At 43.1% G+C, this 125,521-nt stretch overlaps 1 protein-coding gene across 8 annotated transcripts; it reads left to right on the top strand.

Annotated features, from left to right (window-relative positions):
* Window positions 1-17,158: 17,158 nt before the first annotated feature.
* Window positions 17,159-116,687, top strand: LOC118361562 (zinc finger protein 438-like). 8 transcript variants are annotated; one of them, XM_052483257.1, is made up of 8 exons: window positions 17,172-17,278; window positions 58,735-59,017; window positions 82,922-83,013; window positions 101,204-101,291; window positions 104,476-104,527; window positions 105,614-107,488; window positions 112,178-112,703; window positions 115,304-116,687. In XM_052483257.1, the coding sequence occupies exons 6-8, from the start codon at window positions 105,642-105,644 to the stop codon at window positions 115,715-115,717; spliced, it is 2,787 nt and encodes a 928-aa protein (XP_052339217.1). In that variant the 5' UTR covers window positions 17,172-17,278; window positions 58,735-59,017; window positions 82,922-83,013; window positions 101,204-101,291; window positions 104,476-104,527; window positions 105,614-105,641; the 3' UTR covers window positions 115,718-116,687. The 8 variants fall into 8 exon arrangements, with proteins under 8 accessions (XP_052339215.1, XP_052339216.1, XP_052339220.1 ...); XM_052483258.1 differs by lacking the exon at window positions 58,735-59,017 and adding an exon at window positions 22,695-22,834 and having other exon boundaries at window positions 17,180-17,278; XM_052483255.1 differs by lacking the exon at window positions 58,735-59,017 and having other exon boundaries at window positions 17,159-17,278.
* The last annotated feature ends 8,834 nt before the right edge of the window (window positions 116,688-125,521 follow it).

Genomic DNA, 125,521 nt, shown 5'->3' with positions numbered 1-125,521 from the left:
ACGAAACTGGCTCTCATGAGGCCTGCCACAGGAAAGGAACATCCTCTGCTGCAGAGGATAAGTTCATTAGAGTTACCAGCCTCAGAAATTGCATCCCAAAGAAATGCTTCACATAGTTCAAGTAACCGACACATCTCAACATCAGCTGTTCAGAGGAGACTGCGTGAATCAGGCCTTCATGGTCGAATTGCTGCAAAGGAGCCACTACTAAAGGACACCAATAATAAGACTTGCTTGGGCCAAGAAACACGAGCAATGGACATTAGACCGGTGCAAATTTGTCCTTTGGTCTGATGAGTCCAAATTTGAGATTTCTGGTTCCAACCGCTGTGTCTTTGTAAGACGTAGACTAGGTGAACGGATGATCTCCGCATGTGTGGTTCCCACCGTGAAGCATGGAGGAGGTGTGATGGTGTGGGGGTGCTTTGCTGGTGACGCTGTCTGATGAGTCCAAATTTGAGATTTTTGGTTCCAACTGGCCTCCACAATCACCTGACCTGAACCCAATTGAGATGGTTTGGGATGAGTTGGGACTGCAGAGTGAAGGAAAAGCAGCCAACAAGTGCTCAGCATATGTGGTAACTTCTTCAAGACTGTTGGAAAAGCATTCCAGGTGAAGCTGGTCGAGAGAATGCAAAGAGTGTGCAAAGCTGTCATCCAGGCAAAGGGTGGCTGCTCATGTAGTAACCAAACACTTTTTTGATTACTACATGATTCCATATGTGTTATTTCATTGTTTTGATTTCTTCAATATTATTATACAAAGTAGAAAATAGTACAAATAAAGAAAAACCCTTGTAGGTGTGTCCAAACTTTTGACTGGTACTGTACATGCAACATGTAAAGTGGTGATCCCATTTTTCATGAGCTGAAATAAAAGATTCCAGAAATGTTCCATACACACAAAAAAAACATATTTCTAACATCCCTGTTAGTGAGCATTTCTCCTTTGCCAAGATAATCCATCCACCTGACTGGTGTGGCATATCAAGAAGCTGATTAAACAGCATAATCATTACACAGGTGCACATTGTGCTGGGGACAATAAATGGCCACTCTAAAATGTGAAGTTTTGTCACACAACACAATGCCACAGATGTATCAAGTTTTGAGGGAGCGTGCAATTGGCATGCTGACTGAAGAAATGTCCAACAGAGCTGTTGCCAGAGAATTTAATGTTAATTTCTCTAACATAAGCTAATTCTAATGTCATTTTAAAGAATTTGGCAGTACATCCAACCGGCCTCAAAACCGCAGCCCACGTGTCACCACGCCAGCCCAGGACTTCCGCCACCAACTTTTTAACTTGCGGGATCGTCTGAGGAGGGGGCGGGGTGGTGCTGAGGAGTATTTCTGTAAGCATGGAGGAGGTGTGATGGTGTGGGGGTGCTTTGCTGGTGACACTGTCTGTGATTTCTTTAGAATTCAAGGCACACTTAACCAGCATGGCTATCACAGCATTCATTTGTTTTTCAACAGGACAATAACCCAACACACCTCCCGGCTGTGTAAGCGCTATTTGACCAAGAATGAATCAAGGCACAAGGCAAGACCCAGATGCAGACACAGGAGGCAGATGGTTAGAGTCTTACAATGTTTATTAATCCAAAGGGGTAGGCAAGAGAATGGTCATGGACAGGCAAAAAGGTCAAAACCAGATCAGAGTCCAGGAGGTACAGAGTGGCAGACAGGCTCGTGGTCCGGCGTGTGAGAACAAAGTCCAGAAACAGGCAAGGGTCAAAACTGGGAGGACTAGAAAAAGGAGAATGAAAAAAGCAGGAGAACACGAAAACCGCTGGTTGACTTGGAAACATACCAGATGAACTGGCACAGAGAGACAGGAAACACAGGGATAAATACACTGGGGAAAACAAACAACACCTGGAGGGGGTGGAGACAATAACGAGGACAGGTGAAACAGATCAGGGTGTGACAGAAGGAGAGTGATGGAGTGCTGCATCAGATGACCTGGCCTCCACAATCACCCGACCTCAACCCAATTGAAATGGTTTGGGGATGAGTTGGACCGCAGAGTGAAGGAAAAGTGCTCAACAAGTGCTCAGCATATGTGAGAACTCCTTCAAGACTGTTCGAAAAGCATTCCTGATGCTTGTTGCCAAGAGTGTGCAAAGCTGTCATCAATGCACAGGGTGGCTACTTTAAGGAATCTAAAATCTATTTTGATTTGTTGAACAAATTTTTTGGTTACTACATGATTCCATATGTGTTTTTTCATAGTTGTGATGTCTTCACTATTATCCTACAATGTAGAAAATAGTGAAAATAAAGAAAAACCCTTGAGTGAGTAGTTGTGTCCAAACCTTTGACTGGTACTGTATACATTTGTATTGTTTCTCAGAAAACTTGGGTGGCCAAATAAAACCACCGCCAGTTGGGGAAACCTGCTCTAAAGCTTGTACATGTAGTAGTGGATGGAGCTTAGATGGCTATTTGCACCTGTAGATCACCCCTCTGCGGGTGTTTTTGTTTATTGCATGGACTGAATTAGGCTATTACATGAAGGAAGATATATCTACCCAAAACATTGTGAACATTTAAAAAAGCCCATTTCTACTTATAGAGAATATATATATATATATATATATATTATTAAATCATATCACTATGTATCATTCTAAAAATAAAAAAAATAGAAAGTAATATCCATTTACAAGATTTAGAGGTTTTTCACCAAAATTGGGATACTTTTAACAGAAACGGTATGATGCATCGAAACAAGTTTTTCTCTCCACAAATCTTATGCCAACTCCGGGAGAGGAGAGAGTGCGTGTGGGATGGACGAAGGAATGCGATGGGACCAGACCGAGACAGCAGAGAGAGAAAAAGAGTCATGAGACCGTCAGCTAGCCAGCCCAGCGGTGATTCAAACCTCCTGCCTCTTACCTAAAGAAAGGCCTGGCTGTTCTCCTGTAGCACAAGCTTTACCGCAGCTCTAGGGAGGGCAGGGCCCACACCTGGGTTCAAATACTATTCCAAATCACTTCAACTGCTTTATCTGTGCTTGATTGAGCGTGCCTGGCTTAATGGACCAATATTATAGTCCCAACACTTTAAATCCCACCCATCTTGCACTCCATGGGCAGGCTAGAATGAATGCTCAAAGTACTTTGAAAGATTTGGAATAGCGTTTGAACCCAGGTGTGGCATACGGAAGGAAGACAGGGGCATGCCAAAACAATCAGCAGGTCTGACTGCATCCAATCAGACCTGTCACACACCTCTTATCACCCATAGAATGCATCCCAAATGGCACCCTATTCCCTATATAGAGCACTACTTTTGAGCTCTATGGGTCCTGGTCAAAAGTGGTGTATAAAGGGAAAAGGGTGATATTTAGGATGCACAGATTCTCTTCTGGATAAATGGAAAGAACTGATCACATGCTTAGTTGCTGGTGAGGTGAATTCCTGGCTTTCGGAAAAATATGGACCAGAAAAATAAAAAAGTTGTATAATCTAGCTAGCTAAGGACAAAATGAAATGATTCTTTTTCTTAAGATCCCATGATAGGCAGGCAATTATAGGTCACACACAGGAGCAACTGTTGCTGCTTGGCCAGGCTATTCTTGTACCTACAGACTGTTATAGGGGTTCTTGTGTACAAGCTTGAAGCATGTCTTTTGTGTGGAGAGAGAGAGCTTGTCATTATGTCTACTTTAAGTATATTTAAGCCAAGAGTTAAAAGAAAAAAAACTCAGCTTTAAACGTAACACAGACTTCACTTGCAAATGTTTTGTTTTTTTTACAGCAAGGAAACGTTACCTGCTCAGCTTGTGAGTCATTTATTACCATGTTAGCAAAAGTATATTGTTCTCTGTTTGGTCAAACACTCGTAGAAGAGTCCCCTATCACCTACATACTAGTAGAAAAAAGATGGCTGTTTATGGTCTGCGGACTGCGGGCTGCATAATTCAGCAGAGGAGAGTGGTCAGTCGGTCAGTCCACAGTGAAGGGCCATGCGGTGCTGCCTGGGTTGGCCTGACGGAGAAAAATAGCTTTAGCATACCCAATGAGTCCCTCCCAACCTGTTTCAGCCAATAGCCAGCCAGGACCTGTTGGAAAGGGGGTGGGGGGAGGTGAGAAAGAGGAATGGTTTGTCCCCCCCCTCTCTCTCCTTTCTCCCACCCTCCTTGATGAAAAAAGGGACAGAAACAGTCTACATCAGCAAAGATCAATCATGAGACGTTTAGCTAAACCACGTTCTGTTCCTGTTCCTACCCTCCAACCGTACAGAGACGACTGACTGGAAAAAGAGATGGTTGTTATCCAATGGAAACTCTCTGAAATCTTTCCCATTTTCCTTGGATCATGCCACTGTTAGCATGAAGTCATTTTTTCAAACAGAACGTCTGTGGAACACAAAGAATAAGAATAATACGACTACCAATAATGAAACAGTCTGAAAAGAGGGAGAACTGAGCTCTCTGGTGTGTTTAAAAGCAACTAGAATAAAACAGCACCATCTATTTTCTCTGGCAGCATAAGCATTAGGATTTTGAACAAGGGCAAATTCATACGCTGGCGGAATTGGATGGGAGCTGGTGGTTATTCCGTTCCATACATGAACCCTTCAAGGTGACCCTATAGCGAGAGTAATATGGGTCAATGAAGTCAATTTCAATGCATTGATTTCATTGATAACAATTACTACAGAGGACTAAAACCAATATTGTAGCTAGTAATACAGATAGTGATACAGTAATCCCATAAATCAAAATTCTCCCTACACGGCATAACACAACTGACTGAAGTAATGATATCAGCAACACAAAAGGACAATGTCTTTAACTAACTACCTAACTAACCCCGTCCCCAGGAGGTGGGAGAAATGAAAGCAGAGCTCTAGCTGCATGCGCTGGCTCCTGTAGAGAGACAGATGTGTGTGTGTGGGAGGGGGGTAAGAAGCAATCCTCCTCCACTACATTAAGGGATCATGCTGCTCCCTGAAAATGAGTATTGATCCTCTTAGGGCTGGGATCGTTTAGGAGATGAACACTAACAGCGATGCAGTGGTGCAGTGGAGCTCCAACTGCCACAGCCAGAGAGGGAGGCCGGAGCCTGGCTAGCAGCCTGCCGGTGGGCCTGGGGACCATTTGTGGAGGGCTCTGCACCCTATTCTTTATATAGTGCACTACTGACCAGGGCCCTGGTCAAAAGTAGTGCACTATATAGACAATCTGGTGCCGTTTGGGACAGACCTGTAGTAGAGGGCTCTGGAGCAGGACAGGAGGCCTGATGTGGGGGTGGGTTGCAGAGAGGGGTCCAGTCTGGGCCTGAATACCACCAAGCCACCTGGGCTGTCAGCTAAGAGCATCTGCTGTGTGGGTGATTGACTGAGTTGTCTATTTCACTTGGTTTGGCAATGTAAACAATGTTTCCCATGCCAATAAAGCCCTTTGAATTGAATTGAAAATGAGTGACAGAGAGAGGGGGGTAAAGAGAGAAAGGGAGAGTGTTGGCACACTCCAAGACAAATGAAAGTGGGAGAGGTATGAGGGAGTAAAGGAGAAATAGACACTGAAAGGAAAATAGAAACAGTTTAGGTAGAGACAGACAAATGGGGGTTAAAATAGGAAGGAAAGTGAGATTAGAGGAATATAGAGTAAAGGAGAGAGGAACAGAAAGTACAAAAAAGAGAGCGGAAGAGTGAGAGAAAGAGAGAATAGAATAACCATCCGTTGGTTCTAAACAAAGAGAGACCAGCATTGAGCGTCAAGAGTGTGGCAGTGATAGAGAGAGAGAGAGAGAGAGAGAGAGACTCCAGAGCCTAAACTAGCTAATCTCTCCCAGGAGACCACAGCTAAATGTGAGGCCCAGGCCTTCCTCTTCACACACATCCCCCACAGAACAGCATCAACACAGCACTTAGCTCACCACATCACACTCAGAGCTGAAGTGATAGCTGATAGATAACAAACTAAAAGAGAGTGCACTGCACACCCCCAGAAGCCCAGGTGGGGCACAGATGGTTATTGATCATAGAAAGATCCATTACTAATAAGCAATGATAGTTACCAGTACCAAAATACCAATGTAGACTTGAATCAATATACCATATCAATTACCAGATTGATTGTCATAAATAAACAATAAATCATACAAATAAACAAATCATATTGCCTGAAATTCTGTCATATTCTCGTACTCTGGGACCGAAATTCGGAGTCTCTCTCAGGAAGTCAAACCCTATCCTTGGAAAGGAACATTCCAGGACAAATACCAATTCATTTGATCACAACACACATGGAGGCCCTGCAAAACCAACAATGTCCAATGTTTTGAGGACTAGATGTAAATCTCGGTCCGTTTCCCTCCTAAACGCCTGGTCATTCTGAACTCACTTCCTGTCTGTTATTACTTCACTTCCTCCCTGCTTTATGGATTTTTCTCCTCACCAGGAAGTAGAGGACTGACACACTTGTTCAGATCGAGCCACACCCCAAACATCTTAGTCAGGACAGGGGTCAGGGAAAGATTCGGGGCCTAACTAAAATACAAGAAACCCTGAAGCATTCACAAATTGTTCTGGAGTTCTGCAAAACAGTACTGGCCATCTGAGTGCACCACCTTCTATTCATTTGCAAATAGCATTCAAAAGCATATTTTTAAACTTAAACAAACAAATGCAAAAACTCAGTCATATGAATCTACTGACTGTGTCATTAGCTGAGGGACTGAGGTGTTCTGACTTCAGGGTGAATATAGTACTGCCAATCAACCCAACTATCCAAGATACATTCTTACCTTGGCCGCTCAGTACAACGCTCTGTGTACGTGTGCCTCACACGCTGAGCCCCAGACAACCTTCCCCCAGTCTTCCCCCAGTCTTCCCCCTGTTCTGATTGTCAAAAGAGACAGCCATCCCCTGGAGACCACCGTTTGAAATGTATACTGTGTTTATTGGGGCGCTTGTTGCATTTTACTGCTCATTTGTTGCTGTTGCTGGAACGGCCACCCGTAGATATTGCACAGACGTCAAGCTCAGTATATCAAGGTGTTATTGTTGGAAGCATCTTCTCACAGTTTCAAATCTCTCTGGGATGAAATAATACCTGTGAAGGGGGATGTAGTGAGAACAAAATGATTACTCAGGTGTTACACGCAGAAGGTAAGGATATTTTTCCTTCTCTGTCTCCCTTCATCCTTATACTTTAACATTGGTCTAACATTGATCTACCATCTAAAAAGACCCACGAGCACCAACTTGTGAAGTTTATAGGAGCATATCAAAGTTGGTGTCAAAGGAAAGCTAAGAGTCTATATTTTTGAGACTTTTCCATCCCAAAGACTTGGAATAAGCAACGGATATGATTTCTGGTCACACATATGGAAAATGTTTCTTAAAAAACATCTATTAGGAAAAAGTATTAAAAGCTATTAGAAATACATCAAAACACAATACTATTTGAAGTAAAGGCCCCTGCCAACTAATATCAACGTTTGTATTTAGTTTTGCAGAAATTATTCACCTTCTGTTTAACACATTTTGCCACATATTGTGCCACAGGGTTCAATTCTCGGGCCGACTCTTTTCTCTGTATATATTAACAATGTTGCTCTTGCTGCTGGTGATTCTCTGATCCACCTCTATGCAGACAACACCATTCTGTATACATCTGGCCCTTCTTTGGGCACTGTGTTAACAAACCTCCAAATGAGCTTCAATGCCATACAACACTCCTTCTGTGGCCTCCAACTGCTCTTAAATGCTAGTAAAACTAACTGCATGCTCTTCAACCGATTGCTATCCGCACCCGCCCGCCCGACTAGCATCATTACTTTGGACGGTTCTGAGGACAACTATAAATACCTAGGTGTCTGGTAAGACTGTGAACTCTCCTTCCAGACTCACATTATTAAGCATCTCCAATCCTGAATTAAATCTAGAATCGGCTTCCTATTTCGCAACAAAGCCTCCTTCACTCATGCTGCCAAACATACCCTTGTAAAACTGACGATCCTACCTATCCTTGAATTCGGCGATGTCATTTACAAAATAGCCTCCAACACTCTACTCAGCAAATTGGATGTAGTCTATCACAGTGCCATCCGTTTTGTCACCAAAGCCCCATATATTGCCCACCACTGCGACCTGTATCCTCTCGTTGGCTGGCCCTATACATGTATATTCGTTGCCAAACCCACTGGCTCCAGGTCATCTATATGTCTTTGCTAGGTAAAGCCCCACCTTATCTCACAATGGGAAGGCAGAGTAGTCACAAACCACAGTTGTATTAGAGTAAAGTAATGAAATGTACATGGGGGGACTAGATACATAAAGTGTATTCATTTCTAAACTGCAAAACAGATATGTATGAAAACACCCTCAAATAAAAGGTGACATTCTGTCACCACACATAAAACATTTGATCTCAAATTCAAAATGCTGGAGTATAGAGCCAAATTAAAAGTTTTAGCTTCACTGTCCAAGTAAATACATAACGGCGGTAGTCTGCCTAGTCATAAAGTACTTGTTTATTTTAGTTGACATTAAGCATAAATGCATGTGAATATCTGCAGTTTCCCTCCATTCAACTTCCCCCTTATAAGTCCCAGTTGTCCAACTCCAGCAGACCTTCTTTGGTCCTCTACTCTGCTTTGTAAAGTAGCTTAGGTTTCATTAAAGGAAGGATTGCCATTTGCCTCCCTGCCTCACCATTACGACTTTAGAACTGGCGACTTAATGCTATTTCACAGCTCAAAATCCACACGTCCACCACAGGGTCCAAACCCCTGACTAAGGCTGAGCCCGACCACCCACAACTTTACAAGCACCGACTGGAGAGGTGCTGAAAGGGTTACGGGACTGCCGGGGAGTATGGGTAAAGAAACTCAGAAGCCACCGTTTAAATTTCAGAGCAGGAAAGGACTGTAATAACACAACATTGTCAAAGGGCTAGCTGGAAATAAACATGTTACAATTATGTTCTCCTTTATTATTCATAATAAAGACGGTAAACGGGGGGAAAATAGAAGTTCAGCAGTGCATGAGTTCTATAATTGGTGCCTAATCCTGCCTCTCCCAATAATTCATGGCTTCGCTGACAGAAAGTGGGACAGAAACCTTCTACAGCACTAAATTACTTTTGTGAGGATCCAAAAGGATAAATTATGTGAAAGGAAGGAAGGAAAGGTGGGTTATCAACACAGACCTGCACTTCAATCAGTGTAGATGAAGGGGAGTAGACAGGTTAAAGAAGGATTTTTAAGCCTTGAGACATGGATTGGTATGTGTGCCATTCAGAGGGTGAATGGGCAAGACAAAAAATGTAAGTGCCTTTGAACGTGGTTTGGTAGCAGGTGCCAGGCCGCAGGCGCACCTGTTGGTGTCAAAGACTGCAAGGGGGGGTTGTTGTTTCTAATGTGTACTCAGTGTACATATAATCCAGGCGTCTTCACAGACATGTTATGTTTACATTTTAGTCTTCAATCTCTCCTTGTCCCAGTCTGTAATCCCAACATATTTCAAACTGACCACCATTGTCCCTTTTCCCAAGAACTCCAAGGTAACCAGATTAAATGACTATTGTCCCGTAGCACTCACATCTGTACTTATGAAGGGCTTTGAAAGGCTGGTCGTGACACACATCAACACCATCATCCCAGACACCATGGACCCACTCTAATTTGCATACGGCCCAAACAGATCGACAGATTACGTAATCTCAATTGCACTTCACACTGCTCTCTATCGCAACTGACAAAGAGGAACACCTATGTGAGACTGGGATTCATTGACAACAGCTGAGCGTTCCGGACCATAGTCCCCTCCAAGCTCATTACCAAGCTCGCGACCCTGGGACTGAACATCTTCCTCTGCAACTGGATCCTGGACTTCCTGATGGGCCGCTCCAAGGTGGTGAGGGTAGGCAACAACACCTCCACCACGCTGACCCTCAACATGGGGGCCCCTCAGGGGCATATGCTTAGTCCCCTCCTGTACTCCCTGTTCACCCACGACTGCATGGCCATGCACGATTCCAACACCATCAATAAGTTTGCTGACAGCATGACGGTGGTAGACCTGATCACCGACGGCGATGAGACATCCTACAGGGAGGAGGTCAGAGAATTGGCAGTGTGGTGCCAGGACGACAGCCTCTCCATCAACGTCCGTAAAACCAAGAAGCTGGTCGTGGACTATAGGAAAAAGGGGGAGAGCACACCACCATCCACATCGACAGGGCTGCAGTGGAGCGGGTCGAGAGCTTTAAGTTCCCCTGTGTCCAAATCACTAAAGATTTGAAATGGTCCACACACACCCACACAGTCGTTAAGGGGACACGACAGCGCCTCTTCCCTAGGATCCTCAAAAAGTTCTACAGCTGCACCATCGAGAGCATCTTGACTAGCTGCACCACCGCTTGATATGGCAACTGCTCTGTCTTGGCCGCAAAGCCCTACAGAGGGTTGTGTTGACGGCCCAGTACATCACTGGGGCTGAGTCCCCCGCCATTCAGGACCTCTATATCAGGCGGTGTCAGCGTAAAGCCCAAACAATTGCCAAAGACTTGAGCCACCCAAGCCATAGAATGTTCACTCTGCTACTGTCCGGCAGAGCATCAGCTCTCGGAATCAACAGGTTGCTGAGATAGCTTCTAACTCCAAGCCATAAGACTGCTAAAATATCCATAAGACTGCTTAATAGTTCAATAAATGGTGACCCGGACAGTGTGCATTGACCCTATCCTGGTTCTGTTATCTCTGTATATAGCTAAATGTTTGTGTATTTTATTCCTGTTGTATTACTATTTTTAGTTATGTAATTCTTTTTAACTGCATCGTTGGGAAGGGCTCGTAAGTAAGTATTTCACGGTAAAGTCTACACCCTTTTTATTCAGCGCATGTGACAAATATAATTGGATTTGAATAAAGCAAGCAACCAACCAAAAGTCACACCATTACGACTGACTGAAAATGTCTTGCAGCCCAACCTCAACCTTGAAAATAAAAGTTGAGAAAAGTGTTTCATTGGAATGTTTTACAGCTCTGGAGAGTGCGGTTGAGAGAGGGCGTCTTGCCTTGCCTTGACTTCATCGTTGGGAGGAGAAAGAGAGGAGCAGAGAGACAGAAAAAAGAAGAGAGTGGGAGAGAGAGAAAGGAGAGAAAGAGGAGAAAGAAATAAAAAAAGAAAGACAGTTGTATACTTAAAAACTCAACCATCATCTCATGAATTGTTTCACCCATAATTCTAGAGTAAATTTGTTGTTTCACCCACCATACTAGAGTAAATGGCTTGTTCCACCCACCATACTAGAGTAAATGGCTTGTTCCACCCATAACACGAGAGTAAATGACTTGTTCTACCCATAATACTAGAGTAAATGACTTGTTCCACCCATAATAGTAGAGTAAATTACTTGTTCCACCCACCATACTAGAGTAAATGGCTTGTTCCACCCATAACACGAGAGTAAATGACTTGTAAATGAATACTAGAGTAAATGCCTTGGTCAACCCATTTTGTGTTTATCTTTATGTATTGGGTCAGGCCAGGGTGTGGCATGGGGTTTTCTACCCATAATACTAGGTAAATGTTTTGTCTTGGGGTTTTACTGTGTAAATGATTTTCTACCCATTGTAGCTAGAGTAAATGATGTTCCACCCAAACACGGCTGTAAATGACTGGTTCTCAATCAGAACAGGTGTTTATGACTTGTTCTACCCATAATACTAGGAAATGACTTGTTCTACCCATAATACTAGAGTTTGGTGTGTTCCACCCATCCTTAGTAAATGACTTTGTTCCCATAATACTAGACAAGTAAATGGCTGTTCCACCCATAACACTTATTGTTTTGAGTGTTTGTACCCATAATACTAGAGTAAATGACTTGTTGATTAAACATGGATACTAGAGTAAATTTTGTTCCACCTCCTAACAAAGAGTAAATGACAGTTCCACCCATAATGCTAGAGTAAATGACTTGTTCCACCCATAATAATATAGTAAATGACTTGTTCCACCCATAATGCTAGAGTAAATGACTTGTTCCACCCATAATAAGAGTAAATGGCTTGTTCCACCCATAACACTAGAGTAAATGGCTTGTTCCACCCACCATACTAGAGTAAATGGCTTGTTCCACCCATAACATGAGAGTAAATGACTTGTTCCACCCATAATGCTAGAGTAAATGACTTGTTCCACCCATAATACTAGAGTAAATGGCTTGTTCCACCCATAACACGAGAGTAAATGACTTGTTCCACCCATAATACTAGAGTAAATGGCTTGTTCCACCCATAACACTAGAGTAAATGGTTTGTTCCATCCATAACACTACAGTAAATGACTTGGTCCACCCATAACACTAAAGTACAGTGCCTTGCGAAAGTATTCGGCCCCCTTGAACTTTGCGACCTTTTGCCACATTTCAGGCTTCAAACATAAAGATATAAAACTGTATTTTTTTGTGAAGAATCAACAACAAGTGGGACACAATCATGAAGTGGAACAACATTTATTGGATATTTCAAACTTTTTTAACAAATCAAAAACTGAAAAATTGGGCGTGCAAAATTATTCAGCGCAGCAAACTCTCTCCAGAAGTTCAGTGAGGATCTCTGAATGATCCAATGTTGAACTAAATGACTATGATGATAAATACAATCCACCTGTGTGTAATCAAGTCTCCGTATAAATGCACCTGTACTGTGACAGTCTCAAAGGTCCGTTAAAAGCGCAGAGAGCATCATGAAGAACAAGGAACACACCAGGCAGGTCCGAGATACTGTTGTGAAGAAGTTTAAAGCCGGATTTGGATACAAAAAGATTTCCCAAGCTTTAAACACCCCAAGGAGCACTGTGCAAGCGATAATATTGAAATGGAAGGAGTATCAGACCACTGCAAATCTACCGAGACCTGGCCGTCCCTCTAAACTTTCAGCTCATACAAGGAGAAGACTGATCAGAGATGCAGCCAAGAGGCCCATGATCACTCTGGATGAACTGCAGAGATCTACAGCTGAGGTGGGAGACTCTGTCCATAGGACAACAATCAGTCGTATATTGCACAAATCTGGCCATTATGGAAGAGTGGCAAGAAGAAAGCCATTTCTTAAAGATATCCATAAAAAGTGTTGTTTAAAGTTTGCCACAAGCCACCTGGGAGACACACCAAACATGTGGAAGAAGGTGCTCTGGTCAGATGAAACCAAAATTGAACTTTTTGGCAACAATGCAAAACGTTATGTTTGGCGTAAAAGCAACACAGCTCATCACCCTGAACACACCATCCCCACTGTCAAACATGGTGGTGGCAGCATCATGGTTTGGACCTGCTTTTCTTCAGCAGGGACAGGGAAGATGGTTAAAATTGATGGGAAGATAGATGGAGCCAAATACAGGACCATTCTGGAAGAAAACCTGCAAAAGACCTGAGACTGGGACGGAGATTTGTCTTCCAACAAGACAATGATCCAAAATATAAAGCAAAATCTACAATGGAATGGTTAAAAAATAAACATATCCAGGTGTTAGAATGGCCAAGTCAAAGTCCAGACCTGAATCCAATCGAGAATCTGTGGAAAGAACTGAAAACTGCTGTTCACAAATGCTCTCCATCCAACTTCACTGAGTTCGAGCTGTTTTACAAGGAGGAATGGGAAAAAAATTCAGTCTCTCGATGTGCAAAACTGATAGAGACATACCCCAAGCGACTTACAGCTGTAATCGCAGCAAAAGGTGGCGCTACAAAGTATTAACTTAAGGGGACTGAATAATTTTGCACGCCCAATTTTTCCGTTTTTGATTTGTTAAAAAAGTTTGAAATATCCAATAAATGTCGTTCCACTTCATGATTGTGTCCCACTTGTTGTTGATTCTTCACAAAAAATACAGTTTTATATCTTTATGTTTGAAGCCTGAAATGTGGCAAAAGGTCGCAAAGTTCAAAGGGGCCGAATACTTTCGCAAGGCACTGTAAATGGCTTGTTCCACCCACCATACTAGAGTAGATGACATGTTCCACCCATAATACTAGAGTAAATGGCTTGTTCCACCCATAATACTAGAGTAAATGGCTTGTTCCACCCATAATACTAGAGTAAATGAATAATAATTGAGTGAATTACAGTATATTCCATGATGAATTATAAAAGAAGGGACAACATTTTGCCGGCCAACAATGACCTTGTTCCACCCACCATACTAGAGTAAATGACATGTTCCACCCATAATGCTAGAGTAAATGACTTGTTCCACCCATAATACTAGAGTAAATGGCTTGTTCCACCCATAATACTAGAGTAAATGGCTTGTTCCACCCATAATACTAGAGTAAATGAATAATAATTGAGTGAATTACAGTATATTCCATGATGAATTATAAAAGAAGGGACAACATTTTGCCGGCCAACAATGACCTATTAGAATGTGCTCAATAAAGACCTAAACATTCACCTTAGAGGATGCTGTGCAGGATCATTTTATATTGATTTATTTCACCTTTATTTAACCAGGTAGGTCAGTTGAGAACAAATTCTCATTTACAACTACGACCTGGCCAAGATAAAGCAAAGCAGTGCGACAAAAACAACAACACAGAGTTACACATAAACAAACGTACAGTCAATAACACAATATAAAATTATATGTACAGTGTGTGCAAATGTAGAAGAGTAGGGAGCCAAGGCAATAAATAGGCCATAGAGGCAAAATAATTACACTCACAGAATGTGTCCAGTGAGGTGTGTTATGCACTCTCCTCATTTAATATTTCCATAAGGTTGCATACGAGTTTACCTCAGAAATCCTATAATAAGGGGGAAATGTATTCCGCAACATTGGCATAAACATACGCCTGAAACATCCCTCACTGGAGCATGAGTTTCAACTTGACAGTGGACACATAAATACATAATTAACCAATATATATATATAAAAAAATGAATATTTCATCTTAAAGCATTTCATCTCAAAACATCAAACCTCTTCACTACACTGACATAATGAGCATGGTTCTGGAGCCTAAATTATTTTGTATTTATGGTAAGAGAGAATTGGCATGGGAATCTTTGCAAGATCACCCTCTTATCTCCATAAAGCTGCAAAAAAGAAAATGACTAAGAAATATAACCCCTTGTTTTGGGTCAAATTAATTGACATGAATGGCTGATTGCATATAAGCTGTATTCAGGTATTCAGCATAAGTAGCGGGGCTGCAGTTGGGCTGAGATACAAGCTCCAGATTGGAGAGAGATATAGTGGTGAGATAAAGAGCAGAGAAGGGTACACTGTAAAATGGTGCCCTATCAGTCAGCTATGTAGCCATGTATCTGACTCGTAATGGGTAAGGATTACCTGACTAAATGGGCAAACCACATATCAGTCTGTCTCGCTCCTCCTTCACCCTATCCCTCCATCCACAGAAGCTGCTTTGTGATTACCAGCCTGAAAGGGTTTCTGTGATCCGATCAATACTGTCATTACTGCCACAGCCCAGCCCATTCTTAATTCTATTTAGTGATGAAGGTAAATAGAATTACCTTCACCTACAGATTAAGAGCGTTGGGTCATTAATCGAAAGGTCGCTGGTTCAAATCCCACAGCCGACTAGGTGAGAAATCTGTCGATGTGCGCTCGAGCAAGGCACTTAACCCTAATTGCTCCTGTAAGTCGCTCTGGATAAGGTCTGCTAAATTACAAAAAATAAATAAATACAAATGAAGCAAAGATGAAGGTATTGAACGCAAAAATGAGTAAAGTGCCACCTACCTTTCAAATGTTTTAAGTCTATTGTTCATAGGCACAGGACCTCTACGCCAGGTCCTGCTCAAATGGCAATAGTAACATATTGAAACATATTAGTAATTTAATAGGATATCTGTGCATAGTTATCTGTTCTCGGTCAATAATACAGTATGTTTGAGGGAAACATTTATGCTTCCTCAGTATTTCATTAGAAGCTAGTCACCTATATCTTTCACTTCCTGCTCTGGGAGATGTGAAATATTGATAAGCTGCCTCTGGTCCGCAATCAGCTTGAAATATAACAACACAGCACCACATCATTCATTATACACTACCTGTAACTGTGTTGCACCAACAGAAACAACATCCTATAGGAAGAAAACCATGCTTCAGCCAGTAATATGTGTATTCGATAATAACACCTGTAACACTATATTTTGCATGTGTGACTGAGCGAGAGAATGTGTGTGCGCATGCATGTGCATGCGTGTGTGTGAAGGCGATTCCTCAGACTGTGAAAAGCCTCTCTCGCTCTGCCTCACTACACCGCCACAGCAGTGAGCAACACCACCTGCCAGGGACCATACACTACAGGCTGTGACAGCGGTTAACTGAACAGGACATGTGTAGCCTGAAGTGACTCTGATCCCAGCAAAACTAATAACATCATGCTTGAATACATCCAGGGAGGCAGCAGCATATTGTTCTACACCATCGGGGGAGTTGTGTGTTTGTGGAAGAGAATAGCCTACACATTGAAAAAGCAACATGGTGTGCTTCTATAATGGAAACTGTCATCAGAATAGCCTACTAATATACTATACTACTACTATTACTACTGTAACACAAAATAAGGATTCTCATAATTTGATAACCTACTGTATTGTGTAATAGAAAAATATGAAAAAGAATGACGACGCCCAAACTGTTTGCGGGCCAACTACAGTAACACAACCCATGCCTATGTGGAACTCACATTTCATTCTAAGATAGGACAGCATAGGCTACTTATTATATTGTGTATGCACAGATTTTGACCGGGAGCACAGAGCATTGCAGGGCTGTTCATCATACATTCAAATACTGGTTGAAGATTAAATAACAGTCTGCATTTTTTTTAGCATCATACCTCTACTGTACTTGCAAGCGTCAAGTCCTGTTTATATTGATCATTTGGAGGCTTACATTTCAACGTCGCTGATTGGCTACATTTGACGAGCTAACCCAGTATTCTAAGAGACATACCATTTGACTCAAAAAGGGGGGTTCGGGAACTATGTGCTTGCAACACATTCCATTCTTTACAAAATGCATGAAAAATATCGAAATAAATTCAAACTGTGTTTTCAGTTTCTACTTGTCTCACTATTATCAACATAAATTTGAGTAAGATTTTGATTGAAACAGCAGCGACTTACTACTATCTCCCCCGTCCTCCTTAGCTCGAGGTACAGCTCAAAATGGCTGTAGACAAACAGTTATGAAGATCTGCCGTTCTACAAGAAATGAATATGTCGCAATTGTCAAATTAACGAAGAAGCCTCCAAAACAACTGGGGATACAGGTGAGATGTCTGAAAGTAACTCTACAATTTGTTCTAAGCCTTTCATCGTTGGTAATAGAAAATAAATCCCAATGGTAATGAGTTTGCTGGGCAATGATATTACGGATGTTAATTTCAGCCAATAGGAAAGTAAGGATACAGAGGGAGCGATAGCAGGCTTCTTTGGCCTTTTCATAACATTGTATATCAGGAAAAACACACGCTACCAGTGTACAACCTGTGTGTTTAGGTGTGCGAAATAGCTGTGCATGTGTGCTTTCCACTGATTTTCAAACATGAAAGTCGTGCATATTCTTTTTGTGTCATGCATTTAGCTACAGTAGACTAGGTCATGTATCAACTCATGTCATAATGCATAGGGGTTTCCTCTAGTTACCACAGCCACAAAGTAATTTTGTTGTTGACTTTTGGTCTTAATTTTAGGTTAGGCATACAGGTTAACAGTGGGGTTAATGTTAGGTTTAAATCACATTTTAAGAAGATAAATTGTAGAAATAGGCGGGGTTTGTGATTTTGTGGCTGTGGGAACTGTTGACGAATGTCATATAGGCCAGTATTTTGTCCACGGCACCTTCACGATCAGCCAACATTAGAAAACAGACTAGCTTTATTTTGCCATTCGTATTTGGAATTGGAAAAGCAATATGGTAGGAATCATGTAACTGCATGGCTACATCTAACTGCGCAGGTGCCAGAGAGATACAGTGGAACTGATAGTGGCCTGTAGACTAATCCCCAGTGCCACGGTTGAATAGGCAAATTGAATCTTTGTAGAAAAATTCTAAATAGAAACGTTCACTACTTGTGCCATGAGTGGTTTTATAAGAAGAGAAAATAGGAAGGCCACCAAACATTCTGAATCTCCATCCCCAACTACATCATTTTCTGTCAAGATAGAACTGCCAAAGGGGGTGGAGTTGCCTGCAGAGTTCTGTTTTGTTATCCAAGTCTGTGCCCAGACAGTTCAAGCTTCTACTTTTAAAAATCCACCTTTCCAGAAATAAGTCGCTCACTGTTGTCGCTTGTTATAGACGCCCCTCAGCCCCCAGCTGTGTCCTGGACACCATATGTGAATTGATTGCCCCCCATCCATCTTCGGAGTTCTTACTTTTTAGGTGACCTAAACTGGGATATGCTTAACACCCCGGCCCGTTCTACAATCTAAGCTAGATGCCCTCAATCTCATACATGATCAAGGAACCTACCAGGTACAACCCTAAATCCGTAAACATGGGCACCCTCATCCTGACCAACTTGCCCTCCACATACACCTCTGCTGTCTTCAACCAGGATCTCAGCGATCACTGCCTCATTGCCTGTGTCCGTAATGGGTCCCCGGTCAAACAACCACCACTCATCACTGTCAAATGCTCCCTAAAATATTTAGGCAAGCAGGCCTTTCTGATCGACCTGGCCCCGTTATTCTGGAAGGATATTGACCTCATCCCGTCAGTAGAGGATGCCTGGTTGTTCTTTAAATAAGCATGCCCCATTCAAAACATGTAGAACTAAGAACAGCCCCTGGTTCACTCCTGACTTGACTGCCAGCACAAAACATCCTGTGGCGTACTGCATTAGCATCGAATAGCCCCCGTGATATGCAGCTTTTCAGGGAAGTCAGGAACCAATATACACAGTCTGTTAGGAAAGCAAAGGCTAGCTTTTTCAAACAGAAATGTGCATCCTGTAGCACTAATTCCAATACGTTTTGGGACACTGTAAAGTCCATGGAGAATAAGAGCACCTCCTCCCAGCTGCCTACTGCACTGAGGCTAGGAAACACTGTCACCACCGATAAATCTACGACAATTGAGAATTTCAATAAGCATTTTTCTACGGCCGGCCATGCTTTCCACCTGGCTACCCCTACCCCGGCCAACAGCTCTGACTAGAGGTCGACCGATTAATCAGAATGGCCGATTAATTAGGGCCGATTTCAAGTTTTCATAACAATCTGAAATCTGTATTTTTGGGCACCGATTTAACTTTTTTTTTTTTTTACACCTTTATTTAGTCTTTATTTAACTAGGCAAGTCAGTTAACACATTCTTATTTTCAATGACTGCCTAGGAACGGTGGGTTAACTGCCTTGTTCAGGGGCAGAACGACAGACTTTCACATTGTCAGCTCGGGGGATCCAATCTTGCAACCTTAAAGTTAACTAGTCCAATCCACGCTATAACGACCTGCCTCTCTCTCGTTGCACTCCACAAGGAGACTGCCTGTTACGCGAATGCAGTAAGCCAAGGTAAGTTGCTAGCTAGCATTAAACTTATCTTATAAAAACAATCAATCACAATCACTAGTTAACTACACATGGTTGATGTTATTACTAGATATTATCTAGCGTGTCCTGCGTTGCATATAATCTGACTGAGCATACACGTATCTAAGTATTTGACTGAGCGGTGGTAGGCAGAAGCAGGCGCATAAACATTCATTCAAACAGCACTTTCTTTGCGTTTTGCCATCTGCTCTTCGTTGTGCGTCAAGCATTGCGCTGTTTATGACTTCAAGCCTATCAACTCCAGAGATGAGGCTGGTGTAACCGAAGTGAAATGGCTAGCTATTTAGCGTGCGCTAATAGCGTTTCAAACGTCACTCGCTCTGAGCCTTGGAGTGGTTGTTTCCCTTGCTCTTCATGGGTAACGCTGATTCGAGGGTGGCTGTTGTCGTTGTGTTCCTGGTTTGAGCCCAGGGAGGAGCGAGGAGAGGGACGGAAGCTATACTGTTACACTGGCAATACTAAAGTGCCTATAAGAACATCCAATAGTCAAAGGTTAATGAAATACAAATGGTATAGAGGGAAATAGTCCTATAATTCCTATAATAACTACAACCTAAAACTTCTTACCTGGGAATATTGAAGACTCATGTTAAAAGGAACCACCAGCTTTCATATGTTCTCATGTTCTGAGCAAGGAACTTAAACATTAGCTTTCTTACATGGCATATATTGCACTTTTACTTTCTTCTCCAACACTTTGTTTTTGCATTATTTAAACCAAATTGAACATGTTTCATTATTTTTTTGAGGATAAATTGATTTTATTGATGTATTACATTAAGTTAAAATAAGTGTTCATTCAGTATTGTTGTAATTGTCATTATTACAAGGTTTTTTTTAATCGGCCGATTTAATCGGCATCAGCTTTTTTGGTCCTCCAATAATCGGTATCGGCTTTGAAAAATCATAATCGGTCGACCCCTACTCTGAACCCCCCGCAGCAACCTGCCCAAACCCCCCCGTGCTTCCCCTTCACCCAAATCCTGACTTCTGATGTTCTGAAACAGCTGCAAAATCTGGACCCCGACAAATCAGCTGGGCTAGACAATCTGGACCCTCTCTTTCTAAAATTATCCACCGCAATTTTTGCAACTCCTATTATACTAGCCTGTTCAACCTCTCTTTTGTGTCGTCTGAGATCCCTAAAGATTAGGAAGCTGCCGCGGTCATCCCCCTCTTCAAAGGGGGAGACACTTTAGATCCAAACGGTTACAGACCTATATCCATCCAGCCAGCCCTGCCTTTCTAAAGTCTTCGAAAGCCAGGGCTTTCGACTGTCAAATCACCGCATTCTTATTGGCAGACTCCATAGCATTGGTTTCTCAAATGATTTCCTCGTCTGGTTAAACAACTACTTCTCAGATAGAGTATAGTTTGTCAGATTGGTGGGCCTGTTGTCCGGATCTCCGGCAGTCTCTATGGAGTTGCCACAGGGTTCAATTCTCGGGCCGACTCTTTTCTCTGTATATATCAATGTCGCTCTTGCTGCTGGTGATTCTCTGATCCACCTCTACGCAGATGACACCATTCTGTATACATTTGGCCCTTCTTTGGACACTGTGTTAACACACCTCCAAATGAGCTTCAATGCCATACAACACTCCTTCCATGGCATCCAACTGCTAGTAAAACTAAATGCATGCTCTTCAACTGATCGCTGCCCGCACCCGCCCTCCCGTCCAGCATCACTACCCTGGACAGTTCTGACTTAGAATATGTGGACAACTACAAATACCTAGGTGTCTGGTTAGACTGTAAACTCTCTTTCCAGACTCACATTAAGCATGTCCAATCCAAAATTAAATGTAGACTTGGCTTCCTATTTTGCAAAAAAAAGCCTCCTTCACTCATGCTGCCAAACATACCCTCGTAAAACTCACCATCCTACCAATCCTTAACTTCGGTGATGTCATTTACAAAATAGCCTCTAACATTCTACTCAGCAAATTGGATGTAGTCTATCACAGTGCCATCCGCTTTGTCACCAAAGGCCCATATACTACCCACCACTGCAACCTGTATGCTCTCATTGGCTGGCGCTCGCTACAAATCCACTGGCTCCAGGTCATCTATAAGTCTTTGCTAGGTAAAGCCCTGCCTTATCTCAGCTCACTGGTCACCATAACAACACCCACCCCTGCTTCAGCAGGTATATTTCACTGGTCATCCCCAAAGCGAACACTTCCTTTGGCCGCCTTTCCTTACAGTTCTCTGCTGCCAATGATTGGAACGAACTGCACAAATGACTGAATCTGGAGACTTATCTCCCTCACTAACTAGAAACATCAGCAGTCAGAGTAGCTTATCGATCACTGCACCTGTACACAGCCCATCTGTCAATAGCCCGCCCAACTACATCATCCCCATATTGTTTTTTTTGTTGCTCTTTTGCACCCCAGTATCTCTACTTGCACATCATCATCTGCACATCTATCACTCCAGTGTTAATGCTAAATTGTAATTATTTTGCAACTATGGCCTATTTATTGCCTTACCTCCCTAATCTTACTACATTTGCACAAACTGTACATACATTTTTCTATTGTGTTATTGACTGTATGTTTGGTTATCCGATGTGTAACTCTGTGTTGTTGATTTGTCGCACTGCTTTCCTTTATCTTGGTCAGGTCGCAGTTGTAAATGAGAACTTGTTTTCAACTGCCCTACCTGGTTAAATAAAGGTGAAATAGGATGCACATCTGTAGTATGGCCTTTCTCATGTGATGATTTCACTTTCTCACTTCCGCTCATGAAGGTATAATGCTATTTGTTAGCGCAATTTTATAATGATGCACTAGCGCAGGGGTGGGCAAGCTTTTTGGCTCGAGGGCCACATTGGGATTTTGAAATTCAACCGAGGGCTGCATTTTTGGGGCGTGGGGCTCCTGGGTGGCGCAGCGGTCTAAGGCTTCAGTGCTTGAGGCGTCACTGCAGACCCGGGTTTGATCCCAGGCTGTGTCACAGCTGGCTGTGACTAGGAGACCTATGAGGCGGTGCACAATTGGTCCAGCGCCGTCTGTATTAGGAGAGGGTTTGTCAGGCCAAAGATTTCCTTGTTCCTATCGCGATCTAGCGACTCCTGCGGCGGGCCGGGCGCAGTGCACGCTGACACAGTGTTTTCTCCGACAGATTGGTGCGGCTGGCTTCCGGGTTAAGCAGGCATTGTATCAAGAAGCAGTGTGGATTGGCTGGGTCGTGTTTTGGAGGAGGCACGGCTCTCGACCTTTGCCTCTCCCGAGTCTCATCGCTGCTGCTTCCGTATGGACAAGGTTGTAACTACCAATTGGGGAAAAAAAGTACTTTGCCCACCCCTTGCACTAGCGGCAACCCGCCTTGTGGGCGGTAGATCATTGGATCTGGTTAATTAGATTGTATTGAATTAAATGTTGTTGTATCTTGCTGTTCTAGACCTCTGTCTGCTACTGTTGGCTCTCTGGATTGTATTTTCAAATTGTTATCACAGAATGTCAATTCTGAGTTTGTCCTGATGGGTGATCTGAATCAGGACTGGCTAACATCTAGCTCTGATCAATTTAAAATTCTGTGCAATACCTACAATCTCACTCAGATTGTCAACAGTGTAACTCGGTTGAATATACAATTTCCTCTGAAATCCTCTTTGATTGATTTGATCTTAACCAATACTCCTCATCGTTTTAATGCTTCTGGTATTTTTTGCAAATGACATAAGTGATCACTGTACTATTGCCTGTGTGAGAGATGGTAAAATTCCTAAGAAATCTCCATGTGTTATTACGAAAAGAAACTGGAATTGTATTGATATTCAAGGTTTTGTACATGATGTATCTAGCATTGAATAGAATGGAATTAATCCCTGATGTTGAACTAGCCTTTTCTTACTTCCACAATGCATTCCAGGATGTATGCCATAGGCATGCCCCTTTAAAAAAAAATCATGATTAAGGGCAGAGAGAACCCTTGGTTTACTAAGGAACTTACAAAAGTCATAAGGGAACGAAATGCTATGTGGGCTAAAGCAAGAGGGACTGGTTTGGCAGATGATTTGATGGTTTTTAAACGTCTTTGAAATATGGGTGTGGCTATGATCCGTAAATTGAAAGCAGACCAATACCTGAAATGTACTTCACAAAATGTAAATAATCCATCCAAATTTTGGCAAGTAGTGAAAGGTTTGGAGTGCAGAAGAGATACACAGCTTCCTAAACAATTGTTGGTCGACACACAGATTGTAACTGAGAGAACCTCCATTCTGAATGCCTTGAACCAGCATTTTTGTAGACGCAGGCAGTTTATTTGAAAAGGTCAAAGGTATAATTGAGCCCTCTGAATTTACCTGACACCCCTGTGCACTCCTTCACCAGGTTCTCATTGTCATCCTTCTCTGTTTCAGAAGTGTGTAAAGCCCTGAAAGAAATGTATTTAAAAATCCCCTGGCCCTGATGAACTAGACCCCCGCCTCATACACCTTAGCCGCAGACATCATTGCTCCCCCATAACATGTATTTTTAACCTTACACTTGATGTTAAGGAAATCCCCAAATTATGGAAATCTGCTTTTGTACTGCCTCTCCTGAAAGGTGGAGATCCCTCGCTACTTAACAACTATCGACCCATGTCAAAATTGTCTGTACTGTCAAAGGTACTGGAGTCCTTAGTTCGTAGGCAGCTAAAGACCTACTTCCAAGAAAACAACATCTTAAATGTAATGCAGTCAGGTTTTTAGGTCTGGCCGCAGCACTGTTTCAGCAACATTGAAGGTTTTTAATGACATCCACTGTGCTCTTGATAAGAAGTTACATTGTGTGTCTGTTTTTATTGATTTGTCCAAGACTTTTGACACGGTTAGTGCAAAGGTTAAAATGTTGTTGAATTACTGGTCATGCTCTAGATTGGTTTATAAATTACCTATCAAATCGTACACAATGTGTAATGGCGGATGGTTGTAAATCTGAGTCCATAGAGGTGTGCTCAGGTGTTCCGCAAGGTTCTATTTTGGGCCCACAGTTGTTCATTTTGTATATCAACACCATTGGGGATCTTATTGAAACAGCGGATGTTCATTTTTATGCAGATGATACTGTTATTTATTCAAGTGATACTAGTTTATCTTTAGCTTTTGAAAATGCCCAAAGAGCATTTAACATCATACAACAGAATCTGTATGATTTAAAACTGATTCTAAATTTGGGTAAAACAAAATGTAAATGGTATTTTCAAATGCCAGGCATGTTACAAATTATGTTATTGCTTCATTGGCTGGACATACTATAGAGCAAGTTAAAGTGTACAAATATTTGGGTGTGTGGGTTGATGATAAGCTGAGCTTCACTGTGCATGTAGAGAACTTGATAAGGAAGCTCAAGCTGAAAATAGGATTTTATTACCGGCATAAGGCTTGTTTTTCTTTTGATGCCAGGAAGGAGCTGGTACGATGTACATTACTGTCAGTTTTAGATTTTAGTGATGTTATATATACATGCAGGCCTCAGCCTCTACCCTGAGAGCACTTGATTCAATGTATCATGCAGCCCTCAGGTTCATTACCAATCAGAAACGTCTAACACATCATTGTGATCTCTACAGTGCCGTTGGCTGGTTGTCATTGACCTTGCGTAGGCTTAAACACTGGTATACACTGATTTATAAGGCCATATTGGGTAAAATGCCATTTTATCTCTGTTCTTTTTTTAGTCAGGTCTGTAAATAAATATCAACAGGTCATGGTAGAAATAGTTTTAGTTACTTAGCACCGTGGTCCTGGAATTCTCTCCTGAACATTTTAAAATGTGATGATCTAGTTTCGTTGGTGGAGTTTAAACACTTGATCGATGTATATATCATAGAAGAGTGTAATTGTTTTTAGGCCAACTGTTTCTAGTCAAGATGTTTGTGTTTTGAATGTAATATGTAATTGTTGTACTGTATGTGTTTATGGTTTTGTTTTAATGTTGTGTTAGTGTATGTAGGTTGATTTGTCTGACACATTGTCCCCCTTGCTGCTATTGGACCAGTTCTCTCATGGAAAATAGATATCTCAATATGAGAGAACCTGTATAAATAAAGGTAACATAAAAAAAAAAAAGAATTTAAGGACTGCAAATAGAAATAGTTTATTTATGCTTATTAATAATAAGCCATTGTCAACTTCCCGTCCGTGGTTGTTTTGCTCACGGTCACCCTATGTTTACATAAGATTGATTTCGTACAGAAAAATACAGTTGTTTAAAAATGCAACTGGGGCCATGTAAATAACTGTTAGGCTACTCATTTTGAATCCACCAGTGGCACCTGTGTGCAACCGGACAGGCACAATAAAATAATTTTGTTACAAAAGTTACTAACCTGCCGTCAGCTAAAATGGCAAGGGAACTCCTCACTCTGTGCAAAGCGTTGATTTAATATCTTTCGAGTTTTCACTGTTTTTTTGTAGAACCACCTGCAACTGGGCACAGACATTTCTAAGATGCCTTTTTCACCGATTCGAGAATGAAGAAAGTATCGCCATTAACAAGTTAATTGAAAAATTCCATGCAAGGCTTTCCATTAGTGAACCTGTAACGGGTATGGAGAATCACGTACAGTTGAAGTCGGAAGTTTACATACACTTAGGTTGGAGTCATTAAAACTCATTTTTCAACCACTCCACAAATTTCTTGTTAACAAACTATAGTTTTGGCAAATCGGTTAGGACATTTACTTTGTGCATGACACAAGTAACTTTTCCAACAATTGTTTACAAACAGATGATTTCACTTATAATTCACATTTCCAGTGGGTCAGAAGTTTACATACATTAAGTTGACTGTGCCTTTTAAACAGCTTGGAAAATTCCAGAAAATTATGTCATGGCTTTAGAAGCTTCTGATAGGCTAATTGACACCATTTGAGTCAATTGGAGGTTTACCTGTGGATGTATTTCAAGGCCTACCTTCAAACTCAGTGCCTCTATGCTTGATATCATGGGAAAATCAAAAGAAATCAGCCAAGACCTCTGAAACAAATTGCAGACCTCCACAAGTCTGGTTCATCCTTGGGAGCAATTTCCAAATGCCTGAAGGTACCGTGTTCATCTGTACAAACAATAGTACGCAAGTATAAACACCATGGGACCACGCAGACGTCATACCACTCAGGAAGGAGATGTGTTCTGTCTCCTAGAGATGAACGTACTTTGGTGCAAAAAGTGCAAATCAATCACAGAACAACAGCAAAGGACCTTGTGAAGATGCTGGAGGAAACACAGTAAAACGAGTTCTAAATGGACAACCTGAAAGGCTGCTCAGCAAGAAAGAAGCCACTGCTCCAAAACCCCCATCCAAAAGCCAGACTACGGTTTGCAACTGTACATGGGGACAAAGATCATACTTTTTGGAGAAATGTCCTCTGGTCTGATGAAAAATTAAATAGAACTGTTTGGCCATAATGACCATCGTTATGTTTGGAGGAAAAAGGGGGAGGCTTGAAAGCTCAAGTACACCACCCCAACCGTGAAGCACGGTGGTGGCAGGAGGGACTGGTGCACTTCACAAAATTAGGTGGATATATTGAAGCAACATCTCAAGACATCAGTCAGGAAGTTAAAGCTTGGTTGCAAATGGGTCTTCAAAGCATACTTCCAAAGTTGTGGCAAAATGGCCTAAGGACAACAAAGCCACTCTAATACCTTGACTATCACAAAGCCCTGACCTCAATCCTATACAAAATGTGATGGCAGAACTGAAAAAGCGTGTGCGAGCAAGGAGGTCTACACACCGTACTCCGTTACACCAGCTCTGTTAGGAGGAATGGGCCAAAATTCACCCAACTTATTGTGGGAAGGTTGTTAAAACAGTTAATCAATTTAACGGCAATGCTACCAAATACTAATTGAGTGTATGTAAACTTCTGACCCACTGGGAATGTGATGAAAGAAATCAAAGCTGAAATAAATCATTCTCTACTATTATTCTGACATGTCACATTCTCAAATAAAGTGGTGATCCTAACTGACCGAAGACAGGGAATTTTTACTAGGATTAAATGTCAGGAATTGTGAAAAACAGAGTTTAAATGTATTTAGCTAAGGTGTATGTAAGCTTCTGACTTCAACTGTATCCTGTTAACAATTCTGTAGCAAGGCTAAATTAGCCATCATTCAACAGATTCAAAATTGGCCTACAAACGCTTATCAGTTGCGGTATGACCGCTGAATCTCCAATAATAACCATGCCATTCCAAACACAGAAACCATAAAAAAACACAATAATACATAACCCAGCCCATTATAAAGTGGCCAGTGGAATGTAAGCGGACGGCACGCTTCTTTTGATTCTAAAATGAAGGAAATCAGTAAAAAATTGTAGATCCTCCCGCAGCTTAGAATGAGCAGCATATTATAATATAGATGTTGTAAACATGTTCCCCTTAAAATATTCCATTTCCTATTTCATGATGGCCGAGTAAATAACTGAATTCAGTCAGATGAATGACAGTTGGACTAGGAATAAATGTGAGTAGAAACATTGAATATGCACACTTAGTGTTTTTGAGGACACGCCAAGAGAGGGAGGCCTATAATGTGATTCACTGAGGTGGATTTATGATGGCAGGATGGAAAAGGGGGGAACGTTCCACTAAGGAAGAGCCATTTTAAAATCTTAGCCAAAGACAAAACGATGAAGATGTCAGCTTCCGTGTTTGTGTTGTGTTCCAGGGTGATATCCTTACCATATCGCTTTTATTTTGCTTTCCATGAAGCAGCACGTGGACAAATAGGCCTACTCTGATCTCTATCGACTGGGTCACAGCCTGTATGTTTCATAGCTACGAATAGCATGTGTTGCTAATGATACCCTATACATTCATATATATACACTGCTCAAAAAAATAAAGGGAACACTTAAACAACACAATGTAACTCCAAGTCAATCACACTTCTGTGAAATCAAACTGTCCACTTAGGAAGCAACACTGATTGACAATACATTTCACATGCTGTTGTGCAAATGGAATAGACACCAGGTGGAAATTATAGGCAATTAGCAAGACACCCCCAATAAAGGAGTGGCTATGCAGGTGGTGACCACAGACCACTTCTCAGTTCCTATGCTTCCTGGCTGATGTTTTGGTCACTTTTGAATGCTGGCGGTGCTTTCACTCTAGTGGTAGCATGAGACGGAGTCTACAACCCACACAAGTGGCTTAGGTAGTGCAGCTCATCCAGGATGGCACATCAATGCGAGCTGTGGCAAGAAGGTTTGCTGTGTATGTCAGCGTAGTGTCCAGAGCATGGAGGCCCTACCAGAAGACAGGCCTGTACATCAGGAGACGTGGAGGGGGCCGTAGGAGGGCAACAACCCAGTAGCAGGGCCGCTACCTCTGCCTTTGTGCAAGGAGGAGCAGGAGGAGCACTGCCAGAGCCCTGCAAAATGACCTCCAGCAGGCCACAAATGTGCATGTGTCTGCTCAAACGGTCAGAAACAGACTCCATGATGGTGGTATGAGGGCCAGACGTCCACAGGTGGGGGTTGTGCTTACAGCCCAACACCGTGCAGGACGTTTGGCATTTGCCAGAGAACACCAAGATTGGAAAATTCGCCACTGGCGCCCTGTGCTCTTCACAGATGAAAGCAGGTTCACACTGAGCACATGTGACAGACGTCTGGAGACGCCATGGAGAACGTTCTGCCGCCTGCAACACCCTCCAGCATGACCGGTTTGGCGGTGGGTCAGTCATGTTGTGGGGTGGCATTTCTTTGGTGGGCCGCACAGCCCTCCATGTGCTCGCCAGAGGTAGCCTGACTGCCATTAGGTACCGAGATGAGATCCTCAGACACCATATGCTGGTGCGGTTGGCCCTGGGTTCCTCCTAATGCAAGACAATGCTAGACCTCATGTGACTGGAGTGTGTCAGCACTTCCTGCAAGAGGAAGGCATTGATGCTATGGACTGGCCCGCCCGTTCCCCAGTCCTGAATCCAATTGAGCACATCTTGGACATTATGTCTCACTCCATCCACCAAGGCCACGTTGCACCACAGACTGTCCAGGAGTTGGCGGATGCTTTAGTCCAGGTCTGGGAGGAGATCCCTCAGGAGACCATCCGTCACCTCATCAGGAGCATGCCCAGGAGTTGTAGGGAGGTCATACAGGCACGTGGAGGCCACACACACTACTGAGCCTAATTTTGACTTGTTTGAAGGACATTACATCAAAGTTGGATTAGCCTGTAGTGTGGTTTCCACTTTCATTTTGAGTGTGACTCCAAATCCAGACCTCCATGGGTTGATACATTTGATTTCCATTAATCATTTTTGTGTGATTTTGTTGTCAGCACATTCAACTATGTAAAGAAAAAAAGTATTTAATAATAATATTTCATTAATTCAGATAATAGGATGTGTTATTTTAGTGTTCCCTTTATTTTTTGAGCAGTATATGTACGTGTGTGTGGACCCCTTCAAATTAGTGGATTCGGTTATTTCAGCCACACCTGTTGCTGACAGGTGTATAAAATTGAGCACACAGCCATGCATTCTCCATAGACAAACATTGGCTGTACAATGGCCTTACTGAAGAGCTCAGTGACTTTCATCGTGGCAGCGTTATTGGATTCTACCTTTCAAACAAGCCAGTTTGTCAAATATCTGCCCTGCTAGTGCTGCCCTGGTCAATTGAGAGTGGTGTTATTGTGAGTGATGAATCAGGCTTCACCATCTGGCAGTCCGATGGATGAATCTGGGTTTGGCGGATGCCAGGGCAACGCTACCTGCCCCAATGCATAGTGCCAACTGTAAAGTTTGGTGGAGGAGGAATAATGATCTGGGAGTGTTTTTCATGGTTTGGTCCCCTTAGTTCGAGTGAAGGAAAATCGGAATGCTATAGCATACAATTACATTCTAGATGACTCTGTGCTTCCAACTTTGTAGCAACAGTTTGGGGAAGGCACTTAAATGTGGGGGGCATGACAATGCCCCTGTGCACAAAGCGAGGTCCATACAGAAATGGTTTCTCGAGATCGGTGTGGAAGAACTTGACTGGCCTGTACAGAACCCTGACCTCAACCCCTTCAAACACCTTTGGGATGAATTGGAACACCGACTGCAAGCCAGGCCTAATCACCCAACACCAGTGCCCGACTTCAATAATTCTCTTGTGTCTGAATGGAAGCAAGTCCCCACAGCATTGTTCCAACATCTAGTGTAAAGCCTTCCCATAAGAGTGGAGGCTGTTATTGCAGTAAATGGTGGACCGACTCTATATTAATGCCCATGATTTTGGAATTAGTTGTTTGACGAGTAGGTGTCCACATACTTTTGGTCATGCATTTCTTGTGTATCATGTTACATTAAAAAAGGGATTCCCTCTGTTTTATTTTATTAATAAAGTCCAATAGAGTACAGTGAAATCCAGTGGAAGTGTGGAACTCTGATCTATTGTAAACACACTCTGTTTGAAAGATGTGGAGCGCTTACTTTGGCATGTTAGGAGCTACAGTGTGGTTTCACATGTGGTGAGAGGAGAAGACGGGAGAGGGGTGGGAGAGGGGTGACTGAGGGGAGAGGGCTGAGTGAGGGGAAAGGGGTGAGAGGGGAACGGGAGGGGGGGTGAGGGTTGAAAGAAACTTGTCTGTTTTATTTAATAATTCCAGTCAATTATGTCGGTATCGCCTATTTGTTGCAAGAACGAAGAGTGAATTTATGCTTAGCTCTGCTCATCTCAACTCTGTAGACGTTTTAAATGATAATGCTCACCCTTGTGTTTTAGACGTTTTAAATGATAATGCTCACCCTTGTGTTTTATTGTTGAAAGAACACGAAGGCATGTTCGACGCGTGCCAAGTCTTTATGATAGAAGACGGGAGGTCGGTTCTGGAGAATAGTTAGGCTGTATGGGAGAAGTATCATATCATGGTATGAACTGAGAGCTGCTACGCAAGGTGAGACTATACCTACATGCCAAAGTATACACATCCATATACAGTACATTCTGTATTTTATGTGTAATGTATTCTCAATGTTATGGTCATTGAGGTTGTAATCTTGCTGTCAAATGGGACATCAAGTTTTTCTTAGAAATGCACATTTTACAAAATGGTAAATCCAATCCAGTATTAACATTTTGCCAAAATTATATAGCCTACAATTTCTTTGCTGGATTTCCCTCAAGTCTCTTTTGCTTATCAGCTTGAACGATGAAAACATCTGTAAAATAACTTGACCTACCTCAAGATGTTTTCTACCTGGAAAATGTTTCATGAAACATTCTAGTCACTCAGCCCTACCTTAACCAGAAGGCCTTAATATCTATTCAGGCCTGCATAAGAACAGCTTGTCAGAGGAAAAAGAAAGTGCATATAAGTCTGAATAATGAATAAGGTCCATGTTGTGGATGGCTGGATGTGGTACAGGTACAGAAATAGTCTAGTGAATGTTTCAGTCAGTCACTGGTTAGGCCTAAATTGTGCTTCCTAGAAAATACGGAATGAAATTTTAAATTCAAGATGCTTCCCGACTTCGTAATAAAGGAATGGACATTGCTTGGACGTGTATTTATGGTGACAGTTGACATTGTGTGACGTGAACGTGGTTCAACCTTCTGACAAGAACGTGTCAGTATCTGATGTGCACTTTTAATGGAGTAGCTTTATACACTGAGTGTACAAAACATTATAAACATCTGCTCTTTCCATGACAGACCAGGTGAATCCAGGTGAAAGCTATGATCCCTTATTGATGTCGCTCGTTAAATCTGTGTCGGCGAAGGGGAGGAGACCGGTTAAAGAAGGATTTTTAAGCCTTGAGACAGTTGAGAGATGGATTGTGTATGTGTGCCATTCAGAGGGTGAATGAGCAAGACAGTATTTAAGTGCCTTTTGAACTGTAGTAGTGGGTTTCTGTTAGGAAAATGTGGCGCCGGACATTTGACCCGGCAACATTTTAATTGACCAGAAATTTGAGAAATCTGCCGGACCCATACGCATTAGGTGCATAACCTGGTTAGGGCGTCCACCCACGGTGCTCAGAATGACAGAAATCCTATTTTTAGATTATCGTCATTCATATTAACAGAACATGCAAGTCGAGGATGCAACGATGTAAAGTCCTTCTTACCCAATTCTAACGTGCACTTTGACCATGTTAGAATACCTGTCCATATCTAATTTTCCTCATTCAACAAGATGAGTAATGCATCGATCTACTATCCCCCATAGTAGAAAAGTTGACCTATTCTATTGGTCAGCTTGTCGAGAAAGAAATGGCCTATTCCAAACAGACTCTGGGACAGTTGTGGGGAGATAGATTCCAAATTCATACAACCAGTAGGCCTAGGATACATATAAAAGTATTTGGTTTGAAATATACTTAACTATCAAAAGTCAATGTCATTTCTAAAATATACTTAAGTATCAAAAGTAAAAGTGTAAATAATTTCAGGTTCCTTATATTAAGCAAACCAGACGGCATCATATTCTTGTTTATTTAAATCTACAGATAGCCAGGTGCACGCTCCAACAGTCTGATATAATTTACAAACTAAGCATGTGTTTAGTGAGTGTGCCAGATCAGAGGCAGCAGGGATGACCAGGGATGTTCTCTTCCTATGTGGGTGAATTTTAGAATTTCTGTCCTTCTAAGCATTCAAAATGTATTTTCAGTACTTCTGGGTGTCAGGGAAAATGTATGAAGTAAAAAGTATATAATTTTCTTTAGGATTGTAGCAAAGTAAAAGTTGTCAAAAATATAAATAGTAATGTACAGATACTAAAGTAGTACTTTCAAGTATTTTTACTTAAGTACTTTACACCACTGGGTAGTACGTGCCATGCATACCGATTTGTGTCAAGAGCTGCTGGGTTTTTCCACGCTCAACAGTATCCCGTGTGTATCAAGAATGGTCCACCACCCGAAGGACATCCAGCAAACTTGACAGAACTGTGGGAAGCATCGGAGTCAACATCAGCCAGCATCCCTGTGGAGCGCTTTAGACACCTTGTAGAGTCCATGCCCCGACGACTTGAGGCTGTTCTGAGGGCAAAAGGGGTTGCAACTCAATATTAAGAAGGTGTTCCTAATGTTTGGTATAGTCAGTGTATGTGACGCGTTATGCTTAGTAAGCCACTTCAGTTTTTTATTGTTATTTCAGTGGTTCATTGTCCAGTAATAGGCTGAACATACTGTATTTCCATGTAATAATCACGTTCTCTGGCGCCAGTTCTGAGCCACCATCAGTTGATAAGAGGAAGCCGTGTGTCCGGTGTTCAATAATGAAGTTGTAATAACAACATGAGAAAGCTGAAAGGACGCTGGCTCACGACCTCGCGACGTCCTGTTTCAGTCATAAAGGCACCTAGCTGGACTGCGAGCACGTGAAATGAAACCGTTTCTCATAATGTAAACTCGAAGCTCTGTTTAGTAAGGAAGGAGTCAAGGGAAAGGCTGTAATGATGACTGGGTCACCGGTGAGGAGAAGCAGAGAAGAGAATACCTTGATAGTTAGGATATGATAAGAAAGCCGCTGTGGTAGAGATTAGAGGTCAACCAATTTTTATTTATTTGTAATAATGACAACTACAACTACTGAATGTACACTTATTTTAACTTAATATAATACATCAATAAAATCAATTTAGCCCCAAGTAAATAATGAAACATGTTCAATTTGGTTAAAATAATGCAAAAACAAAGTGTTGGAGAAGAATATGTGCTAGGTAAGAAAGCTAATGTTTCAGTTCCTAGCTCAGAACATGAGAACATATGAAAGCTGGTGGTTCCTTTTACCATGAGTCTTCAATATTGCCAGGTAAGAAGTTTTAGGTTGTAGTTTTATATGAATTATAGGACTATTTCCCTCTATACCATTTGTATTTCATTAACCTTTGACTATTAGATGTTCTTATAGGCACTTTAGTATTGCCAGTGTAACAGTATAGCTTCCGTCCCTCTCCTCGCTCCTGCCTGGGCTCGAACCAGCAACACAACGACAACAGCCACCATCGAAGCAGCATTACCCATGCAGAGCAAGGGGAACAACTACTAGAAGGCTCAGAGTGAGTGATGTTTGAAACGCTATTAGTGTGCGCTAACTAGCTAGCCATTTCACTTCGGTTACACCAGCCTCATCTCGGGAGTTGATAGGCTTGAAGTCATAAACAGCGCAATGCTTGACGCACAAGAGCAGCTGGCAAAACGCACGAAAGTGCTGTTTGAATGAATGTTTGTGCCTGCTCCTGCCTACCACCGCTCAGTCAGATGCTTAGATACTTGTATGCTTGTACGCTCAGTCAGATTATATGCAACGCACACGCTAGATAACATCTAGTAATATCATCAACCATGTGTAATTAACTAGTGATTATGATTGATTGTTTTTTATAAGATAAGTTTAATGCTAGCTAGCAACTTACCTTGGCTTACAGAATTCGCGTAACAGGCAGTCAGTCTCCTTGTGGAGTGCAATGAGAGAGAGGCAGGTCGTTATTGCGTTGGACTAGTTAACTATAAGGTTGCAAGATTGGAATCCTCCGGGCTGACAAGGTGAAAATCTGTCGTTCTGCCCCTGAACGAGGCAGTTAACCCACAGTTCCTAGGCCGTCATTGAAAATAAGAATGTGTTCTTTAACTGACTTGCCTAGTTAAATAAAGTTTTTTTTTTTTTAAATGGCAAATCTGCGCCCAAAAATACCGATTTCCGATTGCTATGAGAACTTGAAATCGGCCCTAATTAATCAGCCATTCCGATTAATTGGTCGACCTCTAGTAGAGATGCACATAAATAGCCTACATGTTCTGGACTTTTCCCCTCTAAATACTCAGTTTTATTTATTCATATTTTTCAAATCCATGCCTGCTAAGTCATTTAATAGCGCAAGCATTGGAGAAAACTTACACATCGAGTTTGTTTCATGTAGGCATTTTGTATTGAAATATGTCAGTGACATGATGTGACATTGCATGCAGGAAGGTTGAATTCCATGCCCACTCCCTTTCATCTCTGTGTAACTCCCTAGACCAGCAGTGGGTGTGGCACGTACGTGTGCTCAGAGGCAGGAGGGAGAAGTTTAGTTTACTTTCATCCTCCTGTCTCCAGGCCTCCTCCCATTCTTTCTCTCTCTCCCCGTTACCCCTCTCCCTCCATCCTCCTGCTATGATTTAGGCGTCAGCTTAGCTCACTCCCCCCCCCCTACCTCCTCCCCTGGCTGGATCAGGTTACCCTGCCATTACTCAGACGTTCCCCAGCGCGGGTACTCTGCGTCAGGGGCGGGGAGGCTGCCCTGCCGCAGTGCCTCACCGGTCCACTACCAGACCAGGCCGACTGCCTGGCGCACAGGGCAGACCACAGACGCCTCTGGTCAGTGGAGCCACTCCAGCTATGGCACAGGCTCCGAGGAAAATGACACAGTCGGGTGAATGGTGGCTCAGCTGGCTCTCTATAAACACCAGCGCTGTATTTCATGCTCTGTTACAGAGTAGGATGTGGACCTAGGAGCTAGCTAGGTTATTTCATCATCCTGCAGTTTTGAGAGATGATGATCATAGATCTCTTAGATGTTTTTATTTTAAATATACTTTTTGTGCTTGAATATAATTCTTCTGGGTACATTGTTAAAACTCCTAAAAAAATATATTTTCTTATTTTGCAAGATATTTTGCAGCTCATGTAGGCAAGGCAACCCAGAATCTTGACCCCACTATTCTATTTAGAGGCAACGCCATCCATCGAAGACCGACCGCACAACAAGGCCTGCTCACAAAGTCAGACAGAGATTTGTGGACCTCGTCGTTTTATGGTTGTGTAATGTCGGGTCTCTTGACGAGTAAAATGTCTTGTTAAACCTTACACCACCCTACTCCCATAAAAGTGAGTGATGTAGGCCATAGATGCGGGCCTTCCTGCCACTCTGTTAAGGATGTCCCTGCTGTAGTGCTGCTGCTGGGGGGGGGGAACTGGGAAGGGATGGGATGTGAGTGGTCGGTCTGGACAGAAGCTTCTTGGTCAATGCATGACGCTGTAGGATTTTCACTGGCTGATCTTTATTGGCTGATAAATGGATGCTGAATGAAACCAAATATCTGAGAAGCTGTCTGAGATATTGTAGTGTGTGGGATCTCTGCTGTGTGTGTCTTTGCTTGCACATTGCGATCGTGTGTGTTCCTAACAAGACTTCCAGGTCAGACTAGACCTGGGCCGTTCCATTCCTTAATTCTAGTCTATGATCGACAAATGCCTATGCATAATAGTTTCCCTAGGCAGACCGTTACCTAGGGTCGGGTTCCCCAGACTATATGCATTATGTCAACAGCTAAGTTGAGCCAACAGCATCACAAGACACAGTAGCTTTAGCATTATCTGATGATACAGGTCAGCCAGCCTATCGAAGGTAATCCAGTGTAATTGAGAATGGGAAGCCATGTCGTCGGGGAGGCGGAGGGCTCGGGGCGGTGATCTGTTCATTCCTCATCTCTATAGTTGTTTTTATAGTAATTAGACATCTGTGCTTGGGAATAATTGTCTAGTAGCAAGGGAGCAAGAGACGGGTCCTGTGCCTGAGGGGTTGTTGGTTCTGTCACAGACAAAACAACAGGGCTGCAGACAGACTCTCCTGTTTATTACAGCCTGTTTCGTTGCCTTCCACTCTGTCCTCCCTCCCCTGTGCAGTGTGTGCGTGCATTCGTGCGTCATAATGTATGGCACAGCAGCATTGTTTGCACAGGAGAGAGGTTTTTTTCAATGTGATTTTTGTCATGTAGAATTACAGATGGGGTTTGGAATATTTAGGACAACCTAGATCCAGGGCGTCTTTTTGCCCTGAAGAGCAGGAAGATTGTTCTCTCTCTCAGATCTTAGAATTCATAGGCAGCACGGAGATCGTCGGTTTCTGTGATCTTATTCCAGAAAGTCTTTCTGATTGCGGTGCATCGTTCTGCTGATGTTTTGAAATCAGGCTGTTAATGTCACTAGGAATGAAGCGGACAGTTTAATAGATACAAACCGCTGCATCTGAACAATTTTGGGGCTGAATTTTGAGATGAATTAGTCCCTTGCCTTGTTTTGTTAGAAGAGGGAGATCCCACTCCTGGGGCGTAGGCATGAATCGGTGCTTAAACCATGCTTGGGATGATTTTCACGCAAAGTTTGAAACATCAGTATGAACGTTTGCTTGAGAGTACACGTAAATGTACGCACAGCCATGGCCATGTGTAGTACAGTGCCAAGTGGTGGAATAAGGGAACTGCTTGTCAAGCATAGAACGGAGAAATGATCTGTTGAAATTGTGAGAGTAATAATTGAATCATTTTTTTGATTTCATCATATTTCCATTGTGAATTCAACATACTGTAACTTGACATGCTTTATAATTTGACCACATCAGTACATTTGTTACAATAATTATCCATCTGAAGCACAGTAATTTGTTAAATGAGGTGTACGTGTGAAAGTGAAACCATTGTTGACATACTATAAAAGGCTGAGGTAATGGGAACTAGACGGAGAGATGCCTGATCTTGCTCTGTTTAAAGATTTGGCCAACGCTGCATTTTGCAGAGAGCCATGTTTTTAGAGACTGGTGGGGGACATTTTCTGCAGAAAGTACAGATTTGCTCATCAGCTATCGTTTCCAAAAACCAACTTTATAGGATTTTTTTGCGAGGATTTAAGAAATACCCCGTTTAAAAAGGCGAACAAATGCCATTCCCGGTGCACATCCAAATGCTATCCACCCTCAGGTATTTGGCAACGGGCACTTTTCAGCAGGAGCTCGTTGACCGTCATCTCTCAGCCCTCGATAAGCCATTGTTTTTGATGCAATCATCAGCCAAACGAACAATAACACATACAATTTCCATACACCATGCCCACAACAGGTTGAAGTCCAGAGGTATTTCTTCGCCACGATGCCATCAATGGGTTCTCAAATACAAAACGGAGCAATAGACGACACCCACATCTCCATAAAATCACATCGCAAAACAATTTAAATGATGTGAACAGAAAAGGCTTCCACTCTTTCTGTGCAGGTGATGCGCAAAAGACGCCGATGAATTCGGTGGCCAGGTGGAACGTAAATGATTCCTTCATTCTGCAGAACAGCACTGTTGGCCTATACTCTTACAGGAGGGAGCTGTTGAGAATGGATGGCCTATTGATGAGTGTTGTCTACTTGTTTGAAGTGTAATTCCCGTTGCTAAAGCAACTTGATTGAATTGGTCCTCTTTGTAGTTATGTTCTTTATTTTTACTGGTCACGCCACAACTGATCGAGCCAAATATATATTTTTTTGGTTGTACTCAATCTCTGACACTAGCACCTCTATTCAGTGGTGGAAAAAGTACTCAATTGTCATACTTGAGTAAAATACTACTTGAGTAGAGGTCTTAAGTATTTGTTTTTAAATATACTTAAGTATTAAAAGTAAATGGAATTGCTGAAATGTACTTAAGTATCAAAAGTAAAAGTATAAATCATTTAAACTTCCTTATTTTAAGCAATCCAGACTGCACAATTATTCTGTTTTTTATTATTATTGACGGCCAGGGGCATGCGCCAACACTCAGACATAATTTACAAACGAAGTGTTTGTGTTTAGTGAGTCCGGCAGATAGGAGGCAGTAGGGATGACCGGGGATGTTCTCTTGATAAGTGTGTGAATTGGACAATTTTCCTGTCAAAATGTAACGAGTACTTTTGGGTGTCATTGAAAATGTAAGAATCATATTATTTTCTTTAGGAATGTCGTGAAGTATAAGTTGGCAAAAATATAAATAGTAAAGTTCAGATACTTTTTAAAATACTAAAGTAGTTTTTTGGGGGTATTTTTACTTAAGTACTTTACACCACTGCCTCTATTTCAGCTTTGGAATTTCACATTTTTCTTTGCTTTCTTTGAATGCGCAGTTGTATTTCATGGTACGGCGTTGTATATTCCCAACGGGTTAAAGGAATGATTCTGACCATATATGGTTAAGGTCATGCATGAGCACTGAGGCGGAGAACAATTGTTATTTACTAATGGTTATCTCCTTTTCAGTTTGCGTATGATGCTCGTAGGATGTTTTTGATAAATCATACTTTTTCTATGCATATGTACGACCATTCTAAAATTCCATTTGTAAGTAGTATTTTAGATTAGTTTCTACGCAATATTTTTTTATGTGAGGCCCTTGGCCTCTTGTTGTGATGAAGTATGATCACTCCCTGGTTGCGGTTCGACTCATTCACCCAGCACTGTGGAGAGAGCGACTGAATAGTCCCTCAGATCCAGTACCTGGAATGATGGCTCAGCCTCTCCCTCCTTAGAGTGAGAGACCTGGCAGTGCATTAAGGCAGGCCTTCAGCTACACCCCAGTTCAAGTTGGACACGCTAAGCCGTCTACAGCTCACACGAGACCTCTAAATTACTGCTTTTCATGACCAGAAAAGTGATTCAGATGTTTTATGAGTTTTTGTCTGTTGTTGTGTTTTTCCTGTCTTAGAGGCAACAGACCCTTGTAGCGTGCGCGCACACACACACACACACACATACATGCACACACCACACACACACTGTAAGGGTATGAGACCAACCTTGAAAAAGGTACAGCGAGCCTTAGGGTTCATGTTAAACTGCTGGAATACATTATTTGGTATGTTTTGGAGCAGAGATGGCGAGGCTCAGCATGTACCTGTCAATGTTAAATGATTACTCATTTCCTGCGGAGGGAGAATGGAGTAATAGCATGCAGCTGGCTCAGCTGGACCTTACCTTGCTCTCTATCGCTCTCTCTCACAATGCATTTCCACATAACATGTTGGGGGCAATGAAACAACGGAGCCCCATTTAATTTTCAATGGAGGGAAGTGAAGTGGGCGGGGGGGGCTTATGCGAGCATGGGCGAGGGAGCATGAACAGGGCAGGACCAAAGTAGGGGAAAGCTGAACTTTATGCAAATACTCCGTGATATCGTGACACTTTTGACCAATTGAAGCTCATTATAACTTCCAGACGCTACTGGATTGGCTGTTGACACTAGCACGACCTAGCCTGCTTGCTAGCACCCACATGAAGTGGCTAGGGTGGCTATGCGAATGATCGCGTTATGTGGAAAACCCCTCTTACTCCTCATTCTCTTGCTCTCGTCTTTCTCAGTCTTTCCAGTTGTTGCTAGCTCTCACCATAGCAGTCCATGTGACCAAGCGTGACACACCTCTTGGGCAGGTTTTTATTAGAAAAGGGAATGAAGGTAATAAACACCTCTCTCATGCTGCTAGTCTGTGACCAACAGACATGGTCAATTTACTGAGACATGTAACGTTGTGATGGCCTGAGAAAGGTAACTCAACCTATCCATCTGGTCCATTTATCCAATGAATAATAAACCCATTTGGATTTACTTAACACCGATTGCTCCATGGTCTCTTACGTCTATCCTTATTCTTCCTACGGCCGCTTTCCTCTTGATTAGCTAAATGTTTCATTGATCCGCCAGGTGAGAAGCTTCACGGAGGAACCATATTTATCACAAATTTTCCTGAGAATTTGTACATTTATATTATTTAAACTTCATTTAACTAGCCAAGTCAGTTAAAGAAGAAATTGTTATTTACGATGACGGCCAAACCCGGAACACGCTGGGCCAATTGTGTGCTGCCCTATGAGACTCCCAATCACGGCCGGTTGTGATACAGCCTGGAATCTAACCAGGGTCTGTAGTGATGCCTCTAGCATTGAGATGCAGTGCCTTAGACCACCGCGCCACTAGGGAGCATCATACAGGAAGGATGTTGTCTGCCTCTCTCTGCCACAAGCCGGACCCTTTTCATCAGAAAACGGTCAACGTAAATCCAGGGAATGTGACCGTCGTATAAGTCTGCAATACTGAACAAGTAAAAGCTGATCAGTTCAGGTTTCTACCCACTGTAATTAGAGATGGGCTATTATTCCAGAGCTTGTATGTGCTGAAGGTGGGCTTTTTCCTCCAAATGTCAGCAAAAGACAGACTTGATAAACAGTGTGAGGATGTAGAACTAGGCTACATTTTCAATGTCCTGAGATTGTGTAAAAGCGACAATGACTCACGCATTCCCTGAGAATCACAGCTAATTAAGAAAGTAATTAAGATTGTAATCTTTGCAGAGACAGAGAGCAAAAGCCCCAAATTGTCTATATTCAAATCAACCTTCAAAAGGAAATCCCGGCTCCATTCATGAAAGGGGGCAGAAATTAAACCGTAACAATCACATTTTCTCTTCTTATATTCTGCCCTTTCCTGCGTCACCCGGGACATCTGTTGAAGAGCGCAATGTTACGCCAAGTAAAAAAATCCCCTCTATGCACTCTGAATGACTGTTCATTATCCATTCGCCATACACATTTCGACTGCATTTATTTCAATAAATGTCACTCCAAGGACACACTTTCAATATATACTGAACAAAAAATATAAACGCAACATGTAAACTAAGTCTATGCAACGCTGTGTGTTTGGCACGATGGCATCAATGATGCAAAAGGTGATGATGCAAATCATCTTTGTTGTGATGTTGTCTAACGCAATGCGATTTAGAAAACCTGCAACATCTTTGTTCTGGCCTAGCAAGCAGAATTCCTCATATTTAGTCTATAGTATTGATGGAAAAACGTAAATGCTCCCTTACAAAGTAAATACTTTCTGGCTTCTTTTTGGAGCATCCAGTGTGTTTTGCTTAGAAATGTGCCATGTACACTCAGTTAGGCGGTTTTATATTTGACGTCACAGTTAGTGAGTGGCTTGACCTTCTCATAGTTCAACTTTATCCTATAGTTAATTTGTCTTTATTTTAAAGTCTGTTGAAATCAATCTTTTCTATATATGATTCTGTTTTGGTTTTCTTGTCTGTCACTCACTGTAGGCTCCCCCTTAAAGTAAGCACAGTCACGTGACTTCCATAGCATAGGGCTACTTAAAGCAAGCGTTACTGGTGATAAGTGTTCTCTGCCTGGGTTACAAAGAAAACCTCTGTTTCCTGAAACGCTTTATGTATCCTGAAGAAAAATATAAACGCAACATGTGAAGTGTTGGTACCATGTTTCATGAGCTGAAATAAAAGAGCTCAGAAATGTTCCATACACACAAATTTGTTTACATCCCTGTTAGTGAGCATTTCTCCTTTGCCAAGATAATCCATCCACCTGACTGGTGTGGCATATCAAGAAGCTGATTAAACAGCATTGTCATTACACAGGTGCACCTTGTGCTTGGGACAATAAATGGCCCCTCTAAAATGTGCATTTTTGTTACGCAACACAATGCTGCAGATGTCTCAAGGTTTGAGGGGGTGTGCAATTGGCATGCTGACTGCAGGAATGTCCACCAGAGCTGTGGCCAGATAATTTAATGTTAATTTCTAATACTTTTTAATATCTCTACCATAAGCCGCCTCCGTTGTTTTTAAAGAATTTGGCAGTACGTCCAATCGGCCTCACAACTGTAGACCACATGTATGGTGTTGTGTGGGCGATCGGTTTGCTCGCCCTGCCACATTGTGGCAGTGGGGTTATGGTATGGGCAGGCATAAGCTACGGACAATGAACACAATTGCATTTTATCAATGGCAATTTGAATACACAGAGGTACTGTGAAGAGATCCTGAGTCTCATTCATGTGCCATTGTCGTGCCTTTTTTAAAGGTATCTGTGACCAACAGATGCATATCTGTATTCCCAGACATGTGAAACCCATAGATTAGGATCTTGTACATTTATTTCAATTGACTGATTTTCTTATATGAACTGTAACTCAGTAAAATATTTTTATATTTTTGTTAAGTATACATAAAAAATAAAATGGCATCTGCAAATGTTAAGACGTCCTCTGATGTAGGTAGAGGTCTGTTTAATGTATAAGTCTAACTTAAAGTGCTTAAAGTTTTTTTCTCTACAGTTCGTACCTATAAATGCAGACAATGCTTTCACTCACACTAGTTTGGATCAGGAATTAGTCAAATTCCCAATAGTCTTCCTCCTGGTTTTCCGTTCTTTCCTCTGGCAGACAGGAAAGGGTTACTCTCCATGTTTCCTGCGGTATTCCCAGTGCTCTTGCTATGTTCTGATTGCCTTCTTGATGTTAAACATTCCCAGGCTTCTATAACCTTCTAGTTAGCCTGCACCGGCCAAGAGTTATCCCAGGTGAACAAGTGGGCGAACCTCCTGTTTTTTAAGGATAAAATCTCTTCAGTTTAAAAAAATATATATTTTGGTGGGGGGTGGGAGTGTTGGGAAAGCATTCTCTCTTTTTGCATGAATTCCTGAGCACCACGCCATGGGAAAGCATGTTTCCTGAACCATGTTTGTTGAATTGGCTAAGATATAAAAAATAAAACATTCTGTATGTATGCAACCCTTACATTTTAGTGGAAACAAACAATGCCAAATTTCACTTGTAGCCTACACTGTGTCTGATACAGTAACCCAGGGTTCCCCAACTGCCTGCCCGCGGGCCAAATTCGGTTTTGCCCACCGAGTTTTCTGAGCATTTTTTTTATTTTTATAACAGTTTTTAATTTTTAATGTATTTTATTGTTCTTCATACAGACTGTAAACCCCCCCCCAGCAAATTACAGTGGGGCAAAAAAGTATTTAGTCAGCCACCAATTGTGCAAGTTCTCCCACTTAAAAAGATGAGGCCTGTAGTTTTCATCATAGGTACACTTCAACTATAACAGACAAAATGAGGAAAAAAAATCCAGAAAATCACATTGTAGGATTTTTAATGAATTTATTTGCAAATTATGGTGGAAAACAAGTATTTTGTCACCTACAAACAAGCAAAATGTTTGGCTCTCAAAGACCTGTAACTTCTTCTTTAAGAGGCTCCTCTGTCCTCCACTCGTTACCTGTATTAATAGCACCTGTTTGAACTTATCAGTACAAAAGACACCTGTCCACAACCTCAAACAGTCACACTCCAAACTCCACTATGGCCAAGACCAAAGAGCTGTCAAAGGACACCAGAAACAAAATTGTAGACCTGCACCGGGCTGGGAAGACTGAATCTGCAATAGGTAAGCAGCTTGGTTTGAAGAAATCAACTGTGGGAGCAATTATTAGGAAATGGAAGACATATAAGACCACTGATAATCTCCCTCGATCTGGGGCTCCACGCAAGATCTCACCCCGTGGGGTCAAAATGATCACAAGAACGGCGAGCAAAAATCCCAGAACCACACGGGGGGACTTAGTGAATGACCTGCAGAGAGCTGGGACCAAAGTAACAAAGCCTACCATCAGTAACACACTACGTAGCCAGGGACTCAAATCCTGCAGTGCCAGACGTGTCCCCCTGCTTAAGCTAGTACATGTCCAGGCCGTCTGAAGTTTGCTAGAGAGCATTTGGATGATCCAGAAGAAGATTGGGAGAATGCCATATGGTCAGATGAAACCAAAATAAAATATAACTCAACTCGTCGTGTTTGGAGGACAAAGAATGCTGAGTTGCATCTAAAGAACACCATACCTACTGTGAAGCATGGGGGTGGAAACATGCTTTGGGGCTGTTTTTCTGCAAAGGGACCAGGACAACTGATCCGTGTAAAGGAAAGAATGAATGGGGCCATGTATCGTGCGATTTTGAGTAAAAACCTCCTTCCATCAGCAAGGGCATTGAAGATGAAACGTGGCTGGGTCTTTCAGCATGACAAGGATCCCAAACACATCGCCCGGGCAACGAAGGAGTGGCTTCGTAAGAAGCATTTCAAGATCCTGGAGTGGCCTAGCCAGTCTCCAGATATCAACCCCATAGAACATCTTTGTAGGGAGTTGAAAGTCCGTGTTGCCTAGCAACAGCCCCAAAACATCACTGCTCTAAAGGAGATCTGCATGGAGGAATGGGCCAAAATACCAGCAACAGTGTGTGAAAACCTTGTGAAGACTTACAGAAAACGTTTGACCTCTGTCATTGCCAACAAAGGGTATATAACAAAGTATTGAGATAAGTATTTGGTCAATAACAAAAGTTTATTTTCCACCATTTGCAAATAAATTCATAAAAAAATCCTACAATTTTCTGGATTTTTTTCCTTCTCATTTTGTCTGTCATAGTTGAAGTGTACCTATGATGAAAATTACAGGCCTCTCTCATCTTTTTAAGTGGGAGAACTTGCACGATTGGTGGCTGACTAAATACTTTTTTGCCCCACTGTAGCTTCAAGTGATTTGAATTTTGGAAATGTGTTCCAAAGTATTCCCACGCATAATAGAGAGATACATTATGTGTTCGCATACAAATGTAAGCAAGGTTTGAAATTATTTGTTTTAATTAAAAATTATATCCGTTTGGGATTCTTGCTGTCAATTTGCAGTTTATAAATGATTTGTAATTATGTTCCGGCCCCCAGACCATCCATCCGCTCAAGAAAGAAATTGTCCCGCGGTTTAATCTAGTTGATCATCCCTGCAGTAGCCTATAAATTGAGCTAAGAGTTTGGTTTAAGATCTTCTAGGGTTGGTGACGTAGCTAAGCCCAATGATGGAGTCCACTCATTGACTCAGCCAAGAGCTGTCAAAATGAAGAATGTGTTCCATTGACTACCTTAACTAGTCTAGCTGGGAGGTTCTTCTGACATAGCAGAAACACATTTTTTATATGTCCGTCAATAGAAAATTGTCAAACGTATAAGCAAGAGATATGGCTGTGCTAAATTACAATAGATTATCTATTCCAATGGAACTAAAAATCATATCATCCTGGAATTTACAAGCTGAGATTCCTTCTCTGCAATTTGAGACAGTTATTATTTGCCAAACAAAAACAATTCTGCATCCCAAAATTTCCTGCAGTCTCATTCCCACGTTTCTTTTTTTCTTTCTCCCACCACATTTTTTCCACCACACCGGTCCGTCTGTCTCTCTCTCTCTCGACACCTGGTAGACGGACCGACGGACATGTTTGGTCTGCGTTCACGTTGTCGTCCGACTGAATGGAACGTCTAGTGATTTGTATAAAATATATCAAGCCCAGACTAGATAAACAACAGGAGGGACTTCTTGTCATGGACCTGACCCAGGATCAGACCTGCCAAGAAAGCCCTATATTTAGCCCAGTGATGCTCCAGCTAATTGTCCATGAGGCCTAATCATTTCCAGGCTCCCAGAGCAGCAAACAAATGATTGCAGAAGCCAGAACACTGACAGCTACCCTGAAGTTAAGTTCCCAAATTCAACCGTGATCTCAGGGCTCTGCAAACATGAGGCAAATTATGGTGGTCTTTAGCCCATCTTCCATATTGGATCTGAGTCTAGCTGCAAAACTCCTACTTTACATACGTCCCATCGTTGTTGTCCAGTGTTTCCCATTTATTCAATAATCAACGGCACCCGTGTCACCGCCACTCAAAAAAAACATTTACAAAAATATATATATTTCTGCCGAGACGTGGTTTTAAAAGGATAGTCTAAGAGTTTGGCAATTAATCCATTTTTCTACTTACCCAGAGTCAGATGAACTCAACATAATTCTGTTTTCATTCATTTTGGAGTAGAATGTCCTTTTAAAAAAGTCACCAGAAGTGACCTTGCAGTGGGTGTCCGGGAGCTGATTGTGATTGTTATCTTGATACTAGTGCTGAGCGATGAACTGAAGTTTAACTTTTTTATTTGGTTATTTACCAACTACACTAAACAAAAATATCAATAAAGTACTAGAGGTCGACTGATTTTAATCGGAATGGCGTGTTTTAATTAGGACCGATTTCAAGTTTTCAATCGGATATCGGTATTTTTGGACACCGATTTAAAAAAATATATTTTATGATTATTATTACTATTTTTACACCTTTAAGTCCGTTAACTTCTTGGATATAGGGGGGCGCTCTTAATTATTTTATGGATTAAAAAAACGTTCCCGTTTTATGCAAGATATTTTGTCACGTGAAGATGCTCAACTATGCATATAATTGACAGCTTTGGAAAGAAAACACTCTGACGTTTCCAAAACTGCAAAGATATTGTCTGTGAGTGCCACAGAACTAATGCTACAGGCGAAACCAAGATGAAATTTCATACAGGAAGTGCCCCAGATTTTGAATGCGCTGTGTTCCAATGTCTCCTTATATGGCTGTGAATGGTTCACGAATGAGCTTAGACTTTCTGTCATTTCCCCAAGGTGTCTGCAGCATTGTGACGTATTGGTAGGCAAATCATTGGAAGATTGACCTTAAGAGACGACATCTACCAGGTGGCCGCTGGGTGTCCTCCGTTGCAATTATTGCGTAATCTCCAGCTGCGTGTATTTTTCATTCGCTTCGAGGAGAAACACAGCTGCCACGAATGATTTATCATCGAATAGATATGTCAAATCAAATTTTATTTGTCACATACACATGGTTAGCAGATGTTAATGCGAGTGTAGCGAAATGCTTGTGCTTCTAGTTCCGACAATGCAGTAATAACCAACAAGTAATCTAACAATTCCAAAACTACTGTCTTATACACAGTGTAAGGGGATAAAGAATATGTACATAAAGATATATGAATGAGTGATGGTACAGAGCAGCGTACAGATACAGCCCGCCAGGATGCTCTCGATTGTGCATCTGTAGAAGTTTGTGAGTGCTTTTGGTGACAAGCCGAATTTCTTCAGCCTCCTGAGGTTGAAGAGGCGCTGCTGCGCCTTCTTCGCGATGCTGTCTGTGTGGGTGGACCAATTCAATTTGTCTATGATGTGTATGCCGAGGAACTTAACTTACTACCCTCTCCACTACTATTCCATCGATGTGGATAGGGGGGTGTTCCATCTGCTGTTTCCTGAAGTCCACAATCATCTCCTTAGTTTTGTTGACGTTGAGTGTGAGGTTATTTTCCTGACACCACACTCCGAGGGCCCCCACCTCCTCCCTGCAGGCCATCTCGTCGTTGTTGGTAATCAAGCCTACCACTGTTGTGTCGTCCGCAAAGTTGATGATTGAGTTGGAGGGTGAACAGGGAGTACAGGAGAGGGATCAGAACGCACCCTTGTGGGGCCCCAGTGTTGAGGATCAGCGGGGTGGATATGTTGTTGCCTACCCTCACCACCTCAGGCGCGGCCCGTCAGGAAGTCCAGTACCCAGTTGCACATGGCGGGGTCGAGACCCAGGGTCTCGAGCTTGATGACGAGCTTGGAGGGTACTATGGTGTTGAATGCCGAGCTGTAGTCGATGAACAGCATTCTCACATAGGTATTCCTCTTGTCCAGATGGGTTAGGGCAGTGTGGTTGAGATTGCATCGTCTGTGGACCTATTTGGGCGGTAAGCAAATTGGAGTGGGTCTAGGGTGTCAGGTAGGGTGGAGGTGATATGGTCCTTGACTAGTCTCTCAAAGCACTTCATGATGACGGAAGTCAGTGCTACGGGGCGGTAGTCGTTTAGCTCCGAGCAAGACATCCTGGTCCGTGACTGGGCTGGTTTTCTTCTTGTAGTCCGTGATTGACTGTAGACCCTGCCACATACCTCTTGTGTCTGAGCCGTTGAATTGAGATTCTACTTTGTCTCTATACTGATGCTTAGCTTGTTTGATAGCCTTGCGGAGGGAATAGCTGCACTGTTTGTATTCGGTCATGTTACCAGTCACCTTGCCCTGATTAAAAGCAGTGGTTCGCGCTTTCAGTTTCATGCGAATGCTGCCATCAATCCACGGTTTCTGGTTAGGGAATGTTTTAATCGTTGCTATGGGAACGACATCTTCAATGCACGTTCTAATGAACTCGCACACCGAATCAGCGTATTCGTCGATGTTGTTATCTGACGCAATACGAAACATATCCCAGTCCACTTGATGGAAGAAGTCTTGGAGTGTGGAATCAGCTTGGTCGGACCAGCGTTGGACAGACCTCAGCGTGGGAGCTACTTGTTTTAGTTTCTGTCTGTAGGCAGGGATCAACAAAATGGAGTCGTGGTCAGCTTTTCTGAAAGGAGGGCGGGGCAGGGCCTTATATGCGTCGCGGAAGTTAGAGTAACAATGATCCAAGGTTTTTCCAGCCCTGGTTGCGCAATCGATATGCTGATACAATTTAGGGAGTGTTGTTTTCAGATTAGCCTTGTTAAAATCCCCAGCTACAATGAATGCAGCCTCAGGATGTATGGATTCCAGTTTGCAAAGAGTCAAATAAAGTTCGTTCAGAGCCATCGATGTGTCTGCTTGGGGGGGAATATATACGGCTGTGATTATAATCGAAGAGAATTCTCTTGGTAGATAATGCGGTTGACATTTGATTGTGAGGAATTCTAAATCAGGTGAACAGAAGGATTTGAGTTCCTGTATGTTTCTTTGATCACACCACGTCTCGTTAGCCGTAAGGCATACGCCCCCGCCCCTCTTCTTACCAGAAAGATGTTTGTTTCTGTCGGCGCGATGCGTGGAGAAACCCGCTGGCTGCACCGCCTCCGATAGCGTCTCTCCAGTGAGCCATGTTTCCGTGAAGCAAAGAACGTTACAGTCTCTGATGTCCCTCTGGAATGCTACCCTTGCTCGGATTTCATCAACCTTGTTGTCAAGAGACTGGACATTGGCGAGAAGAATGCTAGGGAGTGGTGCACGATGTGCCCGTCTCCGGAGTCTGACCAGAAGACCGCCTCGTTTCCCTCTTTTACGGAGTCGTTGTTTTTGGGGTCGCCGACTGGGATCCATTCTGTTGTCCTGGTTGAAAGGCAGAACACAGGATCCGCATCGCGAAAATCATATTCTTGGTCGTACTGATGGTGAGTTGACGCTGATCTTATATTCAGTAGTTCTTCTCGACTGTATGTAATGAAACCTAAGATGACCTAATGTAAGAAATAACACGTAAAAAAAACAAAAAACTGCATAGTTTCCTAGGAACACGAAGCGAGGCGGCCATCTCTGTCAGCGCCGGAAGTACAAAAACACCTTGAGGATTGATTCTAAACAACTTTTGCCATGTTTCTGTCGATATTATGGAGTTAATGGAGTTAATTTGGTAAAAAGTTCGGCGTTGTAGAGACTGCATTTTCAGATTTTTTTCTTAGCCAAACGTGATGAACAAAACGGAGCGATTTCTCCTACACAAGTAATCTTTTGGGAAAAACTGAACATTTGCTATCTGAGAGTATCCTCATTGAAAACATCCGAAGTTCTTGAAAGGTAAATGGTAAATTTACCTTTGAAGAACTCAAATTCAAAGGTAAATTTTATTTGAATGCTTTTCTTGTTTTTGTGAAAATGTTGCCTGCTGAATGCTAGGCTTAATGCTATGCTAGCTATCAATACTCTTACACAAATGCTTGTGTAGCTATGGTTGAAAAGCATATTTTGAAAATCTGAGATGACAGTGTTGTTAACAAAAGGCTAAGCTTGTGAGTGAATATATATTTCTTTCATTTGCGATTTTCATGAATAGTTAACGTTGCGTTACGGTAATGAGCTTGAGGCTATAATTACGCTCCCGGATACGGTATTGCTCGACGCTAGAGGTGAAGAACACATTCTTATTTTCAATGATGGCCTAGGAACGGTGGGTTGACTGCCTTGTTCAGGGGCAGAACAACAGATTTTTACCAGGTCAGCTCCGGGATTCAATCTTGCAACCTTACCGTTAACTAGTCCAAAGCTCTAACCACCTGCCTCTCATTGCACTCCACGAGGAGCCTGCCTGTTACACGACTGCAGTAGAAGCCAAGGTAAGTTGCTAGCTAGCATTAAACTTATCTTATAAAACACAATCAATCATAATCACTAGTTAACTACACATGGTTGATGATATTACTAGTTTATCTAGCATGTCCTGCATTGCATATAATCAATGCAACGCAGGGGGATAATTTAACAAAAACGCATTTGCGTAAAAAGCTCAATCGCTGCACGACTGTACCTAAGCATAAACACCAATGCCTTTCTTAAAATCAATACACAGAAGTATATATTTTTAAACCTGCATATTTAGCTAAAAGAAATCCAGGTTAGCAGGCAATATTAATATTAATGTCACTTCTCTTGCGTTCATTGCACGCAGAGTCAGGGTATATGCAACAGTTTGGGTAGCCTGGCTCATTGCGAACTAATTTGCCGGAACTTTACTTAATTATGACATAACATTGAAGGTTGTACAATGTAACAGGAATATTTAGACTTAGGGATGCCAGCCATTAGATAAAATACAGAACGGTTCTGTATTTCACTGCAATAATAAACGTTTTGTTTTCGAAATGATAGTTTCCAGATTCAATCATATTAATGACCAAAGGCTCGTATTTCTGTGTGTTATAATTAAGTCTGATTTGACAGAGCAGTCTGACTGAGCGATGGTAGGCAGCAGCAGGCTCGTAAGCACTCATTCAAACAGCTCTTTCGTGTGTTTTGCCAGCAGCTCTTCGCAAGCACAGCGCTGTTTATGACTTCAAGCCTCTCAAGTCCCGAGATTAGGCTGGTGTAACCGATGTGAAATGTCTAGCTAGTTAGCGGGGTGTGCGCCAATAGCGTTTCAAACGTCACTCGCTCTGAGACTTGGAGTGGTTGTTACCCTTTCTCTGCAAGGGCCGCGGCTTTTGTGGAGCGATGGGTAACGCTGCTTCAAGGGTGGCTGTTGTCGATGTGTTCCTGGTTCGAGCCCAGGTAGGGGCGAGGAGAGGGATGGAAGCTATACTGTTACACTGGCAATACTAAAGTGCCTATAAGAACATCCAATAGTCAAAGGTATATGAAATACAAATGGTATAGAGAGAAATAGTCTTATAAATAATATATTAACTACAACTTAAAACCTCTTACCTTGGAATATTGAAGTCTCATGTTAAAAGGAACCACCAACTTTCATATGTTCTCATGTTCTGAGCAAGGAACTTAAACGTTAGCTTTTTTACATCACATATTGCACTTTTATTATCTTCAACACTTTGTTTTTGCATTATTTAAACCAAATTGAACATGTTTCAATATTTATTGGAGGCTAAATAGATTTTTATTGATGTATTATATTCAGTTAAAATAAGTGTTCTTTCAGTATTGTTGTAATTGTCATTATTACAAATACATTTTAAAAAATTGTCTGATTAATCGGTATCGGCTCTTTTGGTTCCAATAATCAGTATAGGCGTTGAAAAATCATAATCGGTCGACCTCTATAAAGTATCACTCTAAAATGTGCAGTTTTGTCACACAACACAATGTCACAGATGTCTCAAGTTTTGAGGCAGCGTGCAATTGGCATGCTGACTGCCGGAATGTCCACCAGAGCTGTTGCCAAATAATTGAATGTCAATTTCTCTACCATAAGCCACCTCCAACATTGTTTTAGAGAATTTGGCAGCCACGGACAACAAACACAATTGCATTTTATCGGCAATTTGAATACAGAGCGATACTGTGGTGAGATCTCATTGATGTGCCATTGTCGTGCCTTTTTTGTAAGGTGTCTGTGACCAACAGATGCGTATCTGTATTCCGAATCATGTGAAATCCATAGATTAGGGTCTAATTAATTCATTTAAATTGAAATGTATTCCTTATGACACATTTTTGTTGTCTTTTTTTGCCCCCATTCAAAGATAACTAAGTAATATACCCAACTGAAATATTTAATTATTTCATTGTAATTTCCAATTTTTCTATGTTGACCTGGCAATTGAATGTTCACTATTTTAGGTTTTGGAGTTTCCATAAAAAAGCTCTAATCATTCATGTTGAAACAAATGATCAAAACCGAAAACGGTGATCCTTTTATAGAACCGAGACCAAACCAACCTCAAAAAGCATTATCGCTCAGCACTACAGACTATAGGTATACTTCAACAGACCAGCCCAGTGAAACACACTGTAACTGTACCAACACCTGCCAGCAGCACTAACCCACAAAGCTCTATCACAGCTTTCACACAGGAAGCATCTCCTAACCAACGGATAGCTGCACCACGTGGGCTCCATTAGGACTGATGGTAGGCCAGGCCAGGCAATATGGGGCTGTCCTACCATTGCTTGCTGAGCTTGTTGCCGACATACAATGTGGTGGTGTGCTGGTTCTGGTTGTAAAGTCTACCCCCCCCCGTGTGTTGGGTTACAGCTCTGTTTCCTGTGTGGTTCCTGTCCCCGCTCTCGCCCTGGTGAAGCTGCGGACACATGATCGTCAGGGTCAAGGGGTGAGGAGTTGTGGTAGGAAGAGCGGATAGGGAGAACTCTGAGCGGCCCTGCCTTGAGCCTTCTAAAGCCCCAGGAAAGAGGCTTTCCTTCCTGGTTGTTCTCTCACAGGAACTCTGGGGAAACCTGCGGCCTCCCAGGCCTTTCCATGGACATTTCCATTAATATTGGATGCCTAAAATGAAATAAAACTTTTTGTCACATGCTTCGTAAACAACCGGTGTAAACTATCAGTGAAAGGCTTACTTTACGACAATGCAGAGAGAGAAATTGAAAAATAATAACATAAGGCATAAATACACAGAGTAACGATAACTTGGCTGTATACACAGGGTACCAGTACCTAGTCTATGTGCTGGGTTACTAGGTAATTGAGGTAGACATGTACGTATAGGTATCGGGTAGAATGACTAGGCAACTGGATAGTTAATAAACAGTAGCAGCAGCGTATGTGATGATTTAAAAGAGCTGGTGCAAAAAGGGCCAATGCAGATAGTCCGGGTACATATTTGGTTGACTATTTACAGTAGCAGTCTTATGGCTTGGGGGTAGAAGCTGTTCAAGGTCCTGTTGGTTCCAGAGTTGGTGCATTGGTACCGCTTACCATGCGGTAGCAGAGAGAACAGTCTATGACTTGGGTGGCAGGAGTCTTTGACAACTTTTAGGGCCTTCCTCTGACACAGCCTGCTGTAGAGGTCCTGGATTTCAGGGAGCTCGGCCCCGGTGATTGTACTGGGCCGTACACACTACCCTCTGGAGCGCCTTGCGGTCGGATGCCAAGCAGTTGCCATACCAAGCGGTGATGCAGCCAGTCAAGATGCTCTCAATGGTGCAGCTGTAAAAAAAAAAAGATTGAGGATCTAAGGGCCCATGCAAAATATTTTCAGCCTCCTGAGTGGGAAGAGGCATTGTCATGCTTTGGTGTGTGTGAACCATGTTAATTCCTTAGTGATGTGGACATCGAGTAACTTGAAACACTCCAACCCGTTCCACTACAGCCCTGTCGATGTGGATGGGAGCGTGCTCGGTCCTCCGTTTCTGGTAGTCCACGATCAGCTCCTTTGTCTTGCTAACGTTGAGGGAGAGGAGGTTGTCATTTTTTTGTAGGGGGTAGGTCTGCTTTAATATGGCATATTGTGGCTTCCATCAATGTAATTTTCTGCATCATTTCCAATCCCCCATTTAATAAAAATATATATATATATATTTTTTTTAAATGTATTTTCCCTAACCCTACCACCCCTCCCCTAGTTGGAGTAAACTAATGGATAACAACTCTTAGGCTTCTACTTCCAGCTTATGCAGTTGAAGTCGGAAGTTTACATACACCTTAGCCAAATACATTTAAACTCAGTTTTTCACAATTCCTGACATTTAATCCTAGTAATAATTCCCTGACTTAGGTCAGTTAGAATCACCACTTTTATTTTAAGAATGTGAAATGTCAGAATAATAGTGTAGAGAGTTATTTATTTCAGCTTCGATTTCTTTCATCACATTCCCAGTGGGTCAGAAGTTTACACACACTCAATTAGTATTTGGTAGCATTGCCTTTAAATTGCTGAACTTGGGTCAAACGTTTCGGGTAGCCTTCCACAAGCTTCCCACAATAAGTTGGGTGAATTTTGGCCCATTCCTCCTGACAGAGCTGGTGTAACTGAGTCATATTTGTAGGCCTCCTTGCTCGCACACGCTTTTTCAGTTCTGCCCACACATTTTCTATAGGATTGAGGTCAGGGCTTTGTGATGGGCACTCCAATACCTTGACTTTGTTGTCCTGAAGCCATTTTGCCTAGACTTTGGAAGTATGCTTGGGGTCATTGTCCATTTGGAAGACCCATTTGCGACCAAGCTTTAACTTCCTGACTGATGTCTAGAGCTGTTGCTTCAGTATCCACCTAATTTTCTGGCTCATGATGCCATCTATTTTGTGAAGTGCACCAGTCCCTCCTGCAGCAAAGCACCCCCGCAACATGATGCTGCTACCCCTGTGCTTCACGGTTGGGATGGTGTTCTTTAGCTTGCAAGCCTCCCCCGTTTTCCTCCAAACATAACAATGGTCATTATGGCCAAACAGTTATATTTTTGTTTCAACAGAACAGAGGACATTTCTCCAAAAAGTATGATCTTCGTCCCCATGTGCAGTTGCAAACCATAGTCTGGCTTTTTTTATGGCAGATTTGGAGCATTGGCTTCCTTGCTGAGCGGCCTTTCAGTTTATGTCGATATAGGACTCGTTTTCTTCACAAGGACCTTTGCTGTTGTTCTGGGATTGATTTGTACTTTTCGCACCAACGTACGTTCATCTCTAGGAGACGGAACGCGTCTCCTTCCTGAGCGGTATGACGGCTGCATGGTCGCATGGTGTTTAATACTTGCGTACTATTGTTTGTACAGATGAACATGGTACCTTCAGGCATTTGGAAATTGCACCCAAGGATGAACCAGACTTGTGGAGGTCTGCAATTTTTCTTCCTGAGGTCTTAGCGGATTTCTTTTGATTTTACCATGATGTCAAGCAAAGAGGCACTGAGTTTGAAGGTAGGCCTTGAAATACATCCACAGGTACACCTCCAGTTGACTCAAATAATGTCAATTTGTCTATCAGAAGCTTCTAAAGCCATGACATAATTTCCTGGAATTTTCCAAGCTGTTTAAAGGCACAGTCAACTTAGGGTATGTAAACTTCTGACCCACTGGAATTGTGATACAGTGAATTATAAGTCAAATGGCTGTAAACAATTGTTGGAAAATGACTTGTGTCATGCACAAAGTAGATGTCCTTACCGACTTGCCAAAATCTATAGTTTGTTAACAAGACATTTGTGGAGTGGTTGAAAAACTAGTTTTAACGACTCCAGCCATTCCTGTACTTGCGACCAAAAACAAGCTCCAGTACCAACACAAATTATCTAATGTTTCTTTCTCTTCGCAGTAAAATCGGAGGAGCTGGGATGCTTGTATCCCCAATATATGCAACATTCAATTGGTTGCAAGAATTTTGTATAATAATTTAAATTGAAAACCTCTAAGTTTTGAATCCTGTGTTGTTTTGTTTATCAGTTCATAAACCATGTGCCATGGAATCGGTACATCGAAAATCTCTTCCCAACTATTTTGCAATCTATATGGCACAGCTGTCATCATTTTTTGGGGGTCCTTAAATGAAACTGGTATACTTCTTTTACTTATCACTATTTTTTCCCCCAGTTTTGGTCCTTACATTCTCCCCTTCCACTTGCCCCTTCCATTTTTGTGATAATGCTGCAATGAGTGGGTTGTAATTTTGAGTAGAGCAGACACTTACAGTGGGGCAAAAAAGTATTTAGTCAGCCACCAATTGTGCAAGTTCTCCCACTTAAAAAGATGAGAGGCCTGTAATTTTCATCATAGGTACAACTATGACAGACAAAATGAGAAAAAAATCACATTGTAGGATTTTTAATGAATTTATTTGCAAATTATGGTGGAAAATAAGTATTTGGTCACCTAAACCAAGCAAGATTTCTGGCTCTCACAGACCACTAACTTCTTCTTTAAGAGGCTCCTCTGTCCTCCACTCATTACCTGTATTAATGGCACCTGTTTGAACTTGTTATCAGTATAAAAGACACCTGTCCACAACCTCAAACAGTCACACTCCAAACTCCACTATGGCCAAGACCAAAGAGCTGTCAAAGGACACCAAAAACAAAATTGTAGACCTGCACTAGGCTGGGAAGACTGAATCTGCAATAGGTAGGCAGCTTGGTTTGAATAAATCAATTGTGGGAGCAATTATTAGGAAATGGAAGACATACAAGACCACTGATAATCTCGCTCGATCTGGGGCTCCACGCAAGATCTCACCCCGTGGGGTCAAAATGATCACAAGAACGGCGAGCAAAAATCCCAGAACCACACGGGGGGACCTAGTGAATGACCTGCAGAGAGCTGGGACCAAAGTAACAAAGCTTACCATCAGTAACACACTACGCCGCCAGGGACTCAAATCCTGCAGTGCCAGACGTGTCCCCCTGCTTAAGCCAGTACATGTTCAGGCCCGTCTGAATTTTGCTAGAGAGCATTTGGACGATCCAGAAGAAGATTGTGAGAATGTCATATGGTCAGATGAAACCAAAATATAACTTTTTGGTAAAAACTCAACTCGTCGTGTTTGGAGGACAAAGAATGCTGAGTTGCATCCAAAGAACACCATACCTACTGTGAAGCATGGGGGTGGAAACATCATGCTTTGGGGCTGTTTTTCTGCAAAGGGACCAGGACGACTGATCCGTGTAAAGGAAAGAATGAATGGGGCCATGTATCGTGAGATTTTGAGTGAAAACCTCCTTCCATCAGCAAGGGCATTGAAGATGAAACGTGGCTGGATCTTTCAGCATGACAATGATCCCAAACACACCGCCCGGGCAACGAAGGAGTGGCTTCGTAAGAAGCATTTCAAGGTCCGGGAGTGGCCTAGCCAGTCTCCAGATCTCAACCCCATAGACAATCTTTGGAGGGAGTTGAAAGTCTGTGTTGCTCAGCAACAGCCCCAAAACATCACTGCTCTAGAGGAGATCTGCATGGAGGAATGGGCCAAAATACCAGCAATAGTGTGTGAAAACCTTGTGAAGACTTACAGAAAACGTTTGACCTCTGTCATTGCCAACAAAGGATATATAACAAAGTATTGAGAAACTTTTTTGTTATTGACCAAATACTTATTTTCCACCATAATTTGCAAATAAATTCATTAAAAATCCTACGATGTGATTTTCTGGATTTTTCCCCCTCATTTTGTCTGTCATAGTTGAAGTGTACCTATGATATAAATTACAGGCCTCATCTTTTTAAGTGGGAGAACTTGCACAATTGGTGGCTGACTAAATACTTTTTCCGATTTTTGGTTCCAACTGCCGTGTCTTTGTGAGACTCAGAGTAGGTGAACGGATGATCACTGCATGTGTGGTTCCCAACGCCAAGCATGGAGGAGGAGGTGTGATGGTGTGGGGTGCTTTGCTGGTGACACTGTTAGTGCATTATTTAGAATTTGAGGCACACTTTACCAGCATGGCTACCACAGTATTCTGCAGCGATATGCCATCCCATCTGGTTTGCACTTAGTCCCACGATACTTTGTTTTTTGTGCAGGACAATTACCCACACACCTCCAGGCTGTGTAAGGGCTATTTGACCAAGAAGGAGAGTGATGGAGTGCTGCATCAGATGACCTGGCCTCCACAGTCACCAGACCTCAACCCAATTGAGATGGTTTGGGATGAGTTGGACCGCAGAGTTAAGGAAAAGCAGCCAACAAGTGCTCCGCATATGTGGGAACTCCTTCAAGACTGTTGGAAAAGCATTCCAGGTGACTACCTCGTGAAGCTGGTTGAGAGGATGCCAAGAGTGTGCAAAGCTGTCATCAAGGCAAAGGGTGGGTAGTCTGAAGAATCTAGAATCTAAAATATATTTTGATTTGTTAAACACTGGTTACTAACATGATTCCATATGTGTTATTTCATAGTTTTGATGTCTTCACTATTATTCTACAATGTAGAATATTCTACAACTATTCTACAAATAGTAAAAAGTAAGAAAAACCCTTGAATGAGTAGGTGTGTCCAAATTTTTGACTGGTACTGCATATTGAAAAATCTTGCATATCTTAATTTATTTCCACATTTAATGAATAATATGTGTAATAATGTTGGCAGTTCATATGAATGATTGTTACCTATGACCAGGACTGGCATTACAAAAATTACATTTATGGAAAGCAATCATTATTTTGGCAAACCACTTATTGTAATTCATCCTGTATTGTCCCTAATTTCATTTCCCCATAGCAACAGATGTGGGATACACACACACACACACACACACACACAATTACCACAAGCTCAGATGTTCAACAGTTCTATCCCGAGCCCAACTCAAGAGAAGACTTGATGTGCGAATTTATATGCATTTATAGCTGTTTGAGAAGGCATGCAAGATTGGGGAGATTTGATTAACCAATGTCAAGTTTTAGCTGATTGCTCTCAGATACACCCCCTACCCTGAAACACACACACAGGGCTCCCCCGTTCTGACCATTTTCCCAAGCATCTCTGTGTAGTCAGATCTTTTTAATATTTTGTGCCACCAGGGCCACAATTTTTCCCCCTCTATGATTGACCGAGTGTGACCCTCCCCATAGGTTACTGTAGCTAGTGTTGCCAGCACTGCCACTGCCACAAAATCATCAAGGTTCTCATTAGCAGCTTTGAGAAATTCCTTGTATATTATGCTCACCCATCTGGGGGGTTGGACCAGCCCTGCCAGGCAGACTCAGACTTTTGAGTGGGTAGTGCTGCTTTAGTGGGTCTCTGACCGCGTTTATCTTTCTGTCTTGGCTGCATTTAGGCCACTTGCAGTAGTCCTATAAAACATAAGGATTAGTGTAGTGTACAGGGTTGGGGACCGCTCCATCATGATAAGACAATAGATTATAAATATGATTTATTTTTTATTTTTTATTATTTTAATTTATTTTTAAATGTATATCCTATATCTGCACAAAATTGAAAGCTCTCTTTGTCACAACTCTAGCTCTTAGACACGCAAATGCCAGAGCCCATGTAACCATTTTCCTTTTTCACTCACTTAACACAAAAACACACACCCCACCTTCTATCACAATACACCCACACATACCCACATACTTTGCCTTCTATGTCCTCTGTTTGCTGTGTTTTTATCCCTACCATGTTGATTCCTACCCAATTTTTGTATTTTAAGTACTTTTGTGGCACCACACTGCAAGGTCACTGACCTCCTTCCTATAGGCTGTCTCATCGTCGTCGGTCATCAGGCCTACCACCGTGGTGTCAGCAGCAAACTTGATGTTTGAAGTCGTGCACAGCCACACAGTTGTGGGTGAAAAGGGAGTACAGGAGGGGACTAAGCACGCACCCCTGACAGTCTCACGTGTTGAGGGTCAGTGTGGCGGATGTGTTGTTGCCTACCGTCGCCACCTAGGAGTGGCCAGTCAAGAAGTCCAGGATCCTGTTGCAGAGGGAGGTGTTCAGTCCCAGGGTCCTGAGCTAAGTGATGAGCTTGGAGGGCACTATGGTGTTGAACGCTGAGCTGTAGTCAATGAACAGCATTCTCATGTAGGTGTTCCTCTAGTCCAGATGGGAGAGGGCAGTGTGGAGTGCAATAGATTTTGAGTCATCTGTGGATCTGTTGGGGAGTTATGCGAATTGGAGTGGGGTCCATGGTGTCTGGGATGATGGTGCTGTGAGCATGGCTACAGATGTAAGTGCTACTGTGCGATAGTAATTTAGGCATGTTACCTTGGTGTTCCTGCTCAGAAGGACTATGGTGTTCTGCTTGAAACACTGACTGGATCAGGGAGAGATTGAACATGTCAGTGAAGACACTTGCCAGCCGGTCAGCACATGCTCTGTGTACACGTCCTGTTAATCCTCGTGGCCTTGTGAATGTTAGCCTGTTTAAAGGTCTTTCTCACATAAGCTACGGAGAGTGAGATCACACAGCTGGTGCTCTCATGCATGGTTCAGTATTACTTGTTTCGAAGCGAACATAAAAGGATTTCGCTCGTCTGGTAGGCTCACGTCACTGGGCAGCTCGCTGCTAGGTTTATCTTTGTAATCTGTGATAGTTTGCAAGCCCTGCAACATCCGACGAGCGTCAGAGTAGTAGTACTCGATCTTAGTCCTATATTGACGCTTTGCCTGTTTGATGGCTCATGGGAGGTTGTAGCGGGATCTCTTTTAATCGTCCGGATTAATGACCCGCTCCTTGAAGGCTGCAACTCTGTCCTTTTAGCTCCATGGCTTCTGGTTGGGATATGTACGTACGGTCACTGTGGGGAAAATGCCATCGATGCACTTTTTTTTAATGAAGCCAGTGACTGACGTGGTAAACTCCCGAATGTATTCAGATGAATCTGGAACATATATTTCAGTCTGTTCTAGCAAAGTTGTCCTGTAATTTATAGCATCCGCTCACTTCCGTATTCACTGGTACTTCCAGTTTAGATTTTTTGCTTGTAAGCTGGAATCAGGAAAATAGTTATGGTCAGATTTTCCAAAGGGAAGGCAAGGGAGAGCCTTGTATGCGTTTCTGTGTGTGGAGTGAAGGTGATCTAGAGTTGTCTCCTTTAGTTGCACAGGTGACATGCTGGTAAAAATTTGTTAAAACGGATTTCAGTTTCCCTGCATTCAAATCACTGGCCATGAGAACCGCTGCCTGAGGCAGGTGGGTGGAAAATGTGGTAATAGGACTGAGTTTTTCCTGATCAGGTCACGTGGTTGGGAAACATTCCTCGCTGTATTTTTACAATAGGCCATTATGTGATACATACAGTATCATACCTGGCTTCTCCACCTCCCCTCATTCTGTACTCTGTGGTACTTTGGGGATGTCAAGAAGAGGCGTGCTTGCGGCTGAGGGAGGGAGGGAGAAGGTAAACTGTGTTTGTCAGCTTTTTAAACCCCAATGTTTTCTACTCTCCTCCGCTCCTCATCCTAATGACAGACTAATCCCCCTCTCCTGTTCCTTCTGTCCTCCACCGATTATAAATAGGTCTCTTTCTCTTTTTTTTCTCCCCTGCTCTGCCTGCTTCGCACAGAAAATTAGCCGAGATGAGTCTGCTCTTGCAAGCAATCAATTCTCTGTGCTAAGTCCCTCAAAAGAAGGTTACCTGTGGCAATAGAGACCCAGGCAGCCACGAAACCCCAATCCTGCCTCTCCTGCCAATTTTCTATTCAACTAATTAAAAAAATTGCATCGGCCTGGAGAGTGAGCTGAATGAAATGTCAAAATATTGATGTGATTTTTAGCGCGTTTGTTATGGGGAGCGACAGGTAGGGAGGCAGGCAGGCCATAGCTGTGTGGAGGAATTAGGAGTGGCTGTGCCAACCAGGGGGTACTTTAATGATATTAGTAGTGATCTAGTTATTTATGAGGCTGTAAGTTATTCATGCCCCGTTCAGGCTATCTGTCACAGCTTGAGCTGAGTGCTTTGACTGGAGCCAATTATAGTCTGGCTAAATACTGGCGGCCGCAACACTGCGGTACTTGAAAGTCTTTCAAATTATTTACTGTCTTGAGTGTCTTCTTCACCCCTCTGCCCATGGTGATGGCCTTAAGTACTACAAGCAGGGTGGTGTTTAGTAGGGAGGAAATGTTTGGAAACATATATTACCTGATATTGTCCAATTAGAGATGCTCCATTGGACTCCGTATTTGTACAAGTGCAGGGTTCGATACTGCGACCAAAAGTGTCGCATTTGCAACCATTTGACTTGGCAGTGCAACACACTTTTTTTTTAAATTAAATTTTTTACCTGGTCACGTTAGTTTCACAATTAGCCTTTTTTATTATCATGATTCATTCAAACAGTAATGTGCAATTGACCAAAAATATACCAACTTTCTGAGGAGGAAACAACGGCACGGGAATGTCCCCATCTGTGTGTGTGCAGTGTATGTAGGACCAAATGTCTACCACTTTGTATAGCTGTACCGTCGATGGAAATGGAAATTCACAGGTGCTTATACAAAGTACTGCGTAAAGGGTCTGAGTACTTATGTAAATGTGATATTTCCATTTTTTAAATGTTTATATATATTTGAAGAAAAAAAAATGTCTTTGCCATTATTGGGTATTGTGTGTAGATTAATGAGGAAAGAACGCTTGTTAATCCATTTTAGAATAAGGCTGTAAGGTAACAAAATGTGGAAAAGGTGAAGGGGTCTAAATACTTTCGGAATGCGCTACAGCCTCTATGCAACTACACTCACAGCCATGCATTGAATGGTCTTTTTTGCCCACAGTGATTTGTTATATTATTAGCCTAAATTATGACTATCCAATCTACTCATCACATTATGAATAGTAGGCGATTTTCCATAATTTTGTAAATGTGATGATGCATGGAATTATTTATTATAACAGTGCATTTTTATGGTAAATATTAGAAACTCTTGCGCCGCCTATGGCTACAGAAACACGGCTAGCCAAACACAACAGTCTGGCTGATGTGCACCTGAATTAAAGGGTAACTACACAAAATAAATCACATTTCTCAAAAATTGTCACCTGATATTGTTTAAGCATTGTTGTGGACTTAGAATATCCAATGTTGTTTTTCGAAAAACAAAATGCAAAAAAAACAGAAAACAGTTGGGGGTATCATTGTATAAAGTATTATTTTTTTCCCCTCAAATTCTCTGGAGGATTTAGCAGAAAAGAACACATGGCACTTTGTAAACGGCAATAAATACATTTTAAGTCTCTTTGCTGTTAGAGTAAATCTATCCAAATAAACGTAAGAACACAAGAGCATTCTATTTTAAATGATGGCTAGTCATTATTAGCCTGGTTCTGTATATAATGTAGGCACATTATTGGAGTCATTATCAATTATTTAAAAAAATATATAATATAATTGGTGTGACCAAATCATGTGCAGATGCCGATTAATCGGCTGATTTTGATATATATTTCTCACTATACCATTTGTATTTCATATACCTTTGACTATTGGATGTTCCTATAGGCACTTTAGTATTGCCAGCCTAATCTCGGGAGTTGATAGGCTTGAAGTCATAAACAGTGCTTTGCTTCAAGCATTGCTAAAAGCTGCTCGCAAACGCAGTAAAGTGCTGTTTTGAATGAATGCTTACGAGCCTGCTGCTGCTTACCACTTCTCAGTCAGACTGCTCTATCAAATATCAAATCATAGACTTAATTATAATAAACACACAGAAATACGAGCCTTTGGTCATTAATATGATCAAATCAGGAAACTATAATTTAGTTTATTCTTTCTGCGAAATACGGAACCATTCCATATTTTGTTGAACGGGTGGCAACCCTAAATCCTAAATATTGCTGATATATTGCACAACCTTCAATGTTATGTCATAATTATGTAAAATTCAGGCAAATTTATTACGGTCTTTGTTAGGAAGAAACACAGTTCGCAACGAGGCAGGCGGCCCAAACTGTTGCATATACCCTGACTCTGCTTGCACTGAATGCAAGAGAAGTGACACAATTTCCCTAGTTAATATTGCCTGCTAATATGCATTTATTTTAACGAAATATGCAGGGTTAAAAAATATACTTCTATGTATTGATTTGAAGAAAGGCATTGATGTTTATGGTTAGGTACATTTTGTGCAACGAATGTGCTTTTTTTTCACATGCGCTATTTGTTAAATCACCACCCGTTTGGTTGAATTAGGCTGTGATTCGATGAAAAATGAACATTGATTATATGCAACGCAGGACAAGCTAGTTAACTACACATGGTTGATGATATTGCTAGGTTAACTAGTGATTATGTGAAGATTGATTGTTTTTTTACAAGATAAGTTTAATGCTAGCTAGAAACCTACCATGGCTCATTGCAGCCACAAGGTTCTTTTAATGCGGCACTCGTGTAACAGGTGGTCAGCCTGCCACACAGTTTCCTCATGGATTGCAATGTAATCGGCCATAATCGCTGCCCAAAAAAGGCAGATTACCGATTTTTATTATGAACTTGAAATCGGCCCTAATTAATCGGCCATTTCTTTTTACATCACAGAGTCCCCTCTAAGGCCTGTGGAGAGGGCATGTAAACCCTTTACAGTGTCTTCAGGATCTATTCACACCCCTTGACTTTTTCCTAATTTTGCTGGTTTACAAAGTGGCATTACAATAAATCCTAACATTTGGAAAAAATTATGAAAAATAAAACACTAGAATACTGTATCTTGATTACATAAGTACTCAACCCCCTGAGTCAATGCATGTTAGCCTTTCTGGGTAAGTTTCTAATAGGTTTGCACACCTGGATTGTACGATATCTTCACACTATTATTAATAACAAATTCAAGCTCTGTCAAGTTGGTTGTTAATCATTGCCAGAGAGCCATTTTCAAGACTTGCCATATATTTTCAAGACAGTCAAGTCAAAACTAACTAGGCCACATCTTCAGTGTAGATTTGGCCTTGTGTTTTAGGTTATTGTCTTGCTAAAAGGTGAATTTGTCTCCGTGTCTGTTGGAAGCAGATTGAACCAGGTTTTCCTCTAGAATTTTACCTTTTACCCTAGTCCTTGCCACTGACAAGCATACCCATAACATGATGCAGCCACTCCCATGCTTCAAAATATGAAGAGTGGCACTCAGTGATGTTTTGTGTTTGATTAGCCCCAAATGTAAAGCTTTGTGTTCACAACATAAGTATTTAATTTCTTTGCCAAATCTTTTCAGTTTTACTTTATTGCCTTGTTTCAAGCAGGATACATGTTTTGGAATATGTTTTATTCTGTACAGGCTTCTTTCTTTTTATTATGTCATTTCGGTTAGTATTATGGAGTAACTACAATGTTAAACTCTGCAACTGTATCTTTGTGTTAACTCCTGAACATATTTGGCGTGCAATAACAAAGGAGTTGAATACTTATAGATTCAACACATTTCAGCTTTTCATTTTTCATTCATTTGTGCAACTTTCTAAGAACATAATTCCGCTTTGACATTTTGGCGTATTGTATGTAGGCTAGTGACAAAAAAGGGCCCCCACCAAGATGTATATACAACACATACTAGCTTTTTACCCTTCACCTCTCTGAAAGGTAGGCTTCATGTGTCTACAGAGAGAGAGAAAGTGAGGGAGGGAGAGCGAGAAGATCTTTATAGCGAGCAGCTAGAGAGATCAACTGAGTACTGAATCACCTTTTTATTAATGCAATAAAGGGATAAGACTAGCGAAAAGGGATAGGACACACACACAGCAAAGTGTGTCTGAGCTGATGTGTTGGTCACTGGGCAGGCTGTGTGTTGTCTGGCAGCATGTTGGGTCTCTGGGCTGAAGTGATACCATTGTTCCCTCGAGCTCCATGCTCAGGGGGATTAAACAGACTGGTGTGGTCTAGAGTCTAATCTCAGACCTTAATGAGCCAAGGCTTAATCTGCCAGAACAGGACAGAGTAAATAGACACTGCTGCTAAAGTACATCATCAGGACATGTAACATCGGTTAGTTTTGATAGTTGATACTCCAGAATCCATGTCTGTATGTTGGCATCAGATGCTTGGATCAGATGCTGTCTGGATACACATTGACTGACTGCCCCAGAGACTGAGATCAGCTCTTTGTTCTATTCTCCGTCCCCACCCTGCTCTCTATCCTAGCCTCAACTCTGTCTTCTCTCGCTATTATTTTCTATCCCTCTCTCTTTCTCTCTCTCTATCCCCTCTCTCTCTCTCTCTCTCTATCTATCCTCTCTCTCTATCTATCCTCTCTCTCTATCTATCCTCTCTCTCTCTATCTATCCTCTCTCTCTCTCTATCTATCTATCCTCTCTCTCTCTCTATCTATCCTCTCTCTCTCTCTATCCTCTCTCTCTCTATCTATCCTCTCTCTCTCTATCCTCTCTCTCTCTCTATCCCCTCTCTCTATCCTCTCTCTCTATCCCCTCTCTCTCTCTATCCCCTCTCTCTCTCTATCCCCTCTCTCTCTCTATCCCCTCTCTCTCTCTATCCCATCTATCTCTCTCTCTCTCTCTCTCTCTCTCTATCCCACTCTCGTTCTCTCTCTATCTCTCTCTCGTTCTCTCTCTATCCCACTCTCGTTCTCTCTCTATCCCACTCTCGTTCTCTCTATCCCTCTCTCGTTCTCTCTCTATCCCACTCTCGTCTCTCTCTCTCTCTCTCTCTCTCGTTCTCTCTCTCTCGTTTCTCTCTCTCTCGTTCTCTCTCGTTCTCTCGTTCTCTCTATCCCACTCTCGTTCTCTCTCGTTCTCTCTCTATCTCTCTCTCGTTCTCTCTCGTTCTCTCTCTCTCTCTCGTTCTCTCTCTATCCCTCTCTCGTCTCTCGTTCTCTCTCTCTCGTTCTCTCTCTTTCGTTCTCTCGTTCTCTCGTTCTCTCTCTCTCGTTCTCTCGTTCTCTTGTTCTCTCTCGTTCTCTCGTTCTCTCTCTATCCCACTCTCGTTCTCTCGTTCTCTCTCTATCCCACTCTCGTCTCTCTCGTTCTCTCTCTATCCCACTCTCGTTCTCTCTCGTTCTCTCTCTCTCTCTCTCTCGCTCTCTCTCTATCCCACTCTCGTCTCTCTCTCGTTCTCTCTCTCTCTCTCTCTCTCTCTCTCGTTCTCTCGTTCTCTCGTTCTCGCTCTCTATCCCACTCTCGTTCTCTCTCTCTCGTTCTCTCTCGTTCTCTCGTTCTCTCGTTCTCGCTCTCTATCCCACTCGTTCTCTCTCTCGTCTCTCTCGCTCTCTCTCTCGTTCTCTCTCTCTATCCCACTCTCGTTCTCTCTCTCGTTCTCTCTCTCGCTCTCTCTCGCTCTCTCTCTCTCTCTCTCTCTCTCTCTCTCTCTCGCTCTCTCTCTCTCTCTCTCTCTCTCTCTCTCTCTCTCTCTCTCTCTCTCTCTCTCTCTCTCTCTCTCTCTCTCTCTTTATCCCTCTCTCTCTCTCTCTCTCTCTTTATCCCTCCCTCTCCGGTTTCTCTTCACCGAGTCTCCTCAGATCCGTAGGGCTTGGAGAGTTGTTATCTCTCCTGAGTCAAGGGTAACCACCACCAGGGTCTCTGTGGGATCAATTTAAAAGGGAATCGCTTGTCTCTCCTCTCATCCTCCTCTCCTCTCCTGGCCGGGCCCTCCTGGCTGATTGGTTCCGCTCGCCAGGAACACACAGGCTTTTGATCTCTCCCTCGTTAAGTTTTGGGAGCTTGGCGCTCAAAGTCTTGTCTTCATAATCCAACAGGGTTTCTGTTCCACTTTACAGAGTATCTGTGTCTCTGGGTTTGCACCTGTGTGAGATGTTGTTTCAATCTTTTCAACATTTTTTTGTACCATCTTTAGTGAATCTACTGCAGTTTCTCAAAGTAAAAAATAAAATTCCTCCCCCTGGTTGACTTCTGTAGGCACTGAGCAGCTTGCTTCTTGACGCACAGTAATGTTACTCTGGTTAGAAGTGTCTCGCAGCACCAATGTATTCACTCACAGTGGATCTACTTTTCTCCCGTCGGGTCACAAAGAGAAGGAAAGGAACGCTGCTGGCACTTGTGAGCAGTCTCTGTTGTCCCTGGCTGAACAGTTGAACTGTGTCTCTTTTGTAAGACATGAATTACCAGTGTGACCCTAATGTACGAACAAGTAGAGCGACCAGGGACAGACAGGCTTGTAGGGGGAGAATGCTGCATGCTTCGCCTGCCCCATCTCACAGGGAATTGGGATGGTGAGTGACTAGTCTGCGTGGTTTCACGGTATTGTGCCTAGCTCAACTATGGCAGGAGGACCCTATGAGCTCTGGTCAAATGTAGTGAACCATAGGGACAGGTCTGGGATCTGCCAGGGACCTCACAGTACGATATTATCTCGACACTTAGGTGCCGATACATATTGCGATTCACTCAATTCTGTATGTACTGCGATTTGATGTTCCAAATATATTGCTCACTATATGTCTGCTGCAGAGAGACAAAGGAGTCATGAGAGAACGAGTTTTGATCTGTCATGGAAATAAAAGTTCTGAAAACAAATGGGCTCTATTTTATTTTTTTAAAGATTGAGAACAAGCTTCAGGACGAAAAATATTGGAGTTTTGGCTCCGGCACAGTTGACTAGCGCTACCAATTGCTACCTTTTTTAATAAATCGATATACAAAAATAATATTGCGACATGTAACTATCGATTTTTTTTTATTTTCATCTTCCCATCACTAATTGATAGGTTGCCAATTGTGACGCAGACATGCACTATTCAGTTAGTATGATACGATATAGGGCCACCCTGCCTTCTTTTCTCATATAGCTCTCACACATATGGGACAGGATATGTTATGGGGTGAGTTCTGCTCGCTTTTAGAGAGCCAAGCTGTGCTGGAAAATGCAATGTGAAAATGAAAATATCTGAAAGCCCAGCACAGTACAGCACGGTAGACAGTGAGAGAGGCCTTACTAATATAGGGCCTGTGTGTGTGTATTCTAATAGTTGTTGATATAGGGTTTAGAATGGGGGTAGAAGTAGAGAGGAGAGACAATCAATGTTTGGACAGGAGCCAGCCAGGACCCTCCCACTCGTCTTCAGAGCTGGTCAAATGGTGTGCGCGTACGTGTGTGTGCGGAAAGTATTAAAGTATTAATTTCAGATCCTTGAGTTTTTCTTTTCTTTTTGTTAGGTTACAGCCTTATTCTAAAATCGATTATATTTTGTTTTTTCCCTCATCAATTTATACACAATACCCCATAATGAGAAGGCAAAAATAGTGTTGAGATTTTTGCTAATTTATTAAAAATACAAATATGAAATATCACATTTACAGTCGAAGTTGGAAGTTTACATGCACTTAGGTTCGAGTCATTAGAACTCGTTTTTCAACCACTCCACAAATTTACTGTCAACAAACTAACTATAGTTTTGTCAAATCGGTTAGGACATCTACTTTGAAGTCATTTTACCAACAATTGTTTACAGACACTTTTTTTAAACTTATAATTCACTGTATCACAATTCCAGTGGGTCAGAAGTTTACATTCACTAAGTTAACTGTGCCTTTAAACAGCTTGGAAAATTCCAGAAAATGATGTCATGGCTTTAGAAGCTTCTGATAGGCTAATTGACATAATTTGAGTCAATTGTAGGTGTACCTGTGGATGTATTTTAAGGCCTACCTTTAAACTCAGTGCCTCTTTGCTTGACATCATGGGAAAATCTAAAATCAGCCAAAAAAATGCAGACCTCCACAAGTCTGGTTCTTCCTTGGGAGCAATTTCCAAATGCCTGAAGGTACCACGTTCATCTGTACAAACAATAGTACACAAGTATTAACACCATGGGACCACGCAGCCATCGTACCGCTCAGAAAGGAGGCGAGTTCTGTCTCCTAGAGATGAATGTACTTTGGTGCGAAAAGTGCAAATCAATCCCAGAACAACAGCAAAGGACCTTGTGAAGATGCTGAAGGAAACGGGTACAAAAGTATTTATATCCACAGTAAAATGAGTCTTATATCGACATAACCTGAAAGGCCGGTCAGCAAGGAAGAAGCCACTCCTCCAAAACCGCCATAAACAAGCCAGACTACGGTTTGCAACTGCACATGGGGACAAAGATCATACTTTTTGGAGAAATGGCCTCTGGTTTGATGAAAATTAAATAGAACTGTTTGGCCATAATGACCATCGTTATGTTTGGGGGGAAAAGGGGGAGGCTTGCAAGCTTGAAGAACACCATCCCAATGGTGAAGCACGGGGGTGGCAGCATCATGTTGTGGGGGTGCTTTGCTAGATGGCATCATGAGGTAGAAAATTAGGTAGATATATTGAAGCAACATCTCAAGACATCAGTCAGTAAGTTGAAGCTTGGTCGCAAATGGATCTTCCAAATGGACAATGACCCCAAGCATACTTCCAAAGTTCTGGTAAAATGGCTCAAGGACAACAAAGTCAAGGTATTGGAGTGGCCATCACAAAGCCCTGACCTCAATCCTATAGAAAATTTGTGGCCAGAACTGAAAAAGTGTGTGCGAGCAAGGGGGCCTACAAACCTGACTCAGTTTCACCAGCACTGTCAGGATGAATGGGCCAAAATTCACCCAACTTATTGTGGGAAGCTTGTGGAAGGCTACCTGAAACATTTGACCCATTTGAGTTCCTCCCCAAATACTCTGCAGATCTTCTCAAGCTCTGTCAGTTTGGATGGGGAGCATCACTGCACAGCTATTTTCAGTTCTCCTCTAGAGATGTTCGATCAGGTTCAAGTCCGGGCTCTGGCTGCACCACTCTAGGATATTCAGAAACTTGTCCCGAAGCCACTCCTGCGTTGTCTTGTCTGTGTGCTTAGGGTCATTGTCCTGTTGGAAGGTGAATTTGTCACCCCATTCTGAGGTCCAAAATGTTATATCACGGTATTAAAAATAATAATTAAAAATACTATTTCAGTTTTTTTTAAATAAAAATTCTAAATTTGCTTTATAAGTAGTGCATGACCCTAGGCTGGCAACACATACATTCTAAGTGATTTCAATGGGTCTTTCTCCATCTGATTGATTGTTTTATACTTTTCAATAAAACTTAAACCCCCAAAAATGCATAATTTTCATCAATTTCTGCATTTGAGATCATTTCCACACTGCCACGTAGGGCTACACGATGTGGGCAAGCAATCTGGGCCATATTTTTAACCAAATGTTGCAATTTGACTTAACCCAAGTGTTTTGCTCTAAATCTTAACTGTTGGATCATGGAAATAGAATGTATATTGTAATTCTATAGTTAGAATATAATAGTGGGCACTTTTAATACAGTGTTGTTTGACATGAGAACGAATGAAAATGCCAGGGAGGAGTTATTGTGACAGGGTAGGAGCTAAAGTGTTGATAGGTGTTTCATAGGGGACCCTATAATCTTTGGCTACATTGAATGTTTACTCTTAGCTAATGTATTCTTGCTTTGCGTATTCCTCTTTGATTTAGAAGAGACTGTTGCACAAACAACATGCTGATTTAGGTCTATACCATCACTGGTATTATCAGGCTGTATAAGCTAATTACGCTTCCTCTTACTCAGTACATGTATTAGCTAGCTAGTGATTAGCATTAGCGGCTAACAAGATTTAGGAGATGTAAGAAACACAAGCTAATAGTGTAATTATACAAAGCAATGTGACAACTGCATTGTTGTCATTAACATTGTTGCATATACTGCATTGACCGTGCAGGCTGAACACAAGTGTCTCGTGGTCGAGGAACAACAAATGCGCTCCTTGAGTGACGGGAGCAGGGACTAGGTCTGTGTGGAAAGCGGTATGGCGAGAGAGAGCGGAGAGGGATGACTCAAGTAGCGAAGTAAACTGTAAAAATGGACGCAACACACTGCGTATCACATTTAACAAACCAAACATTAAAATACCGTTATAGAAGGTAAAGTAAAAACCCAAACCGGGTCCGTGCATCAATACCGGTATATCGCAAAAACAGTATACCGCCCAGCCCTACTCTGGATCAGATTATCATCAAGGATCTCTCTGTACTTTGCTCCGTTCATCTTTACCTCAATCCTGACTAGTCTCCCAGTCCCTACCGCTGAAAAGCATCCCCACAGCATGATTCTGCCACCACCATTCTTCACCGTAGGTATGGTGCCAGGTTTCCTCCAGATGTGACGCTTGGCATTCAGTCCAATCTTGGTTTCATCAGACCAGAGAATCTCATGTTCTGAGAGTCTTTAGGTGCCTTTTGGCAAACACCAAGCGGGATTTCATGTGCCTTTTACTGAGGAGTGGCTTCCATCTGGCCACTGCCATAAAGGCCAGATTGGTGGAGTTCTGCAGAGATGGTTGTCCTTCTGGATGGTTCTCCCATCTCCACAGAAGAACTCTAGAGCTCTGTCAGAGTGAGCATCGGGTTCTTGGTCACCTCCCTGACCAAGGCCCTTCTCCCCCTGATTGCTCAGTTTGGCCGGGCGGCCAACTTCAAATCAAACTTTATTGGTCACATACACATGGTTAGCAGATGTTAATGTGAGTGTAGTCAAATGCTTGTGCTTTTAGTTCCGACGCTGCAGTAACATCTAACAAGTAATCTAACAAATCAAAAAAACTAATTACTGCATAGTTTCCTAAGAACGTGAAGCGAGGTGACCATCTCTGTCGGCATCATCTTGCTATAACTTTAGGAAGAGTCTTGGTGGTTCCAAACTTCTTCCATTTAAGAACGATGCAGCCCACTGTGTTCTTGGGGACCTTCAATGCTGCAGACATTTTTTTTGTACCCTTCTCCAGATCTGTGCCTTGACACAATCCTGTCTCGGCGCTCTACGGACAATTCCTTCAATCTCATGGCTTGGTTTTTTGCTTTGGCATGCACTGTCAACTGAGACCTTTATATAGACAGGTGTATGCCTTTCTAAATCATGTCCAATCAATTGAATTTGCCACAAGTTGTCTCCAATCAAGTTCTAGAAACATTTCAAGGATGATCAATGGAAATAGGATGCATCAAAGCTCAATTTCGAGTGTCATAGCAAAGGGTCTGAATACTTATGTAAATAAGTTGTTTTTTAAATAAATTAACTAAACTTTCCAAAAACCTGTTTTTGCTTTGTTATTGTGGGGTATTGTGTGTAGATTGCTGAGGAATTTGTTTCATTTTTATCAATTTTAGAATCAGGTTGTAACGTAACAAAATGTGGAAAAAGTCCAGGGCTCGGAGTACATTCTGAAGGCACTGTATATCACACCAGGTTTTCTTTTCTTCTTTCTTTTATATACACAGGGCTAAACATGTAGGCTATGTCCTGTAGTACGATTCCAAATGGTGATGATCGAATGATTGACTACATTTGAACTGCATTGTGCCACCATGTGAGGCAGCATGACTGCCCAGTACTTTCCAGTTTGATGGGATGAACAACTTTCTTTGTACGACCCATAAGCCAAGGCTTGGCCTACCCTAGCCCTCTCCACACAAAGTTAACAAACTGACGTTCAAGGTGTTTTTAGATGTGAGTCTATTTCATGAAGCACCCTGCCTTGGCAACAATGGAACCCCTTATTCTCTCACTGGTGACATCACTGCCGTCCTCTAATTAAACAATAAGCCCCGGGGGGGTGGTATATGGCCAATATTATAAACTGGGCGGTGTACCTCTGCACATCGACTCTGTACCGGTACCCCCTGTATATCAATTCAAATGTATTTATATAGCCCTTCTTAAATCAGCTGTACAGAAGCCCAGCCTAATACCCCAAACAGCAAGCAATGCAGGTGTAGAAGCACGGTGGCTAGGAAGAAAAAAAAAACCTAGAAAGGCCAAAACCTAGGAAGAAACCTAGCGAGGAACCAGGCTATGAGGGGTGGCCAGTCCTCTTCTGGCTTTGCCGGGTGGAGATTATAACAGAACATGTTATAGTCTCCAATAATAGTAATCACAGTGGTTGTCGAGGGTGCAACAGGTCAGCACGGCCAGGTGGACTGGAGACAGCAAAGAGTCATCATGCCAGGTAGACTCAACCCACTCAAGTGATGCACCCCTCAAGTGATGGACGGCATGGAAGAGCACCAGTAGGCCAGTGACTCAGCCCCCATTATAGGCAGAGAATCCCAGTGGAGAGAGGGGAACCGGCCAGGCAGAGACAGCAAGGGCGGTTCGTTGCTCCAGTGCCTTTCCGTTCACCTTCACACTCCTGGGCCAGATTACACTCAATCATAGGACCTACTGAAGAGATGAGTCTTCAATAAAGACTTAAAGGTTGGAACCTAGTCTGCGTCTCTCACATGGGTAGGCAGACCATTCCATAAAAATGGAGCTCTATAGGAGAAGGCCCTGCCTTCAGCTGTTTGCTTAGAAATTCTAGGGACAATTAGGAGGCCTGCGTCTTGTGACCATAGCGTACGTGTAGGTATGTACGGCAGGACCAAATCGGAAAGATGGATAAGAGCAAGCCCATGTAATGCTTTGTAGGATAGCAGTAAAACCTTGAAATCAGCCCTTGTCTTAACAGGAAGCCAGTGTAGGGAGGCTAGCACTGGAGTAATATGATAAAAATAAATTGGTTCTAGTCAGGATTCTAGCAGCCGTATTTAGCACTAACTGAAGTTTATTTAGTGCTTTATCCGGAAAGTAGAGCATTGCAGTAGTCTAACCTAGAAGCGACAAAAGCATGGATACATTTTTCTGCGTAATTTTTGGACAGAAAACTTCAGATTTTTGCAATGTTACGTAGATGGGAAAAAAACTGTCCTTGAAACAGTCTTGATATGTTCGTCAAAAGAGAGATCAGGGTCCAGAGTAACGTCGAGGTCCTTCAGTTTTATTTGAGACGACTGTACAACCATCAAGATTAATTGTCAGATTCAACAGAAGATCTCTTTGTTTCTTGGGACCTAGAACAAGCATCTCTGTTTTGTCCGAGTTTAAAAGTAGAAAGTTTGCAGCCATCCACTTCCTTATGTCTGAAACACAGGCTTCCAGTGAGGGCAATTTTGGGGCTTCACCATGTTTCATCAAAATGTACAGCTGTGTATATAGCCTCGTTTGTTATTTTGCTGCTGCTGTTTTAATTATTTCTTAGAAAATAAAACAATGTTTTACTTATTGTTGATTATAGGCTTGTAAGTAAGCATTTCACTGTTGTATTCGGCGCATGTGACAAACATTTGATTTGAATATACCACGACTAAGGGCTGTTCTTACGCACGACACAACGCAGAGTGCCTGGATACAGACCTTAGCCATGGTATATTGTTCATATACCACAAACCCCAGAGATGCCTTATTGCTATTATAAACTGGTTACCAATGTAATTAGAGCAGTAAAAATTCATATTTTGTCATACCCGTGGTATACGGTCTGATATACCACGGCTGTCAGCCAATCAGCATTCAGGGCTCCAACCACCCAGTTTGTAATTGAGGTTTAATACCAAGGCATGGAGTGGAGGGGTGTAATTTTCCTGTCCTACCCGGAATGGAGACAGCAGGTTTTCATGTGGTCGAGGTTAATTTTGGAATTCAGTGGTACGGTGCAACTGTATGTGATTTTACAAAAAATACACCTTGCTCTTTGTTTTTGTCTCCAAGTTTAAGACTTTAGCATGACAGGTGAGGGAAGGGAACTTGGACCACCTGCTGATCGACCATTTTGTTTTATAGTGAAAACAATGACAAGATGAAATGTTCTGTGCTATAGCATAAAACTAACATCAGGTGACTAAGGTCAGACCAAGTTATTTTTTAATAGCCAGAGATTGTGTGCCAAACGGCACCCCATTCCCTATATTGTACACTTATTTGGACCAGGGGCTAGGTATAGGGTTCCATTTGGGATGCAGTCAGAGATGGTGAACCAAACAGTTAACCAATATACATTTGTGAGTAAAATGGAACTGAAGTGAAAATGATTTCAGGAGCTTTTAGATTAATTTGATCTATAAAACAAAGGGCAACCTGTTTCCTCTGTCACCTCCATCTAAAGGAACATAATATTTTGAGTCCATCGCCATTCCCCTGCCCTGCAGCTAAGTTGATGTTGAGTTTATTAAGTAGCAGAACGAGAGGCATAGCCACGTAGTATGTAGATAGAATGCCATTATGAATAACATACACACACACACACACACACACACACACACAACGCCTCAGCGTAAGCTAATGACATTCAACACCCCCAGGAAAACACACTTGCTCTTTATCTCCCTCTATATCAGGGCCTATATAAACAGCCTGTTTGAGGTGGAAAGCTTGATTCACAAATGTAATAATTTACATTGCAAGGTGGTTACTGGTTACAGCCCTGGCCTGGACGGTGATGTCAGAGGGAGGGAGAGGCTAATGTAAATGCCAGCCCAGCCCCAGCCTTATGGAGGGAATATGAACCTGATAGCTGCATGGGAGGGTGGGAGGAAAAACAGAATGGAAGTTTGAACTGAAGGTTTATTTGAACATCTTGGTACATAAAATGTCATGTCATAGAATATATAAACCACCAGTAGCATAACCTTACCTCCTTTTGCACATACTGTAGCAAGCTTATGTCACTAACCAATAGCAAAATACACACAGCAGTTGTTTAGTGTGTGAAAATTAGATTAGCTACTTGGGTAGTAGCTATCAGAAGAATGCTCCGGTCATCCTACAAAGCTTGTGGGGTTATTTGGAAAGGATTGTGGTTTCGGAACTGACCCCTTTCACTGCTCCTCAGCACAATGTCTTACACACACACACACACACACACACACACACACACACACACACACACACACACACACACACACACACACACACACACACACACACACACACACACACACACACACACACACACACACACACACACAGAGTCTCATGGGCCTGTCTGCCGGGGCCAAAGCCTGTTAGCTCCAATTCGTACTGTGTGAGTTGATAATGAGGAGTGTCGGTCAGTTGACTTAAAGCCTCACGGCCCTGGGACTGGCTCTCTCTCTCTCCTTCTTTCTCTCTTCCTTCCTCACTCTTTTCTCTCTTTCTCTCTCTCTCTGTGGAAAGAACATGCATATCACTCTGCGTTTTTCAAGCACTTTCTGTTATTTTTTATTAAAACTAGAGGTCGACCGATTATGATTTTTCAACGCCGATACCGATTATTGGAGGACCAAAAAAGCCGATCCCGAATAATCGGCCGATTTTTGTTTATTTGTAATAATGACAATTACATCAATACTGAATTGAACACTTATTTTAACTTAATAGAATACAACAATAAAATCTATTTAGCCTCAAGTAAATAATGAAACATGTTCAATTTGGTTTAAATAATGCAAAAACAAAGTGTTGGAGAAGAAAGTAAAAGTGCAATATGTGCTATGTAAGAAAGCTAACTATTCAGTTCCTTGCTCAGAACATGAGAAAGCTGGTGGTTCCTTTAAACATGAGACTTCAATATTCCAAGGTAAGAGGTTTTAGGTTGTAGTTAATATAGTATTTATAGGACTATTTCTCTCTATACCATTTGTATTTCATATACCTTTTGTCTATTGGATATTCTTATAGGCACTTTAGTATTGCCAGTGTAACAGTATAGCTTCCGTTCCTCTTGTTAGCGCTAACTAGCTAGCCATTTCACTTCGGTTACACCAGCCTCATCTCGGGAGTTGATAGGCTTGAAGTCATAAACAGCGCAATGCTTGACGCACAACGAAGAGCTGCTGGCAAAATGCACTAAAGTGCTGTTTGAATGAATGTTTACACGCCAGCTTCTGCCTACCACCGCTCAGTCAGATACTTGTATGCTCAGTCAGATTATATGCAATGAAGGACACGCTAGATAAGATCTAGTAATATCATCAACCATGTGTATTTAACTAGTGATTATGATTGTTTTTTATAAGATAAGTTTAATGCTAGCTAGCAACTTAAATGGGTTACTGCATTTGCGTAACAGGCAGTCTCCTTGTGGAGTGCAACGAGAGAGAGGGAGTTAGAGGCAGTTAACCCACCGTTCCTAGGCCATCATTGAAAATAAGAATGTGTTCTTAACTGACTTGCCTAGTTAAATAAAGGTATAAAAATGAAACAATTAAAAAAAATTTTTATTTTTATTTTTAAATTGGCGCCCAAAAATACTGATTTCCGATTGTTATGAAAACTTGAAATCGGCCCCAATTAATCGGCCATTCCGATTAATCGGTCGACCTCTAATTAAAACACACTGTTTTGCAATGAAGGTGTACAGTAGCCTCAACAGCACTCTGTAGGGTAGCACTATGGTGTAGCCGGAGGACAGCTAGCTTCCGTCCAAATGCAGCTAGCTAGTTTAGCCCCTGCTCCAACAGAGGGATGCTATGTTAGCTATGACTATCCAACACAACACTAGAACTCTTCTAAGTCAATGTAAGCTTTTGGTTTTACAAATATATTGCCAGCAGGGCCCGCCGGTGTAAGTGCTAAACTGCTTACTGACTGTACACTGTAATGTTACTGAATGATTGTAGTGAGTTTACTAATGCTTTAGTTCTATTAGCTATGTTGACTGACGTTACTTTAGCTAATATGGGGACATCGACGTAGGCTTTGTAGTGGTTATGATATAGTTTGGCTTGGAATCTTTTTTTTTTTGCCTGTTTACATAAAGCTGATGTGTTGTGCATTGAAGTCCACAAGTGAAGGGAAAAGGTGAGAGAAGGAGAGTGCATAGATGCTAGAAAGAATACAACGTGGCTGCTCTGAAAGGGAACTGTGTTTACTCGTGATCGGGGGTGTATTCATTCCACCGATTCTGTTGAAAAACAGACACAAACAAAATGGGAATAAACATACAACTGTTGGACTAATGATTACACCCCAGATCAGCAAGGTGGTATTGAATGTGTCAGTGTCTGTCACCTCAAATTTTTATCTCGACCTGTGTGCACCTACGTTGTTAACTTTCATTAATAGGCTAGGTTGTAGCAACCTCATGATGTGTTTAGGGGAAATTTGAGGAACATGTAGTAGCCTAAACCTATCACGGTTACATTGAACTGGGTGAATGGAATATGAATGACAGTCATCCAATATGCTTGAATAGAAATAAGTTTGGGAGTCAACTTGTGCAATACTTCAGGAGATAAAGAACATTGTTCTTTATTTCTCCTGTCACATTATTATGTAGCTTACGGCAGTCCCCAGTCATGTGGTGTTTGTTTACAAGCACACAACAACAAGAGACCGAAGCCTTGTGAGTCACTCACTGTCATGCAGCATGCACCAGGTGATCTACAGTATGGAATTCGCAACTAAATGTTTGCCAGCTAGATATCTTACAACGATTAAGTTAACTGTCTTAAAATGTGCTAAATTCTCTGCAGTTGTGCAATTGGTTTGCTAATTTAGTAGTTAAACTCAAAAAAAGAAACATCCTCTGAACTAAGGGGGGGTCAAATTCAAAATTAACAGTCAGTATCTGGTGTGGCCACCAGCTGCATTAAGTACTGCAGAGCCTCTCCTCCTCATGGACTGCACCAGATTTGCCAGTTACTGCTGTGAGATGTTAGCTCACTCTCCAACCAAGGCACCTGCTAGTACCTGGACATTTCTGGGGGGGAATGGCCCTAGCCCTCACCCTCCGATCCAACAGGTCCCAAACATGCTCAATGGGATTGAGATCCGGGCTCTTCACTGGCCATGGCAGAACACTGACATTCCTGTCTTGCAGGAAATCACGCACAGAACAAGCAGTATGGCTGGTGGCATTGTCATGCTGGAGGGTCATGTCAGGATGAGCCTGCAGGAAGGGTACCACATGAGGGAGGAGGATGTCTTCCCTGTAACGCACAGCGTTGAGATTGCCTGCATTGATAACAAGCTCAGTCCGATGATGCTGTGACACACGACCGTTCCACAGGTGCTTGTTCATTAATTGTTTATAGTTCATTGAACAAGCACGGGAAACAATGTTTCAACCCTTTATAATGAATATCTATGAAGTTATTTGGATTTTTATGAATTATCTTTAAAAGACAGGGTCCTTTTTTTTTTTTTTTTTGCAGAGTTTAGTAAGCTAAGTGGTTAGCTAGCTTCTTCCAATATCAAGCATTTGCTTGGTAACAGCAGAGAATCCCCTGCTGGATCAAGGGCATTGCTGGCTAATATTAGTTTTTTTGTGTGTGCAGCAAACTGAGTAACATGTTTGAGTTACTTTTGTAGTTTAGGTCAGAAACTGTACAAAATGTTCTCAATGCATCAGCATTCTCTGAGGATTCTAGTTATTGGCTTGTTAGGTTTTTATTATCATCCTGATGTGACATTTTTTGGCATGGAATGCTAGGCTATTTTTAACCCCTTTTTCTACCCAATTTCGTGGTATCCAATTGGTAGTTAGTCTTGTCTCGTCGCTGCAACTCCCGTACGGACTTGAGAGGCGAATGTCGAGAGCCGTGCGTCCTCCAAACCACGATCCAACCAAGCCGCACTGCTTCTTGACACAGTGCCAGCCACCACAATGTGTCGGAGGATACACCGTACACCTGGCGACTATGTCAGCGTGCATGCGCCCGGCCCGACAAAGGAGTCGTTAGAGCGCGATGGGACAAGGACATCCCTGCCGGCCAAACCCTCCCCTAACCCGGACGACGCTGGGCCAATTGTGCGTCCTCCCATGGGTCTCCTGGTCGCGGCCGGCTGCGACAGAGACTGGACTCGTACCAGAATCTCTGGTGTCACAGCTAGCACTATAATGTAGTGCCTTAGACCACTGCGCCACTCGGGAGGCCCTGAAAATGTGTTATTTTTTAAATAAATACCTGCAGTCAGTTTGTGCACTAGGTAATAGATACAGCAGATTGTGTTCATCATTTTGCCCGTTAGATAATTGTTCATTATAATGTTTACCAGTACTATTTTCCCAAAACAGAGGTTTGAACAAGCTACATGTGTTTGTTTACAAAGAAGCACAACAAGCAAAATGGGAGCTTTGTGAGGTGAGTCACTCCTGCAGCGCAATTTAAGTGCGGTGAAATTATGAAATTTACAACAGTTTGCCAGCTATATATCAACTATTAAGTTAACTATCTAAATAAGTTTTCTCCAGCTGGAGTTTTGCTAATGTTAACGAAGTGGCTGATGTTAGTTTGCAAGATCAAGCTTCTTGGTAATAGCAGCAGAGACAATCCCCTCATGAATTAAGATCCCAGCTGCCTATTATTTGTTTTGTGCGCGCTGCAAACTGCTTTTTGAGATACTTTATGAGCTGGGTTGTCTGACCTAGGAGTAAATGTTTGTATTCGCTCGTTAGCATTTACGTAGCATCCACTTTGAGAATTCCTTGGTACTTGTTAGAATTTTGTTAGCATTCTTGTAAGTGATGTTTTTAGGGATTTTCTTCTGTTTCCCTGCAAAAGATAGCACTCTTGTGTGCACTACCGGTAATAGTATAACCCTGGATGGCAGAGGCACGGTATGGAAATAGGTATACTGCCCAATCCTAAACCGTAGTCTTGGACTAAGAAGCATTTTTAATTGATATTCTCCATAGATCTTCCTTTTGAATCCAGGACAAGGCTCAATCTGTATCTGGGAAACTGGCCCTGTATGTTTAGTGTTCCTTTCCTATATACTGTGCGAATGTTGCATATGGATTGACTTAAGCATTTCTTTATGTGTTTGAAACCGAGGCATCATTCCCTTTTGTAGGCCCGCGGACCAATAAAAAGTGTATGGATGTGGGTACACAGACCCATGAGCCACTGCGGCCCCTCATGAGTTCAATTGTTTTGTGGCCCACATCAAACTTGCCCATCCCTGATCTAGAGCCATTTTTCTATAAATATGTACTGAAAACACTGTTTTCTGTGTGTGTGTGTGTGCGTGTGCGTGTGTGTGCGTGCGCGTGCGTTACCGTTACTCTGAAACAATGGAGGTGTCAGGGTGAATTATCTCTCTTCTCTGGCTGAGTGCTTAGAGATGTACCCAGAGTTTTGCTGAGTTGCAGGTGAATGAGTTGTTTTTCTTCTTTTCCTTCCCTTGTCTTTTTCCCCCTCCCTTTCTTTTGCTTTTCACTCTTGAGGTTCTCTAACAAGGTTGTTGGAAGAGGATAAGGTGTGTTAACTGAATAATTTACCCAGTAGAATGCTCTTGATTTATTTAATATACAGCCTGACCGAGTGGCCAGGGGTCCCCAACCACCCACCTGGCTGGTAGCCTGGTGTGTTAAACGAAACGTTCCTTTGTTTAATGTTGGGGCAGAGCAGCAGGCGCTTGGCCGCGCGTCACCACAATCTGTGTGTCTAATGGATGCCTTAAAAATACTATCAGAAATAATGTGATTTTACAGTAGTATATTTAGTTCATTCAGCCTATATGTACTGTTTGTGTTCCAGGGGCCCGTGGAGAGGTTCAGGGAGAGGAGCAGACCTCTGGCACCGACCCTGGAAGAGAGGAGGGACCACCTCATAGAGAGAAGGGGCCACAAGTAATACATTTAAAATAAAATAAAAACATTTATGCTGTGTGTTTGAGATAGGGCTGGGCAAAATAACACACAAATACAGTGGGGCAAAAAAGTATTTAGTCAGACACCAATTGTGCAAGTTCTCCCACTTAAAAAGATGAGAGGCCTGTAATTTTCATCATAGGTACACTTAAACTATGCCAGACAAAAGGAGAAAAACAATCCAGAAAATCACATTGTAGGATTTTTAATGAATTATTTGCAAATTATGGTGGAAAATAAGTATTTGGTCAATAACAAAAGTTTCTCAATACTTTGTTATATACCCTTTGTTGGCAATGACAGAGGTCAAACGTTTTCTGTAAGTCTTCACAAGGTTTTCACACACTGTTGCTGGTATTTTGGCCCATTCCTACATGAAGATCTCCTCTAGAGCAGTGATGTTTTGGGGCTGTTGCTGGGCAACATGGACTTTCAACTCCCTCCAAAGATTGTCTATGGGGTTGAGATCTGGAGACTGGCTAGGCCACTCCAGGACCTTGAAACGTTCTATTTTGGCTTCATCTGACCATATGACATTCTCCCAATCTTCTTCTGGATCATCCAAATGCTCTCTAGCAAACTTCAGACGAGCCTGAACATGTGTCCCCCTGCTTAAGCCAGTACGTCTGGCACTGCAGGATTTGAGTCCCTGGCGGCGTAGTGTGTTACTAATGGTAGGCTTTGTTCCTTTGGTCCCAGCTCTCTGCAGGTCATTCACTAGGTCCCCCCGTGTGGTTCTGGGATTTTTGCTCACTGTTCTTTTGATCATTTTGACCCCACGGGGTGAGGTCTTGCATGGAGCCCCAGATCGAGGGAGATTATCAGTGGTCTTGTATGTCTTCCATTTCCTAATAATTGCTCCCACAGTTGATTTCTTCAAACCAAGCTGCTTACCTATTGCAGATTCAGTCTTCCCAGCCTGGTGCAGGTCTACAATTTTGTTTCTGGTGTCCTTTGACAGCTCTTTGGTCTTGGCCATAGTGGAGTTTGGAGTGTGACTGTTTGAGGTTGTGGACAGATGTCTTTTGTACTGATAAGTTCAAACAGGTGCTATTAATACAGGTAACGAGTGGAGGACAGAGGAGCCTCTTAAAGAAGAAGTTACAGGTCTGTGAGAGCCAGAAATCTTGCTTGTTTGTATGGTGACCAAATACTTATTTTCCACCATAATTTGCAAATTCATTAAAAATCCTACAATGTGATTTTCTGGATTTTTTTTCTTCTCATTTTGTTTGTCATAGTTGAAGTGTACCTATGAAGAAAATGACAGGCCTCTCATCTTTTTAAGTGGGAGAACTTGCACAATTGGTGGCTGACTAAATACTTTTTTGCCCCAGTCTATAATATCACAATATGTTTTCACATTTTGGACTGTCTTTTATGTTGTTGAATAATAAAAGTTCAAAATTTGCTTTATGATTAGTGTGTTACCCCAGGGTGAAAACACATTCTAAGTGATTTCAATGGGTCTCTCTCCATTCTGATCTTTTTAACTGAACAGTATAAAACAAACTCCTAGGGACCATATAATCTTTGGCTACATTAAATGTTTTCTCTTAGCTACTTCGCCTATTCCTCTTCGATTTAAAAGATACTGTTGCACAAACAACCTGCTGATTTAGGGCTACACCATCACTGGTACCAGGCTGTATAACTAGCTATATTTAATGTGACTCAGTACATTTTATTACTTAGCCAGCTAACTAGCGATTAGCATTTTTGACATTTATTTTACCTTTATTTAACTAGGCAAGTCCGCTTACAAATTCTTATTTATTTACAATGATGGTCTAGGAACTGTGGGTTAACTGCCTTGTTCATGGGTAGAACGACAGATTTTTACCTCAGGAATTAGATTTAGCAACTTTTCGGTTACTGGCCCAAAGCTCTAACCACTAGGCTACCTGCCTCTCCAGGTAGCGGCCCAACAGGACTAGCTGTTTGCAGATATAAGAAACACAAACTAATAGTGTAATTGTAGAACACTGGTGGATTTATATTAGGAAGCAAAGTCAAAACTGCATCGTAGTCATCAACATTGTTGCATGTGCTGCATTGACCATGCAGAGACAACGCAAGTGTCTCATGGTCGAGCAACAATGAATGCGCTCCTTGAGTGACAGGGGCGGGGCTAGGTCTGTGTGGAAAGCAGCATGGGGCGAGAGCGCAGAGAGATGACTCAAGTGGCAGAGTAAACTATATTTAACAAACCAAACATTCAAATACCGTTATAGAAGGTAAAGTAAAAACCCAAACCAGTCCGTGCATCAATACCGGTATATCGCAAAAAACGGTATACCACCCAGCCCTAGTTTGAGATAGACCTGCGCAGACTTGCACATAATATTGTTATGTCATAGGAAATTGAAAGATTAAAAGCTTCTCTGTAAAGGGGGAGAAACTCCCAAAAGCCTGCCATACCTCAAATATCCAGGAATCAGAGATGACTGTTTCCTCTCCTCGCTTCTTATCGTGTCCTGTTTACACAGGCCGCCAAAGCAAAAGAGCGCCAAGCGAAGGTATCCACATCTCATCTCCTGTGTGTGATCCTCCTCTCCTCCTCCCAGGAGAGTCGAATCCCTCATCTATCATTGACCTCGTTATAAAAATAGATAATCTAACTCCGCCATCACATCTTTTACCATCTCTCCCTTTTCCTCCATTTTCTCTTTTCATCAACTCTGTACTATAATGGCTGACAGGACTGAATGAGTTGATCCCGAATGGCCTCCTGTCCTGGCCATGACAGGTTGGGGGTCATGGAGGAAAGGACACAAGGAAAGGAAGCTATCTTCCTCGATTGAGACACTGCCACTGTGTTCCCTCTGCTTTGTGCCTCCTCTTTCGAGGCCCATTAAAACTAGCTAGTGAGGGTAATGTCTGTGTGTGTCTGTGTGTGTGTGGTTAATTTAACAGCATCACTGAAGGTAACTACAGTAATTACCCATGGTTCCCTTTGATCCTGCCAGACAATGTTTCCCAGGTTCTAATGCCCGTCAAAGCCTCTGGAGCAGCTGCTCAATTTGTGCAGTAACCTTTTCTAACTCTGCTGAGACAAGAGAGAGACAGGCAGGCTTTCACCTTTCCCTCTCTATACCTCAGGAATGAGCACTGCATTTTTCAGTTTGGCGCTAATTAACCAGACCTGGGTTCAAGTGGTATTTGATTCATTTTCAAATACTTTTCTGCATTTGATTTGAGTGCCTAGACGTGTGGGTTTTGCAGTTTTTGGACTATTCCATGGGTTCCATTGTGCCAGGCTAGCTCAAACAAGCACAGTTAGTCATTGAAGGTGTGAAAATACATTTTGAACCCAGTGTGTGTGCTTAGTCCCCTCCTGTACTCCCTGTTCACCAATGACAGTGTGTCCATGCATGACTCCAATGCCACCAGCTGATGACACGACGGTGGTAGGCCTGATCACCGACGAGACAGCCTACAGGGAGGAGGTCAGAGACCTGGCTGTGTGGTGCCGGCACAACAAGGCTCGGAAAATTGCCAAAGACCCCAGCCACCCAAGCCATAGACTGTTCACTCTTGATACCGCATGGCAAGAGGTACCAAGGCTGGAACCGAAAGGCACCAGAAACAGCTTCTGTCCCCAAGCCATAAGACTGCTAAACAGTTAATCAAATGGCCGCCCAGACTATTGCATTGACCTTTTTTTGCACAGACTCTACCCACACACTGACACGCCAACACACACACACACACACACACACACACACACACACACACACACACACACACACACTACATATGCTCACACACACATGCATATTGATGCCACACACGTACTTTCACACCACTTACATTGCTGTTTATTATCTATCCTGATTGGCTAGTTGCTTTTACCCCTACCTACATGTACACATTACCTCAACTACCTCGTACCTCTGCACATTGACTCAGTACTGGTACGCTTAAAACATTTTTTTTTAAATGTCATTTGACAAACTTCACAAATTTTACAGTAATTTCCTTTTTGGAATAATGAACCAATTCTAGTAAAATTACAGTAATCATTTCTAATTAAAAAATCTTCCTGTAATTTTACAGGTAACCTTTTCATACGTGAGTTCCAAATATATCCAACGGTCACCCCAGTGTGAGTTGTTTTATGTACGCTATGTCAGAATGCACTGTTTGCGACAGGACAGTAAACGCAACAGGACAGTAAACACGCGCTGCCTGCTAATTACAGTTGAAGTCGGAAGTTTACATACACTTAGGTCGGAGTCATTAAAACTCGTTTTTCAACCACTCCACAAATTTCTTGTTAACAAACTAGTCTTATATAAAAGGCCGTTCAGCAAGGAAGAAGCCGTTGCTCCAAAACCTAACCCTAACCTGCATATGGGGACAAATAACGTACTTTTTGGAGAAATGTCCTCTGGTCTGATGAAATAAAATAGAACTGTTTGGCCATAATGACGAATCGTTATGTTTGGAGGAAAAGGGGGAGGCTTGCAAGCCGATGAACACCATCCCAACCGTGAAGCACAAGGATGGCAGCATCATGTTGTGGGGGTGCTTTGCTGCAGGAGGGACTGGTGCACTTCACAAAATAGATGGCTTCATGAGGCAGGAAAAGTGTGTGGATATATTGAAGCAACATCTCAAGACATCAGTCAGGAAGTTAAAGCTTGGTCGCAAATGGATCTTCCAAATGGACAATGACCCCAAGCATACTTCCGAAGTTGTGGCAAAATGGCTTAAGGACAACAAAGTCAAGGTATTGGAGTGGCCATCACAAAGCCCTGACCTCACCTCTGTTGGCAGAACTGAAAAAGCATGTGCGATCAAGGAGGCCTACAAACCTGACTCTGTTACACCAGCTCTGTCAGGAGGAATGGGCCAAAATTCACCCAGATTATTGTGGGAAGCTTGTGGAAGGCTACCCGAAACGTTTGACCCAAGTTCAACTATTTAAAGGCAATGCTACCAAATACTAATTGAGTGCATGTAAACTTCTGATCCACTGGGAATGTGATGAAAGTTTTTCTGCATTGACTCCTTTTTGCATTAACTCTTTTGAGTCATCACATATGTTTCTGTTACTGTTTATTATCTATCGTGTTGCCTAGTCACTTTATCCCTACTTAGATGTGCATACAGTGCCTTTGGGAAGTACCCCTTGACTTTTTTTCACATTTTGTTACTTTGCAGCCTTATTGTAAAATGGACAAAATAAAAAAAAATCCTCATCAATCTACACACAATACTCCATAATGACAAAGCGAAAACAGGTTTTTAGAAATGTTTGCTAAAAATAAATTGAACAAAATGTACATAAATATTCAGATCCTTTGCTATGCGACCTGAAATTGTGCTCAGGTGCATCCTGTTTCCATTGCTCATCCTTGATGTTTCGGCAGCTTGATTTGAGTCCATCTGTGGTAAATTCAATTGATTGGACATGATTATATAGACACCTGTCTATATAAGGTCCCACAGTTGACAGTGCATGTCAGAGCAAAAACCAAACAGTGAGGTCGAAGAAATTGTCCGTAAAGCTTCGAGACAGGATTGTGTTCGAGGCAGAGATCTTGGGAAGGGTACCAAACAAATTCTTCAGCATTGAAGGTCCCCAAGAACGGTGTCCTCCATAATTCTTAAATGGAAGAAATTTGGAACCACCAAGACTCTTCCTAGAGCTGGCCGCCCGGCAATCAGGGGAGGTGACCGATATCCTATTTTTATTCATTTGCAAAAAAATTCTAAAATAACTTTTTGCTTTGTCATTATGGGGTATCAATTTCATCAATTTTAGATTTAGGCTGTAATGTAACAAATTGTGGAAAAAGTCAAGGGGTCTGAATACTTTACGAAAGCACTATATACCTCAATTACCTCGTACCCCATCACATCGTCTAGGTACTGGTAATCTGTGTATATAGCCAAGTTATTGTTACTCATTGTGTATTTATTCCTTGTTTATTATTTTTCTTTTCTGCATTATTTGGAAGGGCCCGTAAGTATGCATTTCACTCTTAATCCACACTTGTTGTTTACGAACCATGTGACAAATATTCACTTTTTTTTAGCCACAAGACCCATTTTTATACTAGCATCAGGCTCTAAGTACTAATACTCCAGGCTACAGTACTTTTATGTAAATTAAGAGGGTGTTGCCTTGGCCTGCTTTTAGAAACTTCATATCACCTCTTAGAGGAGGAGAACCTGTGGGACGATCTGCATATTCCTTTGATCTCCATCAACCAGGTCTTAGGGAGCAGTCATCATTAAAGAAAAAGAGGATGGCGAGACAGACTGGGGGCCCTCTTACTCTAGCCCTTCTGCTACCTATACCTGACGCTGCTAACACTACCACTCCCCCACCGTAAGATCGTCCTTCTCTGAAGCATGAAGCTGCCCTTCGCTTCAAACAGCTCCTTGAGGTGCGGTCAAAGCCACTCTGTCCTTCACCACCCAGTCCAGTGATCGAGGTGCGCTGCCCTTGGATAGAGGGATTGTTTTCCTCCTCTCTTTCTTTCCTTTCTCCTCTGTTCATCTGTCTCTCCGTTCGTCACGTCCCTGAACCGGCTCACACAGACAGAGCTGTGTGTTTATACACACACAGACAGAGCTGTGTGTTTATACACACACAGACAGAAAGAGAATTTCCCCACCATTCTTAGTCGGCAGCTCAAATCGACCAGGAACCAGGAAGGACAAACTATTCAACAATGACAGAAACGTTTATTTTAAAACGTATTACACAATTGAATAATGCAACCAAACCATATTACACACTTGAATAATGCAACAATTCAAAAGCATGTACTCTATGTGCTGACAATTACAGGGTTTATTTTCTCATCTGTAGGCTACATTCATTATATTTTAGCTTCAGTACAAAGCACAGTTGCTATATCAGCATGTCTTCTTCATTAGCCTATCAAAAAATGAACAATTAACCCTCTCATATGAATAGAAAAGTACAGTAGGCCTACCGTACAACATTACAACAAACCAGGCTTCATTTTTTTTTATCAATATCATGCAAATCATGTGAGTTCACCGTGATTAACCCGTTTTATATGGAAACCCACCCCCTCCAAACAAAAATGCCTCATGATTTGTCAAAGTGGACAATTAGTCTGTTCTCAGTCTGATTACCACAGCTGCCGGTAGCCTAGAGAAGCCTATGCGCTCTGATCCCATCTGGACTCGGGGAAACGTCATGTTTTTATAGCCTCGGCTATGTAGTTGTAGCCTAAAATAGGCCAATTTATTTGTGTTCTGTGAAAATGTGATTGTGATCAAATGTGGTTTATATTGACACTTCGGTTGCCTAGGCTACCTAGGCCTTTTTAATACAAAATTATTGACTGGAATTAATCAATCAACACAATAGTGATGACATACTGTATGAGTATCTTTTTAATGACTTTTAATTACAGATTCGAAGAAGATTTGGAAAATGGGATTCACCAGAGACTTACTCATACCAAGTGGATTCAGATTCAGATCAACTTTATTATCCCACCAGGGGGAAATTAATTTGCTCATGTGCTTACAAAGACAGTACATAAAACATGACACAGAAACTACACAAAATAATTCATTCAGAGCGCTATAGCTATACATTTTAAAGTGAAATAGCAATATGCTGTGTATTCGAAGGACCAACAGACAGCCTAACAGCTGTTGGAATGAAAGAGTCCCCATATCTATCATAATCTACCCTTGTCCGGCTACTGCCGAAACTGAATTTTGAGTGAAGGGGATGAGCACTGTCCTGTAAAATGCTTTCAAGTTTTAGGAGGAGGAGTTTTGTGTACAGCTTGGTGGCTGATTCTTGATCTATACCAATTATTCTTCCCGCAGTCTTAATCAAGCGCTGAAGCTTGACTTGGTTTCGCACTCGCATGTTTTCTGAACATGCATATTAGTCCAAAGGACGGCACACTCCGCAGGACAGATTTCTAGAACATTTGTAAGATATGGCAGTCGTGAGAATGGTTCAGTTTACGTAGGATACTGTACTCAAAACAAGTTTGGAGCAAACCATGTCGAACTTAGTTTCCTATTTTTTTGCAGCTTATAACTTCTGCCACGGACAGCTCCTCATTTAGGTACGGGTTACATATATTAAAGAGTTCTGACAATGTGTTTTCCAGTTAAGTTTTCAGGGAATATGCGTCTTTATAAAATTCTTCCTCATAATATGCCACAGTATGCCCTTGCTCTACCCCGCCTTCCATTGGAATTATCTTATGTCGTTTTGGTCCTAACATATTTATTTGGTTCCAGAACTGTTGAGTTCTTGTCTGTATTTCCTCAAAGGTGTAATACCTGCCCTATTTGATATCTCAGTTTGAATAGTCTTATTAAGCATGCTGTTTTTTCTTCAGTTCCTTAATTAAATGTTTTCTTGTATTCCTACATTTACCCTTTAGAAAGAAGTGCTCAGCCTGGCTCATTACAAGCCATAGGTCCCTTAACTCGTTCCAATAAGGCTGTTCAGTTTGTAAATGTTCCTGGACTTGGGGATGTACTCTTTATTCACATGATCCCCCCCATTTCAGCATATATGATATCACAAAACGTTTCATACCATTTCTCAAAATCAAATTTTGGCTCTTGAAATCCTTGTGGCGTTTCGATGAGTCCTAACCGAGCTCTGCATGCTATTTCAGAACACATTATTTTTTAATTAATTTAGACCTATGCGGAGTATGTATATTTTGCCCAGAATGATAGAAAGTAATAACTGGTTGAGAAAGTTCATGGCCAACAGAAAAGGTCATAAATAAAAGAGACTGAACAGAAAGACAACTTTTTTTCTCCTTCAATTAAGTCAAAACATCCCCATTCTTCAATATCTGTAGCCGACTGTCTTTTTACAAAAAAGTGTAAGTGTGAAGAGGCTCTTGGTGACCCTCTCAAGGTTTGGGGGGTGTTTTGTTTGTTGTTAAGGAGTGTGCCTTTGGGGGGAGAGAAAGGGAAAGCCCACTTCGTAAGGAGAGCAATGCATCACTTGTTACTTCTTTCCTGTGCTTTCTCATCTTTCTATTCTAGTTAGGCTCACATCTATATATTTTCTCTGATGGCACAACCCCCCCATCCCACCTCACTTCCTTCTTACCATGCTTTAGTTGGGAGTTTGCCTATTCCAAATCTGCATCCCAAGTAAGTAAGATGGCGCTGATAGATATGGCAGCTCTGCTTCTAGTTCCTTAGCAACTTTGCAGTATTTTGTTTTTTGGGGTTATTTCTTACATTATTAGCCCAAGTTTTTGGGGTGCTATTACATACAGTCGGAAATAACTTTTTGATATCAGAGCGGCGGTAGCTCGCCAACAATTCGACCAAGAATACGACTTTCCAGAATTGGATCAGAATTGGATCCTTTGAACTTATTCCAGAGGCTGCCAGCGGAGAAGTGGTATTCGAAGGGGACTCCGATTCAGGAGGCGTGCATACCATCAACCGCTTTCGAGTATATTACTCGCTAATGTTCAGTCTCTGGATAATAAAGTAGACAAGCTCAGGGCGAGGATCTCCTGCCAGAGAGACATCCGGGATTGTAAACATACTCTGTTTCAAACATGGCTCCCTTGGGATATACTGTCCCCATTCATTCAGCCATCTGGGTTCTCAGTACATCGCGCAGTAAGGAATAAAGAATTCTCCGGGAAGAAGAAAGGCGGGGGTGTGTGTTTCATGATTAACCACTCATGGTGTGATTGTGATAACATACAGAAACTCAAGTTATTTTGTTCACCCTACCTAGAATACCTCACAATCAAATGCTGACAGTATTACCTCCCAAGAGAATTATCTTTGTTCATATTCATAGACGTGTATATTCCCCCTCAAGCCGATACCACGACAGCCCTTAACCTCTAGCGACGAGCAATCCTGTATCCGGGAGCGTAATCATAGCCTCAAGCACATTACCATAACGCAACATTTCCTATTCATGAAAATCGCAAATGAAATGAAATGAAATAAATATATTCAAACACAAGCTTAGCCTTTTGTTAACAACACTGTCATCTCAGATTTTCAAAATATGCGTTACAGCCAACGCTAGACAAGCATTTATGTAAGTTTAGCATGGCATAATGCTATGCTAGGCTGTGCTGGCAGCAGGCAACATTTTCACAAAAATAAGAAAAGCAACCAAATTGAATCATTTACCTTTGAAGAACTTCAGATGCTTTCACTCAGGAGACTCCCAGTTAGATAGCAAATGTTCATTTTTTTCCAAAAATATTATTTGTGTAGGAGAAATCGTTCCGTTTTGTTCATCACTTTTGGCTAAGAAAAAAAAAACTAATTCATTCACTACAACGCCAAACTTTTTTCCAAATTAACTCCATAATATTGACAGAAACCTGACAAACGTTGTTTAGAATCATCCTCAAGGTGTTTTTCACATATCTATTCGATGATAAATCCTTCGTGGCAGTTGGGTTTCTCCTCAGTAGCAAACGGAAAAGTACTTGCAGCTGGAGATTATGCAATAATTGCAACGGAGGACACCAAGCGACCACCTGGTAAATGTAGTCTCTTAGGGTCAATCTTCCAATGATATGCCTACAAATACGTCACAATGCTGCAGACACCTTGGGGAAAACGTGGAAAAGGTAAGCTGACTCCTTGCTCCTCCACAGCCATATAAGGAGTCATTGCCATGAGGCGGTTTCAAAAAATGCGGCACTTCCTGATTGTATTTTTATCTGTTTTTTTCTGTAACATCAGTTCTGTGGCACTCACAGACAATATCTTTGCAGTTTTGGAAACGTCAGTGTTTTCTTTCCAAAGCTGTCAATTATATGAATAGTCGAGCATCTTTTCGTGACAAAATATCTTGTTTAAAACGGGAACGTTTTTCATCCAAAAATTAAAAGAGCGCCCCCTATATCGAATAAGTTAAAGAACTACACTGGACTTTATGCAAACTGGAAACCACATATCCTGAGGCCGCATTTATTGTAGCTGGGGATTATAACAAAGCGAATTTGAGGAAAACACTACTGTTCCACCAACACATTCACTTTAACCTCTCTTGGGTAGGGCAGTATTTGGATGACAAACGTGCCCAAAGTAAACTGCCTGTTACTCATGCCCAGAAGCTAGGATATGCATGGTAGTATTGGATAGAAAACACTCTGCAGTTTCTAAAACTGTTAAAATAATGTCTGTGAATATAACAGAACTGCGCAGACGACACCATTCTATATACTTTCGGCCCGTCATTGGACACTGTGCTATCAAACCTCCAAACGAGCTTCAATGCCATACAGCACTCCTTCCGTGGCCTCCAACTGCTCTTAAACGCGAGTAAAACCAAATGCATGCTTTTCAACCGATCGCTGCCTGCACCTGCATGCCCGACTAGCATCACCACCCTGGATGGTTCCAACCTTGAATATGTGGACACCTATAAGTACCTAGGTGTCTGGCTAGACTGCAAACTCTCCTTCCAGACTCACATCAAACATCTCCAATCAAAAATCAAATCCAGAGTCGGCTTTCTATTCCGCAACAAAGCCTCCTTCACTCACGCTGCCAAGCTTACCCTAGTAAAACTGACTATCCTACCGATCCTCGACTTCGGCGATGTCATCTACAAAATGGCTTCCAACACTCTACTCAGCAAACTGGATGCAGTCTATCACAGTGCCATCCGTTTTGTCACTAAAGCACCTTATACCACCCACCACTGCGACTTGTATGCTCTAGTCGGCTGGCCCTCACTACATATTCGTCGCCAGACCCACTGGCTCCAGGTCATTTACAAGTCCATGCTAGGTAAAGCTCCGCCTTATCTCAGTTCACTGGTCACGATGGCAACACCCATCCGTAGCACGCGCTCCAGCAGGTGTATCTCACTGATCATCCCTAAAGCCAACACCTCATTTGGCTTTCGTTCCAGTACTCTGCTGCCTGTGACTGGAACGAATTGCAAAATCGCTGAAGTTGGAGACTTTTATCTCCCTCACCAACTTCAAACATCAGCTATCCGAGCAGCTAACCGATCGCTGCAGCTGTACATAGTCTATAGGTAAATAGCTCACCCTTATTCACCTGCCTCATTCCCATACTGTTTTTATACTGTTTTTATTTATTTACTTTTCTGCTCTTTTGCACACCAATATCACCAATATCTCTACCTGTACATGCCCATCTGATCATTTATCACTCCAGTGTTAATCTGCAAAATTGTATTATTCGCCTACCTCCTCATGCCTTTTGCACACATTGTATATAGATTGCCCATTTTTTTCTACTGTGTTATTGACTAGTTAATTGTTTACTCCATGTGTAACTCTGTGTTGTCTGTTCACACTGCTATGCTTTATCTTGGCCAGGTCGCAGTTGCAAATGAGAACTTGTTCTCAACTAGCCTACCTGGTTAAATAAAGGTGAAATAAAAAAATAAAATAAAAAAATATGGCAGGCGAAAACCCGGGGAAAATCCATCCAGGAAGTGTGATTTTTTTTTATGTGAGTTGCTTTCCATTGAATGCCTATTGACTATGTTATGGGTTAGGGCCCAGATTGCAGTTCCTATGACTTCCACTAGATGTCAACAGTCTTTAGACATGCTTACAGGCTTGTATTTTGAAAAACGACGAGTAAAAATACCTTTTGGTCAGTGGACAGGGGAAGTATGCAGAGCTGGATTGGGCGTGTGACCATGAGCACGCCGTTCGTTGTTTTTCATTTCTATTGAAAATCCTATTGTGATTGATTATTTAGACAATAGACAACCTGAGGAAGAATTATAAACATCGTTTGACATGTTTCGACTAACTTTACCGATGTTATTCGTCTGCATGTTTTGACCGCCCTGGAGCCAGTGGATTACTGAACAAAACGCACCAACAAAACAGGGTTTTTGGGACATAAAGAGGGACTTTATAGAACAAAACATTTATTGTGTAACAGGGAGTCTTGTTAGTGCAACCATATGAAGATCATCAAAGGTAAGTGATTCATTTTATCACTATTTCTGACTTTTGTGACTCCTCTACTTGGCTGGAAAATGTTTGTATGCTTTTGTAAGCGGGGCGCTGTCCTCAGATAATCGCATGGTGTGCTTTCGCCATAAAGCCTTTTTGAAATCTGACAAAGCGGCTCGATTAACAAGAAGTTAATCTTTAAATCGATGTTTGACACTTGTATATTTTATTTTGAATTTGGCACTCTGCAATTTCACCGGACGCTACTGTCCCACCTGCCCAGAAGATAATACTCACACTGGTAAAACATTGGACCATAGACCATAACTCAACTTTTTGAAATGCCTACAAGGCCCTCCCTTTGGCAAATCTGATCACAACTCTGTTTTTCTCCACCCTTCCTATAGGCAGAAACTCAAATAGGAAGTACCTATGCTAAGGTCTATTCAACACTGGTCTGACCATTCGGAATGCTTCCAGATTATTTTGATCACGCGGACTGAGATATGTTCCGGGTAGCCTCTGATAATAAGATAGACGGTGACTGAGTTCATCGGGAAGTGTATAGGGGATGTTGTTCCCACTGTGACTATTAAAACCTACCCAAACCAGAAACCGTGGATGGATGGCAGCATTCGTGCAAAACTAAATGTGTGAACCACCGCATTTAACCATGGCAAGGTGACTGGGAAAATGGCCAAATACAAAACAGTGTAGTTATTCCCTCCATATGGCAATCAAACAGGCAAAACGTCAGTACAAAGTGGAGTCGCAATTCAACGGCTCAGACACAAGACGTATGTGGTAGGGTCTTCAGACAAAGTGAAAACCAGCCACGTCGCGGACACAGACGTCTTGTTTCCGAACAAGCTAAACCCCTTCGCCTGCTTTGAGGATAACACAGTGCCACCGACACGGCTCGCTACCAAAGACTGTGGACTATCCTCTGTGGCTGACGTGAGTAAGAGAATTGAGCTTGTTAACCCTCGCAAAGAATGCACCAATTTGTAAGTCGCTCTGGATAAGAGCGTCTGCTAAATGACTTAAATGTAAAATGTAATGTAATGCAAAGCTGCCGGCCCAGCGGCATCCTTAGCCACGTCCTCAGAGCATGTGCAGACCAGCTGGCTGGAGTGTTTACAGACGTATTCAATCTTTCTCTATCCCAGTCTGCTGTCCCCACTTGCTTCAAGATGTCCACCATTGTTCCTGTACCCAAGAAAGCAAAGGTAACTGAACTAAATTACTATCGCCCCGTAGCACTTCTGTCATCATGAAGTGCTTTGAGAGGCTAGTTAAGGATCATATCACCTCTCCTTACCTGACAACCTAGACCCACTTCAATTTGCTTACCGCCCCAATAGATCCACAGACGAGAAGGTGGAAAGCTTCAAGTTCCTCAGCCTACACATCACTGACGATTTTGATATGCTCCACCCACACAGACAGTGTGGTGAAGAAGGCACAACAGCGCCTCTTCAACCTCAGGAGGCTGAAGAAATTTGTCTTGGCCCCTAAAACCCTCACAAACTTTTACAGATGCACCTGTCAGGCTGTATCACCGCCTGGTATGGCAACTGCACCACCCGCAACTGCAGGGCTCTCCAGAGGTTGGTGCAGTCTGCCCAACGCATGACCGGGGGCAAGCTACCTGCCCTCCAGGACACCTACAGTGCCAAATGTCACAGGAAGGCCAAAAATATCATCGAGGACATCAACCACCCAAGCCACAGCCTGTTCACCTCGCTATCATCCAGAAGGCAAGGTCAGTACAGGTGCATCAAGGCTGGGACCGAGAGTCTGAAAAACAGCTTCTATCTTAAGGCCATCAGACTGTTAAATAGCCATCACTAGCCGGCATCCATCCGGTTACGCAACCCTGCACCTTAGAGGCTGCTGCCCGAGATACATAGACTTGGAATCACTGGCCACTTTAATAATGTTTAAATAATGTTTACTGCTTTACTCATCTCATATGTATATACTGTATTCTGCTGTATCTAATATTTATATATTTCTTAATTCCATTATTTTACTTTTAGACTTGAGTGTATTGTTGTGAATTGTTAGATATTACTGCACTGTTGGAGCTAGGACACCTGCAATAAATATGTATGTGACCAGTAAAATTGGATTTGATTTGAAATGGCACCCTATTCCCTAGTGCACTACTTTTGACCAGAGCTCTATAGCGAAAGGGAACAGGTAAAGGTTTAGTGTGGAACACAGTAAGATGACGAACATACACTTCCTTCTCCGTAACCCTCTGGGAATGTCTCATCCAAAAGGGTGTGTCCCAAAATAGCACCCTATTTCCTTTACAGTGCACTACATTTGACCATGCACTACATAGTGCCCTATACAGTATGGAAATAGGGTGCCATTTGGGACACATCCAAAAGAGCTGAGACAGGAGCGCTTGTGACCGTGTAGAGTTCCTATCTGACCTCTAACCCAGAGGTAACAGTGACATCACCTAGGCCCGGTGACAGACGGGCCCAAATATGTCTGTAGACTTCCGTAGAGGGATCATACTGAAGGAGCCACCGTGGACAGAGAGGTATTCATTTCCTGTGTTGAAGAGAAAGGCAGGATGCTGTAAACCAGCCAATCACCTTTGACCTGGCGTAGCTGTTGACGAGGCTGTGAGTGTGTGTCATTTCCATAACACTACCAGGGTTCTGTCACAGCTACACACGCGCTCGCTCCCACACACACGGCTTTGTGTGTGTATAGCTGTGACAGAACCCTGGTAGTGTTATGGATATGACATACACACTCACAGCCTCGTCAACAGCTACGCCAGGTCAAAGGTGATTGGCTGGTTTACAGCATTGTACCTTTCTCCTCCACTCTGTTCAACACAGGAAATCTCTGTCCACGGTGGCTCCTTCCGACAGAATTATCACTCTACGGAAGTCTACAGCCATATTTGTCCTGAGAATGTTGTAAAAAAAAATTGCATACAGAGGTCGGCATACACTGATCTGATTTTTAGCACAAAGTAGCCAGAATATCCCGTCTTTACTACTGTAACAATTAAAGGTAGGCTCAGCGATATGACTTAGATGCAGAAAGGAAACGGCATAGAGGGTCAATCTCTGCAACAACTAAGTGCGTTGAAGCAGAAGGCTCAACTTCTCAGCTGTTTTGGTCCCTTGGCTACCTTGCTGTAACAGAGTGATGCAAACCAATGCACATGCACAGATACTGTGTGTGACCGTGTGAGAGCCAAGTGTTGCATCTCTCATACCAATATCTGCGGTACTTCTCATGGTAATGTCATTTAGGTGAATCTACATTTAAGCAAGATTTTGCTTCATTAACAAATTAGCTGAATGGCATCCTTGCTAGTTTTTTGGGGGAAATCTGAACGCTGACAAACACACAAACAAACACTATTTTTTTTGTTCCCTTTGAGATGGATATTGATTGATCCACATCCCTATTTAGAGCCAAGCGGCGAGATCGTAATTGGAATTGATTTCTTTCATTGATCTGTTCAGGACAGGTGCCAGCTAACGTCATACGGTGTTGTGCTTCTGTTCCTGTGTGTCCACTCTGCGTAGTGCTGAATACCATGGGCTTGCGTCCCAAATGGCACCCTATTGCATATGTGGCGGACTACTTTTGATGCAAAGTATATTGAACGCAGCTGCTTCCACACAGGTGTGTGTGGTTCCTGAGTTAAGGAAGAAATGAACATCCCATCCCATGGGTAGTGTCGTGTATAAAAACGCCCAGTTGCCTGTTATTTTGGCTACCATGTCTAGAAGAAATCATCAAATACGACACTTTATTTTGGTGTTTCCTTTATTTGGGCAGTTACCTGTATGTGTACTGTATATAGGGAATAGGGTGCCATTTGGGACACTCGGTATGTTCTGCCCTCCCCCACTGCACTACACCTCTGTGGTCTGTCTTGTAAGAGTTAAAGCTGAAGAACTCCGTCCTCCTTTCTTCCTCCCCATGCAGTCGCTACCTCCTTGTTCCCTCCCTCCATCTGCTCTGGGATAAAACAAGTAGTTCTGCAAACACTAATTTTAATTTCCCCCCTGACCGACCCTGCGCTCCTCAGAGAGACGGCAGAGATCCTGCTCTACACACACACACAGACACACCTCAATGTCCCGGACGAATCCTTAACCTCCACAGGAGAAATTAGCACTCAGTACGCTAGTAGGAAAAAGCAATTGAGCACAGATGCATCTTTTTGAGTGCACTCACGACACAAACAAATATGGAATTATCTGATTCCTTCCCACTTGGTGGATACGTAGAATGCAGCTCTGTGTTTTGATATTGAAATGGCCTGTGCAGTCAGATCGGTTTTAGTGTAGATAATTCCTGATACCTAGTGTACACACTCATACTAAATACCACACAGGTCCTAATATAATTGAGGGTCTGGTACCACAGACACTCAGAGAGCTTTTGTAGAGGAGAGTACCGTGATTATGGAAAGGAGGCTGGGAACATGCTCGCTGGACATGCCCCCCCCCCCCCCCTGCATCCTGCCCTTATCTAGCAGAGATCCAGAGCTTTCATCCTGGCTAAGACCTGGGGGAGGTTGGCCTGGCCTCCACTGGGCCGGCTGCTGCTGTTGTCCCCCCCCTTCCCTCTCCCCCTGACCCTCCATTCCAGACCCCCCTCCGTCCTCCACCCGTCCTCCTCCAGCCTGTGTCTACATCCCAACTGGCATCCTATTCCCTATATAGTGCACTACTTTTGACCAGACAATAGTAGTGCACTATGTATGGAATAAGGTGGCACTTGGGATGCAGCTCTTATCTTTCAGCCCCAGATGAGCACTCTCACCTACAGGCGGGATTACATGTCTCTCACCAGGCCTGTCTCTTTGTGTGGTTGCTGTACGGCTCTCTCCCTGTAAGTCCTCCTGCTGTTTGAAGGTTCTGTTTGTTCTAGCTCTGCGTGAAGCACCAGGTTTTCTTGATAGATTTTTTATTATTTTTTTACTATGAAAAGAAGCAGAGAATCAAGAGAAGCCTCCTCTCTCTTTATTCCACTGACTGAGACAAGACCAGCACTGCTCCATCTGCTTCATCTAATCTTATTCATTGTGATCTAATAGGAAAAGCTGATCCTAAGTCAGCACTCCTATTCTGAGACGCTCCATACACACTACCCCTATTTATCGGTTGCCTTGTGGATGAAGATAGAATTAACACAATTCAGCTAATTTCATTCTCTGTAATTTCTTGTACTGTTTGTTCTTGTTTATTCAGGACCTCTGCCTTGGGACAGAGCCATGACCAGTCTGGAGCCAGACAGAAGACTGGACTCCACACTCTGACTGAAACCTTCAAGCACAAAGTAAGTCGGGCCAAAACCATAACACGATCAAGGGCCAAAACAGTGGAGAGAGCGAGAGGAAATGCATAATCCTAGACCACAACATTGTGCTTGATATGCCTGTTCTTAACTGGGTTGTCATTACAACAAATTATAGGCCTATGTTCCCACATGTCAACCAATCAGGAAGACATCAGATCAGCGGCCGGTCTGTGTATTGTTTGGGCGACTGGCTGCTGTCCCTGTCTGGTTGTGTCTCAAACCACAACCTATTCCGTATATATTGCAATACTTTTGACCAGGGCTCATTTGGAGCTCATTGGGGATTCAGCCTCTATCTGTCTGCAGCACAACCATGCTTACATGACCCATTGACCGCTGGGCCTTATCCATCCACCATCCATCTGATCCATCCGGCCTCCTCAGCACATTCCATTCCACGCGGATGGATACGTCAAGTGAACCGGTCCGACTAGAGCACTGCCATGGCCCTACCGTAACCCTGGCGACCTGGCTGTTAACGTAAACACCAGGCCTGACTTTTCACCTCTTGGCCTTACCTACTTATCTGGGTAACCCTGGGAAGGTCTGGCCCAGGCGACATAGCCACGGTTTCCTGGTATTTCCGTCTCACTTTCTGTTTATCTGTCTGTCTCTCTCACTCTCTATATATTCGTCTACTGCCAGGGAAGCCCTGTCCATCTGTCCTCAGCCCATCCCCGACCCCTGAACCCTGGTAGATTTTGAAGCCTTGCACTAGATTAAGTGTCTCCGTTTGTGACCTCGTGTTCCCCTTGAGACTTGGGTAGCGACGTCTCTACGGGGAAAGACGAGGAATGTGATGCTGATGTAGAAAGCTTGTTAAATATAAAAGTAGTATATTGAGGTTAATTCGTACAGTATAAACACATTATCAGATAAAACACATTTGCCAGCAATCCATTTATTTGTATGTCAAGAGTCACTGCTCATACTCATGTTGCTAACCTGCCCTGTATGAACATTGTTCTCATCCTTGTATGTCTGCTCACGTAATCAAAATGCCCTCCAAAGGAATGACAACCGCAGAAACAACAACCACGAAGCTGTCATATGAGCCCATGTTGGGAGGAGCAGTCAGAAATCTGTGGGGTGGGATTCATGTTGGTATAAGTCCTCCTGCTTTCTCGCTCCAGTTAACCCCACCAGCTTGCCTCTGGGCCGCCCCGGTGTTTGTCTGCTGCTGCTCAATGCTGTGCTCATGTCATTATCATCCGACGCAGGTGTGCAGGGGAGACCCACCTAATGCACTACTATATCACCACCCCCTAATTCACAATACACTACCCCCTGATTCACCACTTCACAACCCCCTGATTCACAATACACTACCCCCTGATTCACCACTTCACCACCCCCTGATTCACAATACACTACCCCCAATTCACCACTACACCACCATACTAATACCCCCTACCATAAACTGATAGAGTGGACGATTTGTTACAGGGATTTACTGCCTATTCACTATCTTTCTCTCTCTCTCCCTCTGTTTTTCTCTACATTTTTCCATTTCTTTCTTGCTTGCTCTCTCTTTCTTTCTCATCATCTGCGTAGCAATAATGTAATTGACACTGGGGACCTCAACAGTGAGGCCCCTCCCCCAGGGCAGGTCGACATGTGGCTAATGGGGGAAGGAGGGATGGAGGAGGGAGGGTTTTTGGCATCCTCATTCTGCAGATAGGGACGCACACTGAGGAGAATCCCTATACGAGAGAGAGAGAGAGAGAGGGGCCTGAAGAAAGGAAGACGAGGAGAAGAAATTAGGTAGTTATTGAGGGGGGTGAGGAACAGGGTGCAAAGCAAGACATGGAAGGTAGAGAGGAGAAATGGAAGGAGGCAGTTCTTGTATTTAGATTTGGATCTTGAATTTGTGGTTTAAACACACACTGACTGGACAACAGGATGTAGCTAGCCTGAGGCTATAGTCTTCATCAACACCACTCCAGTCCTCCTGTCTGTCTGTACCACCAGTGTACTTCCTCTGGCAGCCCTGGGCCTGGTCTGGAAGGTCATCTGATGGGTTTTCTTAAAGCAGCACACACATCCTCTGGAGACTAGGGCTGCGTCTCAAATGGCACCCTATTCCTTATATAGTGCACTACTTTTGACTAGGGTCCATAGCACTGAGGTTCAAAAGAACTGACGACTGCGTCCAAGATGTCCGACCGTTGTTTTCAACGTAATCTACTTGCGTTTGCATATGCCGATTTTCATGCACCGTCTATATCCGGGTTGCATCCGGTTTACACGGCCCGACTTCACTTGCGCACTAGCACTCTACTAATTTTATTCTCCCTCATTCTCCATTCCATCTCGTCGTTGTCTTTGGTTCGCAAGACCGAGTGAGAACAATCTTTCCTGTGAGAAGTCATCAGTCTGATTCAAGCAGACAGCAGGCCCACACGCTGCCTGTGGTTTGTTGCTCGGCTTCGTCTCGGCAGCATAGCTTTCATAGTTCTATAAGGAGTTTTCGGGAGGGAAGGTGTGAGGCCCCACTCTCCTTTCTGTGTGGGGTAGGCTTGGTGTCAACAGACATCTTTGCTTTGTGCCAAACTGAGGGAGAGGGAATGGGGGAGAGTAAAGGGGTGAGTCTATATCGTGCCCCCCTTTATAAACTCCCTCCCTTTTATTCCCTCCTTTTCTCTTGGGGTTCAACTGTAAACTCAGAGTTGATGGGAGGAAGGTTAGCCTGCCACTGTCAAAATCACTCTCACACGAACACACACACACACACACACACACACACACACACACACACACACACACACACACACACCATTTGAACCCCCTTCATGTCCTGGGAGCATCCTTGATATCCCACCTCACTACTCTACTGAACGTCTGGCCAAACAGCCAAACTCACAGTTGAATTGGAATCAACTATGCAAACAGAGGGGGAATATTTTCAGTTGCATGGAGTTGAGATGCTGTGTGGACACTGTATACATATTCTGCTCTCACAGTCAGTAATACTTCCAGGTGTTGAACAATGTGTCTTTGACTCTTTTTTTTTTTTTCATTTTTTTTTTCTTGTTTCCCTCTTTTGAAATGAAAGCAACCTTTTGGTTCAGCCCATGTCCTTTGAAAGTCGATAGAATGGTTGGGTGTAGGTTACGTGGGAGAAATGATACTGTGAAATGTTTCCCATTTTATTTCAATCTAGAGCCTGGTGGTTATTCTGAATGTGGCACAGAACTTGGACACATTAACCCACGGTAAGGCTGGTATTGAAAGTTGGATACATTTTTTTTGGGGGGGGGGGGATTTAACTCCTGTCAAAATCATTAGTTTACAATCACGTCCAGTCGAAACATTCCGCTGTAATTATTTTTAAGCAGGTATGTGGATATTTGTTATACTGAAATGGAACTACAGTACAGATGTCAAAAACCTCCAGATAAAGTTCATTCACCTTTTATTAAATAGTATTAACCATTTACCTGGACACCACTTAGTTTGTTCAACCCTTTCTTGGGATTTTTATCTTCGATGTCCAGAATTACAAGCCTACTTTAAAATCATAATCCCTGGTGTTGTACTGTGAAATATCATTACTCAGTGTGGGACTGGGTAATGGGGGGGCTTTGTCAGTGAGGCTGTTTTAGCCCCACAGCCAGGGCCTTACTAATGCTGGTCTGGAGAGAATGAGGAGTGAATATCACACACACACACACACACACACACACACACACACACACACACACACACACACACACACACAGAGAGAGAGTAACCCCTCTTAATGTGGTGGTAAAGCTCCTGCCGGTCTTGCCCTAGGGCAGCTTTCACACTCTACTGACTGATCCGTCCAGGAAGTACGGGGGGCTACAGGGAGGGTGGTGGGAGGTACAGGGTGCACCCCGCCGAGCCACAATGGTAACCAGGCTGCACGCTGGGCCCAAATCAAAGGGGACACTCCATCTGTTCCTGGGGGTAGATTGTGTGTGTGTGTGTGGGGGGGGCAAGCCTTAGACATGTTTGTGTTAGTGACAACGTCTGCCTACCTCTGTCTGTTTCTCAACTCAGGATTTATCCCAATGGCACCCTATTCCCTAAATAGTGCACTACTTTTGACCAGAGCCCTATGTAACCTGGTCAAAAGTAGTGGGCCATATAGGGAATAGGGTGCCATTTGGGATTGCAGCCTGTGTCTCATCTAGACTATGAACCGCTGTGTAACGACCCCATTAACAACACTAAGGTCAACCCTCCTGTTGAGAACATAATAATTGGGGACTGTGACCAAAAATGCTACGTTGGGGAATACTTCGCTAACTTGACTGTTGTTGTTGTATTGACAGACTGAGACAGGTCTTGGTCTAGACCTCCATGCCAGGCCAGATGATGAAGAGCCTCCAGTTCAGAAGCATCGCCCCCAAGGCCCCAGCAGCGGTGGTTCCCTCCCCAGCCGCCATCCTGTCCTGCCAGCACCCCTCTGCCCTCCCGGAGGCAGTCTCCACAGCCGTCAGCCCCAAGTCTATCCTGGTCCCGGCCCAGAACTATGCCCTGATGCAGGTGGCAGGGCAGGAGGGTACCTTCTCTCTGGTGGCCCTGCCGCCCTCCGTATCCCCTCAGTCGCCGCAGCAACATCAGCAGCAGCAACAGCCAATCCAGAAGAACCTGAAGCTGCCCATCCCCAGGTACCAGCCAATGAGGACCAAGAACACCCCGGAGAAGGTCAAATCAGCCACGCCCACCGCCGGTGGCAGCGCCAGGGGGGTGAGGACACCCACCAAGGTTGCATTGACAACCCGGGACCATCGGTCAATAGCAGCCACAAAGAAGAAGTTGTCATTGGCTGAGCCCAAGGAGGAGCCATCAGAACAGGTCATACTGATCGACGACTCAGCCTCCTCTGAGCTCTCCGCCCTCACAGCCCTGCTCCCAGACAACGCCATGCTCTACAATGGCTCTCCGCTGGAGCGAATAGCAGTGGTGGACACCACCCCCGACCACCGGTCCACTCCTGCCCACGCTCCCGGCCCTGTCACCAGCATGCTGCAGAAAAGTTCCCCGGTCGAACCATCACAGGATGAGAGCAGCGGTAAGGTTGCTATCAGGCCGTGCCAACCCAAGCCTGTAGCCCAACAGCCCCATCCACAGCCAGCTAGTAGCAGCATCACTGTCCTCTCTCCAGCCATCTTCAGCAAAGCTGTCCAGATCATCCCCTCCCCACCCAAGGGCAAGCTGCCCATCCTGCCCTACTCCATGATGAAAAGCACCCTCATACCCGCCTCCAAACTCAACCTCAATGCCATGTCCCCCAAGAAGGCTTTCCCTAGCCAGCCCGACCTCTCCCCTTATCCCTCTGATCCCCAGTCCAAGACCCCGGAGACTGCTGAGGCCCTATGTCAGAACCACATGCCAAACTCCCTGCTGCAGAGCCAGCCTCAGGCCAAGACTACAGGCGCCCTGTCGCTGCTGGGAACGCTACAGATCCAGAAACCATCAGGCAAGAAGAGGGGGAGGAAGAGGAAGACAATGGAGGACATTCTGGCCTTTGAGGCGAGGAAGAAGAGGTCCTTGTCATTCTTTCGGAGGAGGGTGCCAGAGAAGCCTTCTATCTCAGCCGTCATCTCCTCCCCGCTGTCTAAACAGCAGAGGGAGGTGGACATCTCTAAGAAGTACCGCAGCATCAGACCCAAGCCTCACCACATGCTGCTGATGGAGACTGTACCCCAGCTGGTCAGCCTGCCCTCCTTCACCTCCTCTGACAGCCTGGATTCAGAGCTCCTTGTGGGGCATCAGCTCTCTGCCGAGGTCCTGGAGCCCGGTCCTCCCCAGCCCCAGCCAACCTCTACCCCGCTATACCTGAAAGGGGGCCCTTCTCATAGGGTCTACCTGGGCAGTAGCCAGCCCCTCCACCGCTGCCCCACCTGCAGCCGCTGCTTCCAGTTCAAACACCACCTCCAGAGCCATATGAACAGCCACACCAACAGCAGGCCTTACCTGTGTCCTGTGTGTCGTAAGGCCTATGCTCACTCTGGCTCCCTCAGCACCCACATGAAGCTGCATCACTCTGACGGGAGACCGCGGCGGACGCTTCGCTGTGACTTCTGTGAGAAGGCGTTTGGCTACGTGGGTGTGTACTTCGGCCATTTGAGGGAGGTGCATAAGGTGATCCTGACCGTGGAGCCGTCCGTCAGCCAACATGAAGACGACGTGCCTGTGGAGGGGTGGGTACCTAAATATTCAGCATTATTAGCAGTACCTACATACGGTTAGGAATTGAAAACCAGTCAACGTGTTGAGAAATGCTAGATGCAAAAAATAAGGTGAACAATGTACTAGAGGAACACGTCTGTCTACATCTGTTCTAAGAGGTTTGCAGAAAATCTCACCCCCTCCAGCGGGGAGAGCAAACCTAAATACTCCTCATCTGATCTGTTGGTTGTCTCATCCTTCCCTGTCCTGAGTCAAAACATTCAATCAAGGCTGAGACCTAGAGGTTGAATAGACTATACATTTGAAATGTCTTAATTGCTTAAGGACACCCATGGCCCATTTTTTATTTTGTGACTCAAGGGCCCAGATCTCAGTTACTAAGACCTGCTTTATGGTGACCTCTGACCTTAGAGGGTACTTGGAGGCCAAATTCCGCTAGGGAATAATCAGCAGAATATCTTAGCAATACTGGTATATTTACCTCATCAATAGGACTCTTGAGTCTTGACGTTTGGTCACTGTGACCATTGAATGTCTTAGAACAGTGGTTCCCAAACTTTTTATAGTCTCTTCAAACATTCAACCTCCAGCTGCGTACCCCCTCTAGCACCAGGGTCAGCGCACTCTCAAATGTTGTTTTTTGCCGTCGTTGTAAGCCTGCCACACACGCACTATACGATACATTTATTACATTTATAACTTAAGAATGATTGAGTTTTTGTCACAACCCGGCACGTGGGAAGTGACAAAGAGCTCTTATAGGACCAGGGCACAAATAATAATAATCCATCATTTTGCTCTTTATTTAGCCATCTTACATATAAAACTTTATTTGTTCATTGAAAATTGTGAATAACTCACAACAGGTTAATGAGAAGGGTGTGCTTGAAAAGATGCACATAACTCTGCAGTGTTGGGTTGTATTGGAGAGAGTCTCAGTCTTAAATGATTTTCCACACACAGTCTTTGCCTGTATTTTGTTTTCATGCTAGTGAGGGCCAAGAATCCACTCTCCCATACAGTTGAAGTCGGAAGTTTACATACACTTAGGTTGAAGTCATTAAAACTCATTTTTCAACCACTCCACAGACTTCTTGTTAGCAAACTATAGTTTTGGCAAGTTGGTTAGGACATCTACTTTGTGCATGACACAAGTCATTTTTTTCAACAATTGTTTACAGACAGATTATTTCACTTATAATTCACTGTATCACAATTCCAGTGGGTCAGAAGTTTACATACACTAAGTTGACTGCCTTTAAACATCTTGGAAAAGTCCAGAAAATGTCATTTCTTTAGGAGCTTCTGATCTAAAGCAATGAAATAATTGACATAATTTGAATCAATTTGATGTGTACCTGTGGATGTATTTCAAGGCCTACCTTCAAACTCAGTGCCTCTTTGCTTGACATCATGGGAAAATCAAAAGAAATCAGCCCAAAAAAATGTAGACCTCCACAAGTCTGGTTCTTCCTTGAGGCGTTTGGAAATTGCTCCCAAGGTACCACGTTCATCTGTACAAACAATAGAACGCAAGTATTAACACCATGGGACCACACAGCCATCATACTGCTCAGGAAAGAGACGTATTCTGATTCCTAGAGATGAACGTACTTTGGTGCGAAAAGTGCTAATCAATCCCAGAACAACAGTAAAGGACCTTGTGAAGATGCTGGAGGAAACGGGTACAAAAGTATCTATATCCACAGTATAACGAGTCCTATATCGTCATAACCTGAAAGGCCGCTCCGCAAGGAAGAAGCCACGGCTCCAAAACTGCCATAAAAAAAGCCAGACTACAGTTTGCAACTGCAGATAGATCATACTTTTTGGAGAAATATCCTCTGGCCTGATGAATCAAAAATAGAACTGTTTGGCCATAATGACCATCGTTATGTTTGGAGGAAAAAGGGGGGAACTTGCAAGCCGAAGAACACCATCCCAACGTGAAGCACGGGGGTGGCAGCATCATGTTGTGGGTTTTTTTTGCTGCAGGAGGGACTAGTGCACTTCACAAAATAGATGGCATCATGAGGGAGTAAAATTATGTGGATATATTGAAGCAACATCTCAAGACATCAGTCAGGAAGTTAAAGCTTTCTTTGCAAATGGGTCTTCCAAATGCGCAATGACCCCAAGTTACTTTCAAAGTTGTGACAAAATAGCTAAAGGACACCAAAGTGTAGGTATTGGAGTGGCCATCACAAAGCTTTGACCTCAATCCTATAGAAAATTTGTTGGCAGAACTGAAAAGGCGTGTGCTGTCAAGGAGGCCTACAAACCTGACTCGGTTACACCAGCTGTGTCAGGAGGAATGGGCCAAAATTCACTCAACTTATTGTGGGAAGGTTGTGGAAGGCTCCCCGAAATGTTTGACCCAAGTTAATCAATTTAAAGGCAATGCTACCAAATACTAATTGAGTGTATGTAAACTTCTGACCCACTGGGAATATGATGAAAGAAATAAAAGCTGAAATAAATCATTCTCTACTATTATTCTGACATTTCACATTCTTAAAATAAAGTGGTGATCCCCTAACTGATCGAAGACAGGGCATTTTTACTAGGATTAAATGTCAGGAATTGTGAGAAACTGAGTTTAAATGTATTTGGCTAAGGTGTATGTAAACTCCCGACTTCAACTGTAGGTATGTGGTTGCAAAGTGCATCAGTGTCTTAACAGCACGATTTGCCAGGGCAGGATACTCTGAGCGCAGCCCAATCCATAAATCTGGCTGTGGATTCTGATTTAAATGACATTTTCACAGAACCGCTTGTTGCAATTTCGATGAGGCTCTCTTGTTCAGATATCGGTAAGTGGACTGGAGGCAGGGCATGAAAGGGATAACGAATCCAGTTACTTGTGTTGTCCATTTCAGGAAAGTACCTGCGTAATTGTGCACCCAACTCACTCAGGTGTTTCGCTATATCACATTTGACATTGTCCGTAAGCTTCTTCATTTGTACACAAAAATCATACAATGATGGAAAGAGCTGTGTCTTATTAATCATAACCTCAGTTTTGTCCCGCATATTGAATATAGTTGCAGAGAGTCCCTGTAATCCTAGATTCCGATCATTCAGACGAGAAAAAACATCACCCAAATCGGTCAGTCGTGTGAGAAACTCGTCATCATGCAAGCGGTCAGACAAGTGACAATTATTGTCCGTAAAGAAACTTTAAGCTCGTCTCTCACAAAAAAAAAAATACTTTGTCAATACTTTGCCTCTTGATAACCAGCACACTTCTTCTGTATGTTGTAAAAGTGTTACACGGTTGCTGCCCATATTGCATGGTGCAGAAAATACACGAGAGTTCAGGGGCCTTGCTTTAACAAAGTTAACCGTCGTGTCCAAAATGTCTTTCAACCTGTCAGTCATTCCTTTGGCAGCAAGAGCCTCTCGGTGGATGCTGCAGTGTACCCAAGTAGCGTCGGGAGCAACTACTTGCATGCGCGTTACCACTCCACTATCTTTCCCTGTCATGGTTTTTGCGTGATCAGTACATATACCAACACATCTTGACCACGAAAGTCCTTATGATGTCACAAAGCTGTCCAGTACGTTCAAAATATCATCTCCTGTTGTCCTGGTTTCCAGAAGAGGATGTCTTCCTTAATTGACCCCCCCCCCATGAACGTAACGGATATAAACCAGGAGCTGTGCCAGGCCCGCCACGTCTGTTGAATCATCCAACTGTAACGCATAGAATTCACTGGCTTTTATGCGAAGCGGTAATTGTTTCAAAACATCTCCTGCCATGTCACTGATGCATCGTGAAAGTGTTGTTTGATGAAGGCATTATCTGTATAGTTGTTTGGGCCTTTTCCCCCAGCATTGTCCCACCCATTTCCGCGGCAGCAGGAAGAATTAAGTCCTCCAGAATAGTATGGGGCTTGTCTGTCCTAGCCACTCGGTAGCTAGCTCCTTCTTATTAATGCTATCTGTTGTTTTTATACATGTCTTACTACTCAAAAGTCGTCTTAATTCTCGCTCCAAAGACTCCCATGGCTTATTTTTCAAATTTTTCAAATTGTCATGTATTGTTTCTAAATGCCTGCGCAAGAGTGACAGTTTCATAGAGTTGTGAGATAGTACTTTTGCACATATAACACACTGTGGCTGAGGAAAGGCAATACTACCAATATAAGTGAACCCCAAATCAATGTCATCATATTTTCACCTCTTCGATGGTCCACCGTCCCGCTCTGTTGTTTGGTGCTTTCCAGGGCAAGGGGGCAGTAGCTCTTCGGCTGCATCAGATTCACAACTGTCAGGGCCCATGCTGGCTGGGCTAACAACAAATGTAGAATTGCTGATGCTAGCATTGGATGTGCTCATGGAAGCAGAACAACTTGTGTCTTCGACAGGTGCAGGAGTAGTACTGCTGGTAGTAGCAGTACTACCAGTAGAGCTGGTATGTGTCTCTATGGACGCGGGCCTTACTTGTTTTTAACCATTTATCATTATCGAGCCAACGGCTACTCGGGTGAGGGGAAAAAAACTCACCCAAATGTATAGCCCTGTTGGAAAATATAAATGGACTGTTTGAAAAGAGAAATACCCCCAGTTTTAGAATACCTGTCTTAGAATATTGTTAGATTCTCAGCACATCAAAATAGAACGTTCTGGCCCTTCACTTTTCATAAAACACCAGTTCTTCCTCCCATCATATGTCTCCATGTTGTTCGTGTCTCCAGGGCCATGTCTTCAGACCTGGGGGACGAGCAGGGCCAGGAGGAGCGCGAGGACCCAGTGGAGCTCCAGATCAAGTGTAGCCGCTGTCAGGCCATCACCCCCACCTTTGCCGACATGAAGCTACACCTGCTCTATGTGCATGGGGAGGAGGTCCAGGTGCGCCTGCGGGACGGGGCTGGGGGGGTGGGAAGGTCACTGCGGGGGGGCCGGGAGGCAGAGGATGAGCTGGTGAAACATGCCGCCCACTACTGGCGCCAGCTCAATGAGAAGAGGAACCTAGTCCGGTGTGGGAGCTGTGATGAAGAGTTCTTCTCCTTCTCCAAGCTGAAGCGTCATATCCTCTCCCACCACCAGGGGGGACCGCAGGATGATGGAGAGGGGGAGCCGACCGGCCCCTCAGCCTGGGGAGGGAGAGGCGTCCTGAGGCAGGGATTGGTGTTTAACTGTTTGCTGTGCAGCCAGGTCCTGGACAGTAAAGAGGAGGTGATGGAGCACTGGAGAGGCCACCACCACTGTGAGGAGACCCAGGTACTCTGGGAGGCCCTCGGCTCCTACTCGGGGGAAAGGGAGATAGACTCGCCCGACCACAGCACATGTTAACATGGCACTGGACACGTTCTAGGTCGTCTCTGTTGCAGTCACGCTGCACATCTCAGAATATTGACTTACTTACTTATTCCTTCTAGCCTCTAAGGAAGCAAATTGCCAGAACAGTGCATTTTAAAAGATTGATATATCATATCAACGTGGTTTCTGAGATGTAAAAAAAAAAAAAAAAAACACTTCTCCAGGCATTGTGAGATCTTATAATCGGGGCGGGCTGACTACATTAGATATAACCTCGAACGTACCTACTATTTGTGTCTGTCTGAGCCGATCATGCGCTGTGTGCTGCTCTCAAACACACACAGTTAGTCCCTATGCACACTATCCAGCCGACCCCCACCATGCAGTACATTTCCAGCTACTATGGTGGCTGGGTAACCACTAACCAGGCAAGTTCAGCTCACCTCAGTATGGTGAAAGGGTATTAAGTCCATACAGGGGTCAGTTATCGCACAGTTTAGTTTGTTAGAGAATCCACTTGATACATTACAAATTATTATTTTGGTATTTTGTGGACTGCACTGTGTTTTGTGTTTTTGTGTTTATTTTTTTCTGTTTTAATAGGATTGGGTTGTTTTGTATTGAATATGTACAGTATATACAGTACCAGTAAAATGTTTAGACACACCTACTCATTCAAGGGTTTTTCTTTATTTGGACTATTTTCTACATTGTAGAATAATAGTGAACACATCAAAACTATGAAATAACACATGGAATAATGTAGTAACCAAATAAGTGTTAAACAAATCAAAATATATTTTAGATTCTTTAAAGTAGCTAACCTTTGCCTTGATGACAACTTTGCACTCTTGGCATTCTCACAACCAGCTTCATGAGGAATGCTTTTCCAACCTTCTTGAAGGAGTTCCCACATATGCTGAGCACTTGTTGGCTGCTTTTCCTTCACTCTGCAGTCCAACTCATCCCAAACCATCTCAATTTGGTTGAATTCGGGTGATTGTGGAGGCCAGGTCATCTGACGCAGCACTCCATCACTCACCTTGGTAAAATAGCCCTTACACAGCCTGAAGGTCTGTTGGGTTATTGTCCTGTTGAAAAACAGATTATAGTCACACTAAGCCCAAACCAGATGGGATGTTGTATCGCTGTAGTGGCCATGCTGGTTAAGTGTGCCTTGAATTCTAAATAAATCAGACAGTGTCACCAGCAAAGCACCCCCACACCACCTCCTCCATGCTTCAAGGTGGGAACCACACATTCGGAGATCATCCGTTCACCTACTCTGCGTCTCACAAAGACATGGCGGTTGGAACCAACAATCTAAAATCTGGACTTATCAGATTTCCACCGGTCTAATGTCCATTGCTCTGTCTTTCTTGGCCCATGCAAGTCTCTTCTTATTGGTGTCCTTTAGTAGTGGTTTCTTTGCAGTAATTTGACCATGAAGGCCTGATTCACGCAGTCTCTTCTGAACAGTTGATGTTGAGATGTGTCTGTTACTTGAACTCTGAACCATTTATTTGGGCTGCAATCCGAGGTGCAGTTAACTGTCATGACCTTATCCTCTGCAGCAGAGGTAACTCTGGGTCTTCCTTTCCTGTGGCGGTCCTCAAGAGAGCCAATTTCATCATAGTGCTTGATGGTTTTGCGACTACACTTGAAGAAACTTTCAAAGTTCTTGACATTTTCCAAATTGTCTGGCCTTCATGTCTTGATGAACTGTCATTGCTCTTGGCTTATTTGAGGTGTTCTTGCCATAATATGGACTTGGTCTTTTACCAAATAGGGCAATCTGCTGTATACCACCACTACCTTGTCACAACACAACTGATTGGCTCAAACGCATTAAGAAGGGAAGATATTCCACGTGACCACCTCCATGAAGCTGGTTGAGAGAATGCCAAGAGTGTGCAAAGCTGTCAAAGGCAAAGAGTGGCTACTTTGAAGAATATCAAATTAGTTAGTTTAACACTTTTTTTGGTTACTACATGATTCCATGTGTTATTTAATAGTTTTGATGTCTTCACTATTATTTCTACAATGTAGAAAATAGTCAGAATGAGTAGGTGTGTTCACACTTGCCTGAGCGTGTGTGTGTGTGTGTGTGTGTGTGTGTGTGTGTGTGTGTGTGTGTGTGTGTGTAGATATCTGTTTGTTAAGACTGTGTAAATAAACATAATACTGGTAGAAACACAGGCATATTGTACCTAAAGTCTATTGGCCTTGAAAACAGTCATTCCATCTATGGTAAATGATTGACTGAAGTCTAAAGTCTGGGTTGTGGCTGTAGGGACAAAACTTTCCAATTCAACTGTGTGTTACAGTAGCAGGATCCTCTCTAGCTATTTTGACCTAAAGAGGATAACCTTCTCAGTACACCAACACCTGACTGAAACGTCTGAGGCCTTCTGAAAAATTCTAGTCTCGAGATCGACCCATACATCTGGCTCATAACCAACATCGACATTTAAACAGATTATATATTATTATATACACTGAGTGTACAAACATTAAGGACGCCTTCTTAACATTGAGTTGCATCCCCTTTTTGCCCTCAGAACAGCCTTGATTCGTTGGGACATGGGACTACAAGGTGTCGAAAGCGTTCAACAGGGATGCTGGCTCATGTTGACTCCAATGCTTCCCAAAGTTGTCAAGTTGGCTGGATGTCCTTTGGGTGGTGGACCATTCTTGATACACACGGGAAACTGTTGAGCGTGGAAAAACCCAGAGGCATTGCAGTTCTTCACACGCTCAAACCGGTGCGCCTGGCACCTGCTATCATACCCCGTTTAAAGGCACTGAAATATTTTGTCTTGCTCATTCACCCTCTTAATGGCACACAACACACAATCCATGTCTCACTTGTCTCGAGGCTTGAAGTGGATTTAACATCAATAAGGGGTCATAGCTTTCATCCGGATTCACCTGGTGAGTCTTATCTAGATATCTGTTTGTGTACTCTGTGGTAATGGGAAAAGGGTGAATGATAGGATAACCACTGACAAAACTAGATCTATTTGTTACTATTACATTATGAAGAAGTTATGGAAGCATTGAACGAATGCTGCTAGCTATTATTCAGTATAAACCTGTGGAGTTGGGGCACCTGAGGTCTGATGTTATAGAGACTGAAGTAAGCTTGCATGCATGTTTTATGCCTATTTGTGATTGGAACCCCAGCAGAAAAGCCTGTTTTCTCTTCTGTTTGCTTCTTACAAATGGGGAATGTTCAGTGTTGTTTCCTGGTTGGGAGAGTGAATTGCAAAGGGGTCGTAGATGTGGTTTAAACATTTGTCCGACTGTAACCTTTTCATACAACAACAAAAAAATGACAGGGTAAGTTAAGTGAATGTACCTTGAATGTTTCAAAACCCTACCAAATTCTCTGCTTTGTTCCAATGGAGGAAACAAACTAGATAGGATTTTGTCATCATCAAACCGGCAACTTAAGCTGAGTATAGCTCTCCTTGCTTGTCTGACACAAACCAGTTGTGCATTCCAAATGACACTGTTTTCCCTATATACTGAAGTGCACTACTTTTAATCATGGCCCCTCGTGCTCTCTTCAAAAGAATGTAGGGAATGGGGTGCCACTTGGGACACATGTCAGGAAGGAGCAACCATGAGAAAGAACTCACCTCCCTTAGTGAGGCTAGACTTGCAGCACATACAAATCAATGGTGTGAAAAGTCATCACATAGCTAATATGTCTTTCACAAAATGGTTTGATTGTGGCTGTTTGTGAACCTGAAAAACCTTACCTTTCTCGGAAATAAAACAAATGTATGCTTGATTGAATATGACAAGGACTGTGTGACGTATCTAACAAGATAACAAATAAATGCATATTTATTTCCAGTGACAGTATGTTTTCCCTGCTCAGGTAACTGTAAAATCAACCCTGTTGTACGTAAACAATGAAGTTGGAGGATGAACCCATGCTCATGTTGTTCCCTATTTATTTTCCTTCTTCATACGTCTCGTTGTGTCCCTATTCTCCACACACACCGCCCTGGCACTCCATTCTAGCAGATAACCCCATCATAGACCGAGAGAATGTGGGAGAAGGTGTGTGCGTGCGTATTCGTCAAAAGATGCTTGGAATGGGATTAATTGAGTGACTGCCGTGAGGGGTCTAGTGGTGGGAGGAGTGTTTGTGTCTGGACCACGTTAAGTGGAGTTGCCAGGGGGTTATATCAAGCGCCTCTACATATGTTCTTACCTCAATACCTTCACGGTGAAGTACCCTCCCCCTCCCATCTGTCTGACAGAGGGCATCTTCCTATCGTAACTTCCAATCTGCCCATGATTGAATGAGTGTGTGCCCGGGGAGGGGAATATGTTTGAATGGTTGTATTATGAGTCTGAGAAAGGTATGGTCCCACAAACATGTAACCGTGGTAATCTCTTTTGGATTTATCTTGCCCACTTCCCACACAGACAGACACAATCATCTAACGACTAAGAATAACATGTCTTCTTGCGACATCAAACCATCACCCATTGGAGCCATTTTCCAGGAGGCTTCCAATTGAGGTTTAGCAGAGATGTGTGCATGAATGAGATGTCAATCAAAATAATCACATACCTCATGACGGATTTGTATTTAATGGATCGGAAGGATAATTCAACGGTGGAGTTTATCTCCTCTGCTTTGCCTCTCCCTCTCTCTTTTACACCCCCTCTCTGTACCGCTCCCCCTCTCCTGTTCTGTCATACGGCCTTTCTCCGCTAGGATGCCGAACCAGGTGGAACTTCTGGAAATTCCTGGTTCCTGTTGTGTTTCCATTGCAATGGATCGCTTAGTTCTTGAAATCATAAATTGACTTACTCCAGAGCTGGTTCCACTTCCTTGTGGTTCTTCCGATGAAGAAAGGTCAGTACTCGCTCTCTAAACTCAAGCATGATACCCTCCTGTAGTGCTTTCATCACTGCCTTGTGGAATGCGGGCCCTCTGCTCTAATTGTGTTGGGGGAACATGACCTCAGGTTAAAGGGTCAGAGGTGAACTCTGGTGTGATTTCAGGTGCTCGCGGAGAATCTTGACAACATTAATTACACAGAGAGCGCAATGTCTGTCACATACGCAATACAAAACATCCACGTTCACATCAAGTGCAACCCATGTTTTAAACAGCATTGCAGCTTTACTGTGTAACACCTCCGTCAGTGTTACGACTTAAAATGCTATCAACCCCAATCTACATACTGTCGTCATGGTGAGAGGAGCAGATAAAAAGGAAAGCTCTATAACGCTGTGTGATGCATATTTCTCTTTAATCAGAGTGAACATGTACCACAGCCGTCACACTGACAACCTCCTGCCTCCCACCTCTACAGGAGAGCAGCCTCTCCACAGGGGAGAGATCAAAGATTCAACCCCCCCCCACTTCTAACAGGATCAGTCAGATAGAGGTACCACACACACCACTAGAGGTATCGGGGGACTGCCTGTTCCTGCTACATCACCTCAACATCTGTAGGCACCTCTATCAGAAAACAGAACATGGACTCAAAAGTGTTCAGAAATACATTTTGCTAACTGTGGTGCCCCATTTTTATGGCTCTCAAATGTAGGACCAAACGGGTAAGGAGTTGGTCTCAATCCCTAGTAGTAAGCTTGGTTGAAAAGTGAGACTGACGTGACTGGGAGGAGCCAGTAGAGTAGTAATGTGAACCCTTAAACACTACCCAGGGGGTCCTGGGCTGGCTTATCGAAGCTGACCTCACCAGGGGAGCACAGGGACAGATTTATGGGCTAGTAAAATGTGACCCGTACTGACCACAGATGTCCTGGCCAACAAGGTAGGGGGGTGAAACCTGATGAAAACACCCAACCCTTGGACTGGACAGGCCTTCTGTCAAGTTTTCCTTTCATGCTCTCTCGCAAGATCTTGATATATACTGAACAGAAAATATAAAAGCAACATGCAACAATTTCAACTATTTGAATGAGTTAAAGTTCATACAGGGAAATCGGTCAATTTGAACACAATTAGGCCCTAATCTATGGATTTCACAAGACTGGGCAGGGGCGCAGCCATGGGTGGGACTGGGAGGTCAAAAGCCCACCCACTGGAGAGCCAGGCCCAGCCAATCAGAATGAGTTTTTCCCTTTTTCTTGGAAAAGGAGAAATGCTCACTAACAGGGATGTAAACAAATTTGTGACCAACATTTCTGAGAATTCAGCTTTTTGTTCATGTGGAAACTTTTTGGGATCTTTTACTCCAGCTCATGAAACAAGGGGGCCAACACTTTACATTGTGTTTATATTTTTGTTCAGTATATTTACTAGATTATGAGCCTCATATTTGTCTCAACTTAACATCTGTGACACACCAATGTGCACAAGCACAAGTTGGATCAATCAGTCTGTCATAATCAAAGCAGGTCTTTGGTTTCTCTAAAAGATTTTTCAGAACTGGACGTATGGTGGCTTTGTAAAACTGCTCCGGTGTTTCACAAAGATCACACATACTTATGGAGCCCACGAAAGGGTCTAATTTTCCTTCTAGTCTGCTCTGCTCCCTCTTGGTCTTCTCATGTTTCAAAGCTGTTGAGCTCTCTGCTCTCCACACCCTCCCATATCATCCAGCTAATGAGCAGCAAGAGAGACCAGCGTAAATAATAGATGACGGACGGGGGACTGGAGAGAAAGATGGAGAGATGAGAGAGAGAAATGGAAAGGCTGGATGGAGAGAGAGAGAGGGAGAGAGAAAGAACGAGAGCGAGTTGGAGAGAGAAATGGAAAGGCTGGATGTAGAGAGAAAGGGAAAGGCTGAACAGAGAGAGAGAGAGAGAGAGAAATTGAAAGGGTGGGTGAGAGAGAGACAGATGGACAGGGATGGAGAGAGAGAGGGGGAGAGAAAAGGAAAGGCTGAACAGAGAGGGAGGGAGAGAGAGAGGGAAAGGCTGGATGTAGAGAGAGAGAAATGGAAAGGCTGGATGTAGAGAGAGAGAAATGGAAAGGCTGGATGTAGAGAGAGAGAAAGGGAAAGGCTGGATGTAGAGAGAGAGAAATGGAAAGGCTGGATGTAGAGAGAGAGAAATGGAAATGGATGTAGAGAGAGAGAAATGGAAAGGCTGGATGTAGAGAGAGAGAAAGGGAAAGGCTGGATGTAGAGAGAGAAATGGAAAGGCTGGATGTAGAGAGAGAGAAATGGAAAGGCTGGATGTAGAGAGAGAAAAGGGAAAGGCTGGATGTAGAGAGAGAGAAATGGAAAGGCTGGATGTAGAGAGAGAGAAATGGAAAGGCTGGATGTAGAGAGAGAGAAAGGGAAAGGCTGGATGTAGAGAGAGAGAAATGGAAAGGCTGGATGTAGAGAGAGAGAAATGGAAAGGCTGGATGTAGAGAGAGAGAAATGGAAAGGCTGGATGTAGAGAGAGAGAAATGGAAAGGCTGGATGTAGAGACAGAGAAAGGGAAAGGCTGAACAGAGAGAGAGAGAGAGAGCGAGAGAGAAATGGAAAGGGTAGATGAGAGAGAGACTGATAGAGAGAGAGAGGGATGGTGAGAGAGAGGCTGGTGAAAAACAGATGAAGATATAGAGAGGGACGGAGAGAAAGAAATCCTTGTACCCAGTGTCTAAATGAAGCTCAGTTGGATAAAGAGCGAGAGATGGACACTGGCGGTACAGGTAGACTGCGGGCCAGTAGCTACAAGAGAATATCGTATTAGCACAGAGCTTTGGCCTGATAATGTATGTGTCTCAATTAAGAGCAGTTACGGGAGACCGGAGAGACGGAAGCTGCAGGCTACTGTGTACTCAAATAAAGGATAAATTGATATTAACTCAAGAACCAAAGCAGAGCAGAAAAATCTTGATCATGACAGAATGGCGATGTGCTAGGTGGTCGAAAAATACATCATGTCTGATTCCAGGATGAACCAGGACTCAAATCCTGGTACCGTGCATACAGATAACTCAAAGTTATGTTAAAGTGAAATGAAACTATTACCCATGTGATACAAAATACTAATGACACTGTCCTGTATGTGGAACATTTTATTCCCCTATGGATGGGTTAGATGTAACCAGTGAACAGTACTGTATGTTTCTTAGTGGGACTTCAACCATCTGCGCAGGGTCCTCAGAGTGAGACACATAACTCAATATCCCTGAGCCCTGATCTATAGGTCACTCACTTAACAAAGGGTGACACAAGGAGCTACACAGGGCTGCTATGGCTGTGTCTCAAGTCATGACAGCCCTGAAAGGTTCTGTTCTGTCCAGCCCCGTCACTCCCTCTCTAGCTACCCATCTCTTTTCTCAGGACAGATAAACAGCTATTTGCAGCTATTTGCAGCTATTTCAACCCCTCTGCCACCAATGCGTCCGGATGTAAAGAAAGCAGAGGAGACTTGGAGAATGTTTCCCTAGTCAGAGCGATGCGTTGCTCTGCTCCAGGGACTCTACAGAGATAACGGGATTCTAATGTCTCTCTGCCTTTGGGGAATTATGTCTGCCTGAGTGGTAACCTACATTTACTGAGCAATCTTACAAATAAGGTTAATGAAACAGCCCTGCAGGATGGATGGATGGACGGACACACACACACACACACACACACAAAGGGCCCTGTCTGCTGTGGCGCAAAACTAGCAAGGTTAGTGTGTAGCCAGGCATTGCTGCATCTCAATAGGTAATGTATTTATTGAGGTAGCTACTGTGTGGTTGCAGACATGGCCCTCTGCCCAGCCTTATGTAAAGCATCGGTGTGTGAGTGTGTGCTCGTACGTGTGCTTGGGTGTGTGTGTGTGCGTGTGTATGTGTCTTTGATGGAGGAGCAGGGTAAACTCCGACTCACGCCCATCTCCCCCTCATCCCTCAAAACCCCCACCTGCAATTACACAGACAAGCTGGGACATTCCCCTGGCTGATTTGATAGGTTAATTAGTTCCTGCATATAGTAGGACATGTGATGGTGTCATTGAATAACGATGATGATGGCAGGGATAAAAGAGGTGTTGAAGGAGGGGGAGGTGGCATTCAGGATCATCCATTTACACTCTCGTCGTTTCAATCTGTCATAATCCACTTGAATTCATTTCACTAAGACAAGTGTGCGTGTCAGACAAGATAATATAACCAGGTAGCTAGATATTAACCAATCAAACGCCACTTCACAAGTATGACTGTTCTTTTGTGCACTAGAGTGCACTACTGTGTGTGTGTTCATGCATGTATAACTAATAAGTAATCCTCCACACCTCCACCCCCCCCCCCCCCCCCAACCCAGCCCCATTCATCCCCAACGCGGGTGAGCTCTAACTGGGCTTCATGCACCGTCCATCCGACCAGAGTAGTCAGAATCAATTTTCCTCTGCAGCATTTAGATGAGTCACATTTTTTTCAGGCTCAGAGAGCCCTCTCCCTCCCTCCTTCCCTCCCCCTCTTCCTCACTCCCTCAATTCACACTCCCCTGACTGCACCCCCAACACCCCTGGGGGCTTCCGTGCTCCTCCTGTCAGTGCCCAGGAATAATTCCCCTCCTTTTCACTGCTTTCGGGAGAGGGACGCAGAGAGGTGATGAATCTACAGTGATGTAGAGAAAATGAAATTGACGAGAAGGAAGGAGGGAGGGAGGGAGGAGAGGAAAGCTGAGGCTCGCTGCTGCTCATTTGCTCAGCACAGCAGAAACGTGCAGAACCCTTGAGGGAGGGACAGAGAGAGGGGGAGGGAGAGACAGTGAAAGAGGGTAGTCACTTTGGGCCCCTGGACAGACGATCCGGAAGGGGTTCTGTTGGATATATTCTCTCTCCTTCCAAACGGCACCCAATTCACAACCCCTTATGTGGACATACAGTGCCTTCGGAAAGTCTTTAAACCCCCTTTTTCCACATTGTTAGGTTATTTACACAAGCACTCCAAGCTTGGCACACCTGTATTTGGGGAGTTTCTCCCATTCTTCTCTGCAGATCCTCTCAAGCTCTGTCAGGTTGGATGGGGAGCGCGGCTGCACAGTTATTTTCATGTCTCTCCAGAGATGTTCGATCAGGTTCAAGTCCGGGCTCTGGCTGGTCCACTCAAGGACATTCAGAGACTTGTCCTGAATCCACTCCTGTGCTGGCTTGGCTGTGTGCTCATTGTCCTGTTGGAAGGTGTACCGTCGCACCAGTACGAGGTCCTGAGCGGTCTGTAGCAGGTTTTCATCAAGGATCTTTCTGAACCTTGCTCAGTTCGTCTTCTCCTTGATCCTGACTTGTCTCCCAGTCTCTGCCGCTGAAAAACATCCCAACAACATGATGATGCCACAACCATGCTTCACCTCTGGACGTGATGCTTGGCATTCAGCCCAAAGAGTTCAATCTTGGTTTCATCAGACCAGAGAATCTTGTTTCTCATGGTCTGAGAGTCTTTAGGTGCCTTTTGGCAAACTCCAAGTGGGCTGTCATGTGCCTTTTACTGAGGAGTGGCTTCCGTCTGGCCACTCAACCATAAAGTGCTGATTAGTGGAGTGCTGCAGAGATGGTTGTCCTTCTGGAAGGTTCTCTCATATCCACAGCAGAACTCTCAAGCTCTGCCAGAGTGACCATCAGGTTCTTGGTCACCTTCCTGACCAAGGCTCTTCTCCCCTGATTGCTCAGTTTGGCCGGGCGGCCAGCTCTAGGAAGAGTCTTGGTGGTTACAAACTTCTTACATTTAAGAATGATGGAGGCCACTGTGTTCTTAGGGACCTTCAATGATGCACAAATGTTTTGGTACACTTCCCCAGATCTGTCCCTCGACACAATCCTGTCTCGGAGCTCTACGGACAATTCCTTCGACCTCAAGGCTTGGTTTTTGCTCTCTCATGCACTGCCAACTGTGGGACCTTGTATAGACAGGTGTGTACCTTTCCAAATCATGTCCAATCAATTGAATTTACCATAAGTGGACTCCAATCAAGTTGTAGAAATATCTCAAGGATGATCAATGGAAACAGGATGCACCTGAGCTAAATTTCGAGTCTCATAGCAAAGGCTCTACATAGTTGTAAAGGTAAATAAACTATATCTGTTTTTTTTATTTTAAATACATTTGCAAACATTTCTAAAAACCTGTTTTCACTTTGTAATTATGGGGTATTGTGTGTAGGTTGCTGAGGATTTTTATTTATTGAAACAATTTTAGAATAAGGCTGCAACGTAACAAAATGTGGAAAAAGTCAAGGGGTCTGAATACTTTCCAAAGGCACTGTAGCAGTCACTCTCCAGTAATAATCCCCTCAACAGACAGTACCTTCCCCGTGTGGTGGCACAGATCCAAAACACCTCTATCTCCATCCTGCCTGCCTGGGTCCTACTGAATAGAAGATAATAGAACAGTGACCTACTACAGAGTGCTCATTCTTACACAGGCCTGACATGCAACACTTTTTCTGTCCATCAACATAATCAATACCATGTTATGCTGCAGAGCAGAGAGCAAGAGTGAGCGAGTGTGAGAGAATGAGAGAGCGAGAGGAAGAGACAGACAGACAGACAGACAGACAGACAGACAGACAGACAGACAGACAGACAGACAGACAGACAGACAGACAGACAGACAGACAGAGGAAGAGAGACAGACAGACAGAGGAAGAGAGACAGACAGACAGAGGAAGAGAGACAGACAGACAGACAGAGGAAGAGAGACAGACAGACAGACAGACAGAGGAAGAGAGACAGACAGACAGAGGAAGAGAGACAGACAGACAGACAGACAGACAGACAGACAGACAGACAGACAGACAGACAGACAGACAGACAGACAGAGGAAGAGAGACAGACAGACAGAGGAAGAGAGAGACAGACAGACAGACAGACAGACAGACAGACAGACAGACAGACAGACAGACAGAGGAAGAGAGACAGACAGACAGACAGACAGACAGACAGACAGAGGAAGAGAGACAGACAGACAGACAGACAGAGGAAGAGAGACAGACAGACAGACAGACAGACAGAGGAAGAGAGACAGACAGACAGACAGAGGAAGAGAGACAGACAGACAGACAGACAGACAGACAGACAGACAGAGGAAGAGAGACAGACAGACAGACAGACAGACAGACAGACAGACAGACAGACAGAGGAAGAGAGACAGACAGACAGACAGACAGACAGACAGACAGACAGACAGACAGACAGACAGACAGACAGACAGACAGACAGACAGACAGACAGACAGACAGACAGACAGACAGACAGACAGACAGACAGACAGACAGACAGACAGACAGACAGACAGACAGACAGACAGACAGACAGACAGACAGACAGAGGAAGAGAGACAGACAGAGGAAGAGAGACAGACAGACAGACAGACAGACAGACAGACAGACAGACAGACAGACAGACAGAGGAAGAGAGACAGACAGACAGAGGAAGAGAGACCGAGAGAGAGGATTAGAGAGACCGAGAGAGAGGAAGAGAGAGAGAGTGAGGAACTGCTGTTTAGAGCGCTCCTCATATTAAATGGCTGACTGGTTTTAACTGCTCTCTACCACGCCTCACTATAGCACGCCATTTATACACTCTGGGGGATGTTACACCATCTCACCAACCATGTGCCGAAGGAGAAGGGGCGAGCGAGGGCCTCTAAAGCACATTGGAAGCTATTATAAACCTGGAGTGCTAGCTACCTGTTTGGATTAAATGAATACACACCAACAGTACATAAAACAGGAAGATGAAACAATAAGGCAGTCTGAGTATAATTGGTATGGATGCTGTTTAAATCTACAGACTGGGATCTGGGAATTTGTTCAATAGTCATTTCAATTATAGTGGTGCTTTGTTGCTGAATCCCA

The sequence above is a fragment of the Oncorhynchus keta genome, chromosome 28, assembly GCF_023373465.1.
Source record: "Oncorhynchus keta strain PuntledgeMale-10-30-2019 chromosome 28, Oket_V2, whole genome shotgun sequence".
Taxonomy (NCBI): Eukaryota; Metazoa; Chordata; class Actinopteri; order Salmoniformes; family Salmonidae; genus Oncorhynchus; species Oncorhynchus keta.
Note: the sequence above shows the minus strand (reverse complement) of the source record. Positions and strands in the feature narration are given on the sequence as shown.

Coding starts and splice junctions, on each gene's coding strand:
- LOC118361562 (XM_052483256.1), top strand. CDS start 105,642: ATGCCAGGCCAGATGATGAAGAGCCTCCAGTTCAGAAGCATCGCCCCC. Junction 107,489..112,177: donor GACGACGTGCCTGTGGAGGG/GTGGGTACCTAA, acceptor TCGTGTCTCCAG/GGCCATGTCTTCAGACCTGG. Junction 112,704..115,303: donor ACCACTGTGAGGAGACCCAG/GTACTCTGGGAG, acceptor TTTTGCCCTCAG/AACAGCCTTGATTCGTTGGG.